General features: G+C 38.2%; 7 protein-coding genes across 11 annotated transcripts in view; 4 read left to right on the top strand and 3 right to left on the bottom strand.

The window, feature by feature from the left end:
• The window catches only part of LOC115765104 (zinc finger protein hangover), a gene marked incomplete at its 3' end in the record, with an annotated part of 15,805 nt that extends 8,117 nt beyond the window's left edge, over positions 1-7,688 (top strand). The window contains exons 3-10 of the mRNA XM_030708489.1: positions 1-136; positions 385-531; positions 1,334-3,050; positions 3,597-4,636; positions 4,693-5,325; positions 5,592-6,654; positions 6,712-7,281; positions 7,420-7,688. The exon at positions 1-136 is cut by the window's left edge and continues 257 nt beyond it. Of these exons, the coding sequence (XP_030564349.1) occupies positions 1-136; positions 385-531; positions 1,334-3,050; positions 3,597-4,636; positions 4,693-5,325; positions 5,592-6,654; positions 6,712-7,281; positions 7,420-7,688 (5,575 nt within the window). The remainder of the gene's footprint in view (positions 137-384; positions 532-1,333; positions 3,051-3,596; positions 4,637-4,692; positions 5,326-5,591; positions 6,655-6,711; positions 7,282-7,419) is intronic.
• Positions 7,689-10,056: 2,368 nt separating this feature from the next.
• Positions 10,057-12,574, bottom strand: LOC115765203 (cell cycle control protein 50A). 3 transcript variants are annotated; one of them, XM_030708641.1, is made up of 6 exons: positions 12,402-12,573; positions 11,844-12,112; positions 11,574-11,766; positions 11,172-11,507; positions 10,942-11,107; positions 10,057-10,606 (listed from the first exon to the last, which is right to left on the bottom strand). In XM_030708641.1, exons 1-6 carry the CDS (start codon positions 12,460-12,462, stop codon positions 10,558-10,560), a joined length of 1,074 nt encoding a protein of 357 aa, XP_030564501.1. In that variant the 5' UTR covers positions 12,463-12,573; the 3' UTR covers positions 10,057-10,557. The 3 variants fall into 3 exon arrangements, with proteins under 3 accessions (XP_030564501.1, XP_030564502.1, XP_030564503.1); XM_030708642.1 differs by having other exon boundaries at positions 10,057-10,603; XM_030708643.1 differs by lacking the exon at positions 10,057-10,606 and adding an exon at positions 10,721-10,812 and having other exon boundaries at positions 12,402-12,574.
• A 367-nt stretch (positions 12,575-12,941) lies between these two features.
• Positions 12,942-17,484, top strand: LOC115765202 (protein DDI1 homolog 2). Of its 2 annotated transcripts, none has more exons than XM_030708639.1 (4): positions 12,942-13,588; positions 14,939-15,470; positions 15,540-15,825; positions 15,912-15,994. In XM_030708639.1, the coding sequence occupies exons 1-4, from the start codon at positions 13,348-13,350 to the stop codon at positions 15,933-15,935; spliced, it is 1,083 nt and encodes a 360-aa protein (XP_030564499.1). In that variant the 5' UTR covers positions 12,942-13,347; the 3' UTR covers positions 15,936-15,994. The 2 variants fall into 2 exon arrangements, with proteins under 2 accessions (XP_030564499.1, XP_030564498.1); XM_030708638.1 differs by having other exon boundaries at positions 12,943-13,588; positions 15,994-17,484.
• A 113-nt stretch (positions 17,485-17,597) lies between these two features.
• Positions 17,598-18,876, bottom strand: LOC115765125 (eukaryotic translation initiation factor 2 subunit 1). The gene is made up of 2 exons (XM_030708521.1): positions 18,052-18,876; positions 17,598-17,996 (listed from the first exon to the last, which is right to left on the bottom strand). The coding sequence occupies exons 1-2, from the start codon at positions 18,744-18,746 to the stop codon at positions 17,663-17,665; spliced, it is 1,029 nt and encodes a 342-aa protein (XP_030564381.1). The 5' UTR covers positions 18,747-18,876; the 3' UTR covers positions 17,598-17,662.
• A 348-nt stretch (positions 18,877-19,224) lies between these two features.
• LOC115765127 (eukaryotic translation initiation factor 4H) lies at positions 19,225-22,981 on the top strand. Of its 2 annotated transcripts, XM_030708523.1 has the most exons (5): positions 19,234-19,439; positions 20,317-20,622; positions 20,689-20,879; positions 21,851-22,072; positions 22,133-22,981. In XM_030708523.1, exons 1-5 carry the CDS (start codon positions 19,408-19,410, stop codon positions 22,297-22,299), a joined length of 918 nt encoding a protein of 305 aa, XP_030564383.1. In that variant the 5' UTR covers positions 19,234-19,407; the 3' UTR covers positions 22,300-22,981. The 2 variants fall into 2 exon arrangements, with proteins under 2 accessions (XP_030564382.1, XP_030564383.1); XM_030708522.1 differs by having other exon boundaries at positions 19,225-19,439; positions 21,851-22,981.
• A 26,355-nt stretch (positions 22,982-49,336) lies between these two features.
• LOC115765171 (sodium channel protein para) lies at positions 49,337-114,400 on the top strand. The gene is made up of 31 exons (XM_030708591.1): positions 49,337-49,415; positions 53,428-53,516; positions 53,631-53,818; positions 56,721-56,753; positions 62,492-62,647; positions 62,788-62,993; positions 67,020-67,148; positions 69,923-70,014; positions 70,205-70,481; positions 70,554-70,863; positions 72,101-72,409; positions 76,270-76,332; positions 78,745-78,925; positions 79,176-79,387; positions 79,447-79,546; positions 79,694-79,762; positions 83,428-83,705; positions 83,775-83,948; positions 85,535-85,697; positions 86,918-87,105; positions 87,174-87,378; positions 89,923-90,104; positions 90,924-91,406; positions 92,575-92,748; positions 97,849-97,971; positions 100,903-101,025; positions 102,567-102,761; positions 103,260-103,505; positions 105,871-106,141; positions 111,293-111,597; positions 113,397-114,400. Exons 3-31 carry the CDS (start codon positions 53,672-53,674, stop codon positions 114,390-114,392), a joined length of 6,390 nt encoding a protein of 2,129 aa, XP_030564451.1. The 5' UTR covers positions 49,337-49,415; positions 53,428-53,516; positions 53,631-53,671; the 3' UTR covers positions 114,393-114,400.
• A 9,605-nt stretch (positions 114,401-124,005) lies between these two features.
• LOC115765198 (myosin-9) lies at positions 124,006-131,656 on the bottom strand. The gene is made up of 5 exons (XM_030708634.1): positions 128,724-131,656; positions 127,824-127,987; positions 127,558-127,761; positions 124,868-125,149; positions 124,006-124,802 (listed from the first exon to the last, which is right to left on the bottom strand). Exons 1-5 carry the CDS (start codon positions 131,549-131,551, stop codon positions 124,444-124,446), a joined length of 3,837 nt encoding a protein of 1,278 aa, XP_030564494.1. The 5' UTR covers positions 131,552-131,656; the 3' UTR covers positions 124,006-124,443.
• Positions 131,657-144,179: the final 12,523 nt, after the last annotated feature.

Here is a 144,179-nt window from a genome sequence, read left to right as displayed (position 1 = left end):
ACCACCGCCGCCGCCGCCTCCTCCTCCTCCTCCGCTGCCGCTGGCTCCAGTTGCAGCAATGACCAGCAACGCCTCTGGCTCTGCCACTGCCACTGCCTCTGCCTCTGCCGCAGTCACGACTCCATTGCTAATGCCAGTAACGCTGCAGAGCGCTGCCCAGCAGCTGCGCTTTTTCAGGCGCTATTCCTATAATGTAATTGTATCGTGCATTCGCAAGCGTCCACAAGTCACATACACCACCATGCCACCCAACCAACCCCTACTCACCAGATGCATTAGCCGGTGCATATTTTCTGTTGTTCAAATTGAATAGAATATTAAAAATGAAGTGAAAAAAAATGCCGCAATATTGCACGTTGAACTTATCGACTGTTTCGTTTGCAGCCGCTGCCTGCCGTGCCCATCAAGGATGAGCCCATTGACGACACGGATGATGACTTCCAAATGAAGTGCATAGACGAATCCGATGATATGATGGATCCAACAATGTTCCTAGAGCGCTCCGAGCATGAGGGCGATGTGCCACTAATGGTAAGCAACAAAGCATCATCCGACTACGACGAACAAATTTTAATTGAAGAAAAGCATTAACAATCGAATCATCCAACTTAACTAACCATAAGGCTGCCAAGCTTTTTCCAAACAACCAAAAATGCACGAATTAAGGGGCATTCCTTAGCGTAGTAAAATACAAGATGCAATAACTAATGTGCAGTAAAAAGAAGAGGTCGCATTCGATGAGTATCTAATTAATATAAGCTTTCATCAAGCCTACGAAGTGTCAAGCATTTTGATTAGAACTAAGGGGTCCTTTTATTTGGGTGCCAGCTAAATGAGAATTGTGCAAATAAAACCAACAAAATATATCAAGAATGCTTCAAGATAAAGGTCCGCTAATATTCTGAAACGCGCCTAAGGCATAGTTTTAGTACTTGAAAATCTTGTGAGTACTCTTTAATTATTTACAATTCGGTAACATCAATTTATTTTTTGAAGCGAAAGGAAAAATTGGTAAACGATGAATATCGATTAAAATCAAGAATCAAGACAGGGTTACCAAGATTTTTCAAAACTTAATGGGTTCCGCTTATTGGGTTGCCAGCTGGTTTTTTAAATGAGTTCTTTTTATACTTTAGCGCTCGACTGTGAAAAGGAGAAATAAATAAAAATGCAAAATAATTGAGCAAATATGCAACAATTTAGAAATGTAAATAGAATCGAGAAGACAAATGCTTCAATTGGATGTTACCTTAAAAGTGGACCTAAATAACTAAATATATATGTATGTCAGTTGGATAATCTGCATTTTCCCCCATCTCTCTTTGCATAACAGACCTCCGACTATGATTACACGGCGCAGCATGGCGTGACGGCGGTTGCGGCGGCGGCATCGCTGCCCGCCAGCGCGGTTGCAAATGTGGCTGCCGCTGGCGACTCCAAGGTGGCCAGCTGCCGTGCCTGCAGTCTGCAGTTCTCGACGCGCGCGAATGCGCGACGACACGAGCGCAATCTCCATCCGAATCTGTTTCAATTGTCGACAGACTCGCCAAATAATACGCCCATCACAAAACCGACGCCGGCATTGGCAGCCGCACTGGAGATACAGCGTGCAGCTGCCGCGGCAGCGGCCACCGCGGAGGCAACCAAAGCTGCCGCTGGTGGCAACATATCAGCGCAAAAGTATCGCCAGGTGGTCATGAACACGTTCATCAAGTGCGAGAACGGCGGCTTCGACTACGACAATCCGGAACAGTATCAGCAGCTGCTGACCCGCGACAAGGTTGAGTTCATTCAGGAGAACAACGAGTTTCTGGAGCAGTACCAGACGATGACCTGCCGCTGCTGCAACAAGTACTTTAACACATACAAGAACTTTATGGCGCACGTGCGCAAAAAGTATCCGCTGCTGCCGCGCAATTTATGCTTCAACTGCCTCAAGATGAACGACTCCAAGGCACTGTTCATATCGCATCTGAAGAAGCGCAACTGCATCAATTTGTATCGCGTTCTCAACGCTCTCCGCATCAAGCAGCCAAACTTCTCTCATGCCACCGCATCCGGAGCGGCTATCTCAACCGATATGAGTGGTGTTCCAGGTGCTGCAGCTGCTGCAGGGGCAACAGCACACGAAACATCAATGGAACGGCCAGAGAAGCTACGCGCCAAGGAGCTGCTGGTCAATAAACTGTATGAGTGCAAGCTCTGCCCAAAGGGCTTTCGCACCAAGCACGAGTTCCGCACCCATGTATACGACAAGCATGCGGATGTGCAGCGTAAGGATAACAATTCGATACAGTGCAGCTTCTGTGGATTGGACTTCGCCGATCCCGTAGATCGTCGCCGTCACTACAACAACATGGACTGCATTGTGCGGCTACGATGCATGACCTGCGATGCCAAGCTGGAGACGCATCAGCGCTTCCTCGATCATGTCTATCAGGATCATTTGGGCGGTGTCAGCAGCGACAATGCATCCACCGCGAACAGCGGCATGGATCATTCGCCGGGCAAGCGTAGCCTGCTGGGCGCCCTTGGCATTGGTGTCAGTCAGTCATCCAATGATGAGTCGCGCAGCAGCAGCCACAACAACAACAATGCAGTGGAAACGCCGCTAACCTCAACACCAAAACCTGCTGCAGCTGGATCGGGAACTGCAGCTGCGGCGACCAGTGGCGGCTCCGCATCTGGCAATCGCGATGCCCCCAAATCGCAGTATTTTTCCCGCATGCCGCAGGTGTGCCCCATTTGTGGCCAGCAGTACAACAACTACAACAACGTGCTGCGCCACATGGAGTCAAAGCATCCCAATAAACTGCCCGAGACATACAAATGTGTACGCTGCGGCCTTGGCTATCCGCGAATCTCATATCTGCGCGAGCACATGATAAATGTGCATGGCGTGGACAAGAATCGGCATTCCGGAGGCTTTGAGTATATTGTGAATGCCGATGCTGTTAAATTGGCGGATGGCAGCACGCCCAATGTCTACACCGGACGCTATGATTATGTGATGAAGGATCTGATGTCAATAACAAATGGTGGGACACTCGGTAATTTTTTGTTTGGCCCCCATCAAATCCATCGCCCAAGTGTGAAGTCCTGTGCCAGTGTCCTAGTCACCCCCCAAACATGCTTTTCATATAGTCGATATCTAAACAATAGAAAAACTATAGCCACACAAATTAGTTGAACGTATTAGAAAAGAAAGTCAAATGCATTCTGATGAGACTATATTGGTGTATATTTGATATGTATTCGATTTAATGTGTTTATTTTTCAATTTTGTACTTTTTCTCTTTGGTTCTATGGCGGCCAATTTTATATATAGGTGCTCTTACATGTTAAGCATATCCAGTTTCTTTTATTTTTTTAAAATCGCCTTTCTATGCGATTTTCATGAACTCAAGTTAACAGCATGTTAACATTCCGCTAGCAGTAAATCGGTTAACTTTAAGAAAATTCTGAGCAATATGAAATTGAAAGCATAATTAATCATTCTATTCAGGTATTGACTGCATTATAAAGGTCTTTAGGCAAGCGTGAATACTCAAGTTCTAATATTTTATGTTCTCTACCGCCTTCTCTCGTTTTAACAGATGATGAGGAGGAGGAAAACGGCAGCGTTGCCAAAAAGATGCGCCTCGATGATAGCAGCAACAACAGCAGCATCAACATGAGCATCGCCAATCAGCAAAAGGAATGCCTCATCTGCAATGCGGTGTTCAGTAACAACATTGGGCTATCCAATCACATGCGCTCGCATTATACCGCCTCCACGACGACGAGTGCAGCGCTTGCGGCGGCCAATCGCATGACGCCAAAGTCGCTGACAATTACTGCAACGCCGCCGCTGGAAACGGCTGCCGCATCGTCCACAAGCATTGCGGTGTCGACGGCGGCGGGGGCGGCGGCAACAACAGCAGCAGCAACGCCCGCCACAAGCACAGCTACAGCAGCTGCGAGTGCAACTACAACAACAAGTACAACAGCTGCCGCCGCCGCGTCCGGCAGTTTGCCGCCAGCGATGGCACATCAAACGCCACAGGAGCAGGCGGTATTCCGACGTAGCTTGGATCAGGCAGCCGATCGTCGCTTTCGGCGCATGCGCTGTCGCATCTGCCAGCGCAGATTTAGCTCTAAGAAATCGTACCGCTACCACATGCTGACCGACCATCAGGTGCAGAACGTGCAGTTCATCAAGTGTAAGCTGTGCAATGCGGAGTTCGCCTACGAGAAGGGCCTCAAGGTGCATCTCTTCAAGGTGCACGGGCGGGCCATTAAGGATGAAATGATTGTGAAGCAGTTTGAGTGCGATATCTGCTCCATTGTCTACAGCTCTGATCTGGAGCTGCAGCAGCACAAGCGCAGCGTGCACAAGTCCCAGCTGGGGGGCGCCAGTGATGCGGCCAAGTCCAAATCGTCAGCAGCTTCATCAGCTGCTGCTGACCTTGCCGAGACTTCCGGCACGGCTGTGCCAGCCCTGCCCCTCTATTGGTACCAGTGCAAGTACTGTCCATCCAATTTCAACACCAACAAAAAACTGGCCATACACATCAATTCGCACGACGAGTTCGACTCGAATGATTACTCGTGCAAGGACTGCGGCAATGTCTACAGTGGCCGCAAAAGCCTTTGGGTAAGTCCCTCTATCTCTATATATAGATACACATTATACAAATATTTATTTTGCAGGTGCATCGCTATAAGAAGCATCCGCAGGTGCCAGATCCCGCTGAGTGTACGCTGTGCCGCAAGATGTTCTTTGACCGCCAGATGCTGGAGAATCACACGCCCACCTGCAATCGAAAGCCCATCACTGCCACTGGCGCCCATCAGCAGGATTCGCAGCAGCAACAGCAGCAGCAGCAGCTGCAACTGCAGCAGCAGCGCGGCATATTCAAGCACAAAACGGGCGACGATGACGAGGATGAGGAGGATGATGATCAGCTGTTGGTGCTGGACGATGGTGTCTGCGTCGGCAGTAGCAGCAACGGTGGCAATGCTGCAACAGCATCAGCGTCAAGCAATGCCAATAGCAGCACATTGAAGATACGCATACCGGAGGTGGCGTGCACCATTTGCGGTGCCCGGTTCACCGATCAGGAGATGTTCAGCAAGCATATACAGAAACATGAACAGGATCTGTATGTGGATAATCCATTGGCGGCCATGTTCGATGATGGACCAGCGGACGCTGGCCAATTTCAGGTGGAGCGCCAGAACGAGAACGGCGAATATGCGTGCGATCTGTGCGCCAAGACGTTCCCCCAGGTGATAGCGCTCAAGGTGCATCGCAAGTGGCATTTCAGAGGTGATAGCAAGCAGGTGAGCTTTTTGGGCTTGTGCAGCGAGGTGAATCTCTCTTGTGTGAATGGATCCCAAACCGTGCGGATCCATTCGTGAGCGTGCTAATTAATTGCGTTTGTTGTTTGTTGCCTCCGCACCAGTCGCAAAAAAACAAAAAAAAAAAAAAACAAAATAGACAAAAAACAAACAGATTTTAAACAAATATTTAAATTGAAAGCGCCAACGCTTTGTGTGGTGCAGTTTTGATTGGTTTTCACTAATTTCTTATATTTATATAAATTTAGAATCCCATCATCGACGGCGAAGCGACAACGCTGAACAACAGCAGCAACAACAACAACAACAACAACAATTCAGTGAGCTCCTCATCGATGCTCCATCTGCGCGAACTGCATGCGGTTGGCCTGATGCCCAATCAACAGCACCAGAAACAACAGCAACAACAACAACAACAACTGCAACAGCAACAACAACAACAACAACATCAACAAAGGAAGTCGCTGAAACGGAAACGTGAACTGAAATGCGAATATTGCGCATCCACATTCATTAGCAACAACAACCTGCGTCGCCACATGTACGAGCTGCACAAGCACGAGGTCAGCAATCTGCCGGAGCCGCCAGTGATTGAAGTGGATGAGCCTTTAACTTGTCGCCGTTGCGGCGATCTACGGTTTGATACCAAAGAGCTGTGGATCGAGCATAAATTGGCTGATGCCAAAGTTGTGCGTCCATTCTGTCCATTCCAATGGGGCTGTGATCTGTGCGGCGAGTACTTGTCGCGCAAGGAGAAGCTCATCAATCACATTAACAATCATCTCAAAGAGGATGTAATTGTGCCCGTGGCGGTGGCCACCAAGACAGCGTCAACAGTTCCCAGCAAGAATGCAACAACAAAATCTGCAGCAACATCAGCAGCGGCAGCAACAGCAGCATCAGCAGCGGCAGCAACAGGAGGCACAAAGGGCATAATAAGATCAGGAGCAGTAAGATTGCTTAAAAACAAACAATTGGATGAGCTGCAGGAGCAGCTAGACATGAAGGTGGCGAAGCTGTCCAAACAACAGCAAAATGTTCATGTGGCGCATGATGATGGGGAGGAGGCGGGCCAGGAGCAGGGGCAGGCGGAGGCGGATGATAGTGATATGGATGATGATAGCGATAGTGGCGAGGATGATGAGGATAGCACAAGCGCTGATGATGACGAAGACGACGACGACGACGATGATGATGACGACGAAGATGATGATGACGACGACGATGATGGCGATGTGGACGATGACGATGACGAAGATATTGTGGAACAGCAACTGCTGCAACAACAACAACAACAACAGTGTCTCAATAGCAACAACAAGAAGAAGAACAACAACAATAATAACAACAACAACAACAACAGCGTAGTTGCAAATGACGATGACGATGATCTCATTGAGGAGGTAATCGAGGATGATGGCATTGTCGAGGAGCTAGAAGATGATGAGGACGATGACGAGGACGACGACGAGGCCGAGGCCGATGGCGTTGATGATGATGACGACGATGGTAACACAACGGATGAGCATCAGACGCTTCCTTCCAATGCCACCAAACAGCAGCCGAGGCGCCTCAACTTTGACTACGCGCGCACAGACAGCTCCAAGCTGAACGGCAATAGCAATGGCAAACAGACGCCGCAGCATCAGCAAAAGTCAAAGGGCCAGCAGGCGGTGTTGGTCGTGCACAGCTCAGAGGATGAGGATGAGGCTGATGTCGATGGGAACGGTGATGAGGATGTGGATGAGGAGGAGGAGGAGGAGGATGAGGGCGTGGGTGAAGCAATGACTATTGATGATATTATTGAAGAAGATGATGGGGAGGATGATGACGATGTGGTTGGTGTCGATGGTGGTGTTGTTGAGGATGATGATGATGATGTTGACGAAGATATGGACGAGGATGACGTTGACGACGACGACGACGACGTCGACGACGACGACGGCGAAGATGATGATGAGGGTGGTGCTGGTGCTGGTCGACGCACTGGCGCCGCCAGTGGCAGTGGCAGTGGTAGCGGCAGCGGCAGTCGCATCGGCGCGTCTGATGGCGTGGCTGCTGATGCCGATGGTGGTACATCATCATCTGAGAGCGAGTCAACAACAACAACAACATCGCATTCAATTGGTGAGCGACGTAAAAAAACAGTAGTTAAATCAGCGGCACATGGCGCTGCCGCTGATCAGTCTAATTCCAGCTATACGTGTGATCTATGTCAACTTTGTTTCGATTCTCAGGAGTTACTGCAGTCACATATTAAAAGCCATTTTCTGAATGGGCCGTCGGCGGGCAGCAGCAGCGCCAGCGGCAGCAGTAGCAACAGAAGCGCCAGCCTCGGCGGCGGCGGCGGCAGCGGCAGCGGCAGCAGAAGCAACAATAATAATAATAACATCGACAGCAGCAGCAGCGCCAGCGGCAGCGGTAGCAGCAGCAATAACAAAACTAAAACCAAAAAGTCCGGCTTGGATGCAATCAAAAGTGGCAGTGCTGCAACAACGTCGACAGCAGCAACAACAACAACAGCAGCAAAAGTTGCAGCCGAAGCAGCTGCAACAACAGCAGCAGCGGACGCTGCAACCAGCTTGAACTGAGCTTGAAAAAAATGTACAAAAGCAAAAACAAAACCACACCGCACACATCCGCAACGCATTCCATTGCCAAACACAACATACACACACTCGCGCACATCCACACATCCATACATCCTCACACTCGCACACACACACTTGCTCACGCTCACGCATATGTATAAAAAATAGAAAACTGGGTGTGTATGTGTGCAATACCATTTTTTTTTTCTTGCTGTGCTAATTGCAGTGTTGGTAAACTTCTACCGCATATTAACTGCAAAATACAGATACACACACACACACACACAAGCAGACATATTAAGCTTACATATTTGATATAACATGAATACATATATCCGTACGTACATACATATATATATATAAATATATATAAAATACTTTTTTTTTTACATGTTAAATTAGTTGGTATCGCAGACAACAGACAGGCGCGGGAGTGTCTCCAGTTTTGAGTTTTAGTTAGTTAAGCGATATATATATATAAATATAAATATATATATATACAATAAATACAAATACAATGAATACAAATATTTAAGAGGTTAATGAAAAATTAGAATTGTCAAGCAAAAAATTACGACGATGACGACGCACCAAAGCAAACACAAACTGTAGAAGGCAAAAAAACAAACAAAAAAACAAAATAGGCAAACAAAAGCTAAAATTCGTTTTAGTTGTTAACGTACTTTAATTTTATTCCATTTTATTTTCATTGCTTTTTTTTTGCTGTTTTTAGCTTCTGGTTTAAAAAACCACTCTTCAGTTTTATATTTTCTCCCTTTTTTTTTTTGTTTATATTTTGATAAGTGTATATATTTGATAACATTTTAGTGCGTTGCTCTAATTTTGAAATTATCTCAAGGCGATTCCAAGTTTACAAATACATAAACGTCTGTTGGGACAGTAAATCGTTAACTCTTTCGACTCGCATAGTTTAAGTTACAAAACATTTATTAATTTCACACACACACACACACACACACAAACACACACACACACACACACACACACACACACACACACACACACACACACACACACACACACACACACACACACAAACACAAACACAAACACACACACACAAACACAAACACAAACACACACACACACACACACACACACACAAACACACACACACACACACACACACACACGGAGGAAAACCTTCACCAGCATACCATGTCCACCAGAGACGCATTGGGAATATTATAATTTCTTAATATTTATTTAAAATGTAAATTCAATATAATTTTGTTTAATTTGTTTCAACAAAAAACCAGTTCAGAAGGAAATGAATCATTAATTTTGCAGGCTTACAAATCAAGAAAAAGAACAACAGCACAGATCGTTCGGATATCCATCCAAGTCTGGTAAAATTTTGATATAAAAAGTTAACTTTTGCCATAAACGCAGCATTAGCATTTTGCCCCATTTAAACACTTAGTATGTAATGTGTATATTAATTATTTATATTTAATGATGCATTTCACAAATAATTCGTTTCATGCTTCATTATTCAGATAAATCATATTCGTATGTATGTGTATACACATTCGTAGATAAACAAAACACAAAAAAAAAGAAAGAAAAAAAATAGTGCATACTGCATATGTTAATTACGCTTACGAATTAATTAATTATTGCGATTGCAAACACTTACCTTTTACTTGTAAAATTATTTTTAAGGTTTATGTATGTAATTGGAAGCTAGTTTAAAACCAGATACAAATAAAAAGAATCGTGAATGAAACAAATGCATCTGCATTTGCCGAATTGAATACCTTGAACATTTTGAATTTCTGTTACAACATTGAAAAGAAAAAACAAATTGCTGCGCGCCAAGTTCCGATAACAGCTTTGGCAGCGACTGCTATCCAAAAATATATCGATATCGTTCTAGCTAACACGAGAACACGCTAGTCGCAAAGCTAACTGTAATGTAAAGTATTTGCTGGGCTTTTGGAGTCGTGCTTACCGTGTTGGTGTGTTGGTAAGGTTAAAGCACGGTCCATTAACATCATTAGCCAACACTGCTGCAAGCATTTACTATGTGCTTTTCCCATGCTCGACTTGTGCAACAGACAACTCGATGGAAAGAATAAAAAGAATTTCTTTGTTTGAATCAACTTGTATTGCACAATTTTAATAAAATATCAATGCATATTTATAAATATTTCTATAGCGTCTGCTTTAAACGGCTGCCATACAAAACATATGTGTTAATGCCAAATTGCGGCACAGGCACTCATAGTCTAAAGTTTAATTGTTTAAATATTTTCTATGCATTTATGTGGGGAAACTTTTCTAATTTATCTGGATGAGGCAATAGTATTATTATAGAAGTCGCGTATGTTATCAGATGCATTACAAGACGAATCATTAACAAACATACATATAATTAAAAGTGCAAAAACAAAAAAAAAAAAACATTACAAAATGTTAACAAGAAGCACAGCCAACGATGCCGTACAGTGTCATAAATACTAATAGAAACTAATTGTGTGTATTCTGTTACAAAGATATACATAGATAATTATGCTTAAACAAGATATTATAGCTAAATAATGGTGCATGGGCGAGAGAAGCTTTTGCCAAAATTACTCTCAAATCGAATCCATTGCTTCTAGGAGTACTGTGTATGTGGATTAACGTTTATCATCTCCATGTTGCTGCTATATATATTCCAGATGGGCGAGACAAAGTAAAGAAATAGATTAGTTATATTTTGAAATGATTGCAATCATAACTGGCGCTGATAAGCTGACGGAAATATGGTTATACTTATCGCGCACCAATAGCTCGTTTGCTTTGACAGCCATTTTGATATTTTTTTTATTTGATGGGACTTGAGAGGCATGAGCTTCAAATCAACTCAATGCTATGATGGAGGCGGGAAATGAAAAGTGTAGAATATATGTAGTTGTGTATCGACAATGTTAGTGCGATTTGTGTGGATGTGAGGCGGGTTTCAAATGAAAGAGAAGCCGTAACACAGCCGACAACTTACCTACGGCTGCAGCGCATATGAATGAAGAGGAGCGCCAGTCCAAGTATTAAACAAATGGCACCAACAACAATATAGGCAATACCCAGGAATGGATTTTTACCGCCCAGCACAGATGTTGTCGACAGAATCATACGCTTGGTGCCATCAAACGATACCACGGGATATTCTGCAAATAAACAATATGATAAATATAGTATCCTGCATCTACTAGAGATTAATACAACACTTACTATACATTACGTCCAGCGTGTATTCGCCGGCTTTAAGGCCTCTCGTAAAGCTATTATTTGTTTGATCCAAGCGACGGTATAGCTTTCGAAAACTAGGCAAGGCAGCAGTGCGCATCCACACGATTAAATCCTCGTTCTGAAAACCATTGTTAGCTTCATTTGTTTTATCTAATTCATAGAGTTCTTTTTGCCAGAATATGGGCTTTTCATATGGCTCCAAAGCCTTTTCCAGGTCGCCCGGAGGATTACGGAACTTGACGCGCTTATCCGATGGCCATGCAATGCCCGTATTTAATAATTTGATATTCGAGCTGCCTTGGCTCAGTGTCAGTGTATCTTGAAATAAAAGACACGACTTAATACATTAGGGGAACAAGCAGTAAAAGGTGCAGCATAAGATACCATTAAATAGGGAATTGGCGATGGCCCCGCAAGGCGCTATGGGTTTTCCATTATCAGCATAGGCGAATGGCGTGCAGTCTGAGCTTGGCGTTAAGGACAAGCGACCCAGCAGTTGTTCATCGTCTCGCGATTTCACATATCGTCGATGATTCTGATAGTAATTGGTCAGGCCATAGTACATGTACACGTCGCCCTGTTGCGTTAGAGTTCGAGTATTTAGAATGCGTTATGCAGTTGAATCGAATTGAATAGTTCTCATTGAATACTTGCAATAAAGTCTTCAGTCAGATTAAAGTTAATCTTGCACTCGCATTGGTCGCCCGGTTTATCCTCCAGAAAATCGGCGCAGGTCCTATTACTGTTAACCTGCATGCACCTAGTGTAGTCAATGATGAGCTCATTGGATGAATTGGATAAGTACAGCAGCACCACGCCAATGGGAATGAATAGGACACCAATGACAAAGAAGGTGGGCAGAACCGTTCGTGCGGTCAGCACGGGCTGCCAGGCGGGCAGGCGTTGTTGCTTAAAAGCTGAATCTGTTGGCGAAATCAAAAATGACTGTGATTCATGTTTGTGGGTGGGTGGGTGGCTGGGTGTGTTGTGTTGTGTTGTGTGCGTTTGGTGGGTTGTTAAAAGGCTCGCCTTTAAAAATCGATCACATTTGTAATGAGCACTCGGTTCAGTATTAGTCACTCTTTGGTCTCTTATCACAAATACACACACAAACGCACGAACACATTAGTCAGGCTGGGTGTCCAAGCTGTCCCATCAACAACTTGTTACTTGAGTGTGGGTGCTTGTATGTAAAGTCAACTCAATTTTCACCTGAAGGTCGTTTCGACTTCGGGGCTGCATTTTCTTCATTTCCCACATTTTGCGTCGACATGGCGCTTTATATACGGTACTGACGACCACCAATGCGACACAAATTTTAGATAACGAACTTGAAAATTAACCAGTCGTCACAAATTCGCTCACCCAAATACACAAATAATACAAGAAATTTCGCGTTTCAGAGATGCTTATCGATAAACATATATCGATGAGCAAAAAAGGAATAAGTAACAATGCAATTTAGTGTAAATATTAACACTGGCATATTAAAAAAAAATAATGGATTATTATTAATAACATGGCAAACATGTTTCAAGCCAACCGGAGAAATCATTTAAAGAATCTTTAAGCTGCCCTAAAACATATCTAACTGAACTACTAAGTGAAAATACCCAATTTGATCTTGATATCGATTCATCGGCACATAACGTTTTCGTTTGAAACAGTTGGCTGTGGAAAATATTTTTTTTATTTTTTTATATATATTTAAGTTCAATATAAATGCAGTTTTTATTTATTATTATTATTAATTTTTTTTTTTGCCAAAATCAATTATGTACCAATTAGCTGACTAGTCAGTGTATTTTCCAGCACTGCAAATAACATCGCATGCATTCATATATCGGAATCGTTGGTGTATATGCACATGCCCACCCATACCTAGCGGCAGCGGCGTTTTCGTTGTGTCAAAACAACAAAGCATAGGCAACAAAAAGCGAATCAAGAACAAGAAGGAAAAATAAAAAGACGACGAACGTGAAGCCAAGAACGAAATTCAAACGCATTTATTAATTTGCGCTGTACTGATACGCATATGCGGCAAACGCAACATACAACTTTTGCTCAGGGATCACAACTAAATACTGTGTTCAAAAAACCAAAAAAAAAAAAAACCATTGTGATCTGATAAACAACAGAAACGAACGCCGCCAACGCGATGAAAATCACCGTCACCACCACCGATGATAAACTTTTCTTTCTAGATGTTGCCGAAGATTTAGAACTGGAGAACCTAAAGGCACTCTGTGCCATGGAAATTGGCACTGAGGTTAGCCAAATTATGGTGCTATTTAATGGCCGCGAGCTGACCAATGACAAGCAATCGCTTCAGCAGTTCGGTGTGCGCGACGGCGATTGCATTGTGCTGGAGCGCCGTAGGAGCAATCCCAATCGTACCGGTGAGTTACTAACTCCACAATTCCAATCCCAACAAGATGCGCGCGAGTTGCTCTAACTGTTTAAACTAGGTCATTGCACGCGCTCTGGGCCGCTGCTCCTGGTCAGCAGTGCATCATTGATACGCCTGCGTGTGTGTTTCTGTGTGTGCGTATGTGTTTCTTTGTGTATGGTGCTTTTGGAAAATGCGAATTTTTAATTTAAAAATAAATATGTGTTTCTCTACACATTGCTCAAGCTATACTATAAATGTATTGTTGAGCTTTTTTGCACATTCCAAATTTTAAAGACAAAAAAATGCAAACACAGCGCAGCATAGCACAGTAAATTGAACCTCGCACACACTTATACAACGTTACAGTGTGTACTGTGACTGGCACACAAACACGCATGAACGGGCATGCATGCGCACATGTAAATGTTGATCTGATTTTGATAATTTACCTGCAATGCGATTATCGATACACACACACACACATAGCTAATCCAATTCACACGCACGCACATACGCATGCAGCTGCAGACTTTTTCAGTGTGACCCCATGCGCGTTTGGCCTTGCCTAACATGCCCACATACATATGCATGTGTGTATATTTTGTACACATGGGGTCGTTCATTGTCCGAATGCTTCAGTTTTTTTTTGTTCTCTTTTTTTTTTGCGCGTGGGCGCGCGCAATTTGCTATCTTTTTAAATTGACTGTCACTTTTTTTTTTTAATACTTTTTAGCCTGCACCCGAAGTGTAGGCGTTATTTGAATGCGCATTTACGCATACAACAGCCACATACATATGTATGTATGTAGATATGAGGATAATGCATATACATGCATACATAAGTTAAATTGATTAGGCTAACTCAAACATTCCAGTTCTTTGTACCTTTCCCTCCCACTCCGCCATATATGTACAATAGCATCGTTTGTTTTGTTTGTTATGTTTCGATTCCAGTGATAAATAAAATTGAAATATTTATTTATCCCGTAAAACAAAGAAAAATTGGTCGAAAATTATATAAACAAAATATTTATCGTCGAAGATTATACATATACTATTTACACATACATATATATTCATATACTAATCGCCACTTTCATTCGCAACTGATCCGATATTAATATTTCTGCTAGAGTTGTTGTTTTGTTGTTTTGTATATTAACTAATTTGAAGAGCTTTGCCATTGTTAAGCTTATAAAATTGCATAAGAATCGTTTCCTCTAATCTTAGAAGAATTACTATTTTTATTTGGTCGCGTCTCTGGATGCATGCAAAACTTTCTCAGATATGATTGTGAATGATTCGATGTAATGTTTGTGAAAGCAACTGCAATTTAAAATGTGCCCAACTATTTCAGCTGGCAACAATCCATCGATAAGTCATCTGGATTTTAGCAATATTGCTGTGCCCGGCACGAGTACAACAGGTGGCAGTCCGCCCGCACAGAATGCCGCTGCCGCCGGCACGCCCGGCCCCGTCAATATGCAGCAGCAGTTGCAGCAGCAGCTGCAACAGCATCTGGAGCAGCAACAGCTCACCGATGTGCCCATGACAGATGAGTTCAATGTGAACTTTGATGATGATCCGGCGATAGTGCGTCAAATGTTCTTGAATAGTCCGGAGACGCTGGCACTGCTGCGTCAATACAATACGCGGCTGGCCGAGGCACTCGACTCGGGCGATTCGGAGACATTTGCGAGAGTTCTGCGGGAGCATATTGCGGAGCGGAAGCGTCGCAATGAGCAGCGCATGCGTATGCTCAATGCGGATCCGTTCGATGAGGAGACACAGCGGCTCATTGCCGAGGAGATCAAGCAGAAGAACATTCAGGACAACATGGCAGCGGCCATTGAATACAATCCGGAAATCTTTGGCACTGTCACAATGCTGTGAGTATATCAGACTACTATATATGACATATCATATTAAATTCACGATTCTATATCTATCGCTCACAGTTACATCAACTGCAAGGTGAACGGTGTGCCGGTCAAGGCCTTCGTCGACTCTGGCGCACAGACGACAATCATGAGCAAGGATTGTGCGGAGCGCTGCCATGTTAATCGTCTCATTGATACTCGCTGGAACGGCGTCGCCAAAGGCGTCGGCACACAGCCCATACTGGGCCGCATACACATGGTCCAGCTACAGATTGAGAACGACCATTTGACGTCCAGCTTTACAGTGTTGGGCCAGCAGCCCATGGACATGCTATTGGGCCTGGACATGCTCAAGCGTCATCAGGTGAGTAAAAGATATCGTATGGCCCAGCACATGCAAATTAAAATAATAATATTGTCTTCTTAAACTTAAAATTAAATTGTGACTAGCTAAGCTTTAGCTGTTTAACATAGAAAGAGCCCACAACTCATATAAATATATATATGACTGTCTCTCTCTTGTCGATTGCAGTGCCTTATCGACTTGCAGCGCAATTTGCTGATCATTGGCACCACAGGCACCTCAACACCTTTTTTACCGGAAAGCGAGCTGCCAGCCTGTGCCCGGCTCACAGGCAATCCAGAGGATAACGAACAGCAAGCCATTGCCCAGGCAATTGAGCAGAGCAAGCGCGAAAGTGGTGGAGCCAGCACCAGCAGCGCCATGGCCACGGCCACAGCCGCAGCTGCTGCCAGCACTGGGGCCAACTTTGATATAAGCAATATTAACTCAATACAGCCGCTGGATCGTTTCACGGAACAGGATGTCAACGATTTGATGCAGCTGGGCTATCCGCGGGGCGATGTGCTCACTGTATTGAGGCTGTGCAATGGCAATAAGGCGGTCGCCAGCTCGATGCTGCTCGGCCGGAATGCGGCCGCCGGTGGTGGTGGACTTAGCTGAACACTAACTCCATGGCGTTCAGCTACTGCACCTCCTCTACTGCTCTGGGAACAATCAAAACCTTACTGCAATATTAGAACCATCATCAATGCCACCACCACCACCACAACAACAACAAACACAAACAGAACCACAACGAATTCAAAAGCAATATCAACACAATAACGATTCCGATATAATATAACATAGTTTTGCTATTTGAATTTAGAGCAATTTTTGTCAAACTAAAATCATTTTTATATACATATAAACTTAAACGTGTCTTTGTACAATAGCTAATTAATCGAGAGATTGAGAAAACTCATATGCTTATCTTTTTTCTAGCACTTAAATTTTATTAATTCGAAAGTCGACTTTTATCTGTCTGGGAATGCGACCAGATTGCAAATACAACGAATAACTAATTTGAAACATATTGCAAACTATGCCTGACTATATAAAATACGCACTATAATTATACAAATTTGAGCTAGTATTAAGACTATAACCATAACAAAATAATGTGAGAAGTGAATTGGTTAAATAAAATGAGAATTGTTTTGGATTGGAATGGAATGAAAAGGCTGCCCTCGAAATTGTACTTGTACTATTCTGTCTAATTTTGTGATTGCCCGCTAACTGGAACTTTCTTTAAGAATATCTGCCTATCAAGTTCCGGTTTCCCAGAAAATTGAAAATTAGCGATTCATATAGCTTTTGGCCAGGCATCAAATATACTTGGTAAAGATTATGAAATCATTCGTAATATTGCAATCCGATCTTGATGCTAGATAGATTCAAAAACTGACCGAAGGCAGCTGCTCTTTTTTTTCTTTGTGGTTGTTGGACAATTTCTTTTAGATTTTATTTATGTATTATTTATAAATGTATAAACCATAGCATGTACATATGTATATATCTACACATATTCTAGTTAAAGTCTCTGGCGCCGACGATGATTTGGAAAAAGTAACAGTCAACGGCTTTAATGAATGCACCTGCTTCGGGAGTTTGTGTTCTATTGTTTTTTTTTTCTTTTCTTTTTCTCAGGTGTATATGCCCACACACATACACACACACCACACTCACATACACACGCACGCGTGTCCATACAGTCCATATACATATATAAATATAAATATATTATACATATGTATATGTATAATGTACATATTAATTTATTAATTCTGCTCTTGTTGTTATGCTGGGTGTTGTTGCTTTAGGTCGAATTGGTGTGATTTTTTGTTTTTGTTATCATCTACTCTTCATCGTCGTCTTCTTCGTCGTCGTCCTCGTTGGCACGCAGTGTAGAGCTTTTGTGATTGAATTCCTTCTCGGGATCAAATTGCATACCCTCCTGATCGGCAGCATCTTCTTCGTCATCATCGCCAGCCACTTGAGCGTTCTCAGCCTCGGCGCGCTCCAGGCGACGCGCAAGATCCGCCTCGTCAATAGCAGTAACAAGCTTGGGCGCCATTATTACCTTGAACTCGCCCTCGAATTCAATTATCTTGGCGCGTATGCTCTCAATGGCCACCTCCAGTGCCTTGAGTCCGTCTGTCTTCTTTGTGGTGGATGTGGTCATCACATAGCTAAGAGGAAATTAATCAATGTGTGAGCATTTAGTTCAATTCAATGTTGACTTACAGCGGCGGTGCTATCAGATTGATGCGTATGGGAAGCTCCTCTGTGCTCAGCTCGAGGCCTTTGCTGAGCGATGCTTTGACTGCATCGATGCCCTCATAACCATAGCACGAGCACTCGATATCGGCGCGTATTTTGACTGTGGGCGAGACTAGTTTGCGTTTGATGTTGCTCAGCAGCACCTCCTTCGTCTCCGCATCCAGATTGCATTCATCGAAAACGGATGGATCGGTTACCGATTGCTTGAAAATGTCATAGGCGACCGTTTTGCTGTTGTATTTCTTTTCAAAATACCAGGCGGTCTTCATGTAGAGCTCCTCCAGCTTCTCACTGCTGTCGTAGCCCAAAATATCAGCCACATGGCGCAACAGGGAGTTGATTGCCTTCGCTTTAGCAAATCTCTCGGTACACTTCTCCACATCCTCGGGCGAAACACGACGTTTGGATAGATCAATATAGCCCTTCTCCTTATCCACACGTATGACAACAACTGGCTCTGTTTTGCCTACGCGAATCAATTTGTTAATGGAGCGTATGCGACGACGAGACAGCTCTGAGAGCAAGATCATGCCCTCAATGTTGTTGTACTCCAGCAAATGGACGTAAGCGCCCATTTCGGCTATGGAGAGCACATTAACCATGACGACATCTTCGATCTCCGGATATTTTTCATTGTAGAAGCGTGACGTTAGTGCCATTTTGCTGCGTTTGAGTACAAATTGTATTCAGGTTGATTATATGCGCAAACTGAAGAGAAAATGCCAACAAAATTGCAGCAAAAACGTGTACAATTCGGCCGAAACAAGGCGTAAGAAGAAGCAACGGAGCGGTAACAGTGTTGTTTAATGACAAATTGGGCGAGTTTTAGGCGGCGAATATGCATCGATATATCGATAGATATTATTCTGTCATTCTGTCAGTGAGACAAGAAAACATATTAAATTGATGTATATTAAATGCGCCAATTTTGTTATTCAAATTGCAATATCCGTCATTATATAATACAGATGAAGATTTTTAATGCAGGCCAACGATATTGTCATTCCGTGGTATTTAGTGTTGAGCAATGCGGAAGGTACCTTCGGCGAATTTGTTGTAAGTGTTGCTTGTTAATGCACCTGAATGTGATTTTTAATCAAAAGAATTGTATTTAACTGCGGCAACTGCAATAAATATATGCAATTTCATTCAAATATTTTTGAGCGAAACTTCAAGTGTGATAGCGGTTTCAAGTAGTGGGTGTTTTCCCTAGCGCCGCTAGCATATAGTGTGTACACACTGGAGCGCGTGCACACGGCGACAATCTTGGTAGTCAGTCTGCGGATTGCAGCGAATTCGCTCATTTGAAAAAAATAAAACATGGCTGGAAGAGGTGGTTATGAACACGCTAGGTAAATATTATTAAATAATTTAAAAACAGTGCTCGCCAGCAAGCCGAAATTGTGTATAAAAGGTGCAAGTGCGTTCGCCGTGTGTGCCCAGCAAGTGCAGAAGTGCTCCAATGTATAATAATGCACGCGGTTTAAGCAAAAGTCAAGCAACACGCACACACACACACATACACACACGAAACACAAACACACACGAAACACAAACACACTTACGCACACACACACACCCTAAAAATGTACATGCATACACACATACGTGCGTGCGGCAGTATGTGTACGTGTGTGCTCGCAAGTGTGCGTGTTCTTTTTTTTTTTTCTTTTTTCTTCCACATTTCTTTTTCTTTGCTATTTTTTTTCGGACGATTTGAGCGCTGTCGCCCGTTGGCCGATGCCGCTGCCGACGCCGACGTCGGCGGTACGCGATTTGCCTTTGGATTTAACTGGCAAAGTAGCAGCAGCGCCAGCGCCGCCTTCGATAGTTATGGGCGGCTTTAAATAGACATCCAGATTTATAGGCGAATTTCTGCACAGTTTTTGCCGCAACATAATTAAAAGCGCGCGCGTTTTTGTTTTTCTTACAATTTTTGCGGTTTGTGCTTTTTGTTTTTACTGCAGAATATATTGTCTTTCTTTTATTTACAAAACGTTGCGCTCCGTTTTGTTATTGGTGATGTTTGCTTGTAATTCGAGCGGCAACTGTTTTTGTTTTATTCGAATGCGTTCGGTTCGGCTCCGGTTCGGTCACACGTGCGTTTACGTCGCAGCCGGGCCGGCGCCTGCTGCTGCGGTTGTTGTTGTTGTCGTCGGTTGTAGTTCGCCCACTAACCGCTATTTGTTTTGTTTGTTTTTATTTAATTAAATTTGATTTTTATTTTAGAGGTGGCTTTGGAGGCGAACGGCATGTGAAGCAAATGCCAACGGAACCCCCATTTATTGCGTACGTGGGCAACTTGCCACAGGGTCTCGTTCAGGGAGATGTTATGAAAATATTTAATGACTTCGAGGTGAAAAACGTGAGACTGGTCAAGGATCGCGAAACGGATCAGTTTAAGGGCTTCTGTTATGTTGAGTTCGAGACGCTGGACAATTTGGAGCGTGCCCTCGAATGTGATGGTCGAATAAAGTTGGATGATCTGTCGGCCCCGCTGCGGATAGACATTGCCGATCGCAGGAAAAATGAACGGTAAGTCGGCCATCTCATATTCATTGATAGATTTTCGCCTAATCTCCTTGTTGTTGCTTTGTATAGCCCTGGTGGCGGCATTGGCGGCGGCGGCGGCAATGGCGGCGGCATGAGCCGCGATGGCGGTCGAGATGGCTTCCAGAAACGGGGACCACCACGTCAGGGCGGCAGCAGTCAATCGTATAGCCGAGGCGGTCCTGGCACCGGCGGCGGTCGCGAGGCCGGCGGCGGCTCTGGTAATCGTGGCGATAGTAGAGGTTCGTACAATGATAATTATGGTGGTCACAGTGATAGAAGTCGTGGCGGCGCCAGCTCCGGCATGAATAGAGGATACAATGGTAAAGCATTTATTATCTGCCACGCAAGTGCAACCTACTACAACCTCCAACCAAATACGTAGATGCATATTCGTAGTCCTGAACAAAAAACCTACCAAATTGTAGTTCGCCAAATTCGCATGGACAACAAAAGAAAATGAAAACCACATACGCGCAACCTTAAAGCGGCCAGCATCTGCATATATATATATACATATATATATAATATATTGACCCACCAGTTTCGAACTCATATATATATATATTTCTTTGACTCTATCATGCACTTTTTGTTTGCCTAGTCGTTATATTAAGCCTTCTTCTACCCCTAACTTCTTTTCGATACAAATTTCACGTTTACTTTGCGCTGGAATACGAATTTAAAACCGGAACGGACCATATAGTTTCTGGCATTATTTTCTCTTATTTTAATTTTTGTATTATTCTATTTCTTTATATTTTACTTTTGGACACTGTCCGATGTTTTCTCATCCAAATTGGTTGTATTTAGTTTGTTTCCGTTCTATCCACGCCGGAGCAGCTATTTGCCTATATATTATACTTATTTATATTTAGTTGTGCCTAAAACCTTTGAAATTTCTTTTAATTTACATACATATTTATGCACCACATCTACACATAAATAATACTCAGGTTTATTTAAGATACAAATTGATTTCGAATGCAATTGTAGCACGCTTCAAATAATATAATATGATTAATATTATACATAAGTAAAACTGGGCTCTCCGCATGCTGCTTGATACCATGGCTCGATTCGTAGTTTAATACTAGGCAGTAGACAGCCCGTATCACTAAACTGAAGCCAAATATATATTATAAATAATATATATATATATATAAATGTATACATATGCATATATATATTTACAATATGCACGTTTTTGCAGATCGCCCGGCAAATCGCGGCCGTTATGGTAATTTCAACAATGACGAGCGCTTTGATCGCAATCAGGATCGAGATCGTGGCCAACGCGAAGGCAGCTATGGTAACCAGTCGCGCGATGGCGATCGGTATAACAACTTCAGCCGGCATCGTGACCGCGAGCGCACCCACTATAATCCCAACCAGCAGCAGGAACGTCCCAGCGGCGTTGCAATGGGCGCCATTGGTAACAATTCGATGAGGCAAGATTCCAATATGACTGCTAATAATTTGGATATTGTTGCAGATGATACGGAGCGGCCACGCCTCCAGCTAAAGCCGCGAACTATTGCGGCGCCCATTAACGCGGTGGCTGAAACCAAACAATCGGCCTCCATATTCGGCAATGCCAAGCCGCGCGAGGAAAAGCTTAAGGAGCTACAACAGAATATCAATCACAATGGCGATAACTAGGCGGCGGCTCTGGGTATCTTTAATATGCCTAAATGATATTTAAACAAACAGCAAAATAACAATACAAACAACAAACAGAGCTAATAAGAATGATAGGGGCATATATCATTTGTGTGAAAGAGGCGGAATGCATATATATGAAGAGTCGAGCGGATGAGATGGAAGCAAATGCAAAAACAATACAAAAATATAATTAATAACTACGCTATATACCTATTATATAAAAACGCTATGTACTATGCATACATAATACACATAAACAACACTTGGCTGGCCCTCTCCCCCGCGTCAGCCAAAGCAGCAAAGCAACTTACAAGAAACAAACAAACAAACAAACAATGCGAAATAACTTTCTTATCACATGAGTTTGCTGGAAATTGGAGCTAAAGAAACAATAACATCGGCGACAACAACAACAAATAACAACTTGAACGACAACACCAACAACAAGAACAACAACAACAACAACAAATAGAAATAACAACAATGGAAAGTCTTTAAATGTTAGTCTGTAAGCAGCGGTAAAGTTAGAGCCGTGCATATAGCTATACTGAGTATGTATAGTCCATATATGCGCGCTGCTATTTGTTAGTTAAGTAATGCATATTGTAAACCAAGAAAACAAAAAAAAAAAAACAAACAAAAAACAAAAACAAAAAACAATTACGTTCTTACCATTTAAGCAAAAAAAAAAACAAAACAAAAAACAGCAAAAAACTGAGAAAAAACGACAAAAAACAAACTAAAATTTGACAAGCGTTCAGCGTTAGCAAGCAGGCAGGCAGTTTATACAATTTATATAGCAAAAATACAAGAAAACACTAAAAAAACGAAAAATACTTAACAAAAAACCAAAAAAAAAAAAAAAAAAATCAAAAAACAAATATTAAAAAAAAAAAAACGAACCGCAGTGAAAACATAAAACACCAACTACGTACGTATTAAAATAACAAAAACAACAGCAAAAGCAAACAACAACTTTATATAAATATATATATAACATATATATATATATGTATATGTATATATATATATGTGAACTATGTAATCCAAGCAAACAGTTTAACTAAGTCGCGAATTCAATATATGACCACAATTCTCTTCTTTCTCTCTCTCTCTCTCTCTCTCTCACACTTGTTTGTAACACTTTTCTATATAATTTTTTTAATTAAACTTTTTGTTGATCAATTTTGTAATAATTTGTTGGCTACAATTGGCCCCGTTTTTATGCTCGACTGACAGACAGGCAGACAGAGGGAGGGACACGCCGGCGGCATTGATATAAAAGCAAAATTTTCTTCCTTGTAGATAATTTACATGCGCAGGGCAAACACACATATATATGTATATTAAGCGAAAGATATCAATTTAATAATATAACTATATATATATATATATTTTTTTTTTTAACTTTGGCGTCTAGCGACAACGGCGACGGCCGATTTTGAACACGTTTACAAATTATGAACTCAATTAAATGTTTTTCTTTTATTATTTTTTTTTTGTATTTTTTTTTTTTTAATAAAGCCTAAATCATTTAAATAAGTACACATTGTGAGCGTTCTTTTTTTTCAAAATGCGTGTCTTTCGCAATGCTGCCAACATTTTCGAGTCGTTTGCAACAAAATAAACGACGTATTTCTCTATTGTTGCAACATTACAGAACATTTAGACTGAGAGTTAATAACAATAAGCCGCCATTTCGTATTCTCTGACGTTTTTAACATTTCAACTGGATTCGGTTTTTAGTACATAAATGTTTTGCGATCTCCCGCACAATTAAAAAAAAAAAAAAAACAAAAAAAAACTAAATAGAAAATTTTTTAAACTAAAGCAAATAATCAGAAAAGTCCGTGCGAGATCTGTTTGGGGTCTTTAAAGTGTCGCCGGCGTAATTTCGATGCCTATTACAAATATTAAACAAATTGAATGTACATTTTCTTTAATTTTTTTTTTTTAAACTTATTTTGTATCATAAAACATAAAACGAAGAAAACTTAGAAAAAAACAAAAAAAAGTAAATAAATAAATAAAAACAAAGTGGGGTAAACACTAAGAAAACAAATATTGAAAGCAGTTCGCGAAACGAAAAAAGAACGTAAACTTTTTATAATTTTAGCTCTAATATTAAACGAAAGTCAAAGATTTACCTACTAATAAAGCGTAGACAAACAAGTAGCAGCGGGCAATTAAGCAAAAAGTAAAAATTAAAAAGTAAAAAATTAAAAAGTAATATTTGTATTTAATTAACATTTAAAGTCCCATCCAGAACGCAAGCAACGTAAAGTTAAAATTTATTTAAATTAACAATAAAAAGAATATATATATATATATATATACCTAACTATCCGAAGTATATGTATGTAATTTAGAACTTTGATATGCATTTTAAATGACGCCCAGTACGAAAATCGATGGAAAATTTAAGTGAAAAGAAAAGAGAAAAAAAAACAAAAACAAAAACAAAAACTGAAAACATTAAAATAAATATAAACAAAAAACATAAGAAGAATTTATACAATGCAAAAAATAGCCGTTAAATTATGTCTTAATAAATACGAATATGAATATGAATATGGCATATATATATATATATATATGTATATGAATACGAATATATGTATATGTATATACATATATCTATAAATATTTAATAATTAATGACAAATTTAGCGCAGAGGTTTAAGCTATTCGCATACAATACAAAAAGTGTAGCAATTAATAATCTACCATGGCAACAATTTCTATAAATTATTTATTTAGCAAAACGAATTAGCACTCGATACTAAAAATAGTAAAAACAGCAATAACAAAATTAAATACAGAATAGTCTCATAATCCAGTTCTAAATCGAAATCCGAAACACGTATTCTTCAACTAAATGATGAGAGGATCAGTTAACAAACAAAAAGCAACAATTCAAACATTACATAATTTAAAAATTCTTAACAAAATATATATACATTATATATATATATATATATTTTTTGTTGTTTGAACATTTTGTACGATATATATATATATACATACATATATATAAACAAAGCCATGTGTTTATTTTCTTGTCCTAACCAAATGGGTTGCCCCCTACCCCCTCCCCCCTTGCCGACGCCCACGACTCTGCTCAACGCCCATCAAACAGGATGGATTATCGCCAGTGTTGGAACTGTTCACACGAAATCGATTACAAATTTATTTATCGGCATTTTCAATTTCGTGCATTTTTCCAAGTTAGAGTCTGCGAGGTAAATGCCTGGAATAATTGTTTTCGAAATTGAGAGCAAATTTAATTCAATTGAAATTTATTAAATTTCATTTGCCGCAAGTGAGAAGGGCGATGGTAAGTGGCGGAGCCGCAGTAGTTAGCCGCCATTTAAATTAGTTTTTTAGGTCGTGATTCGCGTGACTAAGTGATTACGTCACGCGCTCATCACAAGCAGTAAGCGCATACTATATATATACATATATAAGTGCAACAACATATTGCGAATGCTTGTGGCTTGTATGTACATACATATGTATTTGCCTGTACGCGTTGGTCAGTCGCTTTTTAAAATGGGGCCAATTGGAATGTTAGCCAAGCCCGCACTCACACACACACATACACACACACAGGACAGTTGGCAACTCTGGAAGGTGTTTGGCGCGTCGCTGTCTCCGCCGCTGCATGATGTCATCGATGCAGCGCACAGGCTGCCAATTACGACACACTTACAAGCACACACACACACACACACACACACACACAAACACTTACGCATTGACATACATGCGTAAGGGATAAGCGCGTGCATTGCCAACTACGCATATACGTATGTATAGACCTATGCATATATAGATACATATGTACATACATACAATATGCAGAGATGTTAAACAAAAATAAATGGCGGTTGCTGTGTGTGTGAGCACGTGTGGGTGTGCTGTGTGTGATATATTTCGTTTGGCTTTTTGATGAATTTTTCAGCACTTGTCAGTTTTGTTGTTGTTGTTGATGTTTGTGCTTGTGTGTTTTATTTACCGTTATCAGCGCGGGCATAATGACGCCATAAGAAGGCCGAAATACAACAACAAAAATAGGGGCAGCCCACAATATTAGGCAACATTTGAGCTGTATGTGTGCGCCCGCATAATTAATAGGCATTTAATTTGCATTTAAGCGCTGCTTATGAAAATCAATGGCAGCAACCCGCAGGAAACGCTCCTGCTGTTGTCCTTGCCAGAGACTTTACTTTTGTCTGAGCTGTCCAAGTCATAAACACGCGCCTAAATATATGTTTATAATGACGCTTAAAACAATTTGCATTTACATAAATAATTTGCATTTTCCCTACTTTTTTTCAGTTGATATAGTTGAATATTTATCTATCGAATATTTATTATTTTAGTCCAAAGAAGAAGCTGTTCTTTAAGTTTTAAATTGTATTCAAACTCTGGTCAGTTTTCTCTACATTTATTTTCAAATAATTGCTTCCATTATATAATTAAAACCTTGATGCGTTCATAAAAAAGCAAATGTGAATGTGGCATATGATAAAACTGTGCCACAAAATGCCCTTCAATTAATGTTATTAACCCATTTCTGCCCCCTTAAATTGCTGCATTTCCTTGGAAAATTTGTGTCAATTAGCTGAATATTGGCAACATGCGGATAAGTGCAAACCGTTTATCAGCAAAGTAGTACGTGGCTTTTGCCGAAAGGAATGTTCTGCATTGTACGAGAAATGTCAAGAAAATGCAACACAAGCCAATGCTGCAGCTCTGCTTCTTGTTCCCTTGGCCCCATACCATGTTCGGAAAATGGATTCTCGATTAACTTTGGTGCTTATTCATTTCATTTATTCATTTCATTAATCTAGGCGTGAGGCATGCTTAAAGTTGAATAGCCTGGATAAGTGTATAAGTGTATACGAGATACAACTTCGAGATGTGCTCTGAGCCCCTTATTTAAACTTTGATTTTTATCGGTTTCATGGAAACAGATTGAGTTATCGATGATTCGACATAATGTTGATCGAAATTTAATGTCTCTAGCACTTATCGGTGCGCTTGTACAAACGGGTCGAGCTGCGTACATGGCTCGGCTGTTAATGCTGACCAAGCATGTATATGTGCATACATACATATGTATGTACATATGCTTTGCGGCGCATTTGACAAAAACTCAGTGCCCACACATATAAAAATGAAATGTTATCATAAATTCTTTTCAAGGAACCCCAGGCGAAAGACATACATTTTCGTGGATACCATGTGGATCGTAAGTGGCAATATGCCTATGCAAGAAATGCAGCGAGAACCCAGGCGGCCGCCGTTCATCGCCCGCAGCGCATTGCAGTTAACCCCGAAAAGAAAGAACAAAAAAAAAAAAAACAATGAAGCAAATGGCATCAGCAGTTACAGCAGTCACACAGGCAACACACACACACAGCTACACAATCGCACACACAGGCACACACACTTTGCATGTTGGGTGCTCCATTTAGAGGCTGTTTGGCTGAGTGCCTGCCAAAAAATCAGTCAACTGCATGCAGCAGTTGAGCAAATCGCGTGCCGTACATTTGGCCCCCTCCCACACAGCGCCCCTGCGGCCCTCTGACAGATCTTTGCTCTGGTGCAGCTGCACTGGCACATGTTGCTTGCGGGTTGGGGGAGGGAGGGGCGCGCACGAATGTCTGCCCCACAAATTGACTGTGGCTGAGAGTTGAGCGCTTGGCTTTGTGGCATTTGGATGATTTCTGCCTATTCGCAATCTCCCAACCCCCAACCCCCTTCCCCTCTAACATTTTGTCGGCCGTAATCGCGTGTTTGCTGCACATTTTAACGCTCGTTGTCGGCTTCGTCGTCGTCGTTGCCTTTCTTGTTGTTGTTCTTGTTGTTGTTGTTGTCGTCGCCGCCGCTGTCGCTGGTTTCCAAAGCAACGCAACACGAAATGAAATGCAAAGCAAACAACAAAAAAATAGAAAAAAAAATTGCTGTGGTAATTGGTTGAGGCTGTGGAGGGGCGAGTGCAGATTGCACGGCGGGCGGCTGTCGCCGTGTCGAGGTTAGGGTGAACGTGCGTTCGCAAATTACGTTGATTTTGACTGCGCTGCTGCTGCTGCTGCTGCAGCAATGGATGTGGCCAATGAGTGGGCGCTAGCATTGCATATTAAGCATGAGTATGTGTGTGCATGTGTGTGTGTGTGTGTGTGCACAGTAAGCGCACGCAAAATGGCAGCACTTTGACATTGAGCGCATTTCAATAATAATTATTATTATGTTAATTTTTTATATACATATATTTTGAACATTATTTTAATTTTAATTTAAATTTTTGTATTACCCCATTGCTTGAATTTAATATATGTATTAATGTTCTTATTTTTAATTCTTATATAACAAACTATTTTGTCTTATCTATCTTATCTTATCAGCTGAATTAATGCTTTTAATTCAATACTTAACTCACACTATCTTAAATCCTACATTCCAATTTTTCTTTTATTTGTATTTTATTTGTCAAGCCAAGAATCGAATTCTTACATCCCAATTTTCATTCACAAAGAGATTGCAATCAATTTTAAAGTGACTTTGAAGGCGATCCTAGCAAAGGCTGTAATCAAAGCTTTCCGCTCGCTTTATTCTACTCATGCAGTTGTCTTAAATGAAGAACTTTTAAAATAAGCCTGAAGCCGAAGATAAAACTTCTCAAATTCATTTGGAAATTAATTTTCATAAAAATCATTGGAAAAGGATTTTAAATAACAAGAGTTGCAAGCAATTTTTATCCGCGTTTTTTCCACACTTGCTGGCGGAACTTGCCAAAGTCAGTCTCACACATTAAGTAAAATATTTACCGCTTCATGAGGAATCAGTCAGTCAGTGAGTTAGTCCGACAGTCCATCAGTCAGTTAGTCAGTCAGATAGTCAGTCAGTCAGTCAGCCAGTCAGTCAGTCATTCAGTTAGTCAGTCAGCCAGTCAGTCAGTCAGTCAGTCAGTAAGTCAGTCAGTCAGTCAGTTAGTCAGTCAGATAGTCAGTCAGTTTGTTAGTAAGTCAGTCAGCCAGTTAGTCTGTTAGTCAGCCAGTCAGTTAGTCAGTCAATTAATCAGTTAGTCAGTCAGTTAGTTAGTCAGTCAGTTGGCAGCTTTTCAGTCAGTCAGTCAGTCAATCAGTCAGTCCGTTAGTCAGTCAGTCAGTCGACAGTTAGTCAGTCAGTTAGTCAGTCAGTCAGTTAGTTTGTCAGTCAGTTGGCAGCCTTTCAGTCAGTTAGTCAGTCAATCAGTCAGTCCGTTAGTCAGTCAGTCAGTCATTCAGTCATTTAGTCATTCAATCATTCAGTCATTCAGTCATTCAGTCAGTCAGTCAGTCAATCAGTCAGTCCGTTAGTCAGTCAGTCATTCAGTCATTCAGTCAGTCAGTCAGTCAGTCAGTCGACAGTTAGTCAGCCAGTTAGTCAGTTAGTCAGTCAGTCAGTTAGTCAGCTAGTTAGTTTGTCAGTTAATTATTCAGTCAGTCAGTCAGTTTTTCAGTCAGGTAGTCAGTCAGTTGGCATCCTTTCTGTCAGTCAGTCAGTCAATCAGTAACTCATTCAGTCATTCAGTCTTTCAGTCAGTCAGTTAGTGAGTCAGTCAGTTAGTCAGTCATTCAGTAAGTCAATCAGGCAGTCAGTCAGTCAGTCAATCAATCAGTGAGGACAGACAGTTATATATAGATTGGTAATATACTGTAAATATGTAACATTAATTCATGGCCATTGCCAAAAGCCGGCTACAATTTAAAATAAACAACGCAGTTTTAACGCATGAATGGATTTCAATTTGTACACACAAATACACACGCCCACACGCGCAGACACGCCCACACACCCACACATAGACAGACACAGACACGGACACGGACACACACAGACACAGACACACGCAAATGTCGGCATAGAAATAAGCGATCTCATATACACAAGTACTTGAATATTATGCGTAATTACAATGACGCTGGCAATGGCATAATTAGCCTTGTTATATTTACTATGGACTTGATTGTTGTTGTTGCTGTTGTTGTTGTTGTTGCGTCGATGGTTCGCCCAACTGTCAACACGTAAGCGACAGCCGCAGCAAGGATATTAGGAGAGCGCAGGCGGCGGCAACACGCGCAGCTCATAAACCAAATTTATGTACATTTACACCCCGACCAATCCCCTCGCCCAGACTGAACCGGCCTGCGCCTGCCACAGCAACAACAACAACAACAACAACAACAACAACAACAACAACAACAACAACAACAACAACAACAACAACAACAACAGCAACAGCAACAACGCAAGAAAACGGAAAAGTTGAATAATGTAAGGTTATGTTAATACGTGCATACGATAAGAGCAGGGCGTGTACAGGTTGCTCGGGAAGGGAGAGGTGGGGGGGGGGGGGGGGGCGACATTTCAGGTGCACATTACACACTCACCCGCCAATGGCTGCCAGTTAGAGGTCAACCTGTGCCCGCAACCCGCAATCGCCCACCTGCCCGCACGCACGTACCCATGGGCAGGGGAAGGGGGGGGGCAGGGGCAGAAACACCGCTGTGTGAAATGGAAAGTGCAACCGCCCAAAGGCAAAGTAACTTGTCAGAAAAAGTATATATATATAAGTTAATTCCAAAGTTTATTAAACGATGAAAAAAATTATTATTTTTAGGGAAGCAAGACTTCCTTTATTTGATGGTAATTTGCAACTGAATAAACTTAAATCAATTCTAGCCCTAGTAACCTGTGGCTTAGCGGCAGCGGCGTTGGCAGCGGCGTCGCTGCTGATGTTGTTGGCCCGTTGGGCAATTCTTCTTGGAATTTTCGGCGGTTGCCAGTCGGCGCGTGGAGGAAATGGCACAGACACCAAGTCAGCATTTTGCTGCACTTCTTATGAGGTGTTGCAATGCTTCTTATTGGGACTGTGTGAATTTATTTGTTGTTAACTCTTCCCCCTTTAATTTAAGCTTGTCCTCAAGCGATCATCAGAAGAAAGGTATGTTGTTGAACCTGAGGTTATTGGCATCTGTATTTTGTATTTGGATATGTGCTGGTTCTTTTCTGGGTCTCTCTTGTTCTTTGTTCAGTTGCAGTATTATATTTTTCTTATTTTTCTTCATTACGTGTAATACACAGGTAAGAAGGATGGCAACTGTGAACAGAGTTATGAAAGCGACTCTATTTGCTATAGAGTGCGTCTGAAGTTTTTGCATGTTTTTTATGTTATTGATGTGCAATTCTTCAAGTGCTTCCAGAGAAAGAATCTTAATTCTTTCGTTTTCTATTGGGGTTATTTGTATTGTGGGATTTCCTGGGGTCATAAAGGTGACCTCTAGGTTGCTGAACTCTTGGTTGTTGATGAATAAGGTTTCGTTCCAGAAGTTAATCATGTAGGTGCCCCTCACACGTTTCTTCTCTTCTTGCCATCTTATAGTGCCGTTGAAGTCGTTCACTAGTATAAGTCCATCGTCGATTTCCTCGATCTCCGGGATATGATCTGTATTGCTAAAGCCACAGAGCACTTGCTCTCCACTAACTAGCTTAGGTATACAATTATTAGTATTCAAGTTTACAATTTTTGATTTGTTACAAATTTTAATATTATTGTATCTTTTACAATTGTTGTTTATGCCATAGATTGTTTTATTACAATGAAACAGTTCGTTAAATTCTAAATTTATTATATTGTTGTTTTTCACTACTGGCTTTATTAAAGTATTTTTGCATTCTATTTATTCTAAATTTGGAATTTTTACAACATAAAACAGAGTGGTTCCATTATGCAAAATGGATACATCTGCGAATTCTAGCATTTCTTCAATATTTAAAGGTGGCATGTTACTTTTTTAAAATTATCATTTACTATCTCTATTTCTTTTTCGCCAAGTAGGAATGTGTTTATTAAATTCAATTTCGCCCATTGTATGGCGTACTTAATATTAATTATTTCTTCTTTTATGAGCCTAATTTGATTTTGTAGGCTAATAGCTATCTCATCACTTATGAGAGATTCCTTTCTTATGCTATTGGTTAAATCATTTGAGATTTTCGTGAGTTTATTAATTCGCTCTTCTAATTGCCTGTTTATGATAAGCTGTTTATTGTCGTTTTCTATAAGTTTGTTTATGTTGTCGGTAAGCATTACTAAGTCGTCATTGTCCGGGCTGCCGGCTACAAACTTCCAAGCTGTGCCTATAATGTTGATCGCTCTAGTCTTACGTTTATGAAAAAGTGATATTGTGTTGAAAGTGACAATAGCTTGCGTTATTTCGTGCCGTAAAGTGTGGTATAAAGTATTGGTTCTTAAGTCTTTTTCGATGTAAAAAAGGAGATTATCTAATGCGTTTTTGATCTGTTCTAGCTCTATGACTTGTACGATTCGTGTTGTCGATGTCTGTAGTTTCCCTATTCCTTTTAGAATTGTAATTGTTTGTGCGTCTGTGTAGTTCAAGATATCCAAGTGTCCTTCTGTTGCCTTTATTGTCATCACTAATAGGAATCTGTAATTTTTATGTATTTTTTATGTTGCTTTTATGTATTATTTTGTCAGTTGTTGTTAGTACGGTTGTGTTTCTATTTTCTTTAACTATTTCCTTTTTGTATCTGGGTGACAGTTTGGTACCTAATCTGGTATTGACTTTGACGAATATTTCTTGACCTGGTATATAAGTTCGTATGTCGTTACGTTTTTTGTTATGATTCTGCATGTCGGTCGATTGTTTCTGTTTGAGTCTGTCAATGTTCTCCTGCCTAGCTTTTTCGTATTGGTCTGGGTCTGTAGTCACGTTTCTGCCGAAGAATATGTCTAATGGTCTCTTGTTAGTTGTCGAGTGTATGGTGTAGTTGTAGTCGTATATTGATTTGTTAAGTAATTCTTCGAATGTTCTGTGTTCCTGTTTTCTTTTGTTGCATCTCATAATATCTGATAGTGTTGAATGAAATCTCTCTACCTGACCGTTTACTGCGCTTTTGTAGGGTGGTGTTTTATAAACTTCTATATTTAATTGGTCCTGCATCATAAAAGTGATTGAGGCTGAATTAAGGGATTTTTCGTTATCTATTACAACGGCTTTAGGTACACCAAAATAAAAAAGGATTTCATGAAGTGGTTTTTTAATGTCTTCTATTGCCCTAGATTTGATTATTCGTCCCTGAGCTAATTTCGAAAATTTGTCTACTGCCGTTAGTACTAAGTTTTTTTCTGTCGTGTATATGTCGATGTGGATTGTATGTCCTGGGTATTCGGGGATTGGTGTTTCTTTGAGTTTTGGGTTAGTGGGATGCCTATCGTATTTTTCTTCTTTACAAACCTGACACTGTTTAACTAATTCTGTTATTCGTTGCTTCATTTTTGGGAAATAGAATCTTTCGGACAATTGCATTTTGTTTTCTAGTGCGTTGCGGTGGGCTCTGTTGTGTGTAACCAATATCTTCTCATCTTGTTCGGTTTCATTTGTTAAATCTTTTACTTGAGACTGTGTGAATCTAATCTTGAAGTTACTAAAATGTTGGGGATATATCTGCTGAATTTGGTTCATTATTTCTTCTGAGGTTATTATTCCGTTGATTACGGATGGGTTTAGATGAGCTTTCAGTATTTGCGTAAGGTCGTGTTCTGAGAAATGTGGTCGAGTAATCGTATGCCTGTGGAATGTTGGGAATGGGATATGGAATTCGTAATTTGTTTCGTTGGCTTTACTGAGAAATATCTGGTTTTTGAATACGTTAATTGGAGCTTCTATGCTCGGAATTAAGTTGTGGCTTGAACTGTCTGCACTGTGCTGGGTGGAGGCTACAGATCCAATATTATTGATCTCAGGGATACGTGATAGCGCATCGGCTACAATGTTATCCCTACCTGGCTTATAGAGGAGTTCATAATCGAACTCTTCTAGGTAAGCTTTCCACCTCTTTATCCTAGCGTTGCCGTTCCAACTGCTAAGAGAGTGGGTTAAGGGTTGATGGTCGGTGTATATTTTTACACTCGCTTTACCGTAGAGGTAATTCTTGAGAGCTTTTAAGGCCCAAATTATTGCCAACATTTCCCTTTCATTGGTGGCGTAGTTCTCCTCTGTTTTAGATAGAGTTCTAGAGAGGAAACAAATGGGTCGCTTGTTCTGGGATAGGACAGCCCCAATAGCAAAGTTGGATGCATCTGTTGTCAGATGAAATTCTTTGCTGAAGTCCGGGTAATGAAGTATTACCTCATTTGAAACTAGGGAATTTTTTACTTTATTGAATGCTTCGATCGCTTCTGAGTTGAGATTAATGAGCTTTTTAGCTGATTGGTTTTTGGACACACGTCCATCTTCCCCTCTTAAAAGAGAGGTAAGGGGCTTTGCCAACTTAGCGAAGTCTTTTATAAACCTCCTATAATAGCTGGCGAGGCCAATAAACGATCTTAAATGTTTGAGTGTTTTTGGAAGTGGGTACTTCCTTATTGTCTCAATTTTGCTTGGATTAGTTTCTATACCCTTGTCTGAGATGATAAATCCCAGGAATTCTACTCTGCTTTTAAAGAACTCGCATTTGTCCAACTGACATTTCATGTTGGCTTCTTGTAGAGTTCTGAATATGGCGGCAAGGTGCTGCGCATGCGATTCATCATCTTTGCTAAAGATAATGATATCGTCAATATAAATGAAGCATATTTTTCCAATATGCTCACGAAGGATGTCGTCAAGAGCTCTCTGGAAAATTGAGGGCGCATTCTTGAGACCGAATGGGAGTCGTGTAAACTCGTATTTTCCGTTGTTAACGGAGAAGGCAGTTTTTTCTATGTCTGACTCCTTAAGGGGTATTTGATGAAAGCCACTTTTCAAATCTAAGACAGAGAAAACTTTGTTATTGCCTAGCTGTGCTAGTACTTCGTTGATTTCGGGTATAGGGTATTTGTCAGCGGTAGTTTCTTTATTTAGTTTTCTGTAATCTATAACCATGCGATATTTCTTTTGCCCTGAGGCATCTAATTTTTTCGGAACAATCCACACAGGTGAATTGTATGGGGATCGGGAGGGTCGGATGATTCCGTCCTCTAAAAGTTCTTTAATTTGGCTGTGTACTTCGTCTTTTAAAGACATTGGAAATTGGTAAAATTTTGAATATATGGGGGAATTGGTTTTTGTTCGAATCTCTGCTCTGACGTTGGTTGTGTATGTCAGTTTTTCGTCCGGATTGGCGAATAAGTGTGGGTGCATTTTAACTAGTTGATTAAGGCTATTTTTTTGTTCGTTTGTCATATGTTCTGTCCGTGGTATTACCGTGTTGACCGCCTCTATTTTTTTCTGTTTAATTGGTATGCAAATATTGTTTTTGATTATTAGTAGATTCTTGCTGCTTTGTATCACAGCATCTAGTTCCTTTAGACTGTCGTTACCTAATATGGCGTCGAATGATTTTAAGGTGGGTAAGAGAAAGAATTTTATTTTTATGTCGTTTCTATTGAAAAGATTAGCGAACTTGTGGTGTGTGATTTTAATGCTTCCGCCGACTGTGACGGCCTCAAAGGGTTTTTCGTTTGCGATAGGTTCGGACACAAATTTCGGTTGGACGTAATTTCTGTTTGATCCTGTATCTATTAGTATTTTGAGTAATTTTCCGCTCCCCATCTTACATTCTATGTAAGGAAGAGAGGAGCTCTTTATCCTAAAAAATTAATGTCTGAGAGTTCGTATTGGGTATTTTGTCCGTCATCTGATTCTTCAATTTGTTGGGCGTATTCGTTTAATGGCTGCTCGTATTCAGTCTGCTGTTCGTGGTTTATCATTGATTGTACGTATTCTTCCATGGTCACATAGTTGTCAGTGTTTTCTGTCTCGGTCTGTTCTTCTCCTGTTTGTATGTTAAAATTTCTTTGTTTTTTGTCCGTGGCGTTTGTTGGAGGTGGAGGTCTTTTCCCTACTTCAAAATTGGGTCTGTTCATGTAATTTATCATCCTCGTGCGGATGCTTTGGTCCACGTCCATTGGCTCTGGACGTGGTTGGGGTTTTGGTGCAGAAGGTCTATTGGGTGCGTATACTTGTTGTGGTTGTGTCTGGTAGGTTCGTTGGTTGGGGTATTGTGGAATCTGTCCGTTATTGTTGTAAGTCGGTGGTCCATGGTTTGTATTGGTTGGCCAAGGTGTATGGATCGGGAGTTGGGGCCTGAAGCTAATAGGTGGTGGCCTAAAAGTTTGGACGAAAGGAAGCTGAGCTGTTCGGGGTGGCAGTGTAGGTGGTGGTATATTTCTATTTGGGTTTCTGGCATGTGTCTGTTGATTTCTATTCAAAGCCATGTTAGTGCGATAGCTTTGATTCTCTAGTTTTAAACAATAGTGGAGGGCTGAAGGTAGATCTGCTGGCTCCTTTATTCCAAGGATCCGGGGTAAATCTCCCTTCAAACCTCTAATGAAGGTATCTAATGCTTTATCTCTGTAAATTTTTGTCATAAGGGTTTCAGATTCCCTATTTAATTCCATGCAGCCGACTTTATTTAATATCAGCGACAAGTGGTTATAAACAACCTGGTAGAATTCTTCTACTGTTTGGTTGTTACCCTGCACTAACATTGTCATCTGATATTCTAATGTTCCCAGATCTCTTTTGTCTGCGTAGTGCAGCGTGAGACATTTGGAGATAGCGCTCCAATTAAGGGGAACATTATACGACTCGAGGGCCGTGTCTGCATTGCCAGTGATTTTGTTTCTCACTGTATGCAATATGCCAAAGTATTTTGGCGAACCTGCCTCGGCTGCATAGGCGGAGAGTATACGATCTACACTCTTCTTCCATGAGCTAAATTCCGCTGGATTACCGGAGAATTCTCTGAGGCTTTTTACAATGTCCGGAACTCTGTCTAAGTCATTCAAATTGTGGTTGGCAGTTATTGTTTGGTCGTCTACGTCACTAAACTCTCTAGAGGGGTTGATTAACTGCTTTACTAATGTCGGCAGTTGTTGTGTCAAAATCTGGCTAACCGTGGCTGCTATTATCTGCTCTGCGTTATTCGCCATGACTCTATTTTGTAAATGTTCGTTTTGTCTGTCGATATGTCGTTGTTGCTGTCTGTTCAAGTTATGTCCGCCTACCTGTGGTTGCTCTGATACTATTGGGGGCCTAACTAAATTGCTTTCATTAGCCATAAACGAGATATATTACTTATTTTGTATGTTTTAAGATGTTTTCTAAGTATATTTAAATCTAGTGTTAATTTCTTACTCTATATTTTAATTGAATTTTAGATAGTTTTTATGTTCTTTTTAAAACCAGTGGCTGGTTTCTTCCTTTCACTTTGGAGGGTCCCTTGGGAGTCGCAAAGTTGGAAATAGTTTATACTACGTTCGTAGTCTTTATATTTGTTTATCGTTTTACACTTTTTTATCTTGCTTATTGTTGTTGTTGTTTGGTATTTTTTGTTCTTATAATTATATTTTGCCTTTGTGTTAGTTTTTTGCTTGTTTTCTTTTTCGTATTTCACTTAATTTCTAACTTACAGTACTATTCCTGATGTGGCAACCTCCCCTGCCGGTCCGGATTTCATCCTTTTTGAAGCCTTTGGGTATCTACTGGGGATCCTGCGACCAGTCTTCGTCGTGAGTATCCTGCGGGCGGGCCTTACAGAATGCGTTGTCCACCGATGGGCCAAATTGAACAATTAAGTTCCAATTGCCTTTCGCGAATTTCACCAACCGTTGAATTTAATCACCGCGAGTTGCACTTGGTTTTTTTTTCGCGTATAACCGACTAACGCGTACGTAGAAGCGTTTTGTTCTTTTGTATCGCGAGCCGGTCCCTGCTCGGGCGCCAGTTAATTCCAAAGTTTATTAAACGATGAAAAAAATTATTATTTTTAGGGAAGCAAGACTTCCTTTATTTGATGGTAATTTGCAACTGAATAAACTTAAATCAATTCTAGCCCTAGTAACCTGTGGCTTAGCGGCAGCGGCGTTGGCAGCGGCGTCGCTGCTGATGTTGTTGGCCCGTTGGGCAATTCTTCTTGGAATTTTCGGCGGTTGCCAGTCGGCGCGTGGAGGAAATGGCACAGACACCAAGTCAGCATTTTGCTGCACTTCTTATGAGGTGTTGCAATGCTTCTTATTGGGACTGTGTGAATTTATTTGTTGTTAACTTATATATATATAAATATCGGTTAGTTTGCAGCCATAAACTGACATAAATGAGATGAAATAATTTCAAGTTGGGACTTTAACTGGAATATAATAAAATAAGCCTGGGTTCAAATATATTGATATATATATGTATATATAGGTATGCTTGTTATACTTATTAGAAGCGGATATCGGATCGGTAGTTGGTTTCCGACAGATTCCAACAGGGCTTTAAATGGGTACAAGAATGTACATGGACTTAAAATAGGATTCCAACTGCATAGTTTTCAATGGATTTCATTTTGTATTCAATAGCTGACAGGAATTTACACTGGCTCCGATTAATTTCCAAAAGGTTCTCATTCATTTCAATTACATACAGATTTTTAGATAGGGTCCTGTAGGATGCCAGGAGGTTTCGAATAGGTTTCGAATAGCTTAAGGACGGGATCCCGATGGATTCCAATAGGGTTCCAATTCATTTGCATAGTTTCAAATAAGTATTTATTAATTTCAATTGCTTACTTTGGAATTGGAATTAGGATGGGGCCCCAAAGAATTCAAAGCGGACTCCAATGAGCTTTAACTTACAGACATTAACCTGATCTATTCCAATAGGTTTTCAATTGATTTGCATAACTTCCAATAGGTTTGAATTAGTTTCAGTTAATCAAATGAAATTAAATATACTGCAATTTTCCGAATTTCCGACAGTTCCCGGTGACATACAATGGAATTTCCATTGATTTCACTTGATTTGAATGGCTTCCATTGCGCTCGACTAATCCAGAGCTCAACTGGTGTCCAATAAGTTTCCAATGGGCTTAAATTGGTTTCAATAGATTCGAATGTGCTGTCACTCAATCTAATATGATTCCAATTGGGTTTCAAATGGTTTCAATCGGTTGCGCAGCACTCTACATTTTCCAATGTGCTTCACAGTCTTCCAATTGAATTAATCCCATATTCGGATGCAAGTCTAGCTCTTGATAAGTTATTGTCCCAAAAAATGTTAGTGAAGTCTTTGTGGTGAAACATTTGTGCCTTGAGCATTTAACATTTGCGTACATTTATTTTTCTGGGCCGCCTTTTAATACAAAATCTCTTTTGCTTGGCAACAACACTTGAAGAAATAAGACTTTGGCCAAAATGTGGTTTATGTCAGCTTGACTAAGCTCGATATATGGGGCTATGTGTGTGTGTGTGTGTGCCTGTGTGAGTGTGTTATTGTGTCTGTGCGAACAAAGGTGCGGAAATTTAGTCGTACTTGACAATGTGATGGACGACAGATAGCGCTGCATTCTGCTGGGCCCCGCTGGGCCTTCGGCATACCAACATCCCCCCTCCCCCCCTCGCCTACCCGCGCTCTGTCAGAATGTCGTCATTGTTCATTCATGAAATGAGCGCCTTTTTACTTTTGCGCAACATCAGAAAAACGACAACAACCACAATGGCTACAAAATGAAATGGGTAAAACGAGAAAAGAAGGATGTGCTATCTTCGGCACGCCGAAGACTGAATACCCTTGCCTATGAAGAAGCAATATTTTCGATCGAAGTAGGAGACCTTGCAGATATTCCAGGAGTATATCGAAGCTCGAAGCAGCAGAGTTTTATGAAGATATCTTCAGAATGGAAAAACTTTGTCATAGAGAGAGAGAGAGAGAGAGAGAGAGAGAGAGAGAGAGAGAGGGAGAGAGGGAGAGAGGGAGAGGGAGAGGGAGAGGAAGAGAGAGAGAGAGAGAGAGAGAGAGAGAGAGAGAGAGAGAGAGAGAGAGAGAGACGGGCGGACATTATATAGCCTCAGCAGCTGATACGAATCAGGAATATATATATTTTATCCTATGCGTTCCAAATGGCATGACCAAATTCGAATACCCTGTACGAGGGTATGAAAAGAGGAACAAAACGCAAAAAAAAGTGCTCAAAACGAAAGACGCGCGTGGCAAAGGAGTGCTGGATAAGTGTGTGTGTGTATGTGTGTGTATATGTGTGTACATATTGAAATGGGTGTGTGTGTGTGTGTGTGTGTGTGTGTGTGTGTGTGTGTGTGTGTGTGTGTGTGCGCGCGAGGACACCACGAGGACGTACGTGCGACTTTGTTGGCCCACTGAAGTTTTTGTTGTTTTGTTTGCTGCTGCTGTTGCGGCAGTGTTGCATGCTACACAGATACACAAAGACACAAGCACACACACGCACATACAGCAACTCTCACACATGTAAATCTACAACACACACACTCTCATATATACAAGTAGACACAAGCGACACACAAGCGATTTGTGCGAGTGCTTGCCTCGTTCGCTGACATCATCCGCAGTTCCCTTTGCCAGTCTACACACACATACACACACACACACAAACACACAGACACACATACAGTGCGACAGCTCGCATTGCTCATACGCCGTGTTGCCCAGCACGCAGTGTAAGCTAATATTGTGGGTGGGGCGACAGCTGCCACAGCTACTGCTGCTGCTGCTGCTGCTGCTGCTGCTGGAGCTGGAGCTAATATAATAGTTGGTATTGTTGTTCGTGTTGCTGTTGTTGCCTCAATTGCACACTTTTTGCTGCATTTAGGGATTGCTTTGTCACCTGATTTTCGATCATTTTATACAAAAAGCAAATAAATAATGCACATTGCCTGCAATTTTTTCCAACAATACACCTTGCCGTAACTCTATAGCCCTGTGTCCAGCTAAAAATGTGAGCTAAAAGTATATAATATATAATAGGGCAGCATTTATTTTCGTTTTTGCACAGTGTGTCCGCCTGAGTCGATCTCAGATAGAATAAAGCTAGCGAGTATATCGTTTATTCGCCTATCAGCTTGCACACCTAAAGTTTCTTTTACATTTTTGACTATTTGCATAGTTTGCATATGTGAAACCTTGATACTTGAGAAGCTTCTGTACTCGCTTGTTGGCTTATCGCCCCTCTATGCGATTTTCAGGGCCCTGAGTGCTATTTGTTACTTATTTGTAATATATTGCTTAGCTAACATGATTTTGACACTTCCTTTAAATTTCTCATTTTTCCCTCTGCTCAATATTTTATTCCCTTTGGCTTTCTGTCTCCCTCTCTATCTATCTGTCTATCTTTTTCTCCATATCTATCTATCTCTCTTTTTCTCTATATCTCTTTTAGTATATCTCTTTCACTATATCTCTGTCACTATAATTCTTTCTCTTAGTCTCTTTCTCTCTCTCACTCTCACTCTTCTCTCTCCTCTCTCTCTTCTCTCTCTCTCTCTCTTTCTCTTTCGCTCTTACTCTGTCTCTGTCTCTCTCTTTCTCTTTCTCATTCTATATCTCTTTCTTTCTTTCTCTCCCTTTGTCTTTATTCTCTGTCTCTATTTCTCTCTCTCTCTCTCTCCCCCCTTTTCTCTCCCTTTTTCTCCTGTTACGATTCCATTTTCTGTCAATACCTAATATACACCTTCGCATTTGTCTCGCTTATTTAATCGCTCCCACGCATTCCCGCTTGACCTCTGATTCTCACTTATTTAAATAGCATTCAAATATGTAAACATTGCTTGAATAGACAAAACTCGTGTACTTATATAACCCCACCGCCACCTTTTCTGTCTTTCTCTCTTTCGCTGACTTGTTGGCCTGCCCATGCGATTCCCATAATAGAGTTGTGCTTAATAGCAATATTTATAGAAATGCTTTCCAATGAAAGGTTTTCTTTTTTTATAATAAGCTCTTGCCCGAATCAATTGTTCCTCATAATAACAGAAAAATGAAAATAGAGCAAACATGATGTTAAAATGCCCTTATCAATTAAGTTACGTGCCAAATATATATATTATTAATAGATATATATTATATTTACTCATTTCGTTGAATTCATGTGACAAACACATTTATTTCCAATAGACTTGATCCACATAAATGGCAAGCTTTTATGACAGTACAGCTTAATGGCGTCTAAAGCGTTGACTTTATGACGGTTCATAGTTAATGTGCTTCATTCTTGGTATCCTAGTTACGGGTAACACGAGAAGTGTGTGTGTGGTGGGGGCAATGGTGGGTTGCTTGGTGGTTGGTGGCACAATTAACAGTTAACTGTGGCGGAGCGCGCACCTGGCTTAATTGTCCTGTGTTCCGTTGCGGTCAATTAGTCAGGAATGCATTCCATTGGCTATCAAAAATATGTTGGTCCAAGGCTTGCCCTGGACATGAATACAATACGCAAAGAGCTGAGCTATGTGAGTGTTTCGCTGACTGGTTAGGTGGGTGGCTGGGTGGTTGGGTGGTTGGGTGGCTGGCCACCGGCAAGTGCAGTGGGCAGTCGTAGTGCACGCGCACCGGGCCGCCAGGCCAAAGGCAAAAGGCACAAACTCACAAAGTCCGAAAAGTCAGTGTGTGTTTGCAAAGGCAGCGAATTCCAGAGATACCTTTGCGCCCTGACGTATGCAGCACATTTGCCACAATTTTTCACTTTATTTTCGCCCTTTACTTGCCTTTTGTTTTGTTTTTGTTTTTGCTTTTGCTTTTGCTTTTCTGACGCTCGCTACTCGCTGCCCGTGTGCGCTGGCAGGCGCTCCTTATCCTGGGCCTGTCCCAATGACCGAGTGGCGTGTGCCATGTGCCCCGTGTGCCGTGAGAGAAACTGGCACAAGTCAAAGCCGAAGCCGAAGCCGCCAGCCGAGTCGCCAGCCGAGCCGAGCCGCCAGCCGAACTGTTTGCCACATGCCGAGTGGCAGCAACTGAACGAAAGTCGCACTCGATGAACGCACACGCGCTGCGGCAGCTGACAGTTTCAGTGAACCACGGAGACGAACGGATTACGGGTAACAAAACAGCAGCCACTTTCAACCAAATCCGAGAAGAGAAAAATATCAAAATCAGAAAGAAAACACAAACAAAAATACAAAACAAAAAATGAAAAAAAAAAAAAACAATCAAATCAAATAAAACACTAAAGAAAAGCCAATTGCAAATTTCAAGTATTTGCCAAAGACAGTAGATGCCCATTCGAAGACCGAGTCCAGAGTGTGCAACGCAGTCAGGACCTTGCAAAACAGAGCGAAAAAGTGCCCGAAATTTGAAACAAAAAAAAAATATGTTGGCTTTATAGGCATGCCTATATATGTACATATATATATATATATATATATATATAAATATGTATATATATACATATATATATTTATATACATAGAGCTGTGTGTGTGTTTTTTTAAATGTTTTTTTTTTTTTTTGTCTTCAGTGCGCAGGCAACAAAACGCTTTACATAAGCTCTCAAAGTTTCGTTGTTGTATGTTTTTTGTGTTGTTTTTTAAGTGTTCCACAAAAATTTAAAAAAGAGGCAGAGTCTAAGCAAGCTGAGAACGTAACGCAATATTTGCATTTTCTATATACATAACAAACACACATATATATATATATATATAAATTTATATATATGTATATATATTTTATATAAACTTGTGCTATATGTACATAACTGAAATATATATTATTTTGTTGTTGTTTGACGCGCGGGCGAGTGTTTGACTTTGTGTGTGTTTGTGTCAAAACGTGGCGTATATTTGATGTGGCCACACAAGAGATTGCGTATACGCCTCGACTGTGTGTGTGTGTGCGACTGCGTGTGTGTGTGTGTTAGGCAGGCTAAATGCGAATGCATAACTTGCAATTTGCTTGAAATGGCAGCGAGCAGCGTTTAAGTAAGCAACGAAAATTGTACAAAACACACGCATACGCATGCACGCACGCCTCCTGTCATGTGTGTATGTGTGCTTTTGAAGTGCTTTTAAAGTGTTCCTTTTTGTGTGTGTGTGTGTGTGCGTGCGTGCGTGTGTTTGGACTTTCGATTTTTCTGTGGCTCGTCTTCAACTTATTGTTGTTGCCTGGCTGCCTGTCTCTCTGTGCATCTGTCTGTCTGTCTGTCTGTCCGTTAGTCTGTCTGTTTATCTGTATGTATGTATGCATATAACTGTTTTTGGCTTGTCCCTTTTTTCAAGCGCGCATATGCCCTGTATATGTAAGGCAATGCCAACAAGCAGGCCGAAGTCTGTGCTGCCTCGAAACTCAACTCAACACGGCAGAGCAGAACAGAGCAGAACAGCACAGTGCGGAGCGGAATGGTGGGGTGGGCTGTGGCGCGGGTCGAAGTGGAGTGGAGCGAAGCAGAACACAACACAATTCAACTTAACTCAACTCAACTCGAAAAATAGCAGCGAAAGCCGAACAGTCGCGCACGCTGCAGTATTACGAGGAATGTGCGGTTGGGGTAGGTGGGTAGAGGGGTAGGGGGGAAGGCAGGCAGGCAGGCAGGCAGGCAGGTCGCTGCGAGGCAAAGTCAGTCACTCAGTCAGTCAGTCAGTTAGGCTGGCAGCGCTGGCGCCTCGCTAACTGGCTAAGCCAAGGCAGCACACACACACACGGAGAGGGTGAGAGAGAGAGAGAGAGAGAGAGAGTAAGAGAGAGGCAGAAACCCTACACCAGACGGCCCCTACGCCTCTGGCAACCCAACACGCGCGTGTGCCATATCGCGTTTCGTGCTGTGCGCAAAAAAGAGCCGAGCGACAAACGAAAACGACGAAAGGCGAACAGGCGCTGAAAAAGGAAAAGGAAAAGCAAAAGGCAAAGGCGCTGGCACAGGGACAGCTACAGGGACAGTTACAGGGACAGGGGCAGGGACAGGAACATAGCTGCCAGCTGAGGACGAGGGCGAGGACGTGCCTGGCTGGGCAGGCAAAATTGCCTGACTGCCTCTGCCTGACTGCCTCTGCCTCTGCTCTGGTTTGTCGTCGCTGTTGCCGTCGCCGTTGCCGTTGCTTCGCCTACTTTCTGTTCTCTGACAGCCAACGAATATTGTGCAACGCTTTTGAAGTTGTTTGCTTGTCTAGCGCCGCAACAACAAATACAACAACAACCACAAAAAAGGAACCGCAACATGCGCTTGCATTAAGCGCTTTTTTGCCTGCCGCACAAAAGTATGCAACAGAAATTTTATAAATGCGCTCAAAAGCTCAACGGTTTTTGTTGCTGCATTTCAATAAATCCTAGCTCTCTACCCTGTATATGTATGCATGTCAGCTACATTATTGCATGTGCTGTGTGTGTGAGTGGTTTTCTTTTTTTTTATTGGGGCGACACACTGTCGACACGCGCATATATAACATACATATACATGTATGCAGCTAAAGTCAATAAAGTTAATGACAGTTTCTGATGAGTAAATAGTCGACTCTTCGCCCGCAAAGCATGCTGTTGGCTTTCTTTTTACCTATTTTTAAAACATGCTCCCCTTATATAACGACAATCGGAGTCAAAGCAATCGGGAAACCAAACGGCCACAAATGGTTTTTTAATAAAATTGCTGCATACTTGCGGGCGCTGCAGGAAAATCAAATTGTACTTGAGAAAGCTTCAAAGCAAATTAAAGTTGAATAGAAAACAGACTCAACAGAGCCAAATCCTTGTCCGCTCTCTCTCGCACCCGAGCAAATGCACAAATGTCTCTGTCTGGACAAAAGGCACAGGCAAAATTTCCCTTTTCTGTTGGCAAGTCGAACAACGTTCTTGTGTGTATGTGTGTGTGTGTGAGTGTGTGAGTTCATTTATTTGCCAGCGACTTTTGGGCGCTTAAAAATATGTAGAACCAACAACGACAACAAGGGCTCAAAGGTTACCCAGTTCGCCCGCCGCCATCACAGTGGCTGCCATGTGCGTGAGCCCATTTCCTTCGTCTATTGTCACAAGTTGATTGTTGCTATTCAATTGGTTTTCTTGTTCAGCTGAAATGCTGCTGCTGCTGGTGATTTTGTTGCTGGCTGTGCTTAATTTACATAAGGTAAATGCGGCATAAATAAATTATTAAATACGTGCTGTGACAATGGATTGAATGTGCACAGAATGCCGAAAAAGGACACGGCACGACACAATACACACACGCAAATAGAAATGTTCGTCCATGTTTGTTGCCCAAACAAATCCCAAAATGTATGCAATAGTTTTGCGTGGCGTGTGCCATAATCCCATTTCTCTTTCATTGCGCTCGCAAATTTCCATTCCGTAACGATTTTATTTATGTATAAATTATATGCACAATATATAACATATATATATATATGTACAAATGTATGTATATGTATATATATGTTTCGTTAATTCATTCCCGAAATTATCTTAAAAAAGTTTCATGCTTCCGATAAAAGTACAACTGCATTGGAACTGTTTCAGAAAACTTTATAAGCTACATTTAAATAATTATGCATAGTTAGAAATTGTTGCTTAAGATAAAGTTTTAAATATTTTCATTATCTACAAAAGGAATAGGAAATGGGAAAGTGCAGAAGAGAGCTGTGTAGAATACAGTATTATATAGGTTAAAGCTCTAAAAGATTATCATATTTAAATTCTGGGTACTTTGCACAGCTTAAGACAGGCAACCCGCTTAATTTCGATATTTAGAGAAGTTCATTCGTTGGTCTCAATCCAAACTGTGTTCCCTCTAGCTCTAGAAATGTGGAATATATCGATTTTAGCGATTTGCCACGCTTCCAGTGGGTACAGTCATATAAGCTTAACACTTAATACGGCTATATATTCCAAGAAAAAATACAGACAGACGAACAACAAAACGGACACTGCACAAAATATACTCTTCACATAAATGGGGGCAAAATATCTAAAGTGCAGCTGTTATTTGAAAAGTCTGTTTAATTGGATATAGATTAAGTTTCATATAATACATGCACATACACATACACATACACATATGTGTATGTATTGTTGCTCTGGAAAACATTGCAGCTGACCAAGTGAAGTGGCCAGTTGATGGCAATGCAATTAAATGCAATGTAGAGCGGATCAGCGGGTCATAATGATTTGTGATAATAGCTGTGCTATTTTTATAGGGCATAACTTATAATGGGCCTTTGGTTGCGGCTGCCAGAATGGTTAAGGCTCAGTCAGACTGGTGCCAAATGTTTCAACTTCGACCCGTGTGGTTGTTGCTGTTGCCGTTCTTCAGCTGCGGCGAGTTGCGGCGAGAGCTGGCCACCAATTTGATGACCTAAAAATAGCATAAGAAGTCAAGTCACTAAGGCATGCGGCGAACGACGTCGACGTCGACAGCGACAGCGACGGCAACGGCAAAGTAGCACAACAATAGTTGTGTTGACAACGGGCGAATGGGCGAACGGGCTGCACAGGCTGTCTGTGGTGGAAGGTGTGCGGTGTTTTGGGGGGGTTTGTCTTGTGCGCCTATCAAACGAACGGCGCAGGCCACACACGAGAGCGAATCGAGAGCGTGTATCCTGCTCTACGGCGAATTCGTTGACGCGGCAAAAAACAAAAAAAAAAAAATGAAGAGAAAAAAACGGCAGCGAGCAATTGCTGCAGCCTTTTTCGGTTGCGCTTACGGCAGAGCATGGCGTATGGTCGATGGGTGGAGGGAGGAGGGACTGAGGGGTGTGCACTTTGTCGTTGGGTTGACGTCTGCACAGTTAACGGCTTTTGTTAGTTTGTTGTTGGGTGTTTTGCGATTTCGTTTTGTTGCAGCTGTGCAAAATAGAAAACAACACTTGAAAATACTTATTCGAAAAGCAGAAGTTATAAAATTTTTGCCGAGTTAAATGAATAGTGAAAGCTACTGCTCTCTCTCTCTCTCTTTCTCTGTCTCGCTCTCTCTTATTTGCGCTCTGGCTTGCCCTGTAAGCGTCGCTCCCTGACTTTGATTCAGTTTTGGCTGTGGTTTTTCACGTGCGCGCGAAAGTATGCTACAATAATCTGCTTGAAGCTCCAGAGTTGCATAAACATAAACACACAGCGCTGCTCAATAGACAAATATTTTTTTTCCGGTGACTTGAATTATTAGTTTTTTTTTTTTAAGTGATTTGTGCTTTATGTGCCCCATTCCTACCTCGCGTTTAACACACAAGAGTTGGTGTAATAAGCGTCAAAATCAATTCCAATAATGCTTAGAAATTAAATGCAAGCTATATATGACTAACTATCGCGTCGACCAGTAAACATCAACGCAAAAAGAGCAACAGCGAAACGAATTAAAAATTTTCAAAGTAACAAGAAACAACAGCAGCGCCATCGCCAGCGGCAGCAGCAGCAAGAACAACTACAATAACAACAATAACGACAACAACAATCAATCAATCAATCGATAGCATTCACAAATCATGCAAACAAATAGAACAACAATAAGTTAAATCAACTGAAAACCAAGCCACATTAAACACAAATACCAATGCGCCGGCAATAGCGCACACTTACACACACACACACACGCATACAGACTCAGACACTCACACACACATTCGAAGCAGGCACATGAACGTCTCTTTTATTGTTTTTTTTTCTTGTGCTTCTTCTACGGCAACGTCTACGGCTACGGCTCCTGCAACGGCCACGACTACGACTGTTAGACGCTTTTCTCCTGCTTGCTACACACACACACACACCCATTTATCTACATACATATATATATATATATTCATATTCAGATTGCTGTCGCAGGCGACGCTGGCTAAAATTTTCAATTTGCAAACAGCGCTGGGAACCAACAAAAAATAAGCAAGAAAATAATATATATATATATATATATATAAATAAATAAAAAAATTTGAAACAAACAGAATAAACAACAAAAAAGCGCGTTCGCATCGCCCAATACAAAAGAAAACAAAAAATAAAAATAAAATAAAAGCAAAAAAAAAACACAAAATTATTCGAAAACGCGCCGCGTCGTCGTCAGCCTGCAAATCCATTAGTGCCGCCATTTGTGTTTGTGGATGCATTTCCATGTGTAGGCTACAACAACAACAACAACAACAACAACCACAACTACAACAACCACAACTACAACAACCACAACAGCAACTGCAACACCAAAACCAGCAACAACAATAGTTAACAGCATAACAGCAGCAACGTTTGTGGCAGCTTATTGCACAACAGCAACAACACAGCAGCAACACAGCAACAACACAGCAACAACAATAACAGCAGCAGCAATAGCAACAACAAAAGCACAACATCGATTGACATCGATTAACGGTAAGTGAGCCTATATAAATGATGTGCATATATATAAATAGTTAGAGAGGGAGAGTTAGGTTAACTGGCGCAGCGAAGTTGCGTCTTGAAGTTGCCGCAATTTGTTGCAAGCGCAGCTAATTGCTAACCCTGATTATGTCACTAATGAGCCAAGCAATTGAAAACGCTAAGACACTTAGAAAACACTTGCTGCCACACACACATACTTCCACTCTCTTTTTGTTTCATTTCATTTCTGCCAGTGGATGTGTGTGCGTGCGTGTGTTGGCCCACTGCACAACCTTTTGGTGGCTTTTGGAGGGCAAACTTGAGGCACAGCAGGCTGGCAACAAAAACGGGCACCACCGAGCGTCAAGTTTCGTTAAGAAACATGCCAAAAAAAAAACACACACACAAAAAAAAAACATGAAAAGTAATTGTATCTTCGAGATACAAGATTGTACAATGGCATGGGCAAGGCGGCGAGCACGGCAAGAGCGCGACATCAAGCAGGATACACAGGCGCAGGCGCTCTCTCAATGTTTCTAACCCACTCGCTCTCGCTTGCCCGCTCTCCCGCTCTGCCGCTCTCCTGCTCTCTCGCTGCCGTGTCTCAGCCTTGCTCTGGCTGTTTTGTGCACATGTATATGTAAAATTCATTGACTAACAACATGCGAAAAGCGTGTGCGCGTATCTGTGTGTGTCGGTGTGTGTTTTACTTTTTTTTCGTGTAAATAAAGTTTATTTCTGTGTCCGTGTGTGTCTGAATTAGTTAATGAATTTGTGCAATTATTGTTGTTGCACATTTGATTAATTTCGTTTAAAAATATGTAAATGCATTTTTATTGCATGCTTTTGTGCGCCGCATCGCCACGTGCACGTGTATGTGTGTGCGTGTGTGTGTGTTGCTGCTTGAGCTTTGCCAAGTTGCGTCCTCAGTTCAAACGCAAATTAGCTCGAACTCAAATTTGCTTAGAATTCTAATTTCAGACTACTTAAATTATGTGAATGCCGAGCATGGAATTTGTTTCATTCACACGAATACATATGTATATGTGTACATAAATTCATGTAAGCTCCTGTTTGTGTGTGTGTGTGTGTTTTGTACATAAAAACACGTCGAAATATCGAACTGACCTACTTTTCCGCTCAATACACACACACTCGCTTGAATTTATATATATTTATATATATATATAGATGTTTATATATAAACATGTGTGTTTATGTGTGTGTGTCCATGTTTCGCCGCTGCGACTACGCCAAAAAGGCAGCCCACACACACACACACACACGCACACACACATATTGCCAGTGGGCAAGAGTGCTTTGACCTTAGCGGAGGCTTCTTACATAAGCCGAAAGCACAATCGAAACCGAAAACGAAATTCGAGCCCGTTCGAGTGTAATCAAAATTCCACAAGTTTTCGGATTTAGCTTTTTACATATACATATGCTGTTTACGTAATTTACGCCCAATGCTATTGAAAACTTAGTTTGCCAGTTTGTGCAATTTAAACAATGAGATTACATTTATAATCCGAATCGATTGAAAATGAGTAAAAGGCTTTACCGTTTTCGTGCATATGTATAATATGTAATCGAAGCAGGAAATATCTTGAGCTCCTGCAAGTAAGGAAACTATATGTTATTTCCTTTTGGGACGACCTGCTGAGTAGATCTAGCCAAGTCCGTCTGTCTGTCTGTCTAGAAACTTGTCATTTTATATTCTTCGATATATAATCGATAAATATCGATTTTGAGACATGATTTTTAAGCATATCTCGGTGATTGTAAGAGCTATAGATGCCAAACTTAGCATGTTATATTGTCGCATAGCATATATTAGCTTGATATGTGCACACATTCTTATGAAATATTCAAGTCCTGCATTAAGGTCGAACTATCAACACCGAATTTAATCAAGAATGCATTTGCGAAGCAGCCAATTTGATTAAGAGGAAATCAAACTAAAGCCTGAACCGAACCATAAAGCAATTTTATTTTTCACCTTTATATATATACTTTGGATTTTTTCAGTTATATTCGCTATTAATATAAAGAAATAACATTTGCCAGTTGCGTTTAGGGAAAATTCGTTAATATCATTAGCTAACTTGTTCTATATCGAATTGGGAAATAATGTGATGCCTGCCTTCAAAGTCGGTTTGTTCAGCAGGCTTTCCAAATTCACGCATCCGAGCTTTGTTCAAAAACATTCCTTGTCATTTTCAACATTTTTATAAAGCAATTCTATTTATTAGAAATGGGTATAAGGGTATATTGTATTTGTGCAAAATCCAAATGTATGTAACAGGCAGAAGGAAGCTACTCCGACCCCATAGAGTATATATATTCTAGATCAGCATCAATAGCCGAGTCGATCCAGCCATGTCTGTCTGTCCGTCCGTCCGTCCGTCCGTCCGTCCGTATGTATGAACGCAAGGATCTCAGAACCTATAAGAGCTAGAGACTTGAAATTTAAGATGTAGGTGCTCCTAGGGCCTGCGTAGATCGAGTTTGTTTCCGATAATCGATAACTTACTCCGTTTCCAAGCAATCGATAAGTATCTATATCGATATTGGTTTCGGTTCAGCTGGTTTGGATTTAGGTTCGGCTCAAAGTAAAAAGTGTGTATTCCATGTTCGCACCGGGTCGGTTCAGAACAGGTTTGCTGTCTTGGTTTGAACCACCGCCTGGTTCTATGAATTCGAAAAGCCAGGCTCGAGCTGTGCTTCGCACCGCCGGCTATTTTCTTTGGGTATACTTAGGCTTTGATTTGTTTGAGTAAATTTGATTTCAACAGACAATTAAACTATATTTATTTAATAAAATTTATGTTTTTAATCAAAATATATCCGACTACCAAGAAATATTCAAAAGCAGTATACGACATTTTGCTCAATTAAATAAATATACTATAAATATTCAATTTGGAAAATGACCAGCTCGCAATTCATGTTTAATTTTGAAAAGACAAAAAGAGTTTTAAAATAGTTTAAGTATTTATTTATAATTTTGGAACTCAACATTCTGTGAGCAATGCACTAAGATTCCTTTATTAATACGAATCGATCAATTTTCTTATTCACTTTTAACTAGATATTACTTTGGCTTCTGTTAGCTGCTAGTTTGACTTCATTTTGGCTTAGTTAAAAGTACTTAACATATTTAAAAAAAAATAAGACAGTGCTTAAATTCAAGACAGTACTCAAATACATTTTTAGACAATAAAATGTAAGTGAATATAAAAAGCATCAGGCGTTTATTTGAAGCTTGCATATATACTCTAATTAAAGTATTTTGTGTTATATAAATATAATAATTACAATAACAATTAGTTTTAGTGAGCTCTTTAGTAGAAATACTCTGATTAAACAGTCCGGAACGAGACCAAAGTTGACTATGTTAAATAATAAAAAGCAACAAACAGCAAGGCACAAGTAATGGGTAGTTTTAGTGTATAGCTATGTCAAGAGCCTCCCAAATCTATAGTCAGTAGATTTAGCTTGAGAATCCAGTATTGCAAACGCCTTGTTTCCCTTACGAAGCTTTAACTTGTTGGGAATTGCAAGCGTGAAGCAGCGAATAAAGAAAGCAAAGAGAGCAAACCATAGTACATTTACTCTGTGTATTGCTCTCAATTTTAAAGTCCAGGACAATGCAAACATAATTAACAAATAATAATATTACACGTTTAACTGCTTGAAACAGGTTAAGGATAAAATAACATAGAAAGAGACAACAAGGCCAATTAGGAGCAGCGATTGTATTTATTGATTGAGAATTGTTCTTGTTGTTGTGGTATATTTTTATTTGTTTTTTTGCCATTTGATTGGAATGCACTTAATGCGAATTGTCACCTTCACTAATCCAATTAGCCAACTGATTCGTTGGCTTTATTCATGCGAATGGGTTCAATGTGCTCGCATTGGCACGACCATGTTTATCGTATATGTCTATGTTATACATATTAAATATATATGAATGTACTAATAATTTGTGTGATTTACTTTTATTATATAATTACAGCATCGTGCTAAGCGGCGGGCCTTACTCGAACATGGCGCCTCGGATATAGTTGTAGCTTTAATGTAGCAGGCGACATCCATGTGCCTCATGTGAGTACTGAGCATGCATTGGCCCCAAAAGGGCAACTGAATGTGATCATAATTGTTGTATTTCTATGTGTATGCGTGTGTGCGTGTGTGCGTGTGTGACTTGAACATTTACAGGCCTTGGAAATCTAAGGCTCTCATCGTTGGCCGCATAGACAATGACAGAAGATTCCGACTCGATATCTGAGGAAGAACGCAGTTTGTTCCGTCCCTTTACCCGCGAATCATTGGTGCAAATTGAACAACGCATTGCCGCTGAGCATGAAAAGCAAAAGGAGCTGGAAAGAAAGAGAGCCGAGGGAGAGGTGGTAATTATTTCTAGCTGAATGTTGTGCTAACTAATGATAATATATACTGCATACGATATACGTACTATGTGGCTATTCTGTGTATCTTCTATCTAATCTGCTATCCATATCTAACATATACATATATAACTATAACTGTAAACTATGACTATAACTATTGCGATCAAATGTTTCCATTTTCCATTTTCGATTTACGATCTTGAATTTAACATTTTACATTTAACATTTTACATTTTACATTTAACATTTACAAATTAACGACAATCGCCACCTGTCGATTACCGTTAAACGCTACTATGCGCTTTTGTTCGTGCTTCAACGTCTATTAAATATGTATATTAAATAACTATCCCAAGCCCCACATATCTGTACCCATACTATTACTAATGCTCCAACTAAGTACTAATATGACTTGCTACTAACCTACTCGTTAACCCAATGCCAAGTAAGACTCTGTTGAGTTGAGAGTTCCCCGACTTCAAAAACATTATTCCTTCTATATAGGGGTACTTTGCACCCTAAACATATTTCGGCTCTACCTGCTATTTCTTCTAACTCCCCCTGTGTTCTGTCTTGACAATGTTGAACCATGTTTGGATATGTTCGTACATAAGAAAAATAAACAACTCTTGCTTTCCCACTCTCCCAACAGCGTATCTACATATGCTTCATTCAATACCCATCGATTCCTGCTGTAAGCCGTGTATCACAAATCCCATCAATCTTTAACACGTGTATATATATGTATTTGTATAAATACATCCATCTATAAACTATCTACTCCTTGAAAATTATGTACCTCCTTGAAGGTACAACATAAATATTTGTAACTCTCTCTCTCTCTCTCTCTGTCTCTCTGTCTCTCTGTCTCTGCACACTCTTGTATCTTCTCGTATCGTCTACTTGAGTCAAAACGTACAACTTTTTGTACCCAGTATAATTATTGTTTTCCCTTGCTGCTTAAGAAACTCTGTTTTCCTTTTCCTTTTTTTTCGGTTTCAGAACTCATTATTGTACTTAGTTCCAAACTAGAAGACACTGTGTGTAACCTTCCACCTTTTTACATCCGTTTGGGTTTTGTCTTGAACTTTTCTGTGCTTAGTGTTAACTATTTGATTTTGAAGTCTCTGTCGGTTATTTTCGTAATATGATTTGTACAAAATTCAAAAACAATTCAACAAAATATATGTATTGTTCTATTATTTTTGTCGTTGTCGTATTATGTATGTATTTTTGTATCTCACAATTTCCCAATTCGTAACTATGCGTACCCAAAACCGTATTATTATCCATACTTAAGAAAAGCGATTCCTGTCATAATCGTTGTACGTTTGTTTGTTTGTTTCATTGTTTTACGAATATTGAGAGTAAGAAATGTGTATTCCAACTATTGGCCTCGTAATGTGTTTTAATCGTGTATATATACTTATATTGTTATTGACTATATCGATTTGTGTACATTCGATTATGATTTTGATATGTATGTGTATTTTATTATGCAAATTTGTTTATTGTGTCTAAGGCAAAAAGTTGTTTAGTTCCATTTTGATTTTTTCTCAGTTTCTTGTCTTTTACGTTCACGTTGAGCTCAGTTCTATGATTTCCACTTTGACTAGATAAATCACTGTCCTTGTGCTCCTGTGTGTGCGTCACACATGGGAAACTCACAAAAGCCACGATCGTTTCGTTGTGTAAATACATATACTAAAAGTTCAAGCCAAGTTTAACCATTAAACACCACACCAGTTCCTGTGCCAGTACCAATAGCAGTACCCGACCATATACCACCCCAGACCCATCAGCCATTGTCAATAACATACTTGTGTACTCTTGTAGCTGCGACTCATATTTAGACTATAATCGTATTTAACAATCAATCAAATTATACCATATTTACAAAAAAAGAAATAATAATCAATAATAATAAATAGAGCTGGTTTTATAGTGGGAAATACAAGGAAGTCTTGATACACAGATAACAATACAGGCAGCCATTCAAAAGCTGCATGCTACAAAACCGACGCACAGTGTTGCATTTCGCCAGTTGTACAGCAATTTATTTAACTAAACTCAACAGATAGCTTGCGTTGTTTAAGCGCTCTCTCTTTCTCTCTCCTAAACTCTTGCTCTCTCAGCTTGTACAAAAGTAGACACTAGGAATTCCATATGACATTTCATTACACATGTGTTTGAGTATTATTCAACAACAAATCTCACCAATGTATACAACATCAGTTTCAAACTCAAACTCATCTCCAGCTCTCTTCTGTACAACACATATGCTGTCCTCTGCGCTCTCTCTCTCTCTCTTTGTCTCACTTTCGATCGATTTATGTTTCTGTTTAACTGTCTCTGTCTCTCTCATTCTCACTCTGTTCTTCAATCAGTCTCTTAGCTCAAATGCAACTCTGTTGCGCTTACACAAACACACACAAAATATCAGAACAAGAAAACCTTGTATAGAGCATAAATAGGAATCCATAATAAGGATATAAGAACTAAATCGAATTATTTCCCAACTTTACGTATAATATCTTGCAGAATGCTAACCGTTTCACATACATATATATATATATATTTTTTCTATTTTTTTTTCGTATACTTTTTCCTTTTTATTTACAACTTTTTCTCTACTTTGAATGCTCCCAACGAAACATTTACGCGCTGCTGTCTGGAAAACGAAAATAAACCAAAAATAATATCGAAAAAAAAAATCATAACAATAATAAAACGCAATAAATAATTAAAATATAAAAACTATAAAATATTTGGCGCTTGCATCTCGCTAAAATCCAACAAACATTTTCCAATTCTTTTTCCCAACTTTTACATTATGCCCAAAAAAAAAAACAAAATGCGAATGTCCTAAACCAAAACCCAAATCCAAATCTTCTTTCAGCCGCAATATGGTCGCAAGAAAAAACAAAAAGAAGTAAGATTTCCACAGAACTTTTAGTCTAAACACAAAAAAAAACCAAAACCGAATAACGTACCTCCCTTAACTGCCAAGCACACACACTAAATGAAAAACTCAAAAAAAATGTTCCAAAAATACAAAAAAAAAAAAAACATGTCACAAAATAATAAAGCTTTTGATTTGTTTTGCGTTTTATTTGAAACTTTATTGCCAACATTTTGTTAGTTCTTAGCAGCATATTTTTGTGTTCTTATGTAATTGCTTCAAACTTTATTCGTATATTTGTATTCGTATTCGTATTCGTATTCGTATTCGTATTCGTAAATATTGGTATGCGTACTCTCTTAAATTGTATAAATCCCTGTAAAAATTAGTTAAATTTGGTGTCACACTTGCCAAGCTTCAATTATTTGTCTTAACTATACATATGTAACTATTATGTATGGATCTACTTTTGCTTTTCCAATAACTCACCTAATTGTCTACTCGTAAATATGTACTGTGTGTGTATATATATATACCATATATATGTTTATATATAACTATATAGCCCAAAGTGCAGCTCCTTTTTGACTATGCAACAATGTATGCAACAATATATATACAATTTTTCTTATCCCGCTCATATGATTTACTAAAGCTTACTTTATTTGCCACCTTACTGAAGCTATGCTAAATGCAACTCTACTCTCAATATTGCCAAAAACAGTCTGGCTATATTTGTATATAGATCAGGAAGCGCTGAGTGCGGCCAGTTTCAATTACACTATGCAACAGAGTTTTTCGTCGGATGTTCACGCAATTTTTCTGATTTTCAATTATATTTTTTGCATCTCTTCTAAAAGTTGCTTTGAGAATAGTTCTTGATGCTGAAATAAATTGTAATACTTCCAGAGTCCTAAAAATTATTTAATTATAAAAGAGGTTAAGAAACGCCCAAATAAAGCAACAAAAAACACATCGATTTAGCTTAATTGATACATTGATTTATATTTATTTAAATAATTTATTTAAATTTTGCCCAAAGTTCCTGTTAACAAATGAAATGCGAATTTTTATTGCAATTTGTTACTTTGTAGTCAGAAAATTGTTGTTGCCCGCACTTTGTTGCACAGTGTTGAAACTAATCAGAGCCTCAAAGCTGTGCCTAGCTGGCACTTTTATGGTTTCTTGGCAGCAGTTTACAGGCTAGAGGCTCCGGGCTCCGGGCTGCGGCTTGTGCCCATTTGCTTGAGTGCTGTTAATGCGCTTATAAGCAAAAGGACTCAAAGGACTCAAGGGATTTTCAGCCAAGTGGCATCAATAGACGCATATATATGCCCTGTCCACATGTGTACGAGTGAGGGTTCACAATCAGTTGCGAACTTTTCGAGTGTGTGTGGGTGTGTCTGTTCATTTAGCCTTGTAGAGGTTATTGTATTTATGCCAAGAAACGCGTAAAGGAGACTTCTATGAACCAATTAAGTATATGTATATGTAGATGCTGAAGCGTAGCCGGGTCTGTCTGTTTCGTGAATCTTGACAACTTTTGTTGTAGGTAGTACATAACATAAAGTCGAAGCATCTCTATATCATATAGCTCTCACAGATATGATCGGTCAACATTTGTGTTCTAATTGGAAACACTTTATTGTTCTTCATACATACATATATGAATTTGATCAATATCGGACTAGTATATTATGTAGGAATAGGAACAATCGATCGATTCTGTTTTTCAAGACATCCTCAGCAAACTTTGCCTTTACGATCATCAAAATTGTTACCAGAAGGGTATTTAATTTTTGGCGTGAGGAGAATCTTCTTGCTCCACAATTTTGTGATTAGCTCGCAGTTTTGGGTGTGTTAATTGTTGTTGTGCCAGGCGAAATATGCGTGTGTGAGCCATAGCTTAGCTTTTTTGAGGGCTTAATAGTGAGTACCCTTAACACTAGCCTAGGTTCAGTTTCTTTTGACCATACTATGCAGATGTCTGAGGATTTACACGCGCGCGCAATTGCAAAATTTGTACGAAAAGAAAGAGTATACAAAATTTAGCATTGCCGCCCAGCCAAGCCAAACAAATCATTAAGGGTATAATGCTCGTATTATACCACATACTATATATACCATATATAAAAAAAAAATACAAATCAAACTGCCATGACTTGTGACTCATCGGCGTGCCAGTGCCGTGGCCGTAATGCCTGTAAGTGGGTAAATGGAACTGAGAAGTAAGTGCTCAAGTCAGCGACTATGACAACAACAACACCAACAACAACACCAACAACACCAACAACAACAACAACAACAACAACAACAACAATAACACCAATAACATTAGCCACAACAACAACCATAATAATTATAATATACACAAACTTCGGCATTTGAAGCGAAGTTAATGCGCAGCTTTTGACCAGGTTTAATTTATATGTGTCCATACTTTTGGTATACCCTGTAAATAGACAAGAACAAGTATGCTACTTGGGCTCAGGGAAGCTAGAAAGCAGAATCGCTGGCGCAATTTGAACCAGCTACCTGCCTTGAGGTTCCATTTAATGAAACAATTCGATTTTCTCTTCGTCGTCTATATGTTCATACAGAATTTGCGGGCTAAATTAAAACTCTACCCCAAAATGACACCTACCAACTATGGTTAGATTAAGGTAATTTTTGGGGCCCACAACTCATTTTGATATCGAACCAAATTACTTGTGAAAGTAGATATAATTAGCTGCGGGTTTTGGTTTTGTTTACAATTCAGTTTATGGAGTACAATAAGTTTTAGTTCCATTCACGAACCAGTTCGGTAAAAAATCTGTTTGCAGTCTTGATTCCAATGAATCTATTCGTCTGATATTTATCAAAGCTGGAGGGATATAGATATCTGACTATCTGCTCTGGTATATGTAATATATATATCAATATTTGATCTACTGAAGATATCAATGTTAATAAAGATGCAATTGACGGGCTTACTATACTACTCGCTACTCTAGGGCATTAGGTAATCGAGCGAGATAGCTTCAAGTTGATGAGCTTTTTTCGTTCCTTAAGTGCTTAAGCTGCGCATTAAGAGCAGCAATTAATCGCGTAGCATTCGAGACAGAAAGTATTTAACAGGCAATTTGATTTAAGTTGTTTTTTTTTTTAATTTGTAGCTGCTTGTTGTTATGACTACTCTGTATAAGTAAACTCTGTATAAGTACACATACTTAGATCAATGCTAACATATATCTAGAAAATAGACACGTCGCCTCAATTCTGTGAGTGTATGTGTGTGCTTGTGTGTGTGTGTGTGCAGCATCTTTGCCTCTGCATGTTGCATCGTATCGTGTTTCGATATATACTTAATAATGTTTAAGCGGTTCAATAAGAGACTATGTTACCTAATTTAAAGTCTTTAGCGGTTTAATTTAGAGGCTAGGTTACCTAAACTGTGCTCTAGTATCGCAAATTAATAGTTTCCCATTAAGCGGTTTTTGCCATTATGTGGCAACGCCTAATAGCTTTCATAAAGACGAACAAAGCTGCCAGCCTGTTAATAACTTGTGTCTATGATTTCAAAGTTAATAAAAAAAAACCTGGGCTTGCCCCAACGCTCGCGGTTATTCCACTTATTCAAGGGTTAATTAGCTCTACGTTCTGCATATACCACATTAAATTGTTTGCTTTTCGTTCAAATAAAAGTGTTTAGATTTAGGTAAAAGTTCTCTTGGTTCGCTTGGCCAGTGCTGCCACTCACATTAAATTTGTGTATATTGAGCCAGTGTTAAGTTGGCTGCGCCTACAGCGATATAATACCATAAATGAAGTAAAATAGTTGTAGTTTCAGTCAGCATTTGAATTCCTGATACATTTATATTGTTTGTGCTCTAGTTTCTGGCATTGCATGCGTCATAAATTGTATATGTTAGTCGGCAGGAACAGACGTGTCCGGTTGAAACCGCCTTATTGTCTGTCTGTCCATCTGTCAGTCTGTTTACATATATATATATATATATATGTGTGTGTGTGTGAGGCCTGCCATGCGGCTTGCCTTTTATTAGTTTAAATATAGACTTGACTTGGCCTGTTTAAAAGGCAGCTGGCAGCAGTTTTTCCGCAGTCCCCTTAGCCATAGTCATGACTGCGACACTCGGGCTATATGGTCATGGCTCAAGCTCCTGCTTCATTCCTGGGCCCCATTCGTTGGCGCAATTGCGTCAACACACAAATACACAAACACACACACACACACACACACACACACACACACACACACACACACACAATCTAATTGTCACGCCAAGCAAACAAGCAAGCAAACCAACTATTATGGAATTTTTTTAAGCGCCGCTCTACTGATTGTGTGTGTGTGTCTATATGGTAACTCGAACAATTTCGTGACGGTGACGTTCGGCTTTTTGCTTTACTTTTGCTTTTGGCATTGCATGTCCATGTCCATGGAAAGTAAAAACTAACTACAATGCTAGTTATTTTATACATCGATACAAACTCACACACACACACACACATACTCACACGAACAACGTGTGTGCGTGTGTTTGTGTGTGCTTTTCCTTGAAATCGATAGACTTACCATGGCCCCAGCAATGGGACACAAATATTGTCCACCATAAAATATGCATGACAGGGCAATTAAAGTTGCCCAAAGCATACAAAAATAATCATCGTCATAATAAATATGAGAAAAATCGAAAGCAAAAAACGCACGATACCAGTTTTATTAGTATTGGAGCTATACAAGATTTTTGTCTAAACGTTGCCATGACGTGTCCTCTGCTGAGCGTGTGTGTGTGTGAGCTTGTGTGTGTACATGTAGTTAAATGTAAAAATTCCTATACTTAAGGCTTAGCACGTGCTTCTTTTTGATTACAGCTAACTAGCCTTGTAAATACTTACACAACACTGGTTAACCAATTCAGTATTGGAGCTGCTCAAGAAATCTGTCTAATTGTTGTTATGTTTGTGTGAGGGTGTGTTTGTGTGTGTATATGTAGTTATACATATATAAAGATTCCTAGACCCAAGCCTTAGCACGTGCACCTTTTTAATTACTATTTAGCAGCTTTGTATAAACCTACACAACACTGGTTAAACCACACAGTTAAGCATGTTGTTCTCAAACGTTCGCCTTCTGTTTAGATATGCTTTCAATTGTTTTCCAATATAGTCTACATTTATTTTACTATTTCTTTCTGATTTCTGAATTGTATATATAGAAGAGCTCATTTGAGATCTGTTGGAGATATTGGTCCAAGTTGATTTTGGTTTTATCTTTTGCATAACAGCCCAGCCCAAATAAGATGTATTTGCTCTGACAAAACAATCTCTCGAAATGCCTTCACTTCTGTCAAAAAAAATATGCATATTTAACTCTATTTTTGTACCAATTGTCACTTAATGTGCTATGCAAACTTTAAACCATAAACAAAATTTTCAAAAATTTCCAAAAATGTTCAAATCGAAAATAATATTTCCGTTATTGTTGATGCCTTTTGATTTGTACTAACCCACTAATTTGCCTACCTACTACTTCTTACCACTTACAACTTGTTAACATAAATGGACAAACTGTAAATCTATACGCGTATTTATATATGCATATATATGTATATATATATATATACATATATATATTTCTATGTATATATGTACGATATAAGTTGAATCGTGTATAACGGTTATGCTAATATTTGTGTACGCATTTTTTTGTTCTCTGTATTTGTGGAAAATGCCAAACGTCCTGAACGTACCGGAAACAACAGATCCGATATGATGACGAGGACGAGGATGAAGGTCCACAACCGGATCCTACACTTGAACAGGGTGTGCCAATACCTGTTCGATTGCAGGGCAGCTTCCCGCCGGAATTGGCCTCCACTCCTCTCGAGGATATCGATCCATACTACAGCAATATACTGGTGAGTGTGTATGCCATGCCATCTGAAAGCCCCTTTAAATTATCGCACACAATTAATTAATTTTGATCTAATTAGATCTATTTACTAATCTTAACCGGTTATATTCAATCCCAATTCCAACTGTGTATCTCGTTTTGCAGACATTCGTAGTTGTAAGCAAGGGAAAAGATATTTTTCGCTTTTCTGCATCAAAAGCAATGTGGCTGCTCGATCCATTCAATCCGATACGTCGTGTGGCCATTTACATTTTAGTGCATCCATTATTTTCGTTATTTATCATTACCACCATTCTCGTGAACTGCATATTGATGATAATGCCGACAACGCCCACGGTCGAGTCCACTGAGTAAGTACTGTCGATTAGCTAAGTAGACTAGAACTAGCGAGATGGCCCAGCATCTACAGTATGTCCGAGTATATAGTATAAACAACCAGTACATGCATACTATACTATATATATCATGTATATTCGTATTACTGGGTCTTACAGTTATTTACTTGCGATATACAAAACATATTTGGGCAACCCTTAGCTACAAATCGATTTGATTTACAATTATTAATTAATATCCATTTTTTTGTCTTTTTATGTTTTTCTTTCAACTAAGTTGATACCTTAAATAATTTACATATATCTATATGTAATTATATATATATATATGCTATATAATCGATATATTTATATTAAATGTAACTTTTTCGATATTGATGCAGACGTGTATTTAGGTCAAACATAAATTTCTTTCAACTATAATTTACAACCAGACAACGCCCAAAAAACAAAAAAAAAAACAAAAAACAAAATAAGAAAAAAAATGCAAAAAATTAATCGAACAAACAACAACAAACCAAAGTTATGATAACGATAACGATAACGATTACAATAAAAATATTAATCACATTTTGAAGCGCCTGCAAGGTTAAGAATATTTCAAGAAATGCCTAAGCAAGGAATTTGTACAAAATATCAAATTAGCAAGTTAAATGATATCGAATGCTATTCGATTAAATCAACGTTGTGTAGTAGTTGAAAGCTCCGTGCTCAACAGCTTTTGTATGCCGCTCAAAACCTGTTGAACGCTGGCCACCCTGTATTATATTCGATTGTACGTACATCACATCTGTTACAAAAAAACATTTGATTTTTCGATTAATCAAATTAAAATAAACAGCAGCTAAAAAATACAAAGTTTAGACACATTTTGATGCCTCTCATTTTGTAAATTGTACCTGGGCGCTCTTAACTATCGGATTGTAGTCAACTTAATCAAATACTTGTTACCAAATATGTAAATACCAAACATATTGTAACTAGCTATTCAACTGGCCAGCCAGCTGGTTTTGGTTTGTTCACGTTTTCGTATAACAAAATAATTAAAAAATTCATCAAATTCAATTCGATCACATTTTGAATACAGTAAACAATTGAATTTTTTGGTAATATACTTGATGTAGCCATAGTATCTATCATAAGTAGTACAGCAAAACTAGCAACAATATACATTATCTTTTAAGTAGCTTAAGTATGTAAGTAACGATAACAGCCCTTATACCCGTATGCGCAGTATATATCCCTTTAAATCGAAACCCTGAACCGTTTAACAAATATATTTATCATTATTATTAATAGATATGTAGCATAAAAGTCTAGTTCCATTTAATTGCGCCATATCATGCTGTTGAAGTAAATGCCTATTATATATCGATATTTTTTACCGATATATATGTATTCTAAACGTACAATACTAGATACCATATATTCCGTATAATCTTATATAATTAGCGTTTAATCGAAATTCTGTATATTTTCGTTAACTATATAGTAAGAAATTGGGGTTTCTAAACGTCGTTACAGCTACAATTGATCAAATCTGCAGGCACTGTAATAAGCAACGAATTTTTAGAATTCAATAGTTTCTAGTTAAAAATAGATTGTAATTATTAGCAAAGTACACCAAAATCTCTCGTACATATACATAGTATAAATATATATATATATATATATATATCGCTCTATAATATCTGCGTAGTTCAAAACAAAACTCGCCCCCTTAAACTCGCTCTCTCTCATTTATGTAAAGTGCTCAAACTTCAATTTAAAATTGTGTTTCGATTTTCATAGTTGTGTATCAAAGTATAATAAATAGCTAGAACAGCAGTTAGATACAAAACCATTTAAAAAATGTACACTCAAAAAATTGGTCGTCCCCAATTTTAGAAAATCGTCAAAAAAAAAAATTGTTTTAATTTTCAAAAATTTTCTTGGTTTAAAACCTTTTAAATATACATTTTAAGAAAATATTTTCTAAAATTTCGAAAACATTTCGTTTCTTTGTTTTTGGCGATTTTTTATAATCTGGAAACAAAATTTTGTTGAGTGTATGCTTCACTGTACGAAGTACATGTATTGTTAGCGGTAACTGTAAATAGCTCATGTACTCTCTTAATATCGTAAGTAGCGCAAAAAAATAGAAAAACAAAATGAAAAAAAGAAGAAAACGAGCAAAATGCTTAAAAGCGCAAGAAGCGATTAAAGAAGCAATCAAAAGTGAAAAGAGTTACGTCATTTTTTTAGCTGATATCAAAATTGTTGTCGCAGATTTGGTATCAGAATTGAGTACCCTAACAAATAGCCGCGCGTGCACTCACAAATGTGCGTGTGTGTGTGTGTGGGAGTGGGTGTGTGCGTGTGTGGGTGTGTGGGTGTGTGGAAGTGCCACTTGAACTTGGAACGCATAGGAGACGCTGCTGCAATTGCAGCTCAGCTCCGACTCGGCTCGGCTCCATCTTCATCTCCGGCTGCGTCTCCGTCTTCATTTCCGTCTTCATTTCCGTTTCCGTTTCGGGCCAAGTTTTCTGGTTCTTCGTGGACAACGGCGTCTGCGCTTAGCCCAAAACGGAATAGTTGCTGCCGCATAGTTTGAGACACGCACCCACACACATTTACACAAAAGAGAGATTGAGTGTGAGTAAGAGAATAGAAAGAGCGAGGAAGAGATAGAAAGAGACAGAGAGAGAGAGAGAGAGAGCGTGTGTAAGCCTTGTCTCGGTGCCTATCTAAGCAGTTGGCAGCCGCATCTATGTGGGTCGCCTGCTGAGCTGTGGCTGCACTTGTGGGCGCCCAGAAAGACATAATACCTGCAATTAAAACGCAACTCAAGTGTCCTTCGCAGGCATTGGGGCCTAGGTCAAACGCATGCTCAGCCCACAGACCAGAGACTTTGAACTAGTTGCAGCTGTAGGCGGGTCAGACGGGGGCAGGCGGGGCGGACTGTCAGGGCAGTCAGGGCAGCTCGACGCCTGACTGTCTGTCCGCCAGTCACTTGTAAGCCGATTTAAATCTGTCAAATGACTAACCAAGACATAGAGAGACACCCACACAGCTGCCTCAGCTGGAATTCAGGCCGAAGGTCGGCATATTGATCTGAACGCCCACATCAGAGCAGCTGTAGCAGCTGCAGCAGCAGCCGCATTAGCATCTGCAACTGCATCAAGCACTTATTAACAATTATTGACATTGACAATTGTCGTCTGTCTATCTGCATCTCAAGTGCTTGTTATTAACAATTGCGGCCGCCCTTTGATCTGCCAAATAGATTTCCAGACAATTTGTCTGCCTTTAATGCACACGTATTACAATCCAAAATGTGGGGAGGTCGCAACGGGTTCTACGTATTCAAGCGCAAGCTCAATGCAAAGCAGGGTTAAGCTAAAATTAAGTTATATTTTTAAGCATAAATAAGTCAGGGCTATTAACTAAATAATGTTCAGAGCTCAGCGATACTCTCAATTAATATAGCGAAGCTGAAATCTATTCTAATTTTTATATATGGTATACTTGTATTTTACTTTATTAACTACAATACCCTTGCCGCGAAATTTGCACCCAGAGTGGGCATCGATTAATTTGAATTCGTCTGCTTTAATGTATAGTTTGCGTAAGATTATCGTTAGCACCAATCGATTGTGCTCTAAATATGCTTTTGAGCGCGGCTTATAAATTAATAATATTAGTTTTAATAACTAAATATTTCAAAGATCCCATAAACATAAGCAAAAAAAAAAAAAAACAGTTGGCAAAATGAAGCGATAAATAATCGAAAGATTTTCAGTTCAAATAACTGCCAGGGTATTTGATATTCGGCATGCCGTTTATAGATTACGTTTCTTGGTTCTTAAAATAATGAATTGTAAAGCTGTGAGGACCCAAAAGCAGACCGCAAGTGTACTTAAGATACTCGTACTTTACGATATACATTTTATTTGACTAGCCATGATAAAAAACAAAAAAAAATAAAAAAAAAATGTTTGAAAAAAAAAGGAGATGAAGAAACAAAAAACAAATTGCATTCGAAATTCAATTCGTTTTTAGGGTGATATTCACCGGAATCTACACATTTGAATCAGCTGTTAAAGTGATGGCACGAGGTTTCATTTTATGCCCGTTTACGTATCTTAGAGATGCATGGAATTGGCTGGACTTCGTAGTAATAGCTTTAGCGTGAGTTATATTATTAACTATTTATCAATTTACTAATTAATCAATGTCAATCAAAATGCTCACATCACATATCTCTCACACATATATAACATAATGCCATACAACTTATATCCATCTATGTGCGTATATGTACCATATCGTTTTTCGACTATCGACTATCGATTATCGCTTATCGTTTAGCGTTTTTGGTTTTCTCTTCTGATTTCGTATCGTATCGTATTGTATCGTAATCGCCTTTTATTCTATGCTAAATTAACTGTTATACACGCCAGTTAATTGTCATCCAGCCAGTCATTAAAGTTCTTCTACATTTTGATTTTGATTTTGCCTTTTTGTTAGCCATTTACTAAATACAAATGTAGTTAATACATATTGTATGTTATAATTAACTAGCAGCCCATAAAAAAAAATAAATATGTATATTTATTAAAAAACAAACAACAACTTCACTGAATACGGTTAATATTCAAATTTTCTGTTCAATTATGCAAATTAGACATCTTATTGCGAACTATTTACAAATCTCTTCGGAAATGGAAATGAAAATTGGATGTGTGCGTGTGTGTGTGTGTGTGGGTGTAGGTGTGTGCGTGTGTGTTTGGGTGTGTGGTAATTGCTATTCATTAGCCACGGTTGGTTGGGCATTTAATTTAATAAATATATTTATTTTCTATTTAATCCACGAATATCGTGGCACAAAAACGGGCGTTAAATTGCACTTTTAATTTAATGCACACACACACGCACACAAGTAACATGACATGTCACGACAACAACAACAACAAGAGCAACAAAAACAATATCAGCAACCACAGCATTAACAATAATAACACATATGGCAAAGGTAGCTGCTAAAATTACACATACGCCATGTGAGCCGTGGCGCAGCAGTTGAGAGCGAGCGTTTTTTTTTTTATTGATTTCTTTTGTGCTGTTACTAATGCCGTGTCCTACACACACACACACACACACACATACAGAGTTGGCTTTGCTATGATTATTTGCCATACCAGTTAACACACACATACACACATACACAGAACGAGCGAGTCATAAACTAATTTTTGGCTTTTTTATTTGCTCCTGCAAGATATTATTATTTCTTTTTTTGTTTATTTTTTCTCCTCTCTTTTGTTTTCGTTTCGTGACAGTTTCGTTTCATTGCTTTTTGCCCCAATTTAACCATTTATTGGGCGCCCTCTGTCCGTGCTCTGGGTTGAGCTGCAGAGGGCCTCGAGGGCTTCGAGGTTGCCGTAACGCGTGGCCGGGCTATTCGTGCAGCGCATTTCGCTGGCGCCGCACAGGCGCGCAGCCTTGGACACCCCTCCCCACCTGCCCTGCTAGCTCTTAACCGCACACATGGCGCACACGACTTACTCCTCGCCAAGTTTAAAGCGCGCTTTTAGGCGCCGCCACACTCCGAAACAAAATTTAAGGCCAAAGAAAAGGCAAATAATTTAGCTGGTGAAAAGCCACGTGAAGAATTTTCGTTCTGGACTTCTTTTAAAACAATTCTTTAGGTTTTGCGTCCGAATCGAGCTAAAAACTCATGAATTAAGTAGAGTTTGTAAATGAATGGGCTTGAAAATGAAGGAAACCAGATTAGATTTGTTTTCTTCTTAAAAATTAGCATTGAAACAAGAAGCTTGAGTCAAGTATAATCGGTATTACTTGATTATATTTGATTTAAGCTGGAAATTCTTGACTTTTTTCTGGCTATGCACGTAGCTCATATGTAGAGCAAACAGATCTTATAGCACTTGGATAATAGAAGTACGGCATACAAACATATATTTGCCGGGTAAACAGTTTAGAGGCCGGACCAATTAGTAGCCAATTTACACGCCATGTACTTGCTTATGTAAAGGCTAGAGAGTGTGGGTGCAACCTCTATTTATATGCGAACAAATCGATAAATATTCATGAAAAATAAATGAAAGGTTGCTCTGGCTGCAGAAGTAACATGAAATTCCCAAAGGATGACAGCATACAGCACGACAAGGCAAACAACTCAAGCAAATGGACATTACCAGGCCACACCGATACGTGGGCGTGAGTGTGTGTGTGTGTATGTGTGTGTGTGTGTGTGTGTGATAGCTATTTTCATGGTACGCTTGTGTGCATGCATAAATATTTTTATAGCAACACAGACACACTGAAACACAACGGCAGGAGCTGCACCTGCCCCAGGTGTAACCTGAACTTAGCTCTCTACAGCTTGTGGCACATTCCCGTAATGAATCATTAACTTGAGGGGCTGTGCTAGAGGTGGGGGGAGGGGCGTGCGGGCGGTTTGGCGGGTGTTCACTAACTGGCCAAACCCATTTGTAACATACACTTTCATTCGCATACTCAATTTCAGCTTTCTCTCTAATGCACACACATTCCAATTCATTTTCACTGACATATCTATTCCTATATTTCTTCTTTGAATTTTTCCTTTCGGCTCAAATTACAAACTTAATCGCGCTGTTTAAGACTAATATGAGAACACACACGCACACACACCCATACACACACATGAAGCAAGCTAATTATACATTTGTAATTATTAACGACTGCAAACATAATCGTACCAATCTATTTTTACATAATTAGATCGATAGTATTAAATTTGTAATTACCAATACTTAATGACATTTCATGTGTATGTATATTTGCTTCTGTCATCGTTAATATTAACAACAACAACAACAACAACTATAACATCATTTGCCGACTGCAACAACAACAACAACAACAACAACAATGAACTTTACTTGGATCCGACACAGTTATGTGACCATGGGTATAGATTTAGGTAATCTTGCAGCCCTGAGAACGTTTAGGGTGCTACGTGCGCTAAAAACCGTAGCCATTGTTCCAGGTATGAACATAGCTTTGAATTTAAAAAAAAAAAAAACAAAAACAAAAACTGTTATAGTGTTATATTGTTATGTTATGTGTTATACAAAACCAGTTAGCTGAGAACTGTTATACAAAAAAATAATATTAATACTGTACTGATCCATCATAATTGAATTATTGATCATCATAAATAATACAACCATTTATAGGCCTGAAAACCATTGTGGGCGCTGTCATTGAGTCGGTGAAAAATCTGCGCGATGTGATAATTTTGACAATGTTCTCGCTGTCAGTGTTCGCCCTGATGGGCCTCCAGATCTACATGGGCGTACTGACACAGAAATGCATTAAGAAATTCCCGCTTGATGGTTCCTGGGGCAATTTGACCGATGAGAACTGGGACTATCATAATCGGAATAGCTCCAATTGGTATTCCGAGGATGATGGTATATCGTTTCCATTATGTGGCAACATCTCCGGCGCTGGGTGAGTAGAGAACTCCGCGATCCGACATATCGACTTATCGATTTTCACCTATCGATTGCATATCGATTGCAGTCAATGCGATGACGACTATGTGTGTCTGCAGGGGTTTGGACCGAATCCCAATTATGGTTACACCAGTTTCGATTCATTCGGTTGGGCATTTCTGTCCGCTTTCCGACTGATGACCCAGGACTTTTGGGAGGACCTGTATCAGCTGGTTCTCCGTGCCGCTGGACCCTGGCACATGCTGTTCTTTATAGTCATCATCTTCCTAGGTTCATTCTATCTTGTGAATTTGATTTTGGCCATTGTTGCCATGTCATATGACGAATTGCAAAAGAAGGCCGAAGAAGAAGAGGCTGCCGAAGAGGAGGCGATACGTGTAAGTAGAAGCCCAGTAGAGCCCAGTAAACGCCCAATGGACAAACAACCACATTAAAGCCACCTCAAACGAAATGGTAGATAATTTCAATCTCAATTACCAGTGAGCTGAATTGATCATTGAAAATATCTATTAAATACAACAAGAGTTGCTTTTTTCTTTTGTATATGTATGTATAAAGTCAAACTGTCTCTCGCTCTACCCGCTCTCTCTCTATCTCTCTCTCGCTCTCTATATATGTTATATATATATGTATATCAATAATTTCAATCAATCAATCGTACATCATAATGTATGACCACACTTTAGTGCATCTCTCGAATGTACATACAGAGTGTACAATTGTGTAGCTGTAAAAAGAACACCTATCCACCAATGCATATATATATCTGTAATGCTCAGCTAAATATTTATCTATCAACACATACATATGTATTGCTTTCCGAATTCCAGTAATATATATATAAATATATATAATCGTAACGTACTTATTTACCAACTACTTGCATAGTTATATAAATATATTGTTTTAATTATTATTTGATTTTTCTGGTTTGTGTTTGAATATCTTTGATCTCTTTCGTGTAAAGCAAGTAAAATACTTCAATTTACTGATATGTGATGCCACAGATCTATGCCAAACTGGCAATATAACTATTCTCTGTTCATCCGTGTACATCTCTTTTATATATGTATCAAAATATATATATATATATATATATATATATATATAACTCTATATCAAATTCTTATTGTTTGTCAGTATTTTATTAAAAACGCACCTTTTTGTTAGAAAATAATGCAAAATTCAACACTTGAAAGTAAAAAGCAATAAACAAAAGAAAAAATCAAGTGCAATCACTTAGACGTAACATATAAACATAAACAGCAACATTTATAAAAAAAAAAACGAAAAAAAGAAAACTTAAATTTCCCACCAAAGTCCAATCCCAGCCAAAAATAATCTTCCAACCCACAGCACAGCACTTAATATATTTATTCTTTTAATTTTGTATATGTAATATATATATGTATACATATATGTAGAACTTGTCTTCTGTTTGTAAGTCACACAAATCCCAATTAAACTGAAATCCCAAATAACCCAATCGCATGTACCATATACCATATGGCATATAGCATATGTATAGCATATAGCATATACTATGTGCCGATGCCAATTCGTCGACCCTTTCCAGATCAGCAAACAAAATTCTTTGTGCATATATCATTATAGGAGGCAGAGGAGGCGGCCGCTGCGAAGGCGGCTAAGCTGGAGGAGCGCGCCAATGCGCATGCACAGGCCGCCGCCGATGCCGCTGCCGCCGAAGAGGCGGCACTGCATCCCGAAATGGCCAAGAGTCCAACGTATTCGTGTATCAGTTACGAGCTGTTCGTTGGCGGTGAAAAGGGCAACGATGACAACAACAAGGAGAAGATGTCCATTCGTAGCGTCGAAGTGGAGTCGGAGTCGGTGAGCGTTATACAAAGACAACCAGCACCTACCACAGCACACCAAGCTACCAAAGTTCGTAAAGTGAGCACGGTAAGTATTCCGAGCGCAATAATTTTCTTTGACTTATCCTTTTTGACTTATCTCTTTGGTTTTTCGTTGTCTGTTGTTGTCTTTTATTCGTTCTCGTTATTTATTGTACTTGTTTTTGGGATATATACTTATATATGCTCTTCTCTATATAAATATATACTTAACGAACTTGTGTTTGGTTTATCGATTTCGATTTCCATTTCGATTACTATTTCAAATTCGGTTTCGGTTTCGGTTTCGATTACTATTTCGATTTCGATTTCGATTTTCTCATTAGCAGCTAAACGGCCGGTCTACTTACATCGTTTATCGTTTTAGTATTAGTTGCAATCAGTCTGGTATGCGTGATTTTCTATGATTTCTGTTGTGTTCATAATATTTTCAAAATTAACGTTTCTCGATTTTGATTGCCTTGATTACCATCTATCATTGTCCTCTGATGCCAGAAGCTGTGCAAATATATTGCCAGCTTTTTTTCTCCTCTACTCGTTCTACATTTAACTCGTTAATCGTGACGCCTTGCACTCGTCCTGGGATTCGAGCGAGTAAATGTTTCAGTCTCGACTGCGTCGACGAGTACAGCTTTCGCTGCTTTTTTGCTCTTACAGCTGCGAGTTACGTTTTGTGCCGAGCTCAAAGATTGCCACTCATTATACTCGCTCAAGGCTGCTGCCGCTAGTACTTTCTGTAACGATTACATTACATTCACTTTTGTTGTTTGTGCGTTTTGGTTTATAAATTGCCACTGTTCAGTTTTGTTGTTGGAACGATCCTCCATATCGTGCTTAAGTATATATACATATATATAATAACCATCATAGCTAGCGAAAATTCCTTTGCCTTCCATATAACGAGTAGTGCTAGTGCGTGTATGCGTGTATGTACAATTATAAATTAATTAGCTGTAGTGTCATGTACCCCTCCTGTCATGGTCCCCTCCCCGCTCATTCTCTCTCTCTCTCTCTCTGTCTCTCTCTCTCCGTCTATCTTTCTTATTCTCATCTTTGAGCCGTATCTCTCTCTCTCAAACTCCATTTCATTGTATTAATAACAATTTGATTGTTTTAGTGCATGCATTTTGTCATTGTGTATGTGGATGTGTGTATGTGTGTTAGCAAGTGTGTGTGTGTGTGTGTGCGTGCTTAGTTGTGCGTGTGTGTGTGAGCTGCAGGCAGTTTTTTGTTAAATGTTAACTAATTCATGATTTCAATGTGCTCGTAGTTAGCTGGCTCTTTTTATTGGCATTTCGCATAATAGTTTTGATTTTGATTTTTGATTGATTAATTTTCTGATTTACCGGGTATCTGTTTGGATTTGTCAAGTTTTTTGGTTTTCAGTTGACTCATTGCTCGGAATGCTTTAGGTGACGACTTGATTGGAGCTCAAATACAAATACAAAAACACAAATTCAACGATGCTTACCTTTCATTACAATGCAAGCAATGTAAAACTGAGGACGACTACAATGCTAATACAAAAAAACAATATCTAGCTTCATATGAGGCTAACGATTGAAGTGCAACAGCATAAAATATTTACAACACTTCAAACACTTCTCTGCTCACAATCAGTCGAAATTCTTAACTAACGATCGTGCTTGATCTATGCGTACATAATGCATATGTATATTTATATCTAAGAAACTTGCGTAGGACAGCTTGGGCTTTCCATAATTCTGCAAAGTGCAAACCACCATCCGTTTATGTTCTGTTCTTAATCATATAATTGATTTTATTTAAGAAATAATCTTAATAATTTCAATGGCTGCATTATTATTTGCATGTGAACGTTGCTTTCATTTTCATTAACTATTTACAATTATTATTAATATACTTATATATATATATATATATAAGTATATATATATACCATTAAGGTATATTCTTACATAGCTCAAAATATGCGAAATACTTAAGTTTTACTTCAAAACAAAAGAAAGACAAGTGCAGTTCGAATACATAACGAAAAGTTTAAGTACAGTACGGCACAATGGTTACACCAGCACCGATTTCTAAGCATTGCCCTCGATAAATTCGATAACGATAACGATAAGCGCAGCGTTACGTTTTGCGATACCACCAACAACATGCTGCAGCATGTCGATAGCTCTGGCATTTTTACTCCCTCACATTTCTATAAATATAAATACAAACTCTCAATAGTTATTTGGCTTTGGCAAGCATATGCTTAGCGCACAGCGGCTGAGACACATTGAAACCCCAACTTCTGGCACCTACAACATTGGGAGCTCTATAAGGCATACACACATACACACACAGACACACACACACACACACACACACACACACACACACACACACACACACACACACACACACACACACACACACACACACACACACACACACACACACACACACACACACACACACACACACACACACACACACACACACACACACACACACACACACACACACACACACACACACACACACACACACACACACACACACACACACACACACACACACACACACACACACACACACACACACACACACACACACACACACACACACACACACACACACACACACACACACACACACACACACACACACACACACACACACACACACACACACACACACACATACACATACACACACACACACACACACACACATACTAGAAGCTGCAGCTGAGTGGCTAAGCAAGAACATTTGGTCAATATTATTTTTTATTTGTTTTCATTTTATTTAAAAGGAATTTTATGGCCTATATAAATACTTTTATAGCAATATATGTACATGCATATGCTATATGTGTATGATTTAAATCGAACGCAATTCAATTGAAAACAATTTCTTTGAAATATAACTCGAATTTGTACTCTCACTAAATGCTATTGCTGTTTCGCATTCGCTGTCTCGCTCTCGCATTTTCGCTAGCTCGTTCTTACTGCCAAATTTAATTGCTCAGAGTTGCATTCCAAAAATATATTACTTAATAATATCATAATCGTAATCGCTCGCTCAGTTTTATACTGTCTGAGCACCTCGAACTCAAGGTAGGCCTTGGGCCTCAGGTAGGTTTTTCTCTAATACTCTCACACTCTACCTAGCTCTCGAATAAGAGAACTCTTTAAACACTCGAATCAGATAAAGAACAGAGCAAATTCAGCTGTAACTGTACTAGATACTGTTCTATAGTTGGGTGTACGAAATACTTAACATGAACCAATACACAAACAAGTTTATATTTTGTTTATTTTTGGATAGTTCAGTTTGAAATTTTGTGACTTTGAGGAGGATGGCGGTTAGAAACCTTATGTGAAACCTATATTTGATATTGTGGAATTTCGATAAATAATATTTTCAATGCATCCCCTTAAGAGTTTTGACAAGTACATTAGACATATTTAACTAAATATTAAAAGCAGTAGAAATTACTTTTTGTTTGTTAACATTTTATTAGAATAACTTGGTAATTTTTTATAGTATAGTAGATAAAATGCGCTATAGTAGATAAAATGCTCTAATCGCCGACTCACCACCCACACTTTATATAGTTAAACAAAAGTAATTATATTGTGCAGCTTAATTTAAAGGGGCACACTACCAAAAACCGACAACATCAATTCAATTTATTTCGTAGAAATTAGCAAAGAATTGTATTCACATGAATACATTCACATTCATACACATATTTGTATACACAATGACAATTACTTCGAGTATATACCATATTTTGCTTTCAAACTCTTTCAAACAAGGACAGCAAAAATTGTATAAATTTAGCAGGAATAACTATATTTACATACATATATAAATTTTATTTGATTCAATTTTTCTTTTTTCTTCTATTTATATTTTATTTGTAAAAAAAAAACTTAGACATCCTTATCCTTACCTGGTTCACCGTTTAACATACGCAGGGGATCACGTAGTTCTCACAAGGTAAGCGCCCAATACACACACACACACAGACCCACACACACACACACACACACACACACACACACACACACACACACACACACACACACACACACACACACACAAATCAACATACACAAAGCGTATTGTTTTCCTTGAATCAATGACAGCCAGTACAAACCAGAACAATAACAACAATAACAAAAGCATCAAGAACTACAATCGCTTTAACCATTTCATATCATCTAGATGGAGGCTCAACAATACTGAGATATTTACTTTGCAATTACGAAATTCACTCTCTACCACACACATACACACACACACACACGCACACGCAGACACAGTTTTTGGGCTCAGAGACTTGTAGTTAAATGTACCTGTGCATATGTATATATGCGTGTGTGGCAACTCTGCGGCTGTGTATGTGTGTGCGCGTGCTTGTACTAAGCACTGAGATTTCCTGCACTCAACACACATGCTTACCGCACACACATGCTACCAATTGATGCCAGGATATTTTCAGTCGCATATCTGTACATAAACAAATGCACACACACACACACATTTCACACACATACATACATATGTTGTACTTTGTGCGTCAACGAATCGTAGGGTAACTCATGCAAAACTCATGGTAGTCACATATTGAAGTTTAGAGAACCATAACTCATGCATCAGGTATACATATGTTAGAATAGTATTTGAAATAAATCAACTTAGCTTTCACAGAGGCGCAAACCATTTGTAATTAAATGATTATTATTGTAAAATTCTTTATACTGTTTTCAGTTGAATTTTTAATGTTTTTAGGTACTTAACATATTTAAAAGCTACAACTTATCTCTTGTCGTACATAAACATATTTCACCATTTTATAATATCATATCCCTTACATATATTCGTATTTTTGTCTATAACTATATACATACTTATTTTGTTTGTAAGATATATATCAGTATACAAAATTATATTTTGTGATTTTGTCTTGTTTGATGTTTCTTGATCTACATATACCTCTACGTACGAGTACTTAATACTGTACAAACACTCTCGTTCTCTCTCTCTCTCTCTCTCTGTCTCTGTTTCTGTCTCTATCTCTCTCTCTCAAACTCTACCTCTCTCACTCTCACACTCTGTCTCTGTCTCCGTCTGTCTCCTTCTCTTAAGATCTGTCATTCGGAATGCATTAACACAAACCAATCAGTATTTGGTCTATCGGCCCGTTTGTGTGTATGCGTTTGTGTGTGTGCGTGCGTGTGAGTGTGCGTGAGATGTGCTTGTATTGCCTATTCCATGTTTCATGAGAACTTATATACTATTTATGTCTGTCATGCTCGAACTATGTATATGTATGTATGTGTATGTATGTGCCCCTAATGTGTACAACTATCGTATGGCAATATGCGAGCTAAGAACTGTTCATTTGGCCCATTTAAGTCAAGTTAAGGCGCAGCCAACTTAACGATCACATAAGATAATTTCGTGCTGCCAGATCGTTACGAAGCAGAAATGAACAGTTCTTGCCAGCAGAGGGCGCTGCACACGTATTCACAAAATACGCACATATTGTAACCGTCACAGTCACAGTCACTGTCACTGTTTCAGGCATACAGTCACCATCACCGTTACTGTCACTGTCTCTCGGCCACCGTTTCAGTCACTGTAACGTTTCAATGTAAACTCTTTTAAACGAATTGATAATGTTTGATTTTTAATTTTATTTCAAGTACTATGTAATCATGTCGCTTCCGTACGATTGTGTATGAATATCTACCTGTATACCTGTTTAACTAATTACGTATATCTATAACTGTCGATATGCAAATAATTGAAAATATATGTACTATACAATGCAGTGGCTATATAGTTTATTACCTTTATATTTGTACTTATAGAATAGAGCATTTACTTTTTTTTTGTTCTTGTCACCGAACTGCAATTCAAATCGATTTCTTGTTAAGCTCTCTCTGTCTATATTTGTCTGTCTGTTGTCCATTATCAAATGATCAAAGCAAATCGTATGCCCGGTCTACGGCGCTAGGGACCATATCAAGTGTGTATGTATATGTGCCGGTTATATCAATTACTGTTTGAGTTATATATCCTTAAGTTAATTTCTTTTCAATTTTCAATTTTCATTCATTAACAATTGATATCCCTCATACAAATCATGCCAGTCTCTGATTTATGTTTTCCAAATATTAATCGTATATCATGATATTTGCTAGAACTCACCACTTTGACAACTACCTACTGCCTAGTACTATTACTAAATACTACCTAATACTACTACTACTACTACTACTACCACTACTACTACTACTATTACTGCTACCGCTACTTTTAAACAGTTTGTTTTTTGTGTTAAGCCAATATACTAATCTTAAGCTCAATTGTATTGGAACAAACCAATCGTATCGATATCAGTACACGATACGTAATGGACGTGGCCGTTTCGGGATACCTGGCAGCGATCGCAAGCCTTTGGTATTGTCAACATATCAGGATGCACAACAACACTTGCCATACGCCGATGACTCGAATGCCGTGACGCCCATGTCTGAGGAGAATGGAGCCATTATAGTGCCTGTTTATTATGGCAATCTAGGTGAGTTCCACAGCAGGAAACTGCTGTGTAAATAACGCTATATCGATTGGTGTATCGATATATAATATCGATTTATTTAAGAAAAAATATAAATTTCTATATCGCGACATTCTGTAATCGGGCGACATTTATTTGGTTCGTTATTGAAAGTATCGATTAATGATCGATTAATAAATGCTTATGTATCGATATTTTTGACATCGCCATTTGCCAAATGCTCAATCATCGAACTGCATCCGTTCTGCTACAGGCTCTAGACACTCGTCGTATACCTCGCACCAGTCCCGTATATCGTATACCTCACATGGCGATCTGCTTGGCGGCATGGCCGTCATGGGCGTCAGCACAATGACCAAGGAGAGCAAGTTGCGCAATCGCAATACACGCAATCAATCAGTGGGCGCCACAAACGGCGGCACCACCTGCCTGGACACCAATCATAAGGTCGAGCATCGGGACTACGTAAGTCGAACTGTCTTTAATGCATTTATCGTGTTACTTGAAAGTGAGAACTCTTGCAGGAAATCGGCCTGGAGTGCACGGACGAAGCGGGCAAGATCAAACATCATGACAATCCTTTTATTGAGCCCGTCCAGACACAAACGGTGGTCGACATGAAAGGTAGGATCTAGGGTGAAAGCAAACCAATCGATTATTTATCGGTCTCTCTCGCTCTGTCTCTCTCTCTCTCTCTCTCTCTCTCTCTCTCTCTCTCTCTCTCTCTCTCTCTCTTTGGTATTCTCGATTTTGTTTTTTCTATTCCTCTAGATGTTATGGTCCTGAATGATATTATTGAGCAAGCCGCTGGTCGGCATAGTCGAGCAAGTGATCGCGGTGGTAAGTAACGAGTTATCGACTTATCGATTGTTCTACTTTTGTATTATCGCATTGCGTTCACGTTGTACATTTGACATACCCATCGAATAAATATCTATTTATATATATATATATACCATATACATTTATATTGAAATCGATCGTCTTGTAAATTTTTGTTTGTTTTGTGTTCTCTTCCATGTGCATTGTTTTTATTGATTTCTGTTTTCGTTTCAAGAACTAAAAAATGACCAAAACCAAGTTCATGTAAATAAGTACAAAGCAAATCATTCTTTTTAAACTAATGTTTTCCTTTCTTTTCTGGCTATTTAAATTCAATGAACTTAAAATAGACTTTAAGTGCCGTAACGTTTGTTTCTGTGACAACCGTTTTTTGCCCACAGTCGTTTTATTTATGCTCTATGCTGCAAACTATCTATCGAATAACTTTCATTTTGTGCTCTCCGATTTAATTGTCAACGATTTTTAACAATGCGATACGCATTTTTCACATTTCATAACCAACGCTCCTCTATATAGATCAAGTACAATTTACATTTTGATCAGACAATGCGCTGAGTGTTATATTTTTGTCTAGAAATTCAAGATCGCATTTTAATACATATATATAATCATGTTTATTGGTTTTATTGTTGCTTAAGAGTTTTGAAATAAACGAACACGCATGAGTTATGTGCGTTTTGGAGGGCCTCGCAGTTTTGCAGGCCGCCTGTTTGATGATTGATGGATTGATGGATTGATGGCTTGAACAATACCATATATATTTCTAGTCTGCTGCATGTGGAACATAGGCCTGTGCCTCAGTTGATTAACAATATAAACTACTTATTGTTCATTTATTCAAAAAAAAAAAAACAAAAAATAAAAAACAACTCGAAAACATTTGCTAGCAAATATTTAATTCACATGCATTTACTTAATGATTATATATGTATACTATATAATATATTTATGTATGTATACATATGTACTCACATTTTTATTTATGTTTTGTTATCTCATTTTAAAATTTTTGTTTTGTTTTTTTACCTATTAACAAAGAATTCAAACAAAAACATTCCTAAATATTTTTAATAATTATACCTATATAAATATAATTACATATGTTTATACCCAAATGAATGACTTCTTTGACTCGTCCATTTTATTTAATGCCGTTGATGCTAACAGAAGAAAGCGAAAAACAAAAAATAAAAGAGAAAAATAAAAAAAAAAAAACAAGATATGATTAATACAAATATGAATTTACAATTAAAGCAGCAAGCAAGCCAAACACATTCACCCTATTAGCAAATCAATTTGAGAGTTTTGTATGCCAAAATAAACACACACCAAATCGAATACACAGCAGTCCAATGACTACACACACACACACACACACACACACACACATACATTTTGTTGCAGCCCACTCGCTTTGCCGCTGCCCAAAAAAGTAGGCAACACTTTCATACTGTGCCCTCCATTGAGGCTTTGTTAGCTTGCTGCACCGTCGCCTTCACCCTTAGCGCCGCTTCACTGCACAGCACAACACAGTTGGTGCGAGCATACAATACATATGTATGACAGCAAACAGTAATGTTCCCAATTTCACATTCGACGCAAAAGCGCCCAAATAAGTATAGCATATATTTCGAGCGTGCGTTACAATTGGCAAATGGGCTGCAAATCGACTGCTTTAATTAACAAATAATTAATTACTTGGCATAAGCAACTTAAAAGGAAATTCATAAGAACTCGTATTCCTAAACTCGGTTCGCTACCTACAAAATATACAATACTAAGTATGAAAAGTGAAATTCAGAACATGTCTGTATTAAAGTAGAAAAAGAAAAACAAAAAAGAGAGGCTGCCAGCACAAAACCAAATACGTTTAGAATTATTTTAACAGCTTGTATTTAATTTAAAATTTAATTATTTTGTCACTAATTAAAAAAGTCGTTAGTTTCGCCAAAATTGTTTTTTGAAATTTAAACTTTAACGCATGTCCAATTTTAACTATGCATACGAATTTTACAAACATTTACTTGGCCATATACTTATATTACAGTAGAATGTTTTGATTTTGATTTGTAGTTGCTTCTATTTTTCAATTCAATTACCACTTAAATTTTGAGTAGCTTTCAGCCGAATATAATTACAATCGTAGTGTACGTAGTGTATTAATAATTAGTACTTAACGCATGCTTCTTCAGTAGCCTGTAGTCGGTCACGATTCACCCTCAAAGTAATTACTTGCAATTACTTGTTATTTAATCTAAAAACTTGATTTACATATTTCAATGCTGAGAGACTTAATGCTTAACATTTGTATTGGAATATGATTCGCGCTTATATCAAAGTACAGACTTACGAATTATATGAAACATTTTCCCCCCATGCTCATCATAAAAGTAGTTGAGAGTCGATATTCAGAACTATCGAGCCTATAGATAGCTAGCTATATCCTGAACTCATTGATATGGGGTATGAGAGTTTTGTGCAAAAAAGAAAAAAAAAAACAGGCAGGAAAAAGCGTCTACGAACCCTTAATATATATGTAAATATATATACTTATATATTTAAATATTCGTGTTCATGAGTCGATCTAGCCATGTCTGTCTATATGAAAGCGTTGTTGCTTGATATTTAAAATATATATTCAAGTTTTTCATTTTTTATTCGATATCATTTCCCATTTCCAACATATCGATAACTGTCGATGTTTAGACATAGTTATTGAAGAATTAGAGCTCGAAGATTATTAGAGCTATATACTCCCAACATGGAATGTGAATTTCCCTGTAGTATATACAGGGACTTCTTGAATAGCTTTACCAATTTCTTTCAAATAATATAAAAAACATAGCACAGGAAGAGGAAATAGAAGAGAAGCAGTAGGTGGAGAGCTTGCTTCTGTGTTTGTGTATTAATGCTTGTAACAGCAACTTGGCTCTGGGTTCAGGGTATCTCTCGGTCGGGCAATCCCGACTGGCATACAATTTCCTGTTTTTTTTTTAGTGCGTAGAGACAATAACAACATGCTTTGCAGCACTCGTGAGCAGTCCGAGTCCAGTTGGTACAGTAAAACAAACAAATGAAGAACAATATTAATTATATTAGTTTTGAGTCAGTTGAGACTTAGTCCGTATGCCAGTTGCATTAGAGCTTTGCTTTCGTAGTCCATTCGAGCGCCCACTGAGTAGCTTACAAACATATTTGCAGTAATGGAATAGCTTAACTGATGAGAGAGTACAAGTAGGGTATTCATAGTTCGAATTGATATACCTTATTCTATAGAGAGAATAAACGTACGTTTGTGTTTTATTATTATATGAAAACAGCGCTCCATTAACAAAAGCCTCTCTATTTTTCGATAGCACACCTAAACACCTACACCAACACACATATTCTCACACACACACTCACACACACACACACACACACTGCGCGTGAGTGTTTGTTTTCTCATTATGTTTCTGTTTAACCTGAAAAGCTAACGAATAATTTCCAATGCAATGAAGCTTCACAAACAAACAAAAAAAAAAAAAAACCCGAATATTAAAAACTTTCATACAAAACTACGAAACTCAATCGTATGAAAATCTGCTAAAAAAAAATCTGCTAATCTGGCTGAGTCAAAGTTGGTCAAATCACAACTAATAACAAACTTTTGTATGGTTCAGTCTCCGTTTACTATTTCCCAACAGAGGACGACGACGAGGACGGGCCCACATTGAAAGACAGGGCGCTCGAAGTGATACTCAAGGGCATCGATGTGTTTTGTGTGTGGGACTGCTGCTGGGTTTGGTTGAAATTTCAGGAATGGGTATCCCTGATCGTCTTCGATCCGTTTGTTGAGCTCTTCATCACGCTGTGCATCGTTGTGAACACCATGTTCATGGCCATGGATCATCACGACATGAACAAGGAAATGGAACGTGTGCTCAAGGCTGGCAACTATGTAAGTACTTCCTATTGAAACGAATCATTTGGGTACATTTGAATACACAAACATATTATGCACTTGCAGTTCTTCACCGCCACCTTTGCAATTGAGGCCACGATGAAACTGATGGCCATGAGTCCCAAATACTATTTCCAGGAGGGCTGGAACATCTTTGATTTCATAATTGTCGCTCTCTCACTGCTCGAGCTGGGCCTCGAGGGCGTCCAGGGTCTATCCGTGTTGCGTTCGTTTCGTTTGGTAAGCACTAGCTGTATCTTGAATATGGACAACTGAATAATTCTAGTTAGCTGAGGAACTAAGGTAGCCTAATGAAGCGTACATATCCATATATATGACTGAGTTTGATTTTAATTGAATTATATTCAAGTTTGTATATCTTTCAACTTATATTTATACAAAACTGTACTCAAAGCAACGCGTACTTACTCAAATCCGATAACCCGTTACCAGTCATCAGTAACCAGTTACCAGTTACCTCTTATCCGTTACCCAACACTGAAACACTCAACACCACACACTCAAGCTAATGTTACCCATGTCCTGCCAATTTACAGCTGCGTGTATTCAAATTGGCCAAATCATGGCCAACGTTAAATTTACTCATATCGATAATGGGTCGCACTGTCGGCGCTCTGGGCAATCTGACCTTCGTCTTATGCATTATAATCTTCATATTTGCTGTAATGGGCATGCAGCTGTTTGGCAAAAACTACACAGGTATTATTGTATATGCCTAAACGAATCAACAAAATAACTCAATAACAAACAAACAAAAAAAAAAATCTCAAAATACACAGCAAAAATCGCAAGTTTTTAGCGTGCAACAAAACATAATTTTTTAATCAAAGCATTTTCCTACTCAACTTTTTACTCCAAGTTAACTAATTTTATAATATACATTAAGGATTTTTGTTTCGTTTTTGAATTTTAGCCAAGCAAACCATATATATATTTATATATATATATATATTTGTTACAAATAGCAAAATAGCTGAATACCCACTTGATACTCAAAATTCGACATTTGACAAGCCGAACCAACAAAACAAAATCAATAGAAAGCAATGCTTTGGGCACGGTTTTTGCATTTCGAATTTCATATTTTGATTGTGCTTCGCAATTCCGAATGAGACAAACTAAAAACCGATTGATATACAGATCCATATATGTATGTTAGAACTGGCCGAGCGCGAATGAGTTACTGAGGCGCTAGCCCAGCTGGGCCCTAATTATATACAACAACGTACATCCAAGAATGGCATAAAAATATATATAAATCAATTACTTTACTTTTAATCAATACCTTAAGTGTAACAGCTGAGCAGTAGGTATTGTAAATACATGCCATTTTGAATGAATGAATGAATGAATCATGCACAGCATTCGAGTGGATGATATAACATAGACCCAATGGCAACTGCTGTGCATGATCATCAACTACGGTCGCATTCGTAGCTTTTTATTTATAGTTTATCGTTATTTGCATTTCAAAACATATTGCTACATAAATATATATAACTATCTTTTGTATTCCTAATGCTTTGCCCGGCTTACAAACCAAAAATAACAAATACTACTGCTAATAATATAATTCTAATAATAATGATAATGACAACAACTATGACAAAACCAAACAATCGACAATTCCCATTTATCAATTGCAATCGAATCAAATTGAACCAACGACAAATATAAACCCCATATAATCCCAACAAAATCGACACCAAACCCTTAACCTAAACCAAAATCAATATCAAATGCAATTGAAAATTCAAAATCATAACCGCAATCCGTAATCCGTAATTCGTAATTCGTGAATGCAGCTGCGTGTATTCAAATTGGCCAAATCTTGGCCAACACTTAATTTACTCATTTCGATTATGGGCCGCACCATGGGCGCTTTGGGTAATCTGACATTTGTACTTTGCATTATCATCTTCATCTTTGCGGTGATGGGAATGCAACTGTTCGGAAAGAACTATCATGGTAAGTCCTTCACACGCTGCGTTGCAACAGCTTTTATCGATGTGCGTTTTACCGTTTTGTTATCGGGGTGATTTTTCATTTCAATTCTTCTATGTGTGTGTCTATACAATACTTTAATCAAATGGGTGTACCTTGTTATGTGTTAAGTGCTTAAGTTGTTTATTTATTTTGTTGTTGTCTTGTTTATCGATAACTGTGACATCGATATCCGCCCAATTGCTTTACATTTAATACAATATCTACTCGTTAGCTCGAATGTTATTACTATTTGCCAATTTTCACAACAATTACAATTACTTCAGTAATTAAATCTCTGAACACCCAATTACTTTATTTTATACTTAATTACACATTAAATTGGTTTGAGCTTTAACTTCGCAGAGCCGATATCTGTTAGTTTTTCACGTGATGTAAAATTACTTTCGTTTTGACCTAAAAACTTAAGCATAGCAGCTGCTATATCCTCCTGATATAGGGTTGAGTGTTATATAAATAGGTAGACAGCTAATATAACCCTACTGAAGCAATTGTAATGGGAATTGATTATTGAACTGATATCATTTTCAAAATACGTTTTAGTTTATTCAAAAAATGCATAGAAAACAGTCCGTTTGTAAGTTACTAAGTTGCGTCCGTTTTAATTCAGTTCAGTTAAGATGATCTGAAGTGGTCAAGTCATTTGTTTGCGCTGAGTAATTTTAAGTTGAGTTTTGGATTGAGTTTTGGGTCCAATTGCCAGGCTGGTGCCTTTGGCTTCAGTAAGTACACTAGTACACATTTCCTTTCGCTTGTTTACTCTACGCTCTCTCTCGCTCTCTCTCTCTCTCTCTCGCTGTAACTTTTTTTTCCTACCGTACAATATAGTTTAATTTATTAAAAAACTGCTTATCGGCAACTCGGCTACGCTATTTTGTAGCATAAGACGCAGCCGCAATTAGTTTTTGGTTTAAGTTTTTCTCTTAGTCTTTTTGCTGTATTATTTTGATTGTGTTTCTTAGTGTGCATTTTTCTCGCATTTTTCAACACTGTTTCTGAGTGCTGCTGCCACTTTGCACACGCTTTCTGTATGTGGCTTTAGTAATTGAATAAACACGGAAAAACCCAAAAAAACAAATGAATAATAACAAAAGGAAACCTATCCTTAAATTTGTGTGAATTTCTCTTGCTTATATACCATATTTAACGTATACTGTTTGTTAAATTCTCCGTTGCGTCTGTAGATCACAAAGATCGTTTTCCGGATGGTGATCTGCCGCGCTGGAACTTTACAGACTTCATGCACAGCTTTATGATCGTGTTCCGGGTGCTATGCGGCGAATGGATCGAGTCCATGTGGGACTGCATGTACGTGGGCGACGTCTCCTGTATTCCATTCTTCTTGGCCACCGTTGTCATCGGCAATCTTGTGGTAAGTATATCTCCGACCGATCATTTGTAATCGTGTGCAATGTAAATTAATGACGATGTCTTTGTCAGGTTCTTAACCTTTTCTTAGCCTTGCTTTTGTCAAATTTTGGCTCATCTAGTTTATCAGCACCGACTGCCGACAATGATACCAACAAAATAGCCGAGGCCTTTAATCGCATTGGCCGTTTTAAAAGTTGGGTTAAGCGTAATGTTGCTGATTGTTTCAAGTTAATACGTAACAAATTGACAAATCAAATAAGTGATCAACCTTCAGGTGAGAGGATCAACCAGATCAGTTGGATTTGGAGCGAAGGTTTTTATCCACTTGTTTTTTCAATTTACTAAACTACTTTTAATAATAATATTATCAATGATATATAATTGCGTTAACGTTAACGTTCAACTCACAATTGGCAACAAATTTACATGTTCAACTAGTTAGACCAAAACGAAAAACAACAAAAAAAAAAACTAAAACCCAATTCGTCTAAAACTGTAAACATAAATATTCAAAATGTTCCTAAATGACAATTTGCAAATCAGAAAAAAAAGAAAATCTCTTTAGTTAGCTTTCCATTCGTACCCAGCATCCCACTGAAAATCTTCATATTAACTTGCCAAGCGATGCAACAAAAATAAAAAATCGATAAATTAATCGAAATCGAATACAATCGAATTGAAGTTCATCTCGTTGCGCCATTTTGAATTTAACTGATTTAATTTTGGTTCCCGTTCGATTTGAACATAATTGTTGTTGTTCAAACCTCAAATGAGACTGTGCATATGTACATATGTATGTATGTATGTATGTATGTATGTATGTATGTATATATGTATGTATGTATCTGTATTTATATATGTACTCGCTGCCACGTACTAGTATGTATGCATCTGGGGCATCAAGAATTGCGCCGAGTGTGACATTTCCGCTCACTTCATACCTAATTAATCTACCCAATAACTATATATACAAAATAGATCCGTAGACACCGTCATATACTTAGCGTTAGTATTGTGAATTAGTGAGTATTTAGCAAAAGTCATGTACACATATTTTTCTTAGATAGATTTCGACTTTCAACTAGTACCTCGTTTACTCGTTACCTTCTACTCGTTGATCTTTTCTTTGTTTTTTGTTCTTCCTGTAATTCTCCTTTTTCAACACTCCATTCGTACTCGTTCTCGTACTTACCTTTTGTATCTACATGCGTATGTACATATGTATAGCTCTATATGTATGTATGTATAGTGTATAGCTAAAAGTTAAATTCTAATTAGAATTCGTCGTATTCGTATTTTCGGCAACTCCCACTCACATCGTACCCACATGGAACGACTTGCGTCAAGTTTTGGTTTGCAATCGGTTTCATAATTCCCCACATTTTACCATATATTTGCACCTGTTTAAACAAATAACAACAGAAAACATAAAAAAAAGAGTCTAGATTCGTAAACTCCACATTAGCGAATTGCCAACGGTTAACATGAAATTTCAATAAATATATATATATATATATGAATTTTTGCTAGCTGCCATTAATTGACGATGCGAAAGTAATTATAGATACCCATTGTAACTAAAAATTATATAAATTGAAACTGAAAACAGTGGATTTGATCCTTCATAGTGGTACAAAACTTTTCTTTTTCGATATTATTATTGTCTGTGTATATTGTATATTGTATATTGTATATGTATGGAATTTCATTTTTGTTTCTCCTCTTTTCGTTTACCAAAATGAAAAAAAAAAAAAACGCTAGCACTTAAATTTGTATTAAGTTGTATTTCAATTTTGTAAAATGTTAAGTTAGTGCTTATGTAAAACTCATGTCTATCCAAAAGCCAGATCAAAACAAAAAAAACTCATCTTCAAGTATAACTTGTGTACATTTAATATTCCCGAATTCCAGCTGGCTTCTAGATATATGACAGTACAGCATTGAGTCCAAATTCATATTGTTTTCGACAATTAAATCATCCCATCTAGCGATCAGCTCATCTCACTCTGCAGCTCTTCTTTGTTGGGAGCCCGATCAGATCATTTTGCGATATTCGTTGTTCGCTGTTGTGTTGTTTGAGCGTGCTCTCAACTGTACTTTGCCGATGTATTCAACGCTCTGTTATCGGTTATCGATCAGTTTAGAAAACGCGACCGTGCATACGATACGTATGCGATTTGTTTTTGTGTTCCATTATGTGTCGTTAACAAAAACTTGATCCCAATATGATATTAACCGCATAACTATCTTTATTCTTTTCATTTATGTATTGTGGCTTGTCATGATTTCAATCAAAATCTAAAAATCTGAACGTATTGCATTGGTCAACGTATCAAACGCCTCAAAAACAAATATATCATTACTGAACCTCAACAAAATCAAATCAAATATCCAAACATCAATATATGAAACACATATATATGTATATCCATATATATCGACCATATAATTAACCAACAACGACAACAACAACAATGATAATTTATAAAAAAAAAAATTAAAAAAAATAATAACAACAACAACAACAACAATAACAACAACTCTTTAATGCGAACGGCAACTGCTTCTCTTAAATTCGTGTGAATTCGCTTTATGATTTCCATCATCACCCATACATGTACAACCATATATACGTATATATGCCATAAAAACACATATATATGCTATATATGCTATATATATGCCATATGCTATATATATGCCATACCTATATTATGTACATATATATCGAAAATTAAATGTCTATAACGAAATGCAAAAAAAAAAAAAAAAAAATCGGATACGAAAGGCAAGGGCGTATGTCGTTGTATATCTGCAGAGCATGGTGACAACGAGTTGGAACTGGGACACGACGAGATTCTCGCCGACGGCTTGATCAAGAAAGGCATTAAGGAGCAGACACAGCTGGAGGTAGCCATTGGTGATGGCATGGAGTTTACAATACACGGCGACATGAAGAACAATAAGCCGAAGAAATCCAAATATCTAAATAATGCAACGGTAAATAAGACAACTCGAATTTGATTTAAATTCAATTGCATACCTCAATATATATATATATATATATATATATATATATATACATACATACATACATACATACATATATATTTGATGAATACGTTTATATACGTCTATATATGCAAGTGCCATGCAATCCATTTCAATTGAAGGAAGTGAGTATAACACAATGGAATCCATATCGTAACCTCCCCCATCTAAAACTATCGTTAATGAATCGAACCAGCGATATCGATTATCGTTAAATCGGTTAATCGAAACGCTCGCTCGCTTAATTCTATCCCCACCCCCCACCTCATTCGGTGCCAGCAGGAGCAGCTGGAAGTATAGCATTCTTATCTTCCATTCGATACAAACATGATCAGAAACGTTTGCAGTGTATTTGCGTACATATGTATATGTACATATATTCAAATATTTATGTATGTATGCGTCTATGTATGTTATGTATACATTTTACAACTACTATTGCCTATGTATTTTATTATTATATACATATTTAGACTAATTTCTTAACGACAACCAATTGATTTATATTATTTATTCGTTTCCTTTTCGTTCATTTATTTGTTTTCTTTTACATATAACTGTCTATATATGTACTGTTATGTGTGTGTGTGTGTGTATTCCACAATCCAATCAACTAACAAAAAAAAAAAAAAAAAAAAAAAAAAAAATTACAAAAAAAATCCAAAAAAAAAATGATAAAAACTCAACCAACCAATCCAACCAACTGAACCCGACACTTGAACTGAAATCGTTCCAAAATAAAAAAAAAATATATAAATAATTATACAGATGATTGGCAACTCAATTAACCACCAAGACAATAGACTGGAACACGAGCTAAACCATAGAGGTTTGTCCTTACAGGACGACGACACTGCCAGCATTAACTCATATGGTAGCCATAAGAATCGACCATTCAAGGACGAAAGCCACAAGGGTAGCGCCGAAACGATGGAGGGCGAGGAGAAGCGCGACGCCAGTAAAGAGGATTTAGGTCTCGACGAGGAGCTAGACGAGGAGGGCGAATGCGAGGAGGGCCCACTCGACGGTGATATCATAATACATGCAAATGACGAGGATATACTTGACGAGTATCCAGCTGATTGCTGCCCCGATTCGTACTATAAGAAATTTCCAATCTTAGCCGGTGACGAAGATTCGCCGTTCTGGCAAGGATGGGGCAATTTACGACTGAAAACTTTTCAATTAATTGAAAATAAATATTTTGAAACAGCTGTTATCACTATGATTTTAATGAGTAGCTTAGCTTTGGTAAGTCGACTACAACTACAACTACTTAAAAACCAAAAAAAAAGAAAAAAAAAGAAAAAAAAAACACAACATTTGCTAAAATATTTTTGCTATTTCGAATTGTTGCAATTCCCGAAAGAGAACGTGCAACAGTTTGGAATGCCACAAAAATAATTTACAACTAATTAAAACAATTAAAAAAAAATATATAAGTAGTTAATCAAGCCTCGCTTAAACTTTACCAAAGTTGATTGCTTCATTGTTTTTATTTGTTTTTATCATTTGATTCTAGTGACATTTAGAGTTTGCTAGTTGAGCATAGTTCAGCTTAGAGTTTAACATTTCAACTAATTATGAAAATATAACAATTTTTCATTTTACTCTTGATTTCATTGTTAACTGCTGCTACTGGTAGCAACAGATATATAGAACATTGCTTTATTGCCTAATTGCTTATGATCCCAAAATATAAATTTCTTTGATCCGTATATGATCTGAAAGAACTTCCTCTCATACGCAGCCAGCCAGCATGTTGCTATCAGTAGCGCTTAAAATTGATTTAACTTGTGTTTGATTTAATTTCGATAAATGTACTAGATCAATGAGCCACAAAAAGCCGACTTTTGAACTAAGCTTGGGCACACTCCAGTCAAACGGTTTGTGTCCTTGCTTAGGGCAAAAGGGCACTCACTCCCTGTATTGTGTATAAGAGTCCAACAATTGGCATTGGCACATTGAATTTGAGGGCTTTTTTGTATAGCTTTAGCCGTTAGCTTATTGTGAGAGACGCTTATGCGTATTATTTCAAGAATTTTGTCTTCAATTTCTTTGAAAATTTTTCTTTAATTGCGTTTGACTTTGAGTTGTCCGTAAACGAAGAAAAAGACACAAACAAAATTCAACAAAGTTGCCTTTTTACTTGCGTAAAATATAAAGAAAGAAAAAAAAAAACAAGTAACAACAAGTATGATATTAATAACAATAATAATAAATGAAGTATAGACACTCCAGTATGAGTAAGGCCAGTTAAGCGGCTCCACTTACTTAATTACCATATTGCTTATGATTATCTAGCTTCTTATACTGCTTCTAGATAACAATATGTATGTACTTTTGTAATGCAAAACTTCTTTTACAAATAACTTAAATACCCCACTCCAACCCCTTACCCACAACCAAACGCAAACAGGCTTTAGAAGATGTACATCTGCCACAAAGGCCCATACTGCAGGATATTTTATACTATATGGACAGAATATTTACGGTTATATTCTTCTTGGAGATGTTAATCAAGTGGTTGGCCCTCGGCTTCAAAGTGTACTTCACGAACGCGTGGTGCTGGCTTGATTTCGTTATTGTCATGGTAAGTCCTCATGTTGGCCGTGTAGAAATGCTTTCGACTCTCTTTTTAATTTACTTATCACGAACCGAATCCGAATCACATGTATCTTTGGAAACTCGAACAAAACGAAAACAATCGTAAAAGAATTTAAAAAAAAAACAAAAACAAAAAAAAAAAACAGAAAAAATGAGCAAACCAATTAAAGATAGAAACATACTTTCATATACTCGTTTAGGTATCAAAAATAATATATATTTATATATATATGAAAAATATTACCAAACCAAACCAACACCTGTACAAAAAGTAAAAATAAATACACTGACTGACAGTTGGACTATATATCTTTGAACATATATTTAGTGATAATATATAGATTTTGATTAATTTTCATTTGTTTCGCTATAAATTTCAATAATTTTTGGTTCAATGCTGCAAACAACAATTTATAACAGTTAGGAGAAATATATAATACTTAAATGTAAATGTAGCATAGCAAAGAACCCGTACTACTTATAAAGCCCAGTTGAAATCTAAGACTATATCAGTTTTAACCCAACTTAGTTAGTGATTTATTTAGTTTAGACTAAGCCTAACTACAAACTGCACATACTTGTTAAAATATCTAGATAAACAGATCATGTTTGAATATTACTTGAATTTGAGTTAAAGTTTTGTGTTTTCGGTTTGATTTTGATTTCGACTTCGATTTCGATTTCGATTTTCCCTTTTGATTTTGAGTGGTATCTAAAGCTGTTTATGCTTAAATACATACTATGTACTTATGTAATGGTCGTTTAGCTGTCGCTAATCAATTTGGCTGCGGTCTGGTCCGGAGCCGACGATGTGCCCGCCTTCCGCTCGATGCGGACCCTACGCGCTTTGAGGCCATTGCGCGCCGTTTCGCGATGGGAGGGCATGAAAGTAAGTAATGTCCGCTGGGACTCTCTCTCTCTCTCTCTCTCTGTTTCTCTCTGTCTCACTCTCTCTCTCTCTCTCTCTCTTTCTCTTAAAAGTACTTGTGTATCTGTGTCTTGCGCTCGCTCTTTCTCTCTCTGTCGCTGTGTGTGTGTGTGCGTGTGTGTGTGTGTACGAGTGAGCTAACATATATGTGCGTTGGCTACGCCCAAGCATAAAAATATATCATGTATATATATATATTATAGCCCTTTATATATATATGTATATATACTACTTAATGTTGTCATACTAACTATCAATTTCTTATACAATACTTACTCTTATACCAAAGCGACAGTCAGCTGTGCGCTTGATCTTGTTTGGCCTACTTTGAAGCCAGAGCTGCGACTCTCAGCTGAGTAGTCACAACAATATCAAGTACACGCCTTTCTCTAGTGCGCTCTCTCTGTCTCTCTTACACACTTTCTCTCTTTCTTTTGTGTGCTAACTGCTAACTTTCTCTTATACGTGCGCGCCGTCAGCTGCACCAAACACATTGCTATACAGCTACAGTTCGATCTGTTATAACTGTTATTGCGCCCTTCTATTTACTCGCGTGCAATGGCGAGATTTTTTACTCCATATACATATATATATATATATATATCTGTATATATGTATGTATGTTTGTGTGTTTGTGTGTGTGTGTGTGTGTGTATGTTTGTATGTGTGTTCGTTGTTATTTTATTTTGTTTATCAGCGTTGTATCTTATCTGTGTTGAATACCAAAAATATTTCACACTGCGCTTTGAGTGGCGCTATGCTAACTGTTATACCAGCCAGTATGTAGATTATATTTTGTTTTGTGTTTAACCATTGTACCTAATCATCCAAGAAACTACGTTTATATGTATTACATATACCTACATATGTATGTAACAATTGTATTATATTATCGTATCAACATTTAAATACTATTTACATAATTTTGCATAAGAGTTCAATCATTTTGCAATTGTATAACAACTATACCATATGTATATGTATGTATTATCAATGCTTCATTTATTCTTTTCGTTTTCGTGAAACCCAAAGTAGGTGGTAAAAAAACAAGGGCTTTTCTTTTGTTAACATACATAAAATGTATCTAGCTATTATATGCATATACATTTACATATGAATATATATATACATATGTATTAATTATAAACGTTGCTGCTGTGACGCTTTAGCTTTGTATATTATGTATTTATACATACCATATACATTCTTCCATACTGTTATAATCGATAAGTCCAATAGTGTAGCTCCAGTTTTAGACTGTAAACTAGGTTAGTTAAGCCTGTACGTATAACAGTTGTATTATCTGTATATTAAGCACTAAGCCATTACGTACTTGCTAAACCATTAAACACATATGTTTGCATACTTTTCAGTATGTGAATAGATGCGTATGTAAGTAGTTTGGTTCAATCGCAATCAGATATACTCTACCATATTGTGCCCATTGTAAACAACGTAACGATTGAGCGAATAGCGCCCTTAGTACCCTTACTCTTGTACCCGTATATATGTCATTCCCGTATAACAGTTATCTACCAGCCGATCCTAACTCTTAGCTTGAGTAGTAGCATTTACAATCTATGTATATCTATCTCTCTATATCCATATCAATTCACATGAAAGGACATCAAATCCCGCTCCAGACCCAAGAACTAGTACTCCAACGGCACCTAAGATATATATGTTATATGCATATGTATATATGTTTATACTATATGCATATACTATTATGCGCATAAGCCCAACCACTGTACAAAGACTCGAGCTGCAATGCCTTCTCGACACTTAAGTGTTGCTTAGTGTAAACAAAAACTAGAGCCCAGTGAATTATATTTTTGTTCAACTGTAGGTAAAGCGAAACGTTTGTATATATTCTTTGTACTGTAAATAAGTATTTGTTATATATTAACACAACACCACCCCCTAAAATAGAAGCGACAACGTCGAATACAAGTGCAATTGCCAGCATTTGACAAATTGCGTATACGCAGTGGTGGCAGTGTTTTACTTAAATACAAGCCGCATCCAAGAAACTTAGCAAATATGACATAATTTGACTACAGTTGCCGCTTGGTCTGGGCTCTATAGACATACGATCAGATTGCGTGCATGCCACGCCCAAACAATTCAGCTCAAGCCCCACCCAGGCTAACCAACATTAAGAAGAACTTTTGTACCTACCAACCAGCCAATGAATTCCACGAACCAATCGAGTCCGGCAGCAAAGTTTGAGCAAAAATGTGTCAATATAAAGACAAAAGCCAAAAGTGAAAAAACCACTCAACAATTTCTATAAGAAATGCAACCCCACAAATGAATGAAAACCTAGTGCAAAAGCTGCGCGGCTGCACAATAGACCAAAAGGCAATGCAAACGCCACAGTTCTGTCCTATACACACACACACACACTCACACACTCACAAGTGACAACTAAAAATATATTGGGGCTTGTATAGAGGGCAGCACCTAGTATTCGAATACAACAGTACTCGTAACTGTAATGGTAACTGTAACCGTAACTGTAACTGTAACTGTAACACTAGCCCATAAGAAAATTCAATCATTTGGTCCACATTTCTTTGCTATTTGGCGTTTGCATGCCGCATTCGTCCATTGTGAAGCTTCGTGCGGCTTCCAAGGGTGCAACATGATATTTTGTTTATTAATCTTCAATCGTTAAGTTCAGTTAGCATTCTCTGTGCATGCTCTACGGGAGCAGCAGCTACAACAATCAATAATACAAATAATATTTTCCCTGATTATCACAGATATCTCCTCTTAATTCCCATACTCCTATACTAAATTTGATAAATATCTGATATGGCCTTGTGCTAATCTCCTACATCTCTTAGATATAGATTGTTTTCTCTTCCTCTCTCTTTAAATCTCTCCACTCACTTAATAACTCACTGTTATTCTTACTCAATTTGCTAACTTCCCCAAAAAAGAGACGTGTCCTTTCAGTCTGCTAGTCGCCTATATCTCTTATATATAAATAAGCGCTCGATCTTTTCCACTCTTACTTACTCAATTCTCTCTTCTATTCATTAAGCAGCTAACTCTTATACCTCTCAATTTTATAATTACCCAAAGTCTCCTATTAACAAACGGTCTCTCAAGCTTTTCTATTTTTGAGCAAAACCGACTCTTATACTTCCTCAATTTAATTACCAGCCCTGAATCTCTTATAACAAGTTAGGCTCTCGATCTTTTCTATTCATTAAGCAACCCACTCTTATACTTACTCAATTTTATGACCACCCCCCCCCCCCCCCCCCCTCCAAAAAACCGATCTCAGTCTCTTATAAACAGTTAGACTATCGATATTTTCTACTCATTAAGCAATCCACTCTTATACTTACTCAATTTTCAACTACCCAGAAACAGCCCTGTGTTATGAGTGTTGTAATTTTCTGCAAGTTGTGTTTTTGTCGAATGCTCACATCCCCTTGAGCAATACCTAACTGTGTACTTGTCCAATTGTAGCGTATACTTGAACCACAACTACATGCATAACGACTAAACAATAATTATGTACTTCCAATAATTGACCTTTATACCGCATACATATGTATCTATATCTATATGTGTTAATACGTTTTGTATGTGTGCGTATTTTGTGTGTGCTCGTGCGTCGAATTGCCTATACTCTTATATTTATTTATTCAACTAAATACTTACATTTGTTGTATGTGTTTTGCAAGTACAATTTACCTTTAAAAATTATATCGTTTAAACAAACTAGGCTACCAAATAAGTAATGTTATTTAAGTACTAGCTATTCAAGCTAAATATCTGAGGCTTATGCGAAATGCAAATAAGTTCCGTTAGGCTCGGTCCGCCATTTTGTACCCGAGTACAGCAAGCAGCAGTTGACAAATAAGTGCTTATCTCAGTTATGTATGTATTTTAAAAGATTTGAGTTTGGAACAGGAACAAGTACGACAGGACAAACACTTACCCAACTTAACCAACCATCTGAAACTAAACAGTACCCAATAAACATACAGATAAACTAAACAGAAAGGAAGTTCGTAACCCCCAAAATTACCAAACACTTATATTTAACGTATCTATTTATCAAACAAAAACCAACTCCAAAATGAATCTAAATAAATTTTGTTAAACTTGGCACTATTCGAACTATATCGAAACTAGGTATCGCTTATCAACTTCGTTGCTTCACTTGTTGGAGCTGGTGGTATTCAAGCCTTCAAGACTATGCGAACGTTAAGAGCACTGAGACCACTACGTGCCATGTCCCGTATGCAGGGCATGCGGGTACGTACTTTCATACATTAAACCAAATACAAAAACAAATAAACATATTAAATTAAAAAAAAAAAAAAAAAAAAAAAGAAATACCAGAATACAAACAGCAAAATTTGAAAAATACATTCCAATTTTCATCATTCAGTATCAAATTCAAATAAATTCCACAGCGTAATTCATTTTCGAAACTAAACAAAAAACAATATGACTGCAGTTGCAGTTGTGTACACTCTTATACGCGCGCTGTATTACTCTTATACATACTCATGCCACACAACTAACCAGCGTATAACCACCACACATTCACAGGAACACTCACACACAGCAACACTCACACACACACCAACACTCACACACGCGCGCAACCAACAACCCAACCAAAACTCAATCTCTTAACTAGTTAAATATAATCATAAAATGTATTTAATCGAAATTTTAGCAAAACGTTAAATTTAAACAACAACAAAATAGCAAAAACAAAACCAAAATTAACAACAAAAAAAATTATTCAACGTGCAGCAGATGATTTTGTATCTTTTTTTGTCTTAGATATACTCGTACGTTATTCAATTCTAGATTGCATCCATACTTTGTCGACTGATTAGATTCAATTTATTTATCTCGTTATCTCGTTATATCGAACACCCGTTTTTTACAATCTTATGTTCTTAAGTACCGTTTACTGTAGTCGTTATCGTACATACTGCAACTGCATAAGTAAATAAATGCTCCTCAATTGGAATTGCCTTTAACTAATCAAATTGTTCACGCCCACACAAATTTTGTGCTTCAGCAACAAGTCTGCGCGATTCTCTAGCTAGTTCTCTCTTTTTCTCCTCTCACGCTCTATCTCTCTTCTCTCTCTCTCTCTCTCTATTACTCTCTCTCTATTACTCTCTCTCTCTCTCTCTCTCTGTCGCTCTGCTCGTTCTTAGTGCTAATTGAATCGATCATTTTGTATTTCCGTAGCTTGTTCTCAAAAGTTTACAACCATTCCAAAGTCTGTTTGGCTTCACAACTCGTAGATTTATATGCTTAGAATTTTCTACCTACTCGTAACATACTCATTTCTTGCCTGCTCAAGACAGCCACGAATCAATTTACGTATCATCGAGCTCTAAAGTTACAATACCTACATATATGTAAATATGTATGTACCCGTACTTATTTATAATTAAAACATTATCGTACACATATTAAATTTAGTTGACAAACTGTCATATTTGCATTCAATTATGGAATTTATAGAATGAACACAAAGTTTAAACTATTTGGTATGAAGACATCTCGAGGCGAACGCTTAAAGGTTTATTGTATTCCGATATTCCAATTTAAATTTAATTAGTCTGACTTTCTGTCATAATAAGGTACGCGGAGCTATGTCTGTTTTTGATTTCACTAGTTTCGAATTCTTAATAATAATAATGTTCTTAATAGTGATATTAATATTTCTAGCAATAAAAATAAATTTAATATAATAAAAATAAAATTATAATAAAAATAGTAATGAATTGATAATGATAACATTAATAATAATAATAAAAATAATAATAATAATAATAATAATAATAATAATAATAAAAATAACAATAATAATAATAATAATAATAATAATAATAATAATAATAATAATAATAATAATAATAATAATAATAATAATAATAACAATAATAATAACAATAATAATAATAATAATAATAATAATAATAATAATAATAATAATAACAATACTAATAATAGTGATACCAATATTAATTGTTATAAAAGATTTATTATAATAATACAAATAATAATGAAAAAATACTAATAACAACAATAATAATGAAATACTAATAATGAAATTATTATAATATTGATAATAATAAAAACAATGATAATAATAATAATAATAATAATAGCAATAATAATAATAATAAATCATAATGAATTAATGCTAGTAATATTATTAATAATAACAATAAAATGCATAATAAAAATAATAATTTTATAATTAATAATAGTATTATATGACTAATATGACCAAGAACGAGTGTCATTAGCTGCGGTATATGTACTTAGATATTTGTAACTCGAGTGTCTTCATTCCCCTCAGAGACTTTTTAGTGATTCTCTTCGGCATTCCAGCAGTTAATCATCTAAAACAAAAGCCTATGTTTAGTTAAGTTATCTTATATCATACGATTACGAGCACTAATTGTAAATCTCTTTAACTTAGAGTTAGTGCACCTTAATGAATACTATTTGCTACCACCTATTCTGAGTGCCTTCTTTATGGAGCTGTTCTATTCTGTTCTTTCACATCGATGTATATGCTGTCTTGTCTAGTGTATGCCAATTGCACTGCTTTCGCTGCTGCATTATCTAAATCTTGTTCTGGCTTAACATTTGAACAATAGTTCAATGCTTGCTGCATGCTGTAAATAGTTTAATTCTTGGTACAACGCACACCATTAGACACTGCCATAAGACACGATCAAGTACAAAGATCACTTTATCATATCAATGAACTAACACCTAATCATGTATCACAACTCGTAAGAAATGATCTATATATATATATATATATATATATAGTGAAATGAATATCTTTCACAACATCAAAATGTACTATATCATGCTTACCACACACACATATTTATATATATAATTATAAATTGATTAATATTACTACGAAATTGACTAAATAACTCTCTGCATTTATTGTATTATATTCTATATACTTCCCCCCCAAAAAAAATAATAATAAAAAAAAATAACAAACAACCACCATCATTCACCACCAACAACTGTTCCTGTAATCCACAACTTCCACATCAACCCGAAAAAAAAAACCTTGAAAAATTCCCCGCATCGAACATCGTCAACGACGACCCGCCAAATGTGAAATTCGTATACCAAAATATGAAAATGATATCGAAACCAAAATTATCATATAACCAGGTCGTCGTTAATGCGCTGGTACAAGCTATACCGTCCATCTTCAATGTGCTATTGGTGTGTCTAATATTTTGGCTAATTTTTGCCATAATGGGTGTACAGCTTTTTGCTGGAAAATATTTTAAGGTACGTTCAAATGTTTTTTTCAAAAACAACTCAAATTCAAAACCAAAACCAAATACCGTAAACAAAAATCAAATAACAAAAAAATGAAAACAAAAGAAAACGTTACAAAACGGTCCAAAAGTGGTGCAAAAATCTCATCCAGAATTTGTGCTATTTTTCGGCCTGAAATCCAAGCAGCATTTAATTAGCAAGCAATCTAATGTGTTTAAAAAGAAAGTCTTCAACTTGACTGAAATGCGTATCTTTGCATCTATTTTTCGTAAATAGTTGATCAAAATCAAAATCGAAATAGAAATACTCGAAATACTCGTACTATGCATACTACGTACTTATAAGTACTCGCTCGTACTATGCATACTACTCATTTATAAGCGCGAGTATAAGAATTTGTCGCCTGTATTCGTACTTGTCTAGGTGTTAACTCTTCTTAATGCATATGCTGCTATACATGCTCCGGTAATTATTGTTTACCCAACTATAAGTACTCGATGTACTAATGCCCAACCGAATCGCCTCTTAGAGCAATCCAGTTGGGCAGGGAGCATGCATAGTTGCATATATTAAAAAAAGAAACTAAGATGCGACAGGGCTGCTGCACCAAATACCATTAATTAGTACACTCTTTAGTACTAGAATTTAGTTTTTGCCTTTTGCACAAAATAATTGTTAATAATTAACAAATATCAGTTCTAGCCAAGTGGCAGCATTCAAATGCTAAATATATAATGCTAATTAGCTGCTGAGCCTACACACACACACAAACACACACACACACAAATACTCTTGCTACATGCCTCCCAAAACAGTAACTCGTAATGTGCCTTAACAACAAGAATTTATTTTCAATTAGCCGTAGCTTAGCTAACTTTATATTTAATTCAAGTGCTGCTTTTACACTGTCAAACAAAAAGCTGAAAGGAAAAGTTTGTTTACGAATTAAATACAGTCCAGCTTCCCTGTAACTTTTTGCTTTTGTTTAAACATACAAATAATTATAAAAAATTAATGAATTAATAAATTAATTTTTTTTGTCTAGATGTTGGTTATAGGAATTTCGCATTTCAAGCTATTATTTAACTTAAATATTCTTTGTAAAGATTAACAATATATGAAAATCTTGCATAGACTGTCCAACATCTTAAATATATAGATAGCTGATTCACGCCTCGAGTAGAAATTAATTTGTTTAAATCTTTTCAAGACCTGATTCGTAATTGTGCTAACCTTTGTTTCGTATGTAAAATATATTTGAAATTTGTCTTCATATTTGATTCAAATACCTATTTTTTGCTGGTAAAGGCAGTGTAAAAGCAGACTTATACCATTTGCCGTATATTACTTCGCATAACTGAAATACATTTTTCTTAAATTAAACTTTAAACAAACAAAAACAAAAAAAAAAAAAAAAATCAAAACAAAAACCAATCGAAAACGAACTTCACGACAACTCAACAAATCTGACGCTGATGTTGATGATGATGATGTCCCCATTGATGATGATGCTGCTGATGATAATGCTGTGCTGATGTTGATGAACACAGTGCGAAGATTTAAACGGAACGAAGCTCAGCCACGAGATTATACCAAATCGCAATGCATGCGAGAGCGAGAACTACACGTGGGTGAATTCAGCAATGAATTTCGATCATGTAGGTAACGCGTATCTGTGCCTTTTCCAAGTGGCCACCTTCAAAGGCTGGATACAAATAATGAATGATGCAATCGATTCACGAGAGGTAATGTTCTCCAGTTTGCTTAATTGCCTAACAATTTATATATAGAACTAATACAATATTATGACACACTTGACGCTCATACAAAGTATATTTCTTTTCTTTTTGGTTATGCGCTTTAAGAAAACAAAAAATAAGAAAATCTAAACGCAATCTATAGTTAGATAAGTCTGTATAATGTAATTTTTGATTAATCAACGTTTCTATCTATACATTTTTTTCTTCTTTTTTATATGAACGACTACAACACAACACAACAACAACAACAACAACAACATTCACAACAACTACAAACTATGGCCACCACAACAACTAATACACAAAAACCACCACCACCACCAACAACAACAACAACAACAACAACACTGTCGAATAACACTAAAAATGATCCATTCACAATTCAAACTCAACCGCTGCAAATTGCAACAAAAACAAAAAAAAAACAAAAATTTCAAAATGATATCGATATCGTTATCGCTATCGCTATCGCTATCGATACAGGTGGACAAGCAGCCGATTCGTGAAACGAACATCTACATGTATTTATATTTCGTGTTCTTCATCATATTTGGATCATTTTTCACACTCAATCTGTTCATTGGTGTTATCATTGATAATTTTAATGAGCAAAAGAAAAAAGCAGGTGGATCATTAGAAATGTTCATGACAGAAGATCAGAAAAAGTACTATAATGCTATGAAAAAGATGGGCTCTAAAAAACCATTAAAAGCCATTCCAAGACCAAGGGTAAGACAACAATAAAAACCAAAAACTAAAAAAAAAATACTAAGTATGAAACTAAGCCAACTAACCAACTAACAAAAAAAAAAAAAAAAAACAATAAACACAACAATGCTTAACCAGATGTCAGAAAGAAAACAAAAACTAAATCTGAAAAAAAAAAAACAAAACAAATTTCACATCAAATAACAAAAATACTTTTATAAATGAAAAAAAAGTATATGAGAATTTTGCGATGTGGACTTAAAACCTTCAATTTCTGCCCCTCAAGTTACAAACAATTGCAATAATTTGCACATCTTTCGAATGAATCTTTTTCAAAGTATATATTTCAAACGAACTTCAGTTCCAACGCGCGCCCTATAAGCAATATTACCATGATATCAATTGAGAATTAAAACAAATAATCAAATAACACTTGAAAGCCTTCGTAATCGCGTAATCTGTGCCAATCGTATTCAATTTGTATATATACGTTCAATTTATTGTACATATGAAATTTCAAAAGAAACAACTTTTTTCTATGCGTTAACAAAAGCTGCTAAACGGACCGTTCCACAAAACGTATTCGCCAAACTGTTTTCAATTGAGAACGAGACTAGACCTACACCGACACGGACACTGACACGACAAATACCCTTGCAATCTGTTTACATTCTTATTAAACAAAAAAAAAAAAAAAACAAACTATATTAACCACAATTCAAACTCAAAGGCCCTGTTCTCTAGCAATATTTTGTTCAAGTTGTATAATGGATCTTAAAACAAGCGCAAAGTCGAGTCGCTGGAATAGCTGCCGTAGTGTGTGGCATGCACATCCGTCTATATCTATATATAACTATATAAATATATATGCATATATGTATATATATTTGTGCCATAGATTGTGCATCGTTTGTTGTTCATTGTAAAGAGTGCACCCTACTGTTGCCATTGCGCGAACTCCTAAAAGCATACTATGTTCTCGACATACTATTGTTTTTCTTAAATAACTATACTTAATTTCAATATCAATATTTAAGTATTGTGTCCGTTTGGTTGTCTGTACTTAAACATTTTTATGTCTGCCATTTATAAACTAGACGAACATGAAATTTATGCCAAAATTCCAAAAAGAAAATAAAACTAAAGCAACCAAAATTGTATATGTATAATAAAAAAAAAAAAAACAACTATTTATGTAAATACTCGTAACTACTCTCTCTCTCTCTCTCTCTCTCTATCTCTCTCCACACTATCTTGTTCTCTTTTTGTATAAGTATAAAGGCAACCTAAGTGCATGTTTCTTTTAACCAAATACCAAAAAAAAAAAAAAATGGCACGTGACTGACATCATGTTTTGGGCATGTTTAGAATTAGTCACCTCTCCAATTAGACACTACCTAACGAGGCATGTTCGATCCAAAATTGCAGACATCCAAATCGACTGACCTGAGATACGTATTAGACCACGACCACGACTGTAGCGGCACGTTTTCCTATATATACTCTATACAACTGTATCTGTACTCAATATGTACTCAAATATGTACTCAAATACTCAATTAAACAATTACTCAACTAATTAATCAATTACTCAGTAATCGTGAATGCTGGCTGTCCTTAAGATGTAGTGTGTTTGAATTGTCTGCTCTCAATTTTTTAATAACAAAATCTAATCAATTAACGCACCGACTCACTGTTACACTATTGCCCTATATGTATTAATATATACATGTGTTCCAATTTACGCATACTCTACTGTACCATACAGGTTGCGCGCCGATCATGGAAAAAATATTGCTATTGGCACAGATCTACAACGCAAAATGTTAAAGCATTGATAAACTGAACAATATATGCTCAATATAATAAAATAATATCCGAATATAGATACTATATACATATACCCGTTTAACGTTTAACGAATTACTTACAAAACAAACTAACCAAAAATAATCTATCAACTAAGTTTGCGAGTTGGTAACTCCTTCTAGATACCTAAGTACCTGTCTATGTCTGTGTACATTCATAGCGTCCTGCAAGCACACATGCATGCGTGCGTGTGCGTGTGCGTGTGCGTGTACGTGTGCGTGTGCTGGTGTATGTACATAGACATATATACATAAGTAATTACGATCGTGGTTAAACTAAATGTACTTATACCAAACTCTTCTATTTTCTTTTTTTCTTATCTCTTTTCTCTTCCTTGTGTTTGGTGTACCGGATACATTTCTTTTTTTGTTTCATTTTCATTTCTGAATACCCCTAACCTAATTTCAAATGTGATTTAATCGATATTTGTGTATGTGTGTGTTTTTTATTTTACACTATCAATTTTGAATCCTTTTCGGTTTCGTCCTGTTTGTTTGTTCTCCTTCTCCATTTACAGTGGCGTCCACAAGCAATAGTCTTTGAAATAGTAACCGATAAGAAATTCGATATAATCATTATGTTATTCATTGGTCTAAACATGTTCACCATGACACTCGATCGTTACGATGCGTCGGACACGTACAACGCGGTCCTTGACTATCTCAATGCGATATTCGTAGTTATTTTCAGTTCCGAATGTCTATTAAAAATATTCGCTTTACGATATCACTATTTTATTGAGCCATGGAATTTATTTGATGTAGTAGTTGTCATTTTATCCATCTTAGGTAAGTAAAAATGCCAAAATTATCTACATTAAAAATACAAATATAATAAAAAAACAAAAAACAAAAGCAAAACAAATACAAAGCCAAGAAGCTTTAACAAATTAGCCAAAAATAGGCGAAAATCCAAGTTCCAAACCAAAATGTACGAATATCCCTCTCTCTCCACATAACCGTACGCTCTTGCTGTATGTGTGTATGTTTCTATCTCTCTCTCTCTCTTACACACACAACAACTATCTATATATTTCTCTCTCTCTCCCTCTCTCACTCTCTGTGTTCGTATTATATTTCTGTCTTAATGCTCTTTAATAAAGACACAGTACGCTCCTTTTCCTATATAAACTAAACTAAACTTTCTACTAACTGATTAATTACTTTGCTGTCGTACTTATACGTATATTCAATTGTCCAAATTTGTTAAATGTTGATTCGTAATTCGTTAATTATTAATGTTGTTACTCTGTTTCCAAAGAAAAAACAAAAAAGTAAACAAAATATACCTAAGAAATGTAATCTAATTTGTTGTTATACAATTTGTGTTAAATGGTTGTGCATATAATGATTGCGGCTCTTTGACAATTCCTACATATACATGTACACGTACATAGAAAAAACATTAATAATAATAATAATTATTATATTAATATTGTGTATATGTAGATTGTGAAAATATGCCAAATTTTATATGAAACAATCAAATGTCGTTGTGCTTAACGTATTCCAAATGATTTGTTAGCTTTGTTCGGGTTGAGCTTGCATAGAATGTATTACAGATAATTGTTATACTAACTGTTATACACGCATATGTGAAGTCAGCTCCTGTTTTCATTTCCGTTGCTTTTTTGAAATGTTGCCCAATTTACAATTAATTGTAAAATTTAGTAAATATTGCTATTGTTTTTTTTTTCTCTTTCATTTTGTTCGAAAATTTAAGTGTACAAATTGTTGATCTATTTGTGTATTGGTGTCCATTTGTATTTCAATTGTTGTTGTTGTAATTTGTAATTTGTAATTGTCGTTAAACCTATTGATGAAATTATTGAGATAATTCTATACATACCAGCATAAATAATGTCATTATTATTTTACAATTGTAATGATCTCATCATAACTAAAAACATTTAAGTCAAGAATGTTATTTATTTCCTTTGCCTTTTTTTTGTTGTTGTTTAACTTCTTCTGCCAGTTTCGATCAAAGTTTTTTTGTGAATACCAACCGAGTTATTTTTTATTTAGCAGCCGTTTGCTACAGCTTAACAAACGCGCATACGTAAGCACACAATCAAAAAACAAAAAAAAAAAAACAAAAAAAAAAGAGGAAAATAAACTAGTCTGTGCCAAGTACTCAGGAGTACCTGAAAAACAGAAACAAAGAACTTCAGAAGCGCCGCCCTTTTTTTAACTTGGCTACATATGTTTTACTACTTCTTCTTCTTTTCAATAAGTTTTGGTTCGTTTTGGATAAGCAACTAAAAATCAATATTAATAATAATATGGCTATGTGAGTGCGGAAGAACGTAAAGAAACTGTACAAAAGATGGCTTAAAATATGCTTTACTACATTAATTTTTGCAACAGAGAGCTTCCATTTTATACTACTCCTTGTACATAAAAGGGATGCTGCTATCATTTCTGCTGCCGCCTTAGTTGAATCTGACCAACATGAATTCCACGCCCAAAGTCCCATTGTGTGAGCCCCCAACCAGAAACATTAACCCGATTTACCCGATTCACCCGATCTACCAATCCGACCCCAAAAGAAACTCGTACAATTCCTTGTACTTGCCGTCTCTTTCCACAACTTTTGTTTCCAAACTTTTTATTTTGATTACAAACATAATAAGAAAAAAAAACGCAAAAACAAATGTCCAAAACTGCTTCTACTTCAAGTTCCCTACTTCTTAAGTACCTACTCCTAAGTAACCGGGCCTTGAGAAGGGCTCTGGTATTTTATTATTGCTTTGCTTCTATATGTGACACACGCGCCAAACGTTTCCAAGCGCACTTTCAATAACTAAAACAGAAAACAAACAAATGTACAATTTTAATGCCAAACTCAAAAGCAAATGCTTAACATTTTTTTCGAGCGCCTTAAAGTATGCTTCATTCTTTGGCTTCGATTTTCGACCCAGCAAAGTGATATCCTTATAGACGAATATATTAATACACGCTTTTAAAACCAAAACAAAACAACAACAGAAAAAATATTAAAACAAAAACAAACAAATACTAAGAAAAAAAGAGAAAAAACTACGCTTTGTAAATGCAAAAAGAACAACTTTTTATATAAAGATAAAACAAATAAGCGACTAGCAATAAAGGCGACTTGCATAAATAAATAATAATAATAAACTGCCAATTTACACTCTCACACACACACACACACACACACACACACACACACACACACACACAGACACACACACATTGTTAAGAAAATGGCTTGCACAGAACGCATAAAAAATGCTATTGATAAAAAGCACAACACGAAAAGATTCAATCAGAGTTAGGTGTCAATGGGCATTCCACAAACTCTATCTGTGCGATTGTCGGTTGCATAACTCTGTCAGCTACTGCCCGGTATACAAATTTTGACTATTGTCATAAGCAAAAAAAGAAAAGAAAAGAAAAAATATAAAAGAAAACCCGGCGGCCAGCCAATGCAATGGCCGTGCGGAATGTTTAGCACACATTTGTGTACGACAGTTGCATTGGCCCAAAACCTTTGGCCAAACATCCCAATTTATAGTGTGTAGCATAGCTGGAAGGATAAAATATGAAACGTGACCCGTTTATGATTTGCATACCCCTCCGCCTTATATGTTATGCGCATTGGCCTATTTGATATTATTATATTATGAAAAAGTCCCCAAAACTTGATATACAAATACCGTGGCACTAGCCTGAATCTTCTTAATGGTTTTGGTCCAATCTGTAATGGAGATTATGTACTTTACTATGAACGTAGTAAAACGCATATTAATAGGTTTAGATATGCCTCCAAATGAGTACTCCCGCCCCCGAAAAAACATCGTACCCAAATCGGGCCACAGCTTAACATACATAACTAGCAAAAAAAAAAAAAAATAACAAAAGGAAAAAACACACTCTCATTTCTAAGTAAACAAGTTATAGTGCTCATCATTTTATAAATGTATATTTATATATATATCTATGATTTTTCCGTTTCTGGTTTACCACATTCACCTCTTTCGCTCTCTCCGCCCTCTCTCTCTCTCTCTCTCTCTTTCTCTCTACTTACTGCGCCTTCTACCTAACATCTCGTGAATTCAAGTTCAACTCTCTCCAACTTCTCTCCAACTCCCTTTTACACTTTTTATCACTCGCAATAGTTCGTTTGTTTGCCCAGCTTCCGTTTCCGGTGTTGTGTAGTGCCCACTTCATTCCGCCATAGCTCACTTTAGTGCGCATTTCGTTTTATCTAGAGAAATGAGAAGCCAATGAACACATTGTTTCAAAATTAACAAGCTCTGACAGTTGAGCTGTTCTCTCTCGCCCTCTCATTCTCTCGCACTCTCTCTCTCTCTACTTCTCTTTGAGCAAACGAACTTTTTGCTGATATTTGGCACTCTTAAAATATGCTGCGGATTATCGCTAAAAGTAAATGACGCCCGCGTACAGCTCACACATACCTCTATATACCCGAACCAAAAACGAATCGAATTAAAAACACGAAGCTCTTAAGTCAGTCGTATAAAGACATCTCTAAAGACCACGAGATGATTTCCGATGCCAACGCCTGCGCCTACGCCTACGCCCCACCTTCGCATTTGCCGCTGCTGCTTACAACGCCTGCGCTCGCCGCTAGCAAAAAAAATAAATAAAAATAAAAATTAACAAAAGAAAACAGGATATTGACTACTGAGTGTTGCTGCTTAACGTTGCTGTTAAAGTTACCGTTACCTTTCAACTTAACCTTACTTCTACCGCTACGTTAACTTTCAACTTAACCTTACTTTTACCGCTAGCGTTAACTTTAAACTTATCCTTACTTTTTACATTTACATTTAATCAACCTACTCATGTACTATGTATGTAATATCTGTACCGCGTACTTAACAAATATGTATGTGTTTGTGTTTTTATTTTTTTATTTTATGTGTTGCGTACAATTGTGTCGAACGATATCAAAGTTTGTCTGAAGTAAACCTTATATTGCTAACACATATTTGTATATTTTGTTGTTAAATTTATGTGATATATACCATATTATATTATTAACTTAAGCATTGTAGAGTATACACACTATACATAGCGATCGAGCTATTTCGTTAACTCTGGATTGTTCTTCAAGCTATTCCCAGCCCATGTTCTTCATTCAAGTTAAATGCATTTCGAAACTGTGATCCAACAAATTCACTTTTCTCAAACTTTATGATCGATATGTATAGTTTACAGAATCTTATATGCTAAACGTTTGCTAAAAATTTCAATAAATCTGCCATCAGATCAAATTCTTGTTATAATTCACAACTAGTTCCACTTCTGTCAGGCATAAAGCCTGAATGACAGCACTCTCTCGCTCTCTCTCTCCCTCTCTCTTTGTGAGAGCAAAGCTACCCGCTTGCTTTTCGGGCAGCGTTGCCATATATTTTAAATACATTTCGCTCAGTTTGACTTAGCTCAGCTCTTCTAATCGTTATCTGATTGCAGATTAATTGAAGTTTTATTATTTGTTGACGACTTTTCTTTCTTGCGGCACTGTACATATGTATATGTATTTAAGTATCGTTTTGTATGGTATTGTATTTGTTTCTTCTTGTTTATTTGTTGTTGTGTAAGAAAACTTGTGTTAAGCAAGTAGTATGAAAAAATTGTCTGTACCTAATGCTTTCAATATTTCAGCTATGTAAATTGTTAATATTGTGCTGCCGCCCTTTTAGTGTCTTGATTGTGCAATTCTGATTGTGCTGACCCGAGGGTCAGAACCCATACCGTAAACCGTATCCCGTATCCCGAATCCCGATTCGTATCCGTATCCCAAAAACAAAATTATTTTAAGATGAGCCCTAGTTAGACATGTTAATGGCCAAAAATAATTCTCACAACACAATTTCTCACAATCAATCTCTTCACACGTCTGTCTACGATGCCGTCGCCGATTGTTATCGATCATCGTTATCGCCGCAGGTCTTGTACTTAGCGATATTATCGAGAAATACTTCGTGTCGCCAACGCTGCTCCGTGTGGTGCGCGTGGCGAAAGTGGGTCGAGTCCTGCGCTTGGTCAAGGGCGCCAAGGGCATACGAACGCTTCTGTTCGCGCTGGCGATGTCGCTGCCGGCGCTGTTCAACATCTGCCTGCTGCTTTTCCTGGTGATGTTCATCTTTGCGATCTTCGGCATGTCGTTCTTCATGCACGTGAAGGAGAAGAGCGGCATCAACGATGTCTACAACTTCAAGACGTTCGGCCAGAGCATGATTCTGCTCTTTCAGGTAAGCGTATCAGCCACAATTCCGTTAACGGTTTATGTTGTCTATTGTTGTTGTCGTTGGGTGATGTTGCCACGCCCCACACTAAATAAACACCGCCACTGCCACCACCACCACCACCAGCTAACCCAGCTCAAAACGGTTCAATTCAGTGCCGAGCGGTCTGGCAGGTCTGGCACGACGCCACATAGCGGCTGGCAACGCTTGTACATACACTAACACACTCACACATACAGCCATTGAAGTTCACTTATCGATCAAACGTGATCGATAAACCGTGACCGTTCAATATTGTTGCCACCTGCCATGTGCGCCAATTTTTTTTTTTTTTTTATTTAGTGGCAACATCACAATGTTGATTCAAGCTGCGGTAGTTGTTGGTAAAAGCTAAATTAGAGCGATTTTTTTGATTCAGCATTTTGTTTTTTGTTTCTCGAGCCATTGTAAGAACCCACAATTTACCCACGCTTAGCTCTTTCATTCCGCATCGAATGGGATCAGCATTTAAGGCATTTCCTTTGCAGCCATTTTTGAGCTCTAAACGACTTTTCAAACAAGTCCTCGACCATTAATTCGGTGATCGAACACGATCACGAACGCCATTTAAAAGCTGATCCATCAAGAGATCTGCCCATTTGTTTATTGTTTGTTGAACTCATGACCTGTTTTCATTTAGCATACCATAATTTTGATTTGATTTAGCATAACCTTAGTTGATTATACAAAAAAAAAAAAAAAAAACAAATCTAATTCAGCTCTTTCAACAAAAACCAAATGAAATGTTGGAATTTCCTCATGACACAATGCAAATACATACTTTCGCGCGTTTTTCAAACGCCAAGAAACACAAAACTACGCTACTCTCTCTCTCTCTCTTACCCTCTCTCTAACTTACCCTCTCTCTATCTATCTATCTGTCTGTCTATGTTCTTCAAGCACTCTATCTCACTGTCTCTGTCTTTGTTATTGTCTCTGTCCTTAAATGTTTTCAACTCCGTAAACTTTTAAATGGCTTTGTTCACACCCAATCTCAAACAAACGAACAAAGCTTTTCACAAGTTATCAAAATGCTTGCACTTACAGTTATTTGGTTGGGCCATGAAACCGTTATGCGACTATAACTGGCCGCCATTTTGTTGGGCCTACACCCACATGCTCTTTAATGCATATTCATACAGAGGTGATATTTTCGGTCCTCTGCCAAAAACACTGCAAGCAGTTGTCCAGTTAACCACAACCGGTCCACACTCAAAATAAAAGAGCCCCATACTTATTTACCCATAGTACAACTAGCTAAAAAACTACTACAACTACCTACTACTACTAACTACTACTAACTACTACTACTACTACTATATGCCAATACCTACTACTTAGTTTGCTTAACCAAGTGATCCATTAACCTAACGTTTTGACTAATGACTCTTCTTGTTATTGTATCTTCTGTCTTAAACTTCTCTTTCACTGCCCACACACACACACACACACACACACGCAAACACAAACACAAACACAAACACACATACGACACGTACGACACGTAACTAAAATCTTGACATGCACGATCTAAACACGATCGACCCAACAAAATAATACGATATGAACGATCCACCAAAACAAAACCAAACAAAACAAAACTAAACAAAAAAACACCATCCAACCGCACAACTGCCGTCCACACATGCGTTTCGTGCTGCTTTTTGAATGCAATTCAATTGAAATGAAATGAAATCGTTTATCGATGATCGATATATGTATATCGATCGATTTCCATTGCATTTTGCGCATACGCTAACTGGCAGATGTCCACCTCAGCCGGTTGGGATGGTGTACTCGACGCCATTATCAATGAGGAAGCATGCGATCCACCCGACAACGACAAAGGCTATCCGGGCAATTGTGGTTCAGCGACCGTTGGAATAACGTTTCTCCTCTCATATCTAGTTATAAGCTTTTTGATAGTTATTAATATGTACATTGCTGTCATTCTTGAGAACTATAGTCAGGCCACCGAAGATGTGCAGGAGGGTCTCACCGACGACGATTACGATATGTACTATGAGATCTGGCAGCAGTTTGATCCCGAGGGCACACAATATATACGCTACGATCAGCTGTCCGAGTTTCTGGACGTGCTAGAGCCGCCGCTCCAGATACACAAGCCGAATAAGTACAAAATCATATCGATGGATATACCCATCTGTCGCGGTGATCTCATGTACTGTGTGGACATACTCGACGCACTCACCAAAGACTTTTTCGCGCGCAAAGGCAATCCAATCGAGGAGACCGGCGAAATTGGCGAAATCGCCGCCCGACCCGACACCGAGGGATACGAGCCCGTCTCCTCCACACTCTGGCGCCAGCGGGAGGAGTACTGCGCCCGCCTCATACAGCATGCATGGCGCAAGCATAAAACACGCGCCGAAGCCGGCGGCGGTGATCCAGATGCGGATGCCGCCAACGATATGGAGCCCGATCCGGCTGCGGGCGACGATGCGCCCGATGACAGCGCAGCTGCAGATGATGATCCTGATGCCGCCGGCGCCAATGGTGGCCATGATCCAGCTGCAGACGGCGCAGCTGCTGATCCAGCCAACGATCCCAAGAGCATTGTAAATAGTCCAATGGATGGCGGCGGCGGCAGTCCCGGTGGCCAGAGCGCCGGCAGTGGCGGCAGCGCCGGCCGCCAGACGGCCGTTCTCGTTGAGAGCGACGGTTTTGTGACAAAAAACGGCCACAAGGTTGTAATACACTCGCGATCGCCGAGCATAACATCGCGCACGGCAGATGTCTGAGCCAGGCCTCGCCCCCCCCTCCAAGACGCACGCGAGTATTAGGAGCAGCAGCAGCAGGCACAACAGCAGCAGCTACCATTTGTGTGTGTGTGTGTGTGTCAGCTGCAGCTGCAGCCGCAACAGCAACAACAACAGCAGCAGCAGCAGCAGCAGCGGCAGCAACAACAACAACAACAACAGTGAGCAAACAGGTACAGCGAACAACAAACAGCAACAGCAACAACAACAGCGAACAAGCATAATTTTCTGCTAAAAAAAAAAAACCAACAACAAAAAACAAAACGAACAACAACAAAAACAAAAATGAATAATTAAAATACAACAGCAACAGCAACAACAACAACAACAACAAGCAACACCAACAACAACTTCCTAACAACAACGACAGCAGCAAGTGTCTAAAATTTAAGTTAATTCAGTTCGAACAACAACAACAACAAAAACAATCATACTTAAGCATACTTAAGAAATATTTAACGTTTTAATTAAATTAATTAAGCAGCCTCGTAGATTACCTTTTAAATCACACCAAACACCAAAACAGTTTACAATTGGCCTACACTTAAGTATAACGAAATAACATAAAGTTCTATGTAGAATCCACACACACACACACACACACACACACACACACACACACACACACACACACACACACACACGCATACATACATAGCCACACACCCACACACACCGACACATACACATTTACCCGTACGAGTACAATCTAGCAATCAACCAATACAAAAGCTAAGATTCTGAATTCGATTATCAAGCCTAAAATCAACATTCTAAAATGAAGCCTTAATTATTCTAATTTGCGTACTCAGAGAAAATCAAATCATAATGTATTAATTGAATTAAAGACAGTGCGAATACTAATTACAATTACAGTTAAAAAAACAAAAACAAAAACAAAAAGCAACAACATAATCTGCATTCTAACATATAACGCGCAAGAAATACAACAAAAAATAAAATAAAAAAAAAAAAAAAACGAGAAACAAATAAGGATATTTAATTAATTAATAAACATATTCGAAGGCAACAATTTGAAATGAAACACCAATTACATGATTACATAGTATTTTGTATTTGTATATTACATTTTAAAGAAGTTATTAAAACAAAAACCGTCTGAACTGCCATAAAAAGCAATACAAATTAATAATGAAATCCAAATACGATATCAAGAACATTTCTAAACACACCAACACTAACACACATACATATGTACTGGTATATATTTTCATATTCCGCAAAAGCGAATTCCAATCCAAAGTTCGATTGACTCATTTCAAACGTAATGCATTGTGTTGAAGCGAATCCTATTTTAGACACACACACACACACACATACACCCATACATTCACCAATACTTACAGTCTATAGGAGAATTCTCCGTCAATGCTATAGATCGAACAAAGTATCTATAGCGCATTATCCAATATCTAACAGGCATACATGTAGACAGAACAACAACGATTTATAGTGTTAGGCAGCGTACGGCAATTAGCAACAAGTTAAAAGCATACATTACACACTCACATACACACACACACGCTCGTAGCAGCATGTTCTTGGAAACCAGTGTTGGGCAATTGCACGGACAACAGCTATTTTTGCTGTGTAGGCAATGACGCCCATGCGGCAACTGTACCGCACTCACAAACCCGAACCCAAACACGCACACACTCACACACACTCAGATATATTCATTGGAGTTGGGGCGCATTGAACTAAACAAATACGGAACAAACAATCCAAACAAGTTTAAACGACAACAACTAACCAAACGAAACGGTTAAGGAAATGGAAAAAGCAAAAGAACGAGAAAACGTTACGAGACTTTGACGAATTTGAAATTAATCTTAAGTAACACAAATTGTAAAAACTGTATCGCCCGCAAATGTGAATAAGTGAAGAAGCGAAAGACAAAAACCAAATGGAATGAAACAAAACTGTGCAAAACACACACAAATGTAAAGTGATTAGGGCAAAAGCAAAACAATGTTATGTGCATAAAAGAAAAAACGAAAAAAAAAACAATATGAAAAGCAAAGAAAAGAAACAAAAAGAAAGAAGTTAACCAAAATACAAACTAAAGTACATATGTGTGCGCAAAAAGGAGCACAAAGAGTGTACAATATCGAAAGATTTTATTTAATGATCGTCTTATCTCTTTCTCTCTCTCTCTATCTCTATCTCTCTCTATCCCTTTCTCTTTTAAAGTCATCCGTCTTTTTAATAATTAACAAAAAAAAAAAAAAACAGTAAAATTTGACTAAAAAGCAAGCATAAACTTAATAATTGACAAAGGCAAATACAAAAGAAATTTAACATATGTATGTATATGTAAACGCACATAGTACATACAAGTACATATATTATAAGTATAACTAGTAACGATTTAAAAACAAACAAACAAACAAATGAAAAAGTAACAACCAAAAAGAAGATTTTAGCTTGATTGCTTTTGAAGAAAAGCGTTGCCTACTTGTCAGCGCATTCGCTTATCGCGTTTTGTTTCGTTTCATTTCACTTCGTTTCGCTTCACTCCGTTTCGTTTCGCTTCGTATTTATCGGTGCTTCGAGAGTGTGCCGTTAGTTTGCTTAGAGCTTAGTCCGCTCGAAGCGGTATTTGTTATATGTATGTATGCTTCTTCCAGTAATATTATCCTTTATTCAGTTTATTTGTACTTCTAACTATCAACTTTTGACTAGCGATGCGATTGGAATATTTCTTCTGTTTTAATTGACAGCAAATTAAAATAAAGGAATTATCTAACTACAGTATGAACATCTTGATATAGACAAATGTGAGGTTCCATTGCGCACTAACACGTTTCTCAAATTCACACACACACACACACACACACACACACACACACATACACACACACAGACACACATATGCTTTACTATTGCTTCAAATTAGCCAAATTCGTTGGACATTAATGAAATTGGGTCAAAGATGCGCCTTATTTTTTGCTTTGGTTCAACAAGAATGAAAACATTTATACAGAAACATTATACACATACGTATATGCCTGTCACTCTCTACACACAGATCTCACAGATGAACAATATTCAGAAATAATACACGTGCTTTTAACACACTGCCTTTCCTCAACTAAACTGTAATGTTTGACAAATGTAAATGTAAAAGTTGTTTACGTGCAACAGCAATACATACATAAGTACATATGTATGTACATCCAAACCAACAACAAGTTACATACTCGTACACACATGCATACACATCATATATCCACGAAATTGTACAAATTTTTAGAACCTACTTAGCTACACTTTTGAATTGACCGAACCAACCCGAAGCAAATTATACAAAAAAAAAAATAAAATAAATAAATAAATGAAAAAAATATATTAAAAAAATTACATTAGCGCTGAGCTCCAATAGTCGATTCAACTTACTGCAAAAGACTATTATTTGCATATTTTTGTGTGTTTTCGATTTTTTAAAATTTGTTTTCCTTTTTATTTTTTCTTGGTAGTTTTCATTGTAATTCACGTATTTTTGACAGTGACTCGTTTTCGCCACATTCGACCAGTTCGAATTGTGCTTGCAACGGCGTATAACAGTTTCAGCTATAGCTACTGTTAGCATTAACGGTCACACCACATCTACCGTTAACTGTGCGCTGTCGTATAACAAATCACATTACGAAAGCAACCTAACCTACAAGAAACAAAATAGCACAGATATAATATATGCAAACATGTGTATGAGCCAATTATACATATATATAGTTATATTATAGGGACCAGTTAAAGCGTTGCCTTTTTAATGAACACATCAAGTCCAAGTTCCAAATACCTTGTTTATATGCTTTTATAGGAAGGGTTTTTTACGGGCACCAAAGCCAATGCTTCACAGTGTTCTCGCTTGTGTGTAATTCGGTTTCTGATCATAATTATTATTCGCGATTATTCCAATTTGTAGCCAATGTTAGCGCCTTTTGATTTGAACGCTTTCAGCATTTCTATATTATTGCGAAAGGCCATTTTGCTAATTTCTCCCCCCACTTAACGAACGCTTGCCAATTGCCAATTGTTTGACGACTTGAATATAGCTTCATTATTATACATTTTGTTGGCTGTTTGACAAATAATACAAAACCACGAAAAATCATAAATAATAAAGAACACATGCTAAACAAAAATTAACCGACATGCTAACTAATAACAGAAAATTAAGTTTGAAATTCCGTACAAAATGCATAAGTTAAAAAACAAAAAAAAACAAAAATGTATATATATTAAATATATATATACTGAGTGCACTGTTATAAATGAGGGGCGGGGCGAGATTAAATAAAACAAAAAGAAATTCAAACAAAACAAAAAACAGAAACAAAAACAAAAACAAACTAACAGAATAAAAACAATTATTATTCAATAAAATGCAAACGACGTTCTCAAGAGAGTACACAAATTAAGCTTACGCGATTTAAGAACAACAAATGCGACTTAAAAATAATAAAAGCGAATTGTAAAATTATAATAATAACAATGATAATTGAGTAATAATCATTTATAATAAACTTAAGTACTTTATGAATAATACAACCAACAAACCATGACATAAAAGTATAAATAATAATCGAATCAAATGCAGAAAGGAACTATTTCATATTTTAGCATAAATATATTTTGTGCCGAGGTTACGTTTGAAGCAACACGCGCATCATTGCCATTAGACAGAATAAAATTAAATATATATACATATATATTATATATATATACATATATATAAATATATATATATATATATAGATACATATGTATATATATATATAAATATATATATACAACTACATACATGCATATATAATGAATATGAATATGCCTAAAACTGAATATAAAGTAAAACTATTTATAACAAAATACTTATTGCATATTTTGTGCTGCTGAATGAGGTCACAACGCAACAAAACAAATTATAAATAAAACGTAATGAACTTGATAACAATAATGCAAATAAAATTCTAATTAATCTTAGAGCAATAAACGTCAGATGCATGCATACTTATCGTATAAGAATAGTAGTCTATATGTCGGTATGACTAATATTTTGAACCAGCACTGTGCGTCTGATCTGTGCCCCCCGCACACACAGGCTCACGTGTATAACAGTTCATAGGACACACAGGTACAGTCGCAGAACAGTGCGCACAGTGCCGGCACAAAGTGTGCGAACAGGCTTGTGGGATTCTACAGCAGAGGCGAAACTCTTAAATGCAAAACAAAAATAAAATATAAAAAAATACACCAAAAAATTGAAAAACGCAAAAAAAAAAAACATAACAAAAAGAACCCTCAAAAACAAACCAAGAATCTTTTTTTAGGTACACTTAAATCAAAGCGTGAAATATTATATTAGTTAATAAATAAATAAATGCTTTTTTGTCGAATCACTATAGAAAATTTAAATGAACAACAACTTTAGCTTTATACTCGTACATTTACATTTGTAATATATTACATAAGTCTAGTTAATTACATGAAATAAAAATAATCATAATAAAAAAAAAAAACAAAACAAAAACAATATAAGAATGAAAATCAAACGAAGCATAGCAAATTAATTCGAAGAAAATATAAATAATACAAAAAAAAAAAACAAAAAAAGTGTAAAAACAAAAAGAAACATTTATATGTAATGCAGCCAGTTAATATGCATAGCTAAAAATAATAATAAAACAAAAATAAAAAAAAATAGCAAAAAAAAATTGCAATTAGATATTCGATATATAAAAATTTTACATTTCTTCATATTTTTGTTATATTTGTGTAATTATAATTATTGTTGTAATTTAGTTAAGAATGTTTTGTGTTGCACACGTACACACACACACACACACACATACTCCGGACACACTCACATGCATACTCACACACACACGCACACAGATTGCCAGCATCCGAATGCCCATGCCAAGCAGCCGAGAAATAATTTTAAGTACAGCTGAGTACATAAACTAATGAAAGCCAAGTCTAAAGAGCAAGAAGCTTAACAACCACACCAACAAGAAATACACAATTATGAAAGTTGCCATCCAGCGAAGTATTTGCAATTTACATACTACATTGATAGACATACATACGTATGTATATTAAGCGAAAGCAGCAAGCATTCAATTTGAATAATACCGTTTAAATAATTGACAAGCCGAACGAACAGCAACCACTTTCATTAATAAGAATAAAAAAAACAGACTGAAAAAGATACTAAATAAAATGATAAAAAATTTATATGATAGTAAACGTAAAATGCATCAAGCGAGTATTAAACAAGCTGCTTAACAAGTCCCTTTACTTACATAGCCACACGCCTACACCCACCCACACACACACACCCACACACCCACACACGCACACACAGACACACACACACATACGCCCACAGTTACCTAGCAGCAGCAGCAACGGACAGTTTATTAAACCTTAATAAAATATTAAAGAATAATAATAACAATTAGCGCCACAACATAAGCTTGTAAGAAAATAACAACAAAAAACGAAGAAAAAAAAGAATATATATACATATATATACACATATATGAAATAAACGACAAACAATAAGAAAAATGTATTTATATTTATACACAAAGCAAGCAAAGAATAATTTGAATATACATATAAAATTACTTCTAAACACCAAATAAAAAGCAAGAGAGTCACAGGCACCGTTAGCGTATTTTTTTGATATACAAAATACAATTTAAGCAAAGTACATGAAGTAAATTATTAGTGAGAAACAACTGATGTCTTTGTAAAGACTTTATATATGCCTGCCATATGCCTACATCTGCCTAGCTGTCTAACTCTATTTAACACTAATTATTTTCTCTCGCTTGAGCACAAAAACAATCACACTCCTTCACTCGAACACACACTTACACACCATTGACAAGCACACAAACAAACACACATACTGACGCATGCCGAAATACACAGTCCGCGCTTCAACGTGTGCGGCTAAGGCAAACGTTTTGAGAAGCGCATAGAGAGGTCGCGCGTTCATTTCGATGCGCATAAATTTGTGCATGTACGTCAGCATTGCTCTAGAGCTTTTTATTTTATAGTTTAACTATTCATACACTTATGATCTTAACGTCGTTTGGGGCAACTTTACTCTTTTCACATTTCCACACACCTGCCCCCAACTCTCCGCGATGGAGCGCAGTTTTTGAGCAACTCTATTTGGTAGCAACTTCCCCGGCTACAAATGAATAGTGGTTCAGATGACTGTACAAGCCCTCCTCAAAAGAAAAACGAAAAAGAAAATACAAAGAAAAAAAAACGAAAAACGAAAAACAAAAACAGAACAAAACCAAAAACTAAACAAAATTGTTATACTGTGTAATATATACATATTTGTTATATACATATGTATTTGTGCAAGCAAGTAAGCAGCTAAAATGTATGACACCCGCCACTTTTCTACTAAACAAATCGACTGTATATATAAGATAATATGTATGAGTATATTTATGTAGCAGTATAACAGTATGTGTTGTGCATTTGCTTACATCAACATGGACACTCACACAGGCGCACCCACACACACACACACACGCACACACCCATACTTCCACGCAAGCCCAAACAGACACACACACATACACATCTACACACGACTTGTACATAAATAGGTCGATGCATTTTCTAGTAGATATTTTACTTTTTTATTTCAATTGTCATTGACATTCCTTATATTAGCAATATTCTTATAAAATATAAATAAAAAATAAAAAAAAAAAAAAACAAAATACAAAGAGCTGTCATACATCTAAATGTTTTCGCAATACCGAAAATGTTATGCATAATTATAAAAAAATTAAAAAAAAAAATCCAAAAAAAAACTATTGTTATCGATTTTTTTAAATACTCGTAACTACGAAATCATTAAGTTTGAGCGCCATTTTTGATAATACAACTACAACACAACAACAAAGCGAATGCGAAATATATATATGTATATATACATATACGATGTATATATATTTACATATATATTAATGTATATACATATATCAAATATAATGTAAAAGCAGTGCGACAACAATTTTGTATGTATTAATTTTTATTAATGAAAATACACACACACACACAAACAACAACTAGAACACAAACATAAATTGTTTTTATAAAAGTATATATATATATTAGATATATTATATAAAAATACAGAAGAAAAAAAAAACAACTTTAATAAATGTATTTAAAAATACGACAAAAAAAAATAAGATACAAAAAACGCCTGAATTAGTTTGTTACGCAAACATAAAATTATAATTAACTAACTTCAATGTAAAACAAAAGAACATACCCAATAAACAAAACAAAAAGAACAAAAAGAAGAAAAAAAGAAGAAACAGCAACAAACTGCACAATAACATCTTAATGTAAAAAATATTAATTAATTATAACTCGCAAAGCAAAAACTGAACATACAAATTTAATATTAAATCCGAAAAGCGCTAAAACCCCAAGTGAATCATTTTTATTTTCATTATATATAAATAATTAATGCTTTTTTAGTTCTCAACAAGTTGCATAATTTACATTAATGTATAATTTTTAAATGAAAACAGAAAACAAAACAGCATACAACAAATATTGTAATGTAATAAAAAACAGAACAAAAAAAAAAAACAAACAAAACAAAAACGAAAAACCAAATAATATATTAAATTAAAAGCGAAATTTTTTCACACTTTAGCTTAATAAATTGTAAAAAAAAAAATACAAAAAAAGAACAAAAACTGAAATAAAATGAGATTTAATTGAATTTGTTATGCAAATGAAAAAAAAAATCGATTGTTTTCTAATAGACCAGTTTTATCGATAAATTGAGTAACAAGTAAGAGGCTCTAGTCGGGAGCTTCCGACTGGGGGATACCCTGAACCCTCTTCTACCAACCCCAAATGCAGCTCGTTTGCTTTAGCAGTAATAAAAATAAATTTAAAATAAAATTCCAAAGAATTAGTTTTTATTAACAACTTTTAACCTTTTGAACCCATCGATTTTTAGATAGTAGGGATCCGTACGAATTCAAAAATGTATAATATTTCAACTTCAGACGATATTTACCCGAGATATTCAAAAAAAATCATCAAAATGTTTTGATTTTAGAACCGAGCCCGATTTTAAGAAAAATTTTAAAATTTAGATGTGCATTGTTTTAATGCCAATTGATAGGTCTGAACGTTACGAGTCTAAAATTGTATATCATTTCAAGATCGGACATTATATCATGCCAGAGTTGATTTTCTGTCAAAAACATACTACTTCGATATAGATTTTTATCGATTACTTCGAAACGAGGCAAGTTATCGATTATAGGAAACAAACTCGTACTACGCGGGCACTAGGAGGACGTACATTCCAAATTTCAAGTCTCTAGCTCTTAAGGGTATTGAGATCTTTGCGTTCAAAAATACTTTGAGAAGCGCATAGAGAGGTGTCGCATTCATAGCGATGCGCATTCTTATGTCAGATCTGCACTCGAACACACAATTGAACTTTGTGCCATTGTTTAAAGTCTATAATAAAAAAATTAATTAAATCGATTGTAGTTTATTGATTTTTAAATATTTATTTCCGGCTTTTGTTTATATAATTCTATGTGCTGCTGTTTGGCGAGCTGCTATTAAGGCGCATCAATGACAGGCAACAGGATACCCTATTGGTGTCCGCTTCGTTGGCATTTTGTATAAATAGCATATTACATATTTACAGGTGCGCTTGCTGCACGTACAAGGTGTGTTTATAAAATTGGGAAAGGGTATATATAGTTAGAGTATACAATCATAGATGTGTATTTGGAGTAGTAAATACGAGTACATGGGATAAACGATATAGATAGTGCTACCGAATGATACTTTAATTGCACGTTTCAATATACAACTAATCAATTTTATCAGAACTTATTTTAATCAAAAAACAAAAAAAAATAGTAAAATAATTAAAGGCAATCATCACACGCAGAAGACACAGTTCCAGGGTATTCTATAACAATCAAGTATCACTGAGAATATCCTTCAATATCGAGCTGGAGTTCCGCGTCGGCGCAAATTCGTTGCCGCTCATGTGCAGCGATTGCATTGGCGGCATTGCCGGCGAAGGGGGCGTGGCATGCATCAATTGCTCGCCACCGGTCGCTGTTGATGCTGCCGCTGAAGTTGATGCGGCTGTTGGTGGTGGTGCTGCTGCTGCTGTTGTTGCATCTCCTCCTGCTCCTGTTGCTGGGGACGCTGCAGCCGTTGCCTCCGTTTGTTTGGCCAAACTCAGCAGATTGGGTCGCGACTGCGCCGTCGATTGCGGCTGTGATTCCTGTTCCAGAAACTGGACAAAAGCCTGCAGCAGATTCTCATTGCCTGTAGCGAGGGGACATGCAAGTTAGTTGGGTATGCAAGAGGCAGTTCAATGGAAATAACTTTACCTGAGCTGGTCGAGGAGGAACCTCCGCCGCCACCGCCGAGTATACTGCCCAGCCAGCTGCTATGCGGCTTGTTGAGACCCACCTTGTTAGCCTCCTGATCGTTAAAGTCCAGCAGGGTGGATATCATGCGCAGCACCTGCTGCTTATCGCCCGCATGCCCGCTAACCACATAGCCGATGAGCAAGCTCTTGATGAGACTCTTGTCAATCTTGTCCGTCTGGCTGGACTCGCTGCTGCTGAGGCTCTGCTCCAGCTTGAGATTGGCTTCCTTAAGGCTGTCCACTGTGCGGAAAGTACCAAAGAAAACAAATTGCATTCAGAACGTCTCGAATAATAAGCGCACAACGCTTAGCCTATGGAGAATGCCAAGATCTTAATTTAAAGGCTAACACATTGACACGGGGAGACGAGGAGGGCGCGCGCGTGTGCGAATATACATATTTTTGAAAGGCGTGGCATGCGGTTAGTGCGCCCACTGCACGGCGTAGTATGACATAAGTACTGGTTGTTAGTTAAATGGCACACCAGTACCTGATGTAATACTCAACCGTACAGACGCTGATGCGGATGCTGATGCGGCTGTTGATGCGGCTGCTGTTAATGCTGTTAATGCGGCTGGCATTTGGCTAAGAGGCAGCTGCTCTGTTGGCTAGATGGCTGGGTAACTGGGTGGCTGGGTGGCTGGGTGGCTGGGTGTCTGGGTGTCTGGGTCCGTCGAGTCTAGCTAATGGGGGCTGGCTGTGTTGGCTCACACACGCAGTGCAAAACAAAATTCAAGCTGGCAAAACTCAAAAATCGAATGCAAACAATAACAAACAAAATCAGTTAAATCAAATCAATTATTTAGCTGGCGGGCAAAACAACAACAACAATAGAGCTAAACAGTAGTATATGCAAGTGTACGTATGTATATATGTACATGGCATAAATATAAATATATATGCACATATATGTATATATGTATAGGGTATATTTATGTTTGTGGTGTCTGTGTATGCATTCAAGAATTAAGTTTTTACATAATGTGGCATAAGCTGCAATCTCGAGCAATCTCCAATTGCAAAGTGAGTGCGTCAAATACTTTAAAATCGCTCACATTTACAAATTGAGATTAATCAATGCTGCAGATAAGTTTAACAACAATATAGAGGAGGCTGTATACTTTTTGTTTCTCTCTCTCTCTCTCTCTCTCTGATTTTTGACGTATTACGGATATACGGATATACGGGTTACGATAGCGGTCTAAAAAAAAAACGCATTACAAACTCAGAACATATATAAAGAATAAGAAAATAAATCATAAAATACAAAATTAAAACTAATAACAAATTGAAATAATTTAGCATACATATGTTACGAGTAAATATTGGCTTACAATATATATATATAAAACATTGTTAAATAATGAAAGAAATAACAAGCAGGCAACAACAAAGTACAATATAAAAATATATAATAAATATATAAATCATATATATAACACATAGCTCGGGCATAACTTGGAACCAGTGTGCAGTAAAATAGTTAAAAATAAAAATACGAAATACAAACATACTGCAATATACTAGCAAATAATACCACAAATATTGCCTACAAATTTCAACATTTTTTAACATATTTTTAAAGTAATTTTTAGTGTTATTTTTCTTCTCTTTTTTTTTTTTGCCTCTGCACAGTGGTTCCAGTACACAAAATCTATGGACTAAAAATCGAAGCTACAAATCAAAATTGAAAATTACATTTAATCAAAAAATAAAAATAAATAAATAAACAGTTTAGTTTACAACATAAAAGGCAGATATATAGAAGAAGTATTGTGTTTGTGTGTACCAGCAACAGGAAGTGAGAAGTGTTTTAGCGATCGGGCGATCGGGGAATCGGGGAATCGGGGGATCGAGCCGAACGGACGGACGTGTTTTTAGTAGTAGTGAGGTTTAGCTGATTGGAATATGTGTTTCGGATTGGGTTTACCTGCTCTATGGACCAACTTAGGGTTACAGCCAATATAGCCACATGCCGTAGGTGCGATTGAATTTGTGTGTACTTTTTTTTTCTTTAATTTTATTTTGTTTTCGGTTTTTCTTTCTTTTTTCAGATTAGATTTTATTTGTATTTTTCTTCATTTTTTGCGCTTGGTGATAAAATGCAATTCAAAAAAGTCGATACCAACTGAAATTCCGAGTGTTTCATATTTAGGCATTGCTCCCAGAATTACCAGCTGATATTTACCTTTGAGAATCGGGTGAGGTGACATCTCGTTCTTTCTCTCTCACGCTCACAGCCATACTCATGCACACACACACACACACGCACATACACACACACGCACACACACTCAAGCACTCAAACACTTACGCTCTCTAAACATTTAACATTCAAATAGAACTTGGTGCGAGTTTATGCGTGAGATCAAGTAAAAAGTAAACAGGTTTAATATATATAGTATTCAGGCCATGATGTGAATCGTGGGTTAAGTACATGCCGATAACTGAGTGGTAATTGAAGGGATTTGCTTAGTCAATAAATTGGTATTTGTATTTTTTTTTTCTTTTTCATTTTTTCTTTTTGTTTAATTATAACTTGAAAATTGAATATGCAGGGTAGTGCGATTTTAGATACACGAACGGTAGCCGACTTTTTTGGGTTAGTCAAAATCCATTGGCCTGCTTGCTCCGAGTGCATAGACTCACCTTCGTCACGGAGCACGGCTATGATTTGCTGTCCAGCCTCCAGCTGATCGGAGAGCCGGGACGCGGCACGCAGTCCCTGATTGGCATCGGCCAATTGCTGTTGCAATCCATTTATCTCCGACTGCAGCTTTGCCTGCTGCTCCAGCTGTGCCTGCATCTCGCGGCGCATTCGCTGCGTAGCCGTTGCAATGTCATGCTCCTTGTCTGGAATATATTTTTTTATACAGCTGTTGTACTTGAGAACTTTGCACTTTTGAGACTCTTACCATTCTGGAACTGTTCCAGTGCGCACTGCAGATTGGTAAGGGCCGCCTGTTGTCGTTGTTCGCGGTCTTCATGTTGGCCCAGCTTGGCAAGTAGTTCGTCGCGCTGTTGCAAGAGCAGCAAGTGCTGTGCCTGCAAGGTCTCCGCCTGTTGGTTAGCTCTTATGCTGTTTTGAGAGTAAAAATAGTAAAAAAAAATAAGATTAGCTTACAGTTAGCTTTGAATTGAGCCAGAGGAAATTAGTTAAGCAGTTAATATATCTAATGCACATCTTATTTAAGTTGAGCTTACTAAGCTAAGCTCAAGGAAGCTAGTTAAGCCCAAATGTTTGATTCCATTTAATGTATATAAATAAAGCTTTTAGCTTAAGTTGGAAGCTGCTCTTAAGAGTACATTTGATAGAATCAAATTAGAAGTGGCTTCATCTAAACATGTAATTAACTAGAATATTGTTTTCTTAAATAAATAAAATAAATGTCGATCAGCCGCGCTCAAAGCAGTAAGAATTTAAATTTGCTGCACAGCTGCAGCAGAGTATTTCGTTTGAGACTTCCAATTAAGTACAGTTGTGCCAGCTGCTGCTATCGATAACAATCGAAATGGCAATTCAGTGGAAACACTGTGCAAAAGTATGGCGCATGGCATTCCGTATGTTGATTGCAATTAGAATAATCACACAACGCTGCTGGCAGCAGGTGAATTCGCCTCGCCTCGCCGCGCCACATGAGCGTGACTCGCGGCGAATACAGGCTTTCAAAATGGCGACCCCTGCAAGTGAGTCATGATCTGGCGCACGCTTATCAGAACAATAATTAAGCACACACACACACACATACACACACACGAGCAGACGCACACACACATGCATAGACGCTAATTAGTGCACACGAGCGGGAACTCACCTGGCCGAAGTGTAGGCGTTGCTGGATTTAGATACCTCATGCTGTAGGGCCGCCTGCTTGTCCCTGGCCTCATCGAGTTCGCGCTGCAGCTGAACGCTCTCCTGCGTATGCAGCTCCTCGATCTCGACGAGGTGGGCCCGCAGACGCTCCAAATCCCGTTGAACACTCGCCTGTTGCTCCTGGGCATCGGCCTGTTGCTGTTGCAGCAGGCGCTGATTGGTTTGCTCGGTGAGCAGATTTGTGGTTAATATGTCGGACTTCTCCTTCAAGAAGCTGATCTGATCGCACAGTTTCTCGCGCTCCTTGATTAGCTCAAGCAACTTCTGCTCCTGCGGCTGCAGTCTCTGTATTTCCGCATAGTATTGTGTGTTCTCCATATGCTTCTGCTGCAAGCCCCTTATCAGCTCCTGTTTCTCGCTGTTCAACGTATCGAGGGTCTGCTGTAGTTGGGCGCTATTCTCCTTCAGCTGCGCCAGCTCTTGCTCCCTCGCCTGCAGCTGCGTCGTCAGCTGCTCTATGTCTGTGCTGCTGCCTGCGGAGGTGTCCTGCAGTTCCTTGATTGTCGAATAAAGCTCGGCCAGCTGCTGCCTGAGCTGCTCGCACTCCTGTGCGTTTGCCAGCAGCCGGTCGCGCTCCTCGCTCAATTGCTTTAGCTGATTTTCCATGGACGCCAATTCATCACGCATTTGACTCTCCTTGCCGCCTGCCTTTTCATGGGCGTAGAGTGCCTGCAGCTTGTCCAGCTGTGACTGCAACTGCTCGGTAGCTTCTTCACTGCTCAGCAGCAGCGCCGTCTTCTTCTCCAACTCTGCGCGCAGCCAGGTCGAGTCCGTTAGCTGCCGTTGCAGATCCTCAATCTCCAATTTAAGCTGCTCGCCACACTTTTTGCTCTCCAACAATTCCAGCCGATTGAATTGCAATTGGTTGCGCAGCTCCTCCAAATCCTGCTCCCTGGCCTCCAACTTCTTTTTGAGTAGCTCGCTTTCGCTGCACTGTTCGGGCATTTGTTTCAGCTCCCGCAGCTGCGTCTCGACCAGCTTCAGCTGTGCCTCCAGCTGCTCGCACTTCTCGGTGCTCTCGTGCAGTTGCTGCTGCTTGGCATTCAGCTGGGCCTGGAGCGCCGCTTCTTTCTCTTCGAACTGCAGATTGAGCTGCTGTTCCTTGGCCCGCAATTCCTGTTCGAGCTGCTCCAGTTGTGCACTCATTTCCGCCTCTCGCTCCAATTGAGAGCCATCCTGCGGAGTGACTTTTATTTGATCCAGACGAGCTGAGAGCTGCTCTATTTCCTGCTGCTTGTCCGCCAGCTCTTTGGATTGATGTGCCACGCGCACTTTCAATTCTTCCAGCTGGTCCTGATTGCCGCCTTCGAGCTGTGCGATCTCCAGTTTGTGCTCCTCCTGGAGCTGCAGCAGCGATTGCAGTTCTTCCAGCTGTGACTCGAGCTGCGCAATTGTCTCCTCGTGATGCTCCTCGATGGTCTCCAGCTTGTTGCGCTTCAACTTGTCCAGCTCGTTGAGCAGCGTCTCGTTGTTTTTCATAAGCTCGTCGCACTGGAGCACGTACTGCGAGATGTCCGCCTCGAGCGTCTTCTTGTCGTGCTCGACCATTAGCTGCTGCTTACGCAGATCCGACAACTGCCTCTCGGTGCTAGTCACACTCTTCAAGCGTTCGTTAATTATCTGATATGTGCGAGTCAGGGCGTGGTCCGATTTGTCAGCCACCAAAGATTCAAGGATCGAGAACAGGTGCCGCGAGCTGTCAGCTTCATCCGGCTCCACGTCTAGATCGGTAATCTCCTCCTTCTCCTCGGCAATGGCCTGACGGAACTTGGCCTGGGCAATGTTCGCGTCTAGCTCCTGGCGCAGCCGACGATTCTCGGCACGCAACGAGCCCAGCTGCTGCTCGAGATCATTGGCGTGTGTCTCCTGATCGGCCTCGGCGTTCAGCTTGAGCTCCTGATTTTGGAGCATCAGCTGTTGCAGCTTGCGCTGCAGTTCCAGCTGCAGCTGCTCCTTTTCACTCTCGCTTATGCGCAGACGCGTCTCCAGCTCAGACACCTGCTCGAGCCGCACACTGTCCGCCAGCTGACGCTCCACGTCGGCATCCTGCAGCTTGGCATTGGCAGCACTTAGCTCGCCGATGCGAGACTCCAGGGCGACGAGCTTGTTGCGCAGCTGCTCCTTGGTTGGCGGCATGGTGGCAGCCGCATCCGCATCGGCATCCGCATCTGGATCTGGATCCGAGCTGGAACCGGTTGCATCCGTATTGCGCACGACTATAAACTCATCCTCGCTGTGCTTTCCGCCCGTCGATGAGCTGTTCGAAGACTCGGAAGTTTTCTTTTCCTTCGCCTGTTTGACAACCTCCTCCAACTCAAGTTGCAGCTTCTCGCGCTCGGCATCAGCCTGACGCACACGCTCGATCAGTTCGCTATTGTCATTGGCCCGCTTGTCCAGCAGCTGCTGCATCTCGCCCAGCTCGAGCTGGCAGCGCTTCAGCTCCTCAGACTGTTGCTCGACGCGCTGCTGCAGCTGTTCCTGGACAATCGCCACGGCCTGATGCCGCTGCTGCTCATCGGCCAGCTGTGCCTTCAGGCGCGCCATTTCCAGCTCGTGGGCCACCAGGCGCTCGGCCTGTAGCTCCTTCAGCTCCGTCAGCTGTGACTGCAGCTCTGCCTTCTGGCCCAGCACATCCTGCATCGCCACCTCATGCTGCGCGTCAAGCATTTCCAGCGAGTTGCGCAGCTCGCCATTATATTGCTCCAGATCCGCAATTATTCTGTTCAGCCCAGACACATCTGGTGTGTCGACCAGCGCCACGTCCACCATTCCAGCTTGCGATGAGCCTTTGCTGTCCGCCGCTGTTGCGGCTGTCGCGGCTGTGGCGGGCTCCCAGCACCAGCTGTCTTCCACATTTCGAGCTTCGCCTGAGTTCTGCGAGAACACATAGAGAAATACACAGGAAACTGATTAGTTTACCAAATATTAAAAATACTCTGACGCCACCAAGAATTACTTCTTTACCATATTCAATGTACGTTAAGTTGAAAGACAAGAAAAATTTGCAATTCAAACGGATTTGCTTAAAATCGGAGCCAATCGATTGCTCTTTTTCTTTTCTGACACTATTTTCACAAAGCCCGACAAACAGAACATCTAACATAAAACTCAAGGCAACTTGGTTTTGTCAACTTAATATATTAATTAAAATTTGTTTGAGTGTACTCAAAATTAAAACCAAGAAATTATCTTTAAAATATGTTAACTAAACACACGAATTAAACAAATGTTCATTTTGCAATAAAACAATTCCTTTCGAATAACTTACATTTTTAATGGACGAGAAGGACAAGTAGCCGGTTTAGTCTATACATCGAACCTTTCTATGCGAGTCTCACTTCTATTCTAAATTTGGAATTTTCGAAATAGTACCAAACTGAAAAGTTTCTGACTTGCTCTCATTTTTACTTAATTTCTCCCTCTTAAACGATTATTCATAATTTCTGTCGCTCTCTCTGTCTCTCTCTTTCTCTCTCTCTCTCTTAGTTCAGTCCCTCATTTCTCTCCCCGTTTATTTCTTATTCGCTCTCTGCGTCATTTTCTTTCTTTCTCTCTCTCTCTCTCTGTTTCTCTCTCTCTCTGTTACTTTTGTTTGTTTTCCGTCTCTTCCCTTATATCTCTCACTATATTAATCGTATGCTCTCCCTTCCTACCTTCTTCAAATTCCTCAAGCACTATCTTACTCGCACTTACTCTACTCACTAAATAAACAACCTTGCTTGAATTCCTGAGAATCGCCTAGAGAGGTGATGTGTCAGTCAACATGCCAGGACGACAAGCTGTGTATACCACATACATATACGTACATATAGTTAGCTCTATCTGTTTCTACGGCATCTGGCCTTGTCTGAAAGATATTACTCTGTCAAATATTAACCGACATCTGTGTAACTCATAGTTTAATACCCATCGGAGCACTTGGCGCCACGCATGCGCCTTGCCCCCACCCCCCAGACCACGCCGCGACGAGCATGTTGTGTCAGGTGCTGCGGGCGGAGCGCGTGAGACATGCGAGCGTTAATGAGTTTATGAAAGAGTCTGAGAATCGTGAGTCGCGAGCAGGGCCAAACCAAAAAAGATGGCTGCCACACAGCGATAAGCAATGGGTGGTGGGGGGGTGTGAGCTGACGATAAAAGCCCATGACGATGATGACTGGTTGGTTGGGCGCCCCGGCAAAATGGCTGCTCGTAAACGGGGAAAATTTAATTAAAATTAGCACAAAATGTGCCACGAAACATGCTTGCGAAATGCTCAAATGTGACAGACAGGGCGCAGGAGGCGAGGCACACGATAAGCACCATGGCATTTGTTGCTTGAATGTCTCTAGTTATATATGCATCATAGTACATACAGTGGAGGAATGAGATCGGGAGTGCACGACTGGAAGATACTCTAAGCCCAGCATACGATGTGCTTCTTCCCCTTATTCAAGGGCAATGCATTCCTGATCAACTTCGGTGCTCATAGTCCGATCTTTATGCAAAAAGGTTGTAAGCGAACGTGCGTTTGTATTTAATGTTGAGGCAATGTGCAGGAGGTATCCAAAGTGAAATAACCATATATCACATTTGTAAAAACCTTACTCTCTTTGTCCGTTTTTAATATGCTCAGCGTAAAAAAAAAGACACTTGTGCAAACTTCAAACTGGGTTATCCACAGGCACAGCTCGCATGGCTGCCATGTAACCAAATGTGTGTGTGTGTGCGTGTGTGCGTGTGTGTCTGGGTGTGAAAACACTTGTGTTTCATAAACAAATATTAGTCAAATTATTCATTTGGCCGAGTGTCTCACTGTCTGGCTGACTAGCTTTATCTCGTTCACTCGCACACACCCTCTTGCTCTTGCCCTTTCTCTCTCTGTCTCTGTCTCTGTCTCTGTCTGCCTGCATAGAGCAGATTATGAGCAACAGACAATCGATCAGTTTGTGCGTCAGTCAGTCATACCCAAAACTATGTGATATGATAAACCATAGATACATATATGTATCTATGCGGAGCCGGTCAGGCCATAAACCCATAGATAACCATACTTATACATAGATATGGCATATAGGTACATATATATATGTATATGGTTGTTATATAGCACACACAGCCGAAATGCAAACACAGCAATACCCTCTAATAACAACAATAAACGAGAGCAACAACGACAAGAGCAAACAAATAAAGAAGAAGCAGACCGAATGCCATTGCGACAGATAAGATAAATGAAAGAAAAAAAGAAGAGAGATACAGCAAAATATATATGGTAACTGCTAGAAGCTACCAAATTCATTGGGTTGGAGCACAGTTAGAAGCGGTTAGGAGGGGTCCCTGGGAGTGGGCAGGGCAGATCGCACCCTGGAGAGCCGGAAGTGAACCGAAGACATACAGAACAAAAGCAGCCGCTGCTTAGCCAGAAAAGCCCCCAAACACAAGCCACAAGATATTTGCCAACAACGTGTAATCCAAGAAATACAAGAAGAAGAACACAGCAAATAAAACGATACCTCTTGAAATAAGTGCAGCAACAGCTAAAATTAAAGAGTGACAATATGCTGCGGTGAGGGAAAACTGACCGAAAACTTAAGAGAAGAAATATAATATAATATACATACATAATATAATAAATAAATGCATATATATAAAAAGGAGACTCTGCTCAAGACTCTAGATACAATCCTAAATGTACATGAAAACTAGATCTGCAACGATCCCATAAAAATATGCACTACAAAAGTATAGGGAATGCCCCTAATTAACCATTCCAAAATAGTGAAGAATTTGTACGAAGTTAAAATCAACTCTTATAAATAAATAGAAAATAGTAATAATTATTGTTGCTGCCCGTTAAATTATTTGAAAATAATTAGAAATTTGTCAGAGCTTTGGGGAGGTGTCCGACCGATCGCATTGCTTCCAAATGAACATTTTTATCAAGTATAAGCACTTCCAATTTTAGATATGAGTTCAACAATGTTCATACAAATTCAATAAAAATAAAAAACAAATAAAAAAGGGGAAAAAAACAAAGGCATGGACACAAAATTCTTATCAGTATTGTTGGTAAAAAAACAATACCAAAGAAATAAAATAAAAGCACATGCCATGAAGTTTTCAGAGCCAACCATGAGTCAAAACTGGGTGAGACAATTGCACAAAAACGATCAACTAGGCAAATCAACCAATAAAGTACACTTACTTTCAAATCATAATGCAATAATAAATAGCTTAAGAATAAATAAGTTCATGTGAAACCAACTAGGTTAGACCAATTCTGATTGGATTAGCTGGGTTAACGTCTTCACGTGGCCACTGCCCATTGCCATTGCCATTGCTGGGGCTTATCTTATCTCCGAGCCATAACCGTGCCCATATAGTTGTTACATGCTCATACTCACAGACGGGGTGTGTATGGTATGCGACGGGCCCGACAGGTCCGTGGCATACCGAAGGGTTTCCAATTGGGGCGAATGCCATAGCCAATTTGATTGTTTATTGCTGGGGACAGCAGGCCAGAGGGAGGGCAGGGGGCTGGCTGGCTGGCTGGCTGGCTGGCATAAACAGCAACGATACCCCGGGGAGTCACAAACTTTACGCGGAAATCGAGTGTCTGAGCGATTTCTAGTTTGGCTTCGATTCGCATTCGACTTTGGGTTTCTGGTTGCGGCAGCGTCTGCGTTTTGTTGGTATTTGGTTCCATTCGCCCGAAACCAAACCCAAATTCGATTGCATATTGCAAACAATACGAGGAATTTGCACATGCAACAAGTGGCAACAACAATATTCATCGAATATCCTTCCCCCGAATCCCGCTCTTAGTTTATTGGGCATGGACCTTATCTCAAGGCTCCATTATGGGTAAAAAACCATATCCTATACTATACTTAAAGTCGATAAGATTCATGGCACTAGTTAAGTATTGCCTTTAGCTTTATGGGAACAAAGCCTTGGATAGTTTCTGCCTGCTGCAAGACAGATCAAATATTTAAGGATGGGCCAAAGGAGAAGTTGCTAAGCCCTTCTACAAACAGGAGAGGTTTTTGCTTGTTGCCGCTGCAAAATGGCAAGAATAGGGTATTTGAAGTTCAGCAAGTCAGTTGAAAAAGTTTTCCAAGATTCCGAAATGCCGCAAAATTATAAAAATTACTTAAATATACATATATATATATATATATATCTATATATATGGTATTTATGTAGTCTTTCTCTGAAGCTCCGAAGCAATTAAAATATAATTTATTAGCATGAATTTGATTTCTTTTCAGTTAAGACTTAAAGCTGTGCCACCTTTTACAAGCAAATATCGTATATCATATATATATATATATATATATATATATATATATATATTTGTATATTTAGAGATATAGATACAGAGAGATTAGATATAAGAACATGCAAAAATATGTGCACTTTGGCTCTCTCTCGGCTCGCCCAACTTGCCACAGCAACTAAATAAAATGACTTATCATAAAGTATAATAATTAAGTGCATGCAGTTCAATATCCAACTAGAAAAGGCCGGGAATTACTTGCACAAAACGGAGCTAATAAGCTAATATGAGAAGATGTCAAGAGACAAAAGTCGAAAGTCAAGGCGAAAATGACGATGAAATCTTGTTGCCAGACAGACACAGCTTCAGCTTCAGCTTCGGTCATACTTAAGTACACGTACTTACACACGTGTAAATATAATGAGCATTTACAAAAAAAAAAAAAAAAAAAAAACAATATACGGAGTACAAAAAACAGCACAGTCAGATACAACAAACGAAAAAAAAAACTTACATTTTTGTCGCCTGTCAGCAAAAATTTCAATTTTTAATTTGGCAGCTCTGAGAATTTATGGCTCTCGGTTTCAGTTTTAGGTTTTCAGTTTTAGTTTTTAGTTCGGAAAAAAAAAAACGCAAAATACAACAAAAAAAATGAAAACGTAACTAAATTATTGTAAAGTACATAGAACGGAAAAAAACCCGGTTAATTTTCACTTGGCAGGCACTTGAAGCTTGCAAACCGCGACGTCAACGACGACAACGGCGTCGTTAAATGTTCGCGTTTTTTTTTTACAACTTTAAACGTTTTGAGCAGGCATCAACAACAATAAAAAACACAAAAAAAAACAAGAGCCAAACAAACGTTAATGAAATTTACTTAAATGTCGAATAGTTGGCAACGCATATCGTTTGCCGGCGCACAGCTTACTGGGCCCAAGTCACGTCTTGCCCGCAGCGCGACCGATCGACGAGTGAACGCAACGTGCAATGCGCCATGGGGGAAAATAGCGGAGCGCTGAGAGCCACAGCCAGAGACACGAGCTAACAGCGAGTCGGATATAGAGACCGAGCCGAAGCCGAAGCCGAAGCCAACGTTGTCGTCGTCGTTGTTGTCACTGCAGCGCGTCGGCAGCGACGGCAGCGCAACGATCAACGAGCCAACTGTAGACTTGCACAAACTACAAACCCATACAGTGATACAAATGGGCAAATGCAGCTACATAAGTGTGTGTGTGTGTGTATGTGTTTGTATTCGTGTATGTTACTGTATATGTGCGCGCTCGGCCAGCGGCTAAGTGGCAACTCCTGTCGGCCAAGCGCCGCCATGTCAGCACATTGCAACGTAAACTTGAGCGTTGCCACTGCCTATGCATGTATGCATATTATATGTTTGTGTGTGTGTGTTTATACTGCGTGGAATTCGATGGGAACGATATACATCAAAATGGGGTGTAAAACCAAGTGGAGATAATCCTAGTTGATCAAATTACGTGCAAAAGATAAATAAAATAAGCTAAGAATGATATAATTGCTGGGTTCTTTTTTCTATTATACTAATATTCCAGTATCAACCAAAAAATGCAATATAAATTTAGAACTATTTATTTTTTGTTAACAATTATTTTTTCCTAAATATCGCGTATAAACATTTGAAAAATTGCTTAAGAAAGGGCACAAATGTGCACAAGGAATGAGCGGTATTATATGCTAAGACATTTGAATTTCGATCCGCAATCCCATTATTTAGTGAGGGGAATATATCGATAGATCGGAAAGTCCTACTGCGAGAATATCTTATAAAAATAGTACACAACTATATACGCTTAACAAACAGAAATACTCTCTTACAAAATAGATCACAGTAATAATTTATATTTTTATTTCTCATATCGAAATTTAAACTACATTCCCAAAGATTCTCTTTAATCCTCAAATAAATATCAATTATTATTGTTTAAGAAATTTCTTACTGTTGATCTCTCTCAACTAACCCGAATTTAGGTAAATATGAAATATTATTGATTGATGAGTGTCTCACATTCGAGCATTTCCGCTGGATTCGGTGCGTGGGATTAACAATTTTGTGCTTTACATGCACATCTATCTATCTAATCATATTCAAACAGAGGTGCACAAGACGCCGTCCAGTTGTGCACACACCACATTTTCCCAATGTCCATTGCATATACCACTGAGTGTAGCTCTCCCTATATGCTTATGTGAAACTTATGCATATGTATGGGTGCATATGGTATACCGATCCGACTTCGACTTGTGCTCTCCATTTCAAAACTCAAATAATGCGCGTCGTCTATTTAACTTGAAATTAAGTGACGTTTCTTGTTGTTGTTGCTTTTCGGTAAAATGAAAAAAGTATTTAAAAAAAATTGCTGCCCTTTTTATACCCATTGAAAATAAGGGGAAAATAGGGATCATATAGTTTGGTACAAATTTATGGAACTGGCAAAAGAAACAGCTCGATCCAGAACTCTCCAACTGATCTATAAGACTATAAGAGCTAAAGGGCGTCAAATCAAAGGATCCTCTAATTAAAATCATCGATAACTCAGTTTTGCTACAAAATCGATAAAAATCGATCAAAATCGATCAAAATCGATTTGCAGACCAGGCTTTTAGAACACACCTGGAGTCTCATATAGTTCATAGAGCTCATATAGTATACGCAGATCTAAAATAATTGACCAACCCATTTCGACGAAGTTATTGGAGGTATATGTATGATGACGAGACATGCGTGAATATATGTAGGTATAGAGGACAACTGAAAGGTTTGAAACGGCAGTTCGGCGCTGAGTGTAGGGTATATTCTAGTCAGACATTCCCGTGCTGTTGTTTTTGTTTTTTTTTGTTGTGTACTTATTTTTACTTTTGTTGTTGTTAGCAATGACGACGACGAAGACGGAGACGTCGACGCATCGCTTCTATTTGCTTTGTTTCTGTTTGTTCTCAACGCCGACGCCGCCGCTGCCGCTGCCGCCGCTGCCGCTGCCGCTGCTGCTGCTGCCGCCGCAGTTGCTGCTAGCGTCATGTCGCTGTGCTGCGCTTTTGTATCTTCAGCGACAAACGATCTCAAAATTTAGTTTCAGTTTTAGATATACATAGCAACAACTTGTTGAAAATGGGCAAACAAATATTCACATAGGTGTGCTGCAGTGTGCCCAGGTGTGCGTGTGTGAGATCCTCCCTAGATGGACAACCTGACCCGTGGGTCCATATAGTACGGAGTAAAGGGCACAGATACACACACACACACATATATATACAGAGAGACACATGCATAGGACACAGTCAGAAAGTGCAAGGTATTTGTACACTGAGATAAAACAAAAGTGCCATGTTTATTCATTTAGATTCTAAATTTGAGCAGAATAATTTGTAGGTTATGGGCATTTTTAAAATTGCAGATATAACTTGGAAAACAAGTTTTCAAGAGCGAAAATATGCGATAAGCCAGCAGAAAGAATATGAAGAAAGAGTTTTTTCTTTCAAAGCCATTATGGTTTTATGAATGAATGTTGGAAAGATTTTTAAAATTAAGTTACGTAAATATGAATTGTTTTTTAATACTATTAATCGTATTTAAATTTTTCTTTAAATTTCTATTATTACTTTTTTTAATAGTAATATTTTTATTTATTATTTGGCTTGTTTTTGCCTTTCCTTATTTTGAAAGACCAATGAAAATGTTTCGATTGCCACAGCTTAGCACTAAGCACTAGAATATTTTGCGCTGTGTAGACACAGTTACTTGCTGGCATTTAGCAGATGCGAATGGCGGGCTCGGCCCTTTGGATAATATGTATGTATATAGATATATATAGAAATGTCCATATAAACATTTGGATATATGGGGGGTATATATGTGAATTCATGTATTTGTATCTTTTAGCACATTTGTAATGTGGTTTGCAGTGGTTTTGTGTGTCTTCTTCTTGCCTTTGTTCTGGTGTTGCAAGCGTCAGCAAAATTGTGGTAATTGTCGGGCATATGGTGGAATCCTAGCGCCACGGCTTCAAATTTGCATAGATACTGTATAACATAAATGTTTATACAGATATATGTATGCATATGTGTGTGTGTGTGTGTTAGTATAATACATATGCGTTCTATATGGCCACGTCGTTGACGTTTTAAACGGGGCTGTTAATGTAGCTGTTTTTTGTTTTGTATTTTTTTCTGCTATTGCGATCGAGCGTCTGTGTTTAATTAGCAGATAAAAATACAGTCAAGCCATGAAGTGTAGTATACCTGTGCCTGCATCTCTTTCCAGCAACTGGATACGCCTGCATTGGCGCTCTCTTTCGCACAGCTGTTGCTGCCAGCGATATCAGCAACGGCAACGGCAACGGCAGCGGCAACACATAGGCTACATTTGTCGTTTCCACGGCCCAAAAGTCAAACTATTGCCGGAGAGCGAGCGACCCGCACACCAAAGCAAACTACACACGTTGCAGGCGTTAATTAGTTTTGGGGAGGGCTTTTCTTTTATCAGCAACAACAGCAACAACAACAGCAACAGCAACAACAGCAACAACAGCAACAGCAACAACATTTTTCTAACGCATTTCGTTCTGTTACAAATGCAAATCGAATTGTTGCTATATATTTCCCCCGTATACATATATATGTTCCATATAGCAGAAGAAATTCAGCCCACCCCCACGCCTGCCCTGCTGCCTTTTAAAAGACGGACGTCTTGGCGGCGCCAATTGTCGACCCAATTGTATAAATTTTCATATTGTTGTTATTTGTTTTGTTCCGGGAACTGTAGTTATGGAACACACACACACACACACGCGCGCAGGCCATGGATCTGGCTTAATACATATATAGATGCGATCTATGCGTATATATCAATAGCCCCAAAATTGAGGCCAAGTCGCAGTGTGTTTAAACAGATACAAGATGCTAACGAACTGCAAAGATAATAAATATTTAAATTGTATTTTATTTGCACACGTTCGATCAATATGTGGAAAACGAGCATCGAAAACACGCGCATAAGTTAAAGATAGCCAGAGAGGGAGAGGGAGAGCCACAGAGGCTGAGTAAGAGTAAGAGAAAGAGAGATCGACTTAATACTACCAGATACACGGAATAGTATCCAACCAATCCCCACGTCAAACTGTGTAAAGATGCGGCACACGGATGCGGATGCATAATGATCAATGACAAGACTTTGCCGCAGCTCTGATACCCTCAACCTATTGCAAATGGCTAAAAGGGTATAATGGCTACGTGCACATCTATGTAACAGGCAGAGGAGAGCACAGATATTCGAACTACAAAAGCTATGTACATATCATCGTATAACTTATGCAATACGAGTTATCTGTTATCTAACGATATCTAACATCAATTACAGCAAATCGATCAGTTTATCTCTTATTCTTTATGCAGATTATGACATTTCACTTTTTGGATACCTCTAATGGATCGGACTATAAGCACCGAAGTTATTGAAGAACACATTTCCCACACAAAATATTGGGCAAATGTGGAGAAAAGGGAACGGCGGGGTATCTCCTAGTCAGGCACTGCCGACTAGAAGAGGGCTCTTGTTGTTGTTAGTAACGTAAATGTTTAAAGTTTATCTAGAGCAACGCGGCTCGAGCTATAGATATACAAAGATAGGGCAGTACATAGCTGCATATCTACACACACAGGTATACGTAGGGTATATATGTGTGTGTGTGTGTGCGTGTGTGTGTGTGTTGGTATATAGCACTTGGTACGTACATTGTTACCTGGTGTCACGTCACGGAGCACAGCAACCGACGCAGCAGCAGCAGCAACAAGAAGAAGAGGAAACGGGCAAACGGCAAGCCGCTTTGTATTGGCATCCATTTAACACATTGCTGTTAAAATTCAGGCAAGAAATCAAATTCAAATAACGCGCTTCAATTCCGCCATCCGAGACTCAGTTGACCCAGCTCCATGCGGCTGAGCACCAGAGATTTTGTTGTCTGGGCGACGCCAAATAAAAGCATAACTAAAAACAAGAACCTTTCTTTTATTCTACAAAGTAGAGCACTTTGGCTCAAGTTTACAAAGATAAACTACTGTATATTCAATTGAATATGATATATATTATATATAATAAAATTAAGCCTGGAGTCCATCAAGTCCAAAAGGCTTGAACCCGGCACTCCATTTTATTCTTTTACCATGTAACGAATTTTTAACCGAAGCGAGATACGTTTAATGTTTTTCTGTTTCAATTCATATAAATAATATTTGGGAGGGATTCAGCTCCAAAATTCAAAATTGAATTATTTTATTTAAATGTTAAAAATCAAATTCAAGCCAGAGCGAAGTTCGCAAGCCAAACCTTAAAGCGAGGCATTGGTTTCAATCAAGAATCGAACCTGAACCTTTTCGCTGCACAACATTGTTTTTCGATAAGTAATCGATCAAAAAAATATATAACTGGCAATTGTGATTAAAAACATGTTTTAAACAGAAACCTGACAAGCCTAAATCAACCTTGATAACTTTCGATAACTCCACAAATCGATAAATAATCGATTAAAATATGTAAGAAACGAAACTGGCAATTGTGATTAATAACATGTTTTAAACAAAAATCTGACAAGCCTAAATCAACCTTGATAACTTTTTTATAACTCCACAAATCGATAAATAATCGATTAAAATATGTAAGAAACGAAATTCTTCATTAGAACTTGCAATTATGAATCAATAAATTTGATATAAATATACATGAAAGCCAAAAAGTTGAAAACCAAGCACACAAGCCGAATCTTAAAGCATTGTTTTTGATAACTTCACAAACCGATAAATAAAATATCGATTTATAGGCATGGAAAATTTGTGTAAGACTTCAATTCGAGCACAATCTATATTCTGGTCGAGTTTTTTTTTTAAATATTTTTTTCGCTTGCGTTTTCGCATAACCTTTCACTGGCCATTTGCTACTTCTCAGTGAACATGAACCTAAACTCTCTAGAAAATATTGCTCTCGCCAGCCACTCCCACCGCATCCCCGACTGAGAGAGGGAGAGGTAGAGGGGAGGAGAGAAGGTGGCTCCTCGTTCCGTGCGCTGCCCGCGCTATTGGAGTTTCTTTCAAGCCAAATGCTAATAAGCATTAAATTATGAAAATATTTTCGTTTGCAGGCCAGTCGGGCCATAAATGACGAAATTTAAGCGCCCATATTTATAGCCCAGACTTTTTGCACTGGAAAAACTAAGTGCGCGCTTTTCTCAGCGGGTAAGGTCGAGGGGCGGGACAGGGAATGTGCGGCCAGTTGCATAGCGAGTGTGTGTGTGTGTGTGTGTGTGTGTGTGTGTGTGTGTGTGTGTGTGTGTGTGTGTGTGTGTGTGTGTGTGTGTGTGTGCGGCGAGTGTGTGTTGAAGGTGTGCGAACGTTGCGTTAAGGTTTTTATTGGCAAGTCGCGCAGTTGCATAAACACCACACACAAAAGCAACAAACGAGCAAGAATTAGCAGCTATTTACAACATGCCGACGTTTAAATACCCTATCAGAAATATGGCTGACGATCTTGCGGATAACATAAATATGAGGGGCAGTGTGAAGCTTGTGCTAGCTGAGTTCGGCAAAGATAATATGTCTTGAAAAACAGACAAGAACTTAATTTATGATATATTAATCCAATCCGAGCCGACTTCGACTTAGATGCAAAGTTGCATGACGCAAGCCTTAGGACAGAGAGACAAACCTCGTGTCAAAATTGTAATGCCCCCTTTAGAAGAGTATAAAAAAGGCAGCAAAAATGAAAATATGTTTTGTTACTTTAACATTTGTTGTTGCTGCTGTTGCTGCAGCTTAAATCGAAAATCTGAGAAACTAGAACGCCCAAATAGCCCACGGCCCATAAAATAGCTAAACAAATTGTGCAAAGCGACGCGTCGAAATCACCGCTCAACAGACAACAAAAATGCTCAAAACGCATCTCTTACTATTTTCCAATTAGCCACTGCTGGTGCGACGGTGCGACGGTGCGGGTGGTGGGGTTGCTGGGGGTGGTGCGTGGCTAAGAACGTGGCTTCATATCAAGTATGGGGGCCAGTGGGTCAGCAGAATCAAGGCAAAGATCGCAGCACAGTTAGCGGCGTATTTGAATGAAAGAGAAAA

The sequence above is a fragment of the Drosophila novamexicana genome, unplaced genomic scaffold (assembly GCF_003285875.2).
Source record: "Drosophila novamexicana strain 15010-1031.04,08,12 unplaced genomic scaffold, DnovRS2.1 tig00000932-arrow-arrow-pilon, whole genome shotgun sequence".
NCBI lineage: Eukaryota > Metazoa > Arthropoda > Insecta > Diptera > Drosophilidae > Drosophila > Drosophila novamexicana.
The sequence above is the reverse complement of the archived record's forward strand: the minus strand, read 5'-3'. Positions and strand labels throughout refer to the sequence as shown.

Coding starts and splice junctions, on each gene's coding strand:
- LOC115765202 (XM_030708638.1), top strand. CDS start 13,348: ATGAAAATCACCGTCACCACCACCGATGATAAACTTTTCTTTCTAGAT. Junction 13,589..14,938: donor GAGCAATCCCAATCGTACCG/GTGAGTTACTAA, acceptor CAACTATTTCAG/CTGGCAACAATCCATCGATA. Junction 15,826..15,993: donor ACATGCTCAAGCGTCATCAG/GTGAGTAAAAGA, acceptor TGTCGATTGCAG/TGCCTTATCGACTTGCAGCG.
- LOC115765125 (XM_030708521.1), bottom strand. CDS start 18,746: ATGGCACTAACGTCACGCTTCTACAATGAAAAATATCCGGAGATCGAA. Junction 17,997..18,051: donor AATCTGATAGCACCGCCGCT/GTAAGTCAACAT, acceptor ATTTCCTCTTAG/CTATGTGATGACCACATCCA.
- LOC115765127 (XM_030708522.1), top strand. CDS start 19,408: ATGGCTGGAAGAGGTGGTTATGAACACGCTAG. Junction 19,440..20,316: donor GGTGGTTATGAACACGCTAG/GTAAATATTATT, acceptor TTTTTATTTTAG/AGGTGGCTTTGGAGGCGAAC. Junction 20,623..20,688: donor GATCGCAGGAAAAATGAACG/GTAAGTCGGCCA, acceptor TGCTTTGTATAG/CCCTGGTGGCGGCATTGGCG.
- LOC115765198 (XM_030708634.1), bottom strand. CDS start 131,551: ATGGTGGACGTGGCGCTGGTCGACACACCAGATGTGTCTGGGCTGAAC. Junction 127,988..128,723: donor AACGCCTACACTTCGGCCAG/GTGAGTTCCCGC, acceptor CTCTCAAAACAG/CATAAGAGCTAACCAACAGG. Junction 124,803..124,867: donor TTCCTCCTCGACCAGCTCAG/GTAAAGTTATTT, acceptor CCCTCGCTACAG/GCAATGAGAATCTGCTGCAG.
- LOC115765203 (XM_030708641.1), bottom strand. CDS start 12,462: ATGTCGACGCAAAATGTGGGAAATGAAGAAAATGCAGCCCCGAAGTCG. Junction 12,113..12,401: donor GAAGTCGAAACGACCTTCAG/GTGAAAATTGAG, acceptor TTTCGCCAACAG/ATTCAGCTTTTAAGCAACAA. Junction 11,508..11,573: donor CGCCAATTCCCTATTTAATG/GTATCTTATGCT, acceptor TTTTATTTCAAG/ATACACTGACACTGAGCCAA.
- LOC115765171 (XM_030708591.1), top strand. CDS start 53,672: ATGACAGAAGATTCCGACTCGATATCTGAGGAAGAACGCAGTTTGTTC. Junction 79,388..79,446: donor AGGTCGAGCATCGGGACTAC/GTAAGTCGAACT, acceptor GAACTCTTGCAG/GAAATCGGCCTGGAGTGCAC. Junction 83,706..83,774: donor TGCTCAAGGCTGGCAACTAT/GTAAGTACTTCC, acceptor ATGCACTTGCAG/TTCTTCACCGCCACCTTTGC.